Source organism: Nuphar pumila, chromosome 13, assembly GCF_984573655.1.
Source record: "Nuphar pumila chromosome 13, dmNupPumi1.hap1.1, whole genome shotgun sequence".
In the NCBI taxonomy this organism is placed as follows: domain Eukaryota; kingdom Viridiplantae; phylum Streptophyta; class Magnoliopsida; order Nymphaeales; family Nymphaeaceae; genus Nuphar; species Nuphar pumila.
Genome location: NC_143261.1, coordinates 16,587,653 through 16,731,831, shown reverse-complemented (window position 1 = coordinate 16,731,831; position 144,179 = coordinate 16,587,653). Strand labels below are relative to the sequence as shown.

General features: G+C 37.3%; 4 protein-coding genes across 5 annotated transcripts in view; 2 read left to right on the top strand and 2 right to left on the bottom strand.

Annotated features, from left to right (window-relative positions):
* Window positions 1–9,854, top strand: part of LOC149817924 (NADH-ubiquinone oxidoreductase B18 subunit) — a 10,322-nt gene extending 468 nt beyond the window's left edge. Inside the window, exon 2 of the mRNA XM_089986422.1 lies at window positions 9,522–9,854. The gene's annotated coding sequence lies outside the window, so the exon portion shown is untranslated. The remainder of the gene's footprint in view (window positions 1–9,521) is intronic.
* Window positions 9,855–50,699: 40,845 nt separating this feature from the next.
* Window positions 50,700–55,005, top strand: LOC149817923 (uncharacterized). 2 transcript variants are annotated; one of them, XM_089985594.1, is made up of 6 exons: window positions 50,700–51,049; window positions 51,225–51,301; window positions 51,446–51,482; window positions 51,664–51,847; window positions 51,980–52,247; window positions 54,570–55,005. In XM_089985594.1, the coding sequence occupies exons 1-6, from the start codon at window positions 50,923–50,925 to the stop codon at window positions 54,900–54,902; spliced, it is 1,026 nt and encodes a 341-aa protein (XP_089841720.1). In that variant the 5' UTR covers window positions 50,700–50,922; the 3' UTR covers window positions 54,903–55,005. The 2 variants fall into 2 exon arrangements, with proteins under 2 accessions (XP_089841720.1, XP_089841719.1); XM_089985593.1 differs by having other exon boundaries at window positions 51,652–51,847.
* A 10,006-nt stretch (window positions 55,006–65,011) lies between these two features.
* Window positions 65,012–126,546, bottom strand: LOC149817922 (uncharacterized). Its single transcript, XM_089985248.1, has 4 exons — window positions 126,348–126,546; window positions 126,124–126,250; window positions 66,803–66,976; window positions 65,012–65,371 (listed from the first exon to the last, which is right to left on the bottom strand). The coding sequence occupies exons 2-4, from the start codon at window positions 126,187–126,189 to the stop codon at window positions 65,213–65,215; spliced, it is 399 nt and encodes a 132-aa protein (XP_089841374.1). The 5' UTR covers window positions 126,190–126,250; window positions 126,348–126,546; the 3' UTR covers window positions 65,012–65,212.
* Window positions 126,547–127,377: 831 nt separating this feature from the next.
* LOC149817921 (uncharacterized) lies at window positions 127,378–129,595 on the bottom strand. The gene is made up of 3 exons (XM_089986117.1): window positions 129,349–129,595; window positions 127,697–127,743; window positions 127,378–127,581 (listed from the first exon to the last, which is right to left on the bottom strand). Exons 1-3 carry the CDS (start codon window positions 129,593–129,595, stop codon window positions 127,378–127,380), a joined length of 498 nt encoding a protein of 165 aa, XP_089842243.1.
* Between the last annotated feature and the right edge of the window lie 14,584 nt (window positions 129,596–144,179).

Here is a 144,179-nt window from a genome sequence, read left to right as displayed (position 1 = left end):
CCTAGATTGGATTTTGCCTGTGATATTGGTTACTGAGGGATGAATGTTCCCCAAATTTGATTCCTATGGATGCTTCCCTAGGGGTTATTGTTTGTCTTTTTTATTTTGTTGTTTAGATTACTGTAGATAGAGACTCTTAAGAATCAGAATTGGTCGATTTTCAAATTTGAATACGGTTTTGGGGTTGGTGGGACACGAATTGTTCATTTTTCAGGTGATTGTTACCATGTAATCCCTCCTCCCCCTCCCCCACTCTAAATGCATTATTAGATTTTTTATTGATAGGATGCTAAGATAATAAATCGAGTTTGATTTTTCAGAGTTGCAATGGAATTATTGGTTGTCTTAGTTGTGCCCGTTGACATGGATTGGAGCAGTGTAAAATCCTTGGTTTTAAAACGCATGATTGTCAATTGCTAGTTTAGGATGATAGTGCGATGTGTGACTTGAAACTAGTAAATGAATAGATATAAAGTGATGCAGTTCTTTATCCCGTCAGTCATCCTGTTGGTAGAGTGTAGCATTGTGTGATTTGTGAGTAGTAAATGGATGAAAATGAAGCAATGCGGCTCTTTATAATTCTTTCATTCCCTTGGGAGAGTGCATAGACAAATGATGAGAAGCATCCTATCAGAAATAGCACGTACATGGTAAATTTGGTCTTCGTTTTCTCCAAGCACTCTATGGTGTAACTACACAAGGAGTTAGACAGAGACACTTCTTTCATTAAATTTACGAATGTATGATCTGGAATAAAAAAATTTAAACACTTTGCATTGACTTATTCTTTAAATTGAATTGCTTAAAAAGCCTTTGGGTTTAGTAAAAATGGAGATGAAGACATCTTTTGCATTCTAAATAAATCAGAAAAAATAGGATGACATTTACGATTTACCTCATTATCAGATTAAAATAGGTCAACTACATTCCTCTAGGAATCACTATTCCTTAATTGTATGAATGTTTTGCTTCTGATAGAGGTGTATTTCCTATTTGGCATTTGCAGAAGGTTCTATGACATGAGAAGCAAGTTTAGAAAGTGTCTAGCTTTCATCTTCCGAGAAGTTATCTTTTGAGAACATGTAGGAGCTTTTGTAAACCATGGTTTCAACTTAGACATTAGCCCTTGTCTGATCTGTTTCTGTATTGTGTGTCTATCATGATTACTTTGCTTTTGTTTATTTCAATATAGTCAGATTTTTTTTTACCCCCACAACTCACATACCTTCCTCTAGACACATGGGGAAAAATTTGACATGGTGTTCAGTTTTCAAACCATGCATCACTCGAGAACATCTAGGAGGAAGATACGTGCTTGAAAGGAACCTAGTGGCTACTTCTGCTATTTTTGCTTGGAGAATCCACCCTTCTCTACATTATTATCCTTGTGTGAAGGATGTCATGTTGCTATTTGTAGCAACAACACTTGTTTTAACTCAAATAGTTTGCCATGTTGATTAAGTGCTGGAAAACAGTGCAATCACCTATTATGAAGTAGAATAAGGGTAAATAGTATACTAATTCTATTCATGGTTATGAACGTATTCTATTTAACAAAACAAATAAGACCTCCAAACCATCAATTGCGTGCTTTTTCACTCAATGTTTCGAGTTAGGGAGCATATTTTGGTTAAAAGGCTACTTGAAAATGCATGACTTTCTGGTGAATGGAGGAAAACAAATGGACAAAAAAAGTGGACCAACTGCTATTTCTTAGGCATTTAAAGTGATACAATTATGATTTTTTTTAAAAGCGGCATAAAATAGTTTTATCACTTTAAAGTATATCTTTATGAAACTATTGGTTAAGATATTTAGTGCACAGTGATAACAACTTGCATATACCATGTTCAGGCAGCTATTGATTTTGCAAGTGAGAAGATAAATATATACTTTGTCAACAATGAGAGAAAATACACACCAATTTGTAGGATTGTTGTTGAGAGAGGAAAGGTAAGCATAATAGATATTGTGCATGACTATCACATATTAAACCTTGCAAAGATGACTATCACATATTAAACCTTGCAAAGTTGCAATGTATTGTTATTATAGAGATATTATGGTTAATAAGGAAAGCTTTTATTCCCTTAATTATGTCACTACATGTAAGATAAAATTGTGAATTAGTTAAGAATCATTGTTGCAAAATGGTATCTTGACGCAGCCGGCTGTACAACAATTAATCCCTGGCAGCTGTCTGCCACCACCTCTGAAGTTATCAAAGTTTTCATTCCAAAGCTCCTCCATATTTTCTGTTCACTTAGAAAGTACCATGATTTGCATAACTGGTAGCATGACATGATGCATACTTGAGTTTTAGGTTTTATTATGGGTCAATTTGCTGGTACTCTTCATATATCTGCTATATGTATTTTGGTATGACTATAGCCGTCAGCAAGGGAAAGGTGATGAGCTATGTCACATGGGTGCGGGTGCGACACGGGTGCGGCGCAATTCCAAAAAATTTGGACACGGGGACTCAGCTATATATATATATTAAAAAATATATATTATAAATATATATATTTTAAATATATATAATTATATATAACAATAAATTAACACATAAAGATTGTAAATTTTAAAGCAAAAATAAAAAAGCAATTCTTAACAACACAAACTTACCAAAATATAACACATAAAGAAGCTTGTGAGTGTGATAAACAACAAAACTTATCATAAATCTACCTCATCGTCTGAATTAGAGGGAAGAACAGGATCGAGGTAGTCCATGTTGAGAGTATGTAAATTATGTTCTCCCTCCAAGTCAAAATCTTCTGGATTTACATTCCAATTCTTTGGATGGTCCACAACTGCATCAAAAAATGACTATATTAGTATCTAACTTAAAACTTTGAATGCAAATATTTAAATACAAACTTTGAATACAAAAATAAAAGTACCTATACTCTTCTTTGGTGCGGCGAGAAATTAATCGTAGATTTGAGTGAACATAAACCAAATCCTCTGCTCTTTTACTAGTGAGTTTGTTTCTTTTAATGTTGTGAATTTGAGCATATGTACTCCAATTTCTTTCACAACAAGATGATGTAGCATGTTGAGATAACAACTTCATTGCAAGACGTTGCAGATTTGGTGTCTCTGATCCATATGTTGCCCACCAATTAAGGGGATCTTCCTCGTCCCTTGCCACAAGTGCTGCTAAATAATCAAATCTCCCAGTAGATAACTTGCCAAACTCACTATTTATAACCTTAAACATGTGAGGATCATTAAAAAGTCTTCCCAAATATATCATTTTATTTCTTGATATCTCAGAATCTTCATTTGGAGAAACACGACCAACACCTGCTGTCAACCATTTTTTTGCGTAGTATTTTGGATTGAGAGAGTGTGTCATGCAATGCAAATGTGTATTGTTTTTATCCCATCTTCTCACTAAAACTGAATGTACATGATTGTAAAATTCTGAATCATCAAGTGCAATATCTTTCTTCTCATGTTTAAAAATGATACTTTGAACTTTTCAATCATATTGTCCCACATTTCATAAATTCTATGAAGCATGGGTACATCTCTGTCAACTTCTCTCAACATTTCCCAAATAGGCTCTGTAAATTCAACAAAATATTTAATTTTATCCCACCAAGAATCATCACAGATGCATTTTTTGATAGCTTGAGCCTTGACATCATCTTCAGTACGATAAAAATCTCAATCTTGATCAGCCACCATCATCATCAATGCATTCTTGAGTTGCTTAATTCTTTTTATCATAACAATGAGAGAAGCAAAACGAGTTTCAGCAACTTTCAGTAACTTGAGATCAGAATGCCTATTAAATATAGAAAGGGCATGATGATGGTTTACAACAAAATTTCTAATATTTCGAACATCATGTTCTATTTCCTCAATCCATAAGCACATTTCATGTGCATGTGCATCATCTTTTGATGGATTGCATATACTCTTAAGTGCCAAATTTAAACTGTGTGCTGCACAAGGAGTCCAAAAAATATGTGAATATGTATCTTCACTTGCCAAATTCATTCCTGCACGACTGCAAACTGGAGCATTGTCAGTAATGATTTGCACCACACTTTCTTCACCCACTTCTTTTATCACTTCGACAAATAATCTCTTTAAATATTCAACATCTTTATACTCTCCAGATGCATCAACAGTCTTCAAAAAGATTGGCCCATTAAGTGAGTAAGCAATGAAGTTTATCAGTGGTCGCCTTTGTATATCAGTCCACCCATCAGAAACAATCGACACTCCATGTCGTTTCCATGCAAATTTTTGAGTCTCTAACAAGTCTTCAATTCTATTTTTTTCCTCTGCAAGAATGACTGTTCTTAGTTTTTCTGAACTAGGAGACACATAACCACTCAAATTGCAATTAGCCAAAGATGTAATCATATCTTTCCAGTATGGACTTCTAGCTACATTAAAAGAAATTGAGCTTGAGTAAAAGAATCGACCAATCTTTTTATCAATTTCTGCTCTTGCCATGTTTTTGAATGACACTTGTATTGTTTTATTGCTTTCCATCTTTCTTTTCTTTAAAAGCTCTTGTATATCACTAGCAGTAGGAAAAGACAAATTAATCGAATCGCTTCTCATCTCTGCAATTTTCTTCTTTTCAGCTTCCTCTTGTTCTTTTTTTAATTGCTTTAACATGTCTTTGTCAACCCCAGAACATGCTCTAATTCCTTGACCACGAATATGCAAAAGATGTGCTTTCACACGCGTATAAGAACCTGTGAAAACAGTCTTACATAGATTACAATGAAACTGCACATTCCCACCACCACCACTACTAGCTTTTACCCCTTTTGTCACAAGCCTCCAAAGTGGTTGAGAAACTTCTAATTCAGGGTTAGAACTTGAACCAAATGTATTGACACTACCGCTAGAACTCGCCATTATATCTGAAAAGTGAAAACTGAAAAGAAAACAAGTAAATAAAATAAAGTTAATAAACACTTCAAAATAATAGTAATAGGAGCTACCCCCTATCTAACGCAAAAAAGGAGGGGCAGGGCAAGCCCCTGCTGAACCTTATCCGTGCCGGGGGATTCGCCCTTGCCAAAAAGCCAAAGGCAGCAGGGGAAACGAGGAGGGGCCGAGCCTCTCCTCGTTTTCCTTTTGTTCGGCAGGGGTAAGAAGGAGTGGGGGAAGGAGGGGGTTCGGCTGACAGGCCGAGCCTTGCCACGCCGGACAGAAGGGAAATGAGGGGTCGAGCCCCTCTTCTGTGAATCGAAGGCAAAGGGAGGGGCCGAGCCCCTCTTCTGCGAGCAAAGGGTGCAGGGAGGGGGGATGGGTGGGGGGCTGCCGGACCCTCATTTCCCTTCTGTCCGGCGTGGCAAGGCTCGACCTGTCAGCCGAACCCCCTCCTTCCCCCACTCCTTCTTACCCCTGCCGAACAAAAGGAAAACGAGGAGGGGCTCGGTCCCTCCTCGTTTCCCCTGTTGTTCGGCATGGCAAGGCTCGACCTATCAGCCGAGCCCCCTCCTTCCCCCACTCCTACTTTGAACTTTTTCAATAAAAGGGAAACGAGGAGGGGTTGAGCCCCTCCTCTATGAATCAGACTCACAGGGAGGGGCCGAGCCCCTCTTCTGCGAGCAGAGGGTGCAGGGAGGGGGGGCGAGCCCCTCTTCTGCGAGCAAAGGGTGAAGGGAGGGGGGGGGGGGGGCGAGCCCCTCTTCTGCGAGCAGAGGGTACGGGGGGAGGGGCCTGCCTGTCATAAGCGAAACAAGGAGGGGCCAAGCCCCTCCTCTGTGAATAGGAGGCACAGAGAGGGGCCGAGCCCCTCTTCTGGGAGCAGACGGTGCAAGGGAGGCTGCGAGTAGAGGGAGGGTTAATCGACGTACCTATTGAGTGTTGACGGAGGGGGAGACGGTGGTTGCTTGTGCGTATCGTCGCCGGAGTCTGGATCGCCGGCGTGGGTGGAGGAGAAAGCTGCAGGGGCTGAAGGGGAGAAGCAAAATCGAGAGGGTAAGCCCCTTCCCCTGTCGATAAACCCCTTTTAGGGTTCGGCTGCAAAAAAAATTTGGATCTGGGTCGGGTCCAGACCCGACCCGACCCAGATCCAAAATGTAATTTAAAAGTCGAAATGGACATTTTTGGACTCGGTCAAAGTTGATCGAGTCCAAAATGTGGACGGACTCGGCCTCGACTCGTTGACCGAGTCCGACTCGGCGTTGACCGAGTCCGGGCCGAGTCCGAAGCCGCACCCGAGTCCGCACCCGTGTCGGGGCGTGTCGACTCGGGTGCGGCACCTCCTTAGCCGAGTCCGTGTGACATAGGTGATGAGTCAAGTTCTCTCTCTCTCTCTCTCTCTATATATATATATATATATATATATATATATATATATATATATATATATAAGAGGAAGTCTCCTATAAATCATTGGTCAAATTAGGATTTGATTGCACAAAGTAATCTGAATTGAAACATCCAAGATAAGTCTAGTTTTTTCTAATAGATGTTAATGAAATCCAGAGGGAAAGACTGGTTCTTATGTAAAATCAGGGTTTTTTCATTATTAAGAAAAAAATCAATGTTCTGTTCATGCATCTGCAGTAGAAAAAAACCAATGTTTTGTTCATGCATCTGCAATTTATCGAACTAAATGCATATGTTGACCACATAGTCACAAAGGAGTTGTTTATGGATGTCTATTTTGTCAGATGATACATAGCTATATGAACAAGATAGGAGCAACAGAATTGTTCATGCCTAATGATAGTGTCATAAATGTAATGAAACAAGCAGAAAGCAAATACAAAGAGCACAAGCATAAACACAAGTCCACTTAAGGGACAATACAAATGCCAAAAAGCAATACACAATCACAAAGGTACATACAAAGGCTTACAAAGAGCCAAAATAGAACACAAGAGGATAAAACATATAAATCTTATTGATTGGAAATGCTTAGGAGAAGCATCAAATTTACAAGAGGGGGAACACTCCTATTTATAAACAACACAAGCAACATAGAGCCATTGGGACCTCCACAATGGCTAGAAAATTAGAAATAGAGTCGTTGGGGAGGTCCCAATGACTCTATGGGCCTTTTACTTAAGTGTCCTCAACCCTAAACTTAATTACTAAGTTACAAAAATAAAAGAGAAAAATACAAAAGACTATTGTGCCCCTAATGGGCACAACCTATTACAATACTGTGAAAAGACTGAAATTCCCCTAATGGGTATTTCTTATTACAACATCATAAATTATATATATATATATATATATATATATATATATATATATATAGAGAGAGAGAGAGAGAGAGAGAGAGAGAGATGGAAACTACCAGATAGAAAATGTACCAACCCTACCCACTAAGATTTTTTTCGGTATTTTTTCGAAATTCTGACCTTACAGATGTTTTCAGCATGATTAATTTACTATAAATTGACACTTGGGTCATGCCTATTAAGAGAGAGAGAGAGAGAGAGAGAGAGAGAGAGAGAGAGAGAGAGAGAGAGAGAGAGAGAGAGAGAGAGAGAGAGAGAGAGAGAGAGAGAGAGAGAGAGAGAGCAGTTATAAGTGCTAGTTCATTATTTTTTTTGAAAAATTACAATGTGTCATGTAAGTAACACTTGCTTTTTTATAAAAACTCTATGTACATGCCCATACAATTTTTTAATTACATTATCATTCCACATAACAAGATTCTCAATTAAGAAAAAGTTATAATGCATTCAATTTTTCACACTTGATACTCTTGCTTCTGCTTTTATAATATTTAGGAAAAAGGTGGCCCACCCTAGTGGTGAGTTCTTGTGCCAGCTTTTTTGGAGGTGGTGGAATCGAACCCTACCCCTTTTAAAAGTGCAAACCAGTTTGTTTTTGTGGATTATGGTCAAGCTCAGCTTGGCTGGAGCTCGAAGACAGCTTGTGTGCACTAATTCGACCACTTAAACCTCTTTTTCCACCACCTGGTAGGGGTGCACACAAGCTGAGCTCGAGTAAATATATTTCTGGCCAAGCGGAGCTCGAGTAAATATATTTCTGGCCAAGCCGAGCTTGAACATCCTAGGCTTGGCTCGACCTCAGCTTGTGTGCACCCCTACCAGGCAGTGGAAAATGAGGTTTAAGTGGTCGAATCAGTTGAGATGCAACAACTACAAAATCTCTATAATCTCAAGGTTTGATAATTCTAATGTCTGGTTATGTTAAACCATAGTGACTGATATTGCTGATATTTTGAAAGTATCGTGATATTATCGGCATTTTAAGCTAAGCCGACAATATCGGCAAAATATTGCAATAATATTATTTTTTAATTTTTAAAGTTTCTGAGATTTTCCTGAGAAAAAACACTTTTTGAAAATATCTCTGAGAAAAACCCTCACCAAGAAATTACCTTGAATGATACAGGTGACTAGGGGTGTCAACGGGTCGGGTTTACTCGTACCCAACCCGAACCAAACCCTATAGGGTCCGATTATGATGATAAATAATAAGATCCGTTTAAGACCTGGGCCCAGACCCGAAGGTCCGATTAATACATGGATCCGGGTATAGTTTGTGAAATTTTATACCACACCTGGATCCAACCCGAGTTTCGATTAAGACCCACAAAATTTCAATGTAAAAATGCTAAAAAATATGGTTTTATCGGGAATGGTCCGGGTCTGGTTCATGTAGTTCTTATCAGGTTCAGGTATGGTTTTCTTATAATGGACCCAATTAGACCCGGGTCCGGACCCGATACCATACCCAAAAATCGTGTCCAAATCTGGTTTCACCTGGGTCCGAACCAAACCCGACCCGTTGATACCCTTACAGGTGACTGTTAAAGTACTAGGAGTATAGCACTGCTGCAAAATTCAGGTTATTTAATTGAGATGACCAAACACAGTTTGGGAGACTTATGGAAATGGTTGTGAATTTGGTGTATGTCTCCACTATATATATATACACACTTGTTGATTAGAAGATTATTACAAGTTTGACCATAATAGGCAATGCTGGGTTTATGGAGAATGTGCTCTCTGGGTAGTTTTGGCACAGAAGATTAGGGGTTGCATGATTGGAGTTTTGACTTTATGGAGTCTCCTATTTACACAATGTGACACTACTGTATGAGTTGTGGCTTGGATTCTGTTTAGGTTGTCTACATTGCTAAATCTAAGATTGCAAATTCACTAATTTGCAGCTTTTTTTAGTCAATTCATCAAATCTTCATGAGCTGTTTACAAGATCTTTGCTGTTTTTTCTGATATTTCTCTTCAGTACATATCTAGATCCAGGAAGCAGTGGTTCAATGATATTGTCTGTGTCTGCTTGTGGGTTTGTGGTCTTCTGTTTAGTAACCATGCAGTGTGATATTCTTGGAATGTCGTTACAAGCTAGTTTTCATGCATAAGACCTGTAGCTATTAGTATTTTTATTACCACTATTCTCTATATAAGTCTTGAAGCAAAGACTTGTTGCTTTATGATTGTGATTGTCTATGTTATTTCAATTGCTTGTTTGAAATGTCTGTTGCAATATATTCAATAACTGTAATCTCTCTCTCTCTCTCTCAACAGGCAAGATGAGGCAAATTGGCTTTGGGCAGTCTGTCTTCATGTCTTCTTTCTTCTTGCTTTTCTGAGACTTGAAAGGTCCATTTTAGGAATGTACGCCAATCTTGTTTCCATTGGGTACTGTCTGCTACCTGATATGTTCTTACAAAATAATCAGCAAATATGAAACTTCTGTGGAACAACAACCACTTGAATTCTGAAAATAGGTCCTTGCAATGTGTAAGTCATTTCCTTTTCTTTTACCTTGATATTAATATTTTGAATTGCCTTTATAATCATCAATAGATGATGGGACTGCTACTTTCAATTGCGACAGTCGTTTCTGAGATTTGTTTTGAATCTACATGGATGTGCTATTTGCCTTTTGTCCTTGATATGTTTGATTATAAGCTGTTAAAATATGTATGTATTTATATATCTATATATATTCTTAAATATAAAAGAATATATATAATGCCCAACAGGGGCATTTTGGTCATTTCACATTATGTAACTATTTTAGTTCTATAGTAATAGGTTAGTTAGCATAGTTAGAATAGTTTTTCGTCTTTTATTTTTGTAATTTAATTGGCCATTAGGGGCTCTATGGGAATTACCCATAGAGCCGTTGGGAGCTCCCAAGGCTCCCTCTTGTATATATTGATGTGTATAAATAAGGGCATATTGTCCCCATTTATTTTTATGCTTCTTGCTAAGCATTTCATTAATACAGTCCTTATTTTTATATTTTGTTGCAAGCCCTAGTTGGCCTATTGAGTTATCCCTAGTGGATTTGTTGTTGTGCACATTGCATTGTGTAGCTATAGTGCTTTTGATCTTGTGCAAAGTATTTATGTTCGTGAAAAAACATTCAAAAGTGTTTGTGTGTTCGTGGTGCTTTCAAGTGGTCATACTCTTCTGCATTTTTCTCCATCTCTCTATCATTCAAACGAAACATGAATACAAAATTGACTTTTCCTTCAAACTCAATGGTATCAACTAAATGATGTGGGCTTCTGCTATAGAGAACAACCTCAAAAGAAAGAAGCTTTGGGGATATGTGATGGGCACGATTCCTGAACCTCAACTCAAGTTCACCAAACTTGAAGGAGGTCAAGAAAAGACTCTTGAAGAAGATGCTCGATCCAAGGCCATTGAAAGTCGAGTAACCATGCTAAGATTCTTGTATGGTTCATGAATAATATTGAAATGAAAAGACATGTACACTTAGAAAGATCTTGCAAGACAATATTACTTGCAAGAGAAAATTAGAACCAAATAAGGGGACATTAATGTCTATGATTTTTTTAATGCATTATCCTCTCTTTTGGATGAATTGGCACTATTAGAGCCTAAGTGGGTGGCCACGGAAGATGTGGAACTTAGGCAGGAACAAATGGAAAAAGCACAATTTTTTCAATTTTACTATGGATTACGTTCGGAGTTTGAATAAGGTCTTCTCTCCTTCATAGGACATCTTCAGTTCCTTTAGAAGATGTCATTGTCGAAGTATGCCAAAAAGAAACTCATCTTGGCATGGCTAAAAGTTTGATAAAAGAAATGAAAAAGAGGAAGTAGATGTTAAGACGTTATAGTCTTTTATTTTATGGTTTCGGGTTTGGATCGGATATGGATCCAAGATCCAAACATGATGTGTGATTAACTTATATTATTGAGGGTTGTTTAGTCATTGGTATTACAACCCTAATCAGACTCTAACATAAAAGTTTAATACACGTGAAGGGTTGCTGCGCTGCTAGTCAATTTTTTGGATCTCTCTCTCTCTCTCTCTCTCTCTCTCTCTCTCTCTCTCTTTCAAACACAACGACGAGCCGCTGCTGATCAATGAGCCACTGCAAGCCTGATCGACGTACCATTGTAGGTCTGGTAATACTTAACATTCTTTCATGGTATCAGAGCAAGGAACGTGATTGGGCTCGATCAGACGTGCTCGATTGGGCTGTTCATTCTTCTTCAATCTATAACGTGATTCTACCTGGTTGGGTCATTTTTTCTATGTCGTGAATCTGATCTTTCCCTCTTTTATATTTTTCTTTTGTCATTGTTGTGAATCTTTTTTTTTATGTCGTAATCAATCTCTCTGTGTTGTGAATCTGATTCCCTCGTGTCGTCTGGTATTGTGAAACTGTTTACATTGTGAATCTGGTCTGGCTCAGAGTTACCAGAAGCACCTAGGTAAAAGGGGAAGCGCGAAATGTCGCGCTTCCGAAGCGTGAGGAGAAGCATCTCCCTTTTTTGGGAAGCACGCTTCCCCACGCTTCTCCATTTTTTTGATTTTTTTTCGCTTCCGGTTCGCTTCCTAGGTCGCTTTCGGTTCGCTTCCTAGGTCGCTTCCGAGACGGTTCAAAATTTTCTTCTAAGTGGTCCCATGCTTCCCCGCTTCCTAAATTTTTGAAAGTGCCTCTCTTCCCGCTCCTGCTTTCCGTATCGCTTCCCGCTCCCGCTTTCTCAACTGGTAACTCTGGTCTGGCTAGACTGAAACTATTTTGTGATCAGTTCTGTGTTGTGAATATGAATCCTCGATATCTTCTGGTATCGTAAAACTGTTTTGCATTGTGATCTGGTTTGTCTGGACTGGAATTGAAATCCTGCTGAAAATTTTTACAAGTCAATCCCTGTTGTTAATGCTTCTTGTGGTATGTTTTTTTTTCTTGGGTGGGTCTTTACTTTTGGATTTTTTTTTGCTGAACGCAGTTCCTGCTCATTATATATCTTTGTTAACTTCATCTTCTTCTAATGGATATCAATACTTCATAGTCCATGCTATCTTCTAGTTTCTTGACCCAACTTGTTTCAGAAAAATTGAACAATAATTTTCTAGCCTGAAAAAGGCAAATTATTCCTTTTATCAGGAGCCATGATTTGTTTGGTCATCTTGATGGTTCGGTTAAAATGCCATCCGAGTTTATTATGCAGGAATAGAGAGATGACAAAGGGGCAGTGAATGTAGTTTACATCAAGAATCTCGAGTATGTGTCATGGGTAAAAAGGGATCAAGCAGTTGTAGCCTATCTAACGTCTACCCTCTCACTAGCGGTTCTCATTGGAATTCCCGATGACTGCATAGCTAAAGAACTATGGGACAGTTTAGGCAAGACATATTATCAAATCTCAGAAGCTAGAGTTATGTATCTAAGAGTTCTAGAGTCTCAAGAAGGGTTCTTCAACTATTTTAGAATATTTGAACAAAGTGAAAGAGATCACTGATCAGTTAGTGTTGGTTGGGGAGACTCTTTCCGATCGTGACAAGGTCCAACAAACTCTAGCTGGCTTGGGGCAGAAATATCATGTGATTTCTACTACATTGCAGTGCCTTTCTATTTTCCTGTCGTTCGAAGATCTAAGACCTCAATTACTTCAGTATGAAATGAACCTCAAGAATGCTACTGGAGACTCTGGATTGTCACAAGATTCTCATGAGATGTTGTTTATGGGGGCAAATAGAGGAAGCGGAGGCTACCGAGGAGGCCGTGGCCGATGAAGAGCGGGTAATCAGGGAGGTAGAGGTATTTTGCCTTGTCTTAATGCTCTAAATTCAAATAGTGTTAACATTGGGGGCAGACGTGTTCCAATTTGCTTTATATGCAGAAAACCTGGCCATGTAAAAGCTAATTGTTATTACAAAGATGATCTAGCCTATAATACTGAGGATAACTTTACTTATCATAAAAGTCATGCAATTGGACAAAATATGAATCAACTACATGTAGGAGGAGAAAAAAACTGGGTGATTTAAATGCATTAGTTGCTGCAATAAATTCCTTAAATCTAAAACATAATGTTCAAGGAGTTTGATACGTTGAATCTGGAGATGCATGTAAACTTTCTAGTAAACTTTCTAGACCAGTCACATATTTTGAGAAGGGCAATGTCATCACAGGTGACGGTACCAAACACCCCATCACATATGTTGGAAATGTTTTTATCTCCTTCTCTGAGTCTAAATCTATTAAACTTTTTTATGTATTTTGTGCACACAACATTAAGAAAAATCTTGTTTCTGTTTTCAAATTTGTTAATGATACTAATTCTTGCGTTGTTTTCATTCCTTCTGAGTATGTGAAGGATCTTCGCATGAAGACTGTGAAAGTATCTCCAACAAGATACTACGAACAATATTACAATATTCTTGAAAATAAAAACGTATACAAACGCCCAACAAGAACACTTGAAACACTTGTGCTCACAATGCACAACACAAACTCACAAATGCACAAATACGAACCCAAAAGTCATAAGTTCCACTAACACAAGCTTGGGCTATAATCCCAAAGCCTTAGAAAATACAATGGAGGAGAGCCCTTTATATAGGGCTTGGAGAGACCCTTGGAGGGGCTCCCACATAGTCGTTGGAGCCCCTCCAACGGTCACAAATGTGATCGTTGGAGGCCCAACGACTAGTGGTGGGCCCCCAAGGTACAAAGTACATTGATTATAAAAAAGAAAAAAGAGAAAAAGAGAAAAAATAAAAAGGAAAAAATACAATACATATTCAAGAAATGAATATGCGCAAAAATAAAAAAGAGACTAAACTACCCCTACGGCTAAATAATAGAAATATATATTTTATATATATAATAAGTAGATACATATACATATATATATATATTAATATATGTATATGTATTACCTTATATATATAAAATATATAACATTACATGATTTGATTACATAATTTAACACCCCCCTCAAACTTAGGGCAGGATGCCCGGAAGTTTGCTAAGAAGGAAGTTGAAGCGCGGAGCACACAAAGCTTTAGTGAAGAAATCCACCAACTGATATTCTGATGTGACATATGGAAGGTCAATGACTCCTTTGAGATACGCCTCACGTACATAATGACAATCCATTTCTATGTGTTTGGTCCGCTCATGGAAAATGTGATTCTTAGCAATATAAATCGCACTTTTGTTGTCATAGCATAGCTTGGTGGGCCCTTCTATTGTGATCCCCATATCTTTCAGCAACTGATGGATCCATGCAATTTCCATAGTAGTAGTCGTCATGACACGATATTCGACTTCAGTTGATGATAGGGACACCTTTTGCTGCTTCTTACATCTTCATGAAATCAACGAATCTCCTAAGAACACACAAAAACCAGTGGTGGAGTGACGGTTATTTGGGTCACCTCCCCAATCAGAATCAGTATATGCAATTAATTTTAAATCAAAGGAAGAGGACAAGAAAACTCCCTTATTTAAAGTGCCCTTTATGTATCTTACGACTCGTAAGATAGCACTCATGTGAACGGAGGTTGGTGCATGCTGAAACTGGCTTGCCGTATGAACTGCATGTGAGATATCTGGTCTTGTAATACACAAATACATCAACGATCCTACAAGTTGTCTGTAGGGAGTAGGATCAGAGAGAAGAACACCATCATCAATCTTCATTTTAGCTCCTACTATAGCAGGAGTTTCACAAACCTTATCATCAGTAATACCTGACATGTCAATAATCTCAGACGCAAGCTTAGTTTGAGACAAAAAATACCCTCTATGAGAGTAAGCTACTTCAATACCCAAAAAATAAGTTAGAAAACCCAAGTCAAACATTTCAAACTTATCCTTTAAAATTGATTTTATGCTTTTAACCATTTTAGAATCACTTCCGGTTATAAGCATATCATCCATATATAGAAGTAAAATAACAATCCCTGCATTAGATTTCTTAACAAATAAAGCAGTATCATTAAAGCAAAACAAAAAACCATTTTCTATCATTACAGAGTTAAACCTATCGTACCAAGCCTTAGGGGCTTGTTTTAAGCCATAAAGAGCTTTCCTAAGGCGAATCACCTTCCCTTTGAGAGTCTCCATTCCAGGTGGAGCATCCATGTAAACCTCTTCATTCAAATCACCATTCAGAAAAGCATTCTTAACATCCATTTGATAGATGTTTCATTTGTTGATAGAAGCAGCAGAGATGAGGCATCAGACAATTACCATTCGAGCAATAGGCGCAAAAGTTTCTTCATAGTCAATCCCATACTCTTGACTATACCCTTTAGCAACTAATCGAGCTTTGTATCTCTCCAGAGATCCATCGTTCTTAGTCTTAATCTTAAATACCCAACGACAGCCTATGGTTTTCTTTCCAATAGGTAGAGTTTGGAATTCCCATGTCTCTGATTTTCTAAGAGCAGTGAGTTCATTTTGCATAGCTTCTTGTCATTCTATACAATTTTAGCACCCTCAAAATTCCTTGGTTCAAAGTAAGAGTGAATAACGCTAAGACAAGCCCTATATTTGGGTGAAAAAGAATCAAATGAGACAAACCTAGAGGGTACTTTTCTACTTCTCTCAGTTCTTCGTAGATCATCATTTGTTGAACTAGAACTACTAGGTTCACTGTATTTTTCAATAGCACTCCTGAAATTACTTCTATCTCTATGGATATATGTTATAGGTTCTCTTAAATCTTCTTCATTACTATGTTGAGGTACCAAGGGAAGAGGAGGGGAACTATCTTAATTTTCGTTGATGTCATTAGGAGTAAAATCATCATCACTATCCTCATTATCATCATCATGAGCTAACATTTCAAATAGGAAAGAATAATCTGTGTTATCTTTACAGGATTCACCTTTTTCAAAACCATTAACATTTTCCAGAAAACTCACATTTCTGGAGACATACAACTTGTCATTCTTGATATCATAACAGCGAAACCCCTTATGGGTTTCGGGATATCCAAGAAAAGCACGGGGAATCGCTTTAGGTGAGAGCTTATCGTTCTTATCAGCAAGAACAAAGCATTTACAACCAAATATTCTTAATCGACTATAGTCAGGTTCTTTAGTATAGAGTTTTTCAAAAGGCGAGATATTGTTCAAGTTTTTAGAGGGTAGCTGATTTATCAGATAAACAGATGCAAGAGCAGCTTCAGCCCAAAAACCTTTTGGGATGTTTTGAGAAACCAACAAAGTTCGGGTTGTCTCTATTATATGTCTATGCTTTCTTTCGGCTAACTCGTTTTGTTGAGGGGGGTTTGGACAAGATCTTTGGTGGAGAATACCATAATTTTCAAGGTAGTTTTTGAAATCATTTGAAAGGTATTCTCCACCTGAGTCAGTTCTAAAAATTTTGAGATTCCCATTAAACTGATTCTTAATCGTCATATGATAGGTTTTAAAAGTTGAAAAAACTTCATATTTGTGTTTAAGAAAATAAATCCAACAATATCTCGTATAATCGTTAACAAAAATAACATAATAAGAAAATCCACCTTTTGATAAAACTGGTGTCAGACCCCATACATCAGAATGGACAATTTCAAACGGTCTAGTTGTAAACATAGATCTTTGAAAGAAAGGTAATTTTTTCATTTTCCCAAGTATACAATTATTACAAGTGAAATCACTTTTGCATAAACTTTTGACAAAAGGCAAATGGGAAATTTTTACAATATTTGGATGTCCTAGTCTTTTGTGTCATACATTAATATCTTTTTGGACAACATTACAAAAATGATTCTTTGGAACTTGAAGGGAATCGACATAGTAAAGATCACCCTTCTTAGAGCCTTCCCCAATCAATCTCTCGGACTGGCGATCCTATATCCAACATTTGTTAGATGAGAATTTTATATCACACCCATGATCCGAGAGTTGAGAAACATAAAGTAAATTTAAGTTTAATTTGGGTATAAATCTAATTTTTGGAATAAAGAATCCTTGTTTTTCAAAGTTACCCATTCCTTTTACTTCAAGAGACGTTCCATTCGTGGTTGAAACAAAGGATGAAAGGGGATTTTTTGTATACTCGGAAAAAGAATCAAAACTTGGAGTCATATGAAAGGAAGCACCCGAATCCAAAAGCCAAGAAGTCTTACTGGGGGGAGAGGAGGTTGACATGGCCGCACCTGAAGTGGCCCTTTTTAGAAGGGGTTGAAAAGCATCTACGATTTGTTGAAGAGAGAGGGCTTCATTTGAAGATGATGGGCCCTCTTGAGATGTAGTGGCCATGGCAAGAAGCTTTTTTAACTTTGGACACATGGGTTTAATGTGCCTCGGTTCCTTAGAAAAGTAGCAAGTAAGCTTGCTATATTCCCTCCTTCCTCCTTGTCCACTTGGATTTTGGTTTTTGAAATGAGGAGGCTTGTATGTCTTTAAGTTGTTTCCTGGTCTTGAAACAACATTTACACCTTCATTATCTTCATTATTTGAAGGTGTGGCTAATACACTTGGGGTATTCTTGCTTATACACATCCGACTTTCTTCCCCACTTAACTTAGTTAATACATCTTCGTGAGGGGGAGAAGAAAAAGCGGATAAAAGAGAAGATCGAATTTGTTCGAATTCGGGCCTAAGCTCATTCAAAAAATTAAAAAATCTATCTTCTTCCAATTGTTTGTGACGAAGCTCTATGGCTTCACCACTCCATTTGGGTTCGAGCATAGTAAGCTCATCCCAAATACAAGAGAGCTCGACAAAGTACTCTCTAATAGACATTTCTCCTTATTGAAGTGTTAGCGCCCTCTTTTGGAGATAGTATTTATGGGATAAATCCCTAGAGGTATACATCTTCTCAAGATAACCCCATGCTTGAGAAGTCTTCTTGAACTTTATGATATTTGCATTGATTCTCATTTCTACGGATGAAAATATCCGAGGATTTTAAAATTCCTCATTTCCCATTCTTCATGCTTTTTTCGTATATTCTTCAAGGGCCTTGGTTCTTTCATCTCCTTCAAGAATTTTTATCTCTCCTCCTTCTATGAAAGTTATCTTGGGTTCTGGTTCGGGAATCGAGCCTTGGACATAGCCCCAAAGCCCTTTTCCTTTGATGTGAGCTTCCATGTTACCGGCCCAAACATGATAGTTGGACCCATTAAGTTTGAACCCAAGAGAAAAATGGGAGTCTTTTTCACCCATTAGAGATGAGAGATTATGAAAAACAATACATACCTTAAAGGCTTTTCAACTCTTTCTTGACAAAAGAGGCTTTTAAAATATTGCTCGAAGGAGATGATCCACTCCAAACTCCAATAGCTTGAAGGCACATTTTTTGAGGCACTTCAAAAGAGAAGAAACACACGATCCTCCTTCTTCAAACGAGGCTCTGATACCATGTGAAAGTATCTCCAACAAGATACTACGAACAATATTACAATATTCTTGGAAATAAAAGCGTATACAAACGCCCAACAAGAACACTTGAAACACTTGTGCTCACAATGCACAACACAAACTCACAAATGCACAAATACGAACCTAAAAGTCATAAGTTCCACCAACACAAGCTTGGGCTATAATGAGACCCTTGGAGGGGCTCCCACATAGTCGTTGGAGGGGCCCAACGACTAGTGGTGGCCCCCCAAGGTACAAAGTACATTGATTACAAAAAAAGAGAAAAAGAGAAAAAGAGAGAAAAAAGAAAAAGAAAAAATACAATACATATTCAAGAAATGAATATGCGCAAAAATGAAAAAAGACTAAACTACCCCTATGGCTAAATAATAGAAATATATATTATATATATAATAAGTAGATATATATACATATATATTAATATATATATGTATTACCTTATATATATAAAATATATAACATTACATGATTTGATTACATAATTTAATAGAAGACAACGTATGCTGAAGGAAAGCGATGTGGGAACATGTACGTCTTCAAAGAAAACCCATTGCAGAAGTATCATTTCATTTCTTCAACATCAGTTTCAGAGTGGTCTTTTGCTTATGCAGCCAGTCTTGTCAATAATGTCAATCTTTGGTACAGTAAGTTGGGTCATTGTAATCTCAAATTTATTGAACACCTTGTCTCTAGTAAGTTGAAAGTTGATCCCAGAGACAAGTTTGAGTCATTACTTAAATAAGACATTGTGTTTCAGTTGTCAAGTTTGTAAGAGTTATGTAATTTCTTTTCATTCTATTAATAAAAGAGTTTCAAAACCTTTTGAAATTGTGTATTCTAATATTTGGGGTTCTGCTCTAGAAAATTTATTTTTTGAAAGTAGATATTATGTCATATTCGTCGATGATTATTCTCTTTATTCGTGGATATTTTTCATGAAACAAAAGTGTGAAGTTTTTTATATCTTTCACAAATTTCATGCCTATGTCAAAATTTAGTTTTCCTTAACTATTTCTTAATTTCCAAAGTGATGGGGGTGGTGAGTATGTTTCTAATGATTTCATTGAATTTCTACAACTAAATAGAATTGTTCGAAAGGTAGCTTGTCCTCACACCCCTCAACAAAATGGCCTTACAAAGCAAAAACATCGCCATGTTGTAGAAAGTGCCCTCACTATGATACATGCAAGTGGTGTACCAATGGGACTATGGACAAAAGCTTTTCATTATGCGGTTTATGTAATAAATCGTCTTCCCATGGAAATATTGGAAAAAAAATCTTCTTATTTCATGCTTTATGGCAAACATCCTGATTATACACATTTGAAGTCTTTTGGTTGCATTTGTTATGTTCATATAGATAAGATCCAAAGAAATAAATTTTGGAATAAAGCTAGTATTTGTAGATTTGTTGGATAAGCAGATGATTGTAAAGGGTATCAATGTTATAAGATTGCCACTAGAACCATTCGTATCTCACAGAATATTGTATTTGATAAGAATTGTTTTCAACATGATGATAATACAAATATACTTCAAGACAAACAATAAAAAATTGAATATTATCAACTTTGGTTCAGTGCAGAGTTATTTTCACGTGCATAAAGTGTAGATACAGTTTGTGTTGAACTAGATGAGACATAAATAGGTAATCAAAACAAGACAGAAGAGTAGGCTCACAACAAATTCAAAAAGGGACAGGTTTATACCAAAGGTACAAGATCCTATTTTATGCCCAAAATATCAGGGCATGAAAGACCTGTGGGCACATATGAGAACTCCGTGACTCTGAGAAAGTTGGCACAAATATGTCATCCGGTAGAGAAGTGGGTTATGAAAATTTTAGTGCACATCGTCAAGCATTTCTTGCAGTCATAGAGTGTCAAGAAGAACCCAAGCATTTTTATTAGGTGTATCGACATAAAAGATGGGTTAATGCAATGAATGAAGAAATGGAAGCTCTGCACAGATGTCAGACATAAGAAATAGTGAAAAGACCTTTGAACAAGAATGTGGTTGGGTACAAATGGGTTTATAAAATAAAATATAGACCCGAGGTAGTGTGTAGAGATATAAAGCACGACTTGTGGCAAAAAGATTCACTCAAGAGCATGGATTGGATTATGATGAAACATTTAGTCTCGTGATAAAAATGGGTATCATTCGGATTATTATGTCACTGGCTATTAATTATGGTTGGACACTCAATCAGATGGATGTTAAAAACACCTTTCTTCATGGCAGCCTAAAAGAAGTGTACATGGAACAACCGGAAGGGTATGCTCAAGATGACCCGAATGCTTATGTGTGTAGATTACAAAAATCCATTTATGGATTAAAGCAGACATCATGTGCATGGTTTGAAAGTTTTTCTCAAGAAATTCAGAGTCATGGATTTGTTCGTTTATATCTTAATTATTTCTTGTTTATCTACAGAAAAGAAGGTTGCATAACACTTCTTATATATGTAGATGACATGATAATCACAGAAAATTCAGAAGAACATATTCAAAAGACCAAAGCACTGCTTAGTAGCAGATTTCAAATGAAAGATCTTAGAAAGTTAAAATATTTCTTTGAAATTGAAGTTGATAGGTAAAAGAAGTTAACAATGACTCAACATAACTATACTATTGATTTACTTGTTAAGAGTGGAATGAGAGACTGCAAACCAGTGGCTACGCCATCTTCTATTCACCAGAAATTAAGTAATGGAGATGGAGATATATGAGAATGCAACCAACTATCGAAGTATAGTTAGTATGATCCAATACTTGACCTTTACCAGGCCAGCTATAGTTTATGCTGTCAATCAAAGTGTCACAATTTATGCATGAACCAAGGACTATTCATATGGAGGCAATCAAGAGGGTCTTGCGGTATTTGAAGGGCACAATAGGAGATGGTTTGGTGTATGAGAAAAGAAGACAAAATCAGGACATGCTAATGTTAGATGGCATACTCAGATGCAGATTGGGCTGGAGATCTTGATGAAAGAAGATCAACGACTGGTTATTGTGTGTTTCTTGGGAGAAACTTAGTTTCGTAGAGTAGTAAGAAGCAAAGAGTTGTTGCAAGGTCAAGCACAAAAGCATAATATCGTGCAATGACTTCCGTCACATCCGAATTGACGTGGGTTAGACATCTTTTGGTTGAGCTAGGAGAATTTTTACCAAAATCAATTTTATTATGTGACATTCAAAGTGCGATAAAGATCTCAGTGAATCCTATACATAATGGAAGAACAAAACATATTAAGATAGATTAGCACTTCATGAGGCAAAAGATTGAAGACCAAGAACTAGAAGTGAGGTACATTGAAACAGAAAATCAAATTGCAGATTTGCTCACCAAAGGGCTGACAATAAGGAAATTTTGGTTTCTTAAAAGCAAGATGAACATGATTCAAATGCATGCTCATCTTAAGGGAGGTTGTTAAGACGTCATAGTCTTTTATTTTATGGTTTTGGGTTTGGATCGGATATGGATCCAAGATCCAAACACGATGTGTGATTAAGTTATATTATTGAGGGTTGTCTAGTCATTGGTATTATAGCCCTAATTGGACTGTAACATAAAAGAGCAATGCAGGTGAAGGGCTGTTGCGCTGCTAGTCAATTTTTTGGATTCCTCTCTCTCTCTCTCTCTCTCTCTCTCTTGTTCAAACACAATAACGAGCTGTTGCTGATCAACGAGCCACTGCAAACCTGATTGACGTACCACTGCAGGTCTGGTAATACTTGACATTCTTTCAGTAGACTATACCTTTTTATTTGATCTCGCACCAAGAAATGATAATTATAATGTCCTTGAGTAATGATAATGTTGATGATAATCATCCTAGTAATATGAGTATAAAACCTTGCAATAGTGATACTAAGGATAGTGATATAGTAGATGAGAGATCTACTAAATATATATACGTATTTATACCCGACGTGAGGAAAGTAACCCTCAAAATCCTTTAGAAAAATATTCTTCTCCCGAAGAAGAATCTTTAGATAAAAATTTAGAGATTGACCATAATTCTTCTATAGAAGAATCCGACCTTAGAAGATCTAGTCGTCCTTCCATTTTATCTAATAGGTTTGTATCTTATGACTCACTGACCCCAAACTATAGAGTATGCTTAATAACATTACACTCTTATCATGAACCTTCTAATTATAATGAAGCTAAAAACTTTTCACATTGGAATTAAGCTATGAAGGTGGAATTAGATGCCCTTATGAAAGCCAAAACATAAGAAATAACTACTTTACCTTTAAAAAAGAAAACCATAGGTTGTAGATGGGTGTTCAAGGTTAAAACCAAGAGTGATGAAAGTCTAGAAAGATATAAAGCAAGGTTAGTTGCCAAAAGCTATTTTCAAGAATATGAGATTGAGTATGAAGAAACACTTGTCTTTGTAGCTAAGATGACTAGTGTTAGAACCTTCATGGTTGTTGCTTCCATACAAAAATTGTTTATCTATCAACTAGATGTCAAAATTGTTTTTCTTAATAGAGAATTAAATGAAGAAGTTTGTATGGATCCCCTGTCGGGCTTTGGTATTGACGAAGGAAAAATTCTTAGATTAAAAAAGGTGTTATATGGTCTTAAACAAATTTCTAAAGCCTGGTATGATAGATTTAGTAGTATTAGGATTCATTTGGGTTTTCTTTTGTTAAAAGTACAAATACCAATATTGTTATTCTTTTGCTATACGTGGATGACATGATAATAACAGGGAATGATGAACAAGGAGTTAATGAAATTAAAAATGTTTAAAAAAAATGTGATATGTCTTGAAATTTTTTAGGTTTTTAAGTTGCCTACTCTCCCAGGGGCTATATTTTTTATCAGATAAAGCATTATGTTGATATTTGTGCTAAGTTTAGGATTACAAATAACAAGAAAGTGAAGACATCTGAAGTTGTCAATGCAAAGTTGAGACTTTGAAGGTGTGACACTTTTGGACGATCTTACTCCATATAGATAGTTGATTGGGTCACTTATTTAACAATCATCAGACCAAATATAGTTCATGTTGTTCACTCTGCTAGACAGTTTTAGCATGTTCCAACCACCGTACACATAAGTGTTGCGTTACAAATTTTGAGATATATAAAGAATTCTATAAATGGTTTTTCTTATCTTCATCTTCATCTTTAGATTTGAACCATTGGTTTTTGTGTTTTTATAGGAGATTCTTTGATTTCATGGAGGTGCAAGAAGCAACAAAAGGTTTCAAGTTGAATATAGGGCTATGGATACGACAACTATGAAACTTGTATGGCTAAGAAATCTTCTCAAAGATATTAGAATAGACATCTCCAAACCTTCGAAAATGTGTTGCGACAACAAGAGTGCCATCTACATTTTCAGCAACTACACCTTCCATAAGTGTACTAAGCATATCGAAATGGATTGCTATTATGTACGAGATGAATATTTGAAAGGAGTTATCGAGCTTTCATATGTTACTTTTGAGTATTCAACTTATTGACTTCTACACCAAAGCTCTTGTTGCACCTTGATTTATATTCTTACTTAACAAACTTTCAATGTATACACCGTAAGTTTGAAGATGGGTGTTAAAATATGTATGTATTTATATATTCTTAAACTATATATATATATATATATATATATATATATATATATATATATTGCTCAATAGGGACATTTTGATCATTTCACATTATGTAACTAGGTTAGTTCTATAGTAATAAGTTAGAATAGTTTTTTTCTTTTTTGTAATTTAATTGGCCATTAGGGCCTCTATGGCAATTACCCATAGAGTCATTGGGAGTTCCCAACGTCTCTATGGGAGCTCCCATGGCTCTCCCTCATGTGTGTATTGATGTGTATAAATAGGGACATATTGTCCCCATTTATTTCTATGCTTCTTGCTAAGCATTTCATTAATAAAACCCTTATTTTTATATTTTGTTGCAAGCCCTAGTTGGCTTATTGTGTTATCTCTAGTGGATTTGTGGTTGTGCACATTGCATTGTGATTTTGTATGCTCTTAGTTGGCTTGTATTTATCTTCCACTTATTTCATTACATAAGCTTGATCTACATGTAGGTTGAATGATAGTGGCTTTCCTTTCTCTAGATCACTCTGCTAGGGCAGGATCTGTGAGCGGGTGGGAGATGGAGTTGGTTCACCAAATCCCCTGTAATTGTTTGGTAGTATGGATATGACAAATCCAATGAGATGGGATGGTATTTTGCAGTCCCAAATCCCTCCCTCCCAAATCTAGCTGAAACCTCAGAGAGGTTGTAGTTGTCAACTCCAATGTAGGTCCCCCTTTTGTCTTCCTTCTCACCTCCCTTCCCAACTCCTTTTGAGTTGTAAATGTGGCTTTTTTGGGGTCTAGTAGTTGGCAAGGAGATGCCTACTCCAGCTCGTTGCCAAATACCAGCTCCCAAATAATGAGTGTTAGCAAATGCCTGAGCTCTCAAATCCAGGATGTGGTTTCTCATTGTCAAATGCGGGCTCCCAAACAGAGCCTTGGGTGTGTTTGAATCCTCAAAATGCCTAGTTACCATTGAGAGGTATAATGGCAGGAGTTTTGCCTAGCTATTCGTGTTTCTCTGCTTGATGAGTTCATTTCTTGTCTGCAAGATTGGAGTTATTGTTAGGGACATTAGTCATGGCTTGTCCTATCGGTCGTGGGAATGAGGATAGAGCAAGGTTGCTTGTGAGAATTCTCTGCCATCCAAACAGCTACATTCTTTTCCAGGGCTATATTAGTACCTGATGGAATCAGGAGCACACTGTCGGAGCTGATCTAAAACTGAATGATCTTTAGGAAGATTTTTGTGCACACATAACCAACAATGATTGCAGTGGTAAATGTGAAACATGGTGGGCATGACTGAGGGCAGTCATGCAAGAAATCATGGAAAGTTAAATCACTTATAAACGGTTGAACCTCACCCATGTTTGCCACAGGGTTTTTGTGCAGACGACAGAATGGGGTTAATTCTTTTAAATTACGCAAAATAGGAAAAGATGTCTATTGTTTGAAATCGTTGCCACTCAAACAGGCTCATTTTGGTCGCACTTCAATAATGAACCAAACAATGTTGTTAATGTAGTGTCTGTGCCGGTGACACCGCTTTGTGTTTGGTCATATAGTATATCATAACAGTGTAGTGTTTGGTGTGTGTCATTAGTTGGAGCAGGCAACAATCAGTGAAATCTTGCCTTTCCTATTTGAGGCTCGACTGGGCCATGTCAGTTATATATGTTACTGAACTTCAACTGTCTTTTAGTAAATTTAGTTGATTCCATGTAAGGCTCAGATGAACCACACTACAGGACTGCTCACATAATTATACTGCTATCAACAAGATCTTTTGCCACCAGAATATCAAATCAATCATGTTTATGGTAGGAACAGAAAAAAGATGTGTTGGACTGTTGCAGTTTCGGCCTTAAACATGAAGCTATACTACTTAACCTTGTTTTATGCCCTGTCTACTACTGGTTAACAAGCCAAACAAACAAACCAGAGGGTGTTCAAGCTTGGCTTGTTCTTGTGGCGAGCCACAAACCCAAGTTAAACGAGTTGAGCTCCAGCTGGCTTGTTTAAAAAAAAAAAACATTTTTCAAAATTGAAAACAATAACTTTGGACTCTAAAGCTACTGAACCAAGCTCAAATTGGCTCATTTACAAAATTAATGCATTGCTCTAAAGCTGTAAGCAATAAGATTTTCACTCTAAACTTATTGCTAACGAACCAGACACTTCAGCCATCTATAGCCTATGATATAAAAATATACACATTATTATTTCACAAGCTTACATGACTCAACTCACAAGCCAACCACCCATTGTTCGTGTTTGGTTTGCCGAACCTATTTCACGAGTTAAAACTAGCTCTTTACGTCTTTATGAACCTGACACAAGTTAGAGTCACGAACGAGTGGTCTCGCTTCTTAATGAAAAATTGCACAAGAATGGTTTGTTATCTCCATTTATTAATATTATTATTTTAAAATCTACATGCAGAAGCAAGCTGCTTGCTTTTATACCCGTGCAAATAAATTCATGATAATATCTTAAATCAGTTGTGAGTTTGAAGATGATCAGTTTCAGCAGTTTGTTTCTGCCATGCGAGAAATTTCTCCTCGGATTCTCTTTTGGTTTCATTTGGTTATACACAAGTTGCAGCATGGCATAATTAAGCTTTCTTATTATGTATCACCAGACCACCGTTCTGCCACTCGTGCAATTATGGGTAGTCTGAAAAGCTTTCAGTGCCTTGTTGAAAAGCTCAACAAGGGTTCACGGGTTGTCTTCCTCTCATCAGCCACCACCAAGAAAGGTCTTTCATGCATCCATGCTCATTTTAATACAACATGCTTTGCCCATCGTATCTCGTAGTAAAACGATATGGAGCAAAGAAGAGGCCTTGTGAACCAAAATTGTCATGATAAACCTGTTTTAACCATATTGATATTCCCAATGTTCACCAATCACGTATTGACAAGACCACCATCATCATTTAGATGGGTGGTGGGGATGAGTGATGATCTCCCCTGTCCCTTTCAAGAGCAGATGCATGGTGACAAAATCCAACGATGGTCGTACTTTTAGTGTATTTTGGAGAGAGAGAGAGAGAGAGAGAGAGAGTTTTCTTTCGTGGCAGTTATTAGTGTGATTATTCAACAAAGGCGACCACCAGCAGAAACCAAAAGGAGGGCCTTACCCTTACCATGATGATGGTCAATGATTCACTTTCCAGAAGTTTCTTGAACACCACCCAAGTCAAATGAACCTAATCCTGTCCTCTCCAAACTTTTCCTCAAGTAGAGCATCCAAAAGTTATCCAATGCTTAATTGGTCGTCCATTAAATACCATCCTACTAACTTCTTAGTTTTGGCTTCTTTTGTGTATTTCATTTAATGGATGTATGAACCCCGTTAAGGACCTCTTCTAAGAAATTAATTTGCCTGAAATTAGGACTCCGTGTTCAGTTTTGGCTAGGGCTGGGAAACGAGCCGAGTAGCTCACCATTCGTTTCAGCTCAGAAATTGAGCTCGGTGAGCCGAGCTACAACCCAGTTCATTTAAGTAAATGAGCCGGGTAGCTCACCGCCTGGCTTAGCTCAGAAATTGGACTCGGTGAGTCGAGCTACAAGCCAATTCATTTAGGTAAATGAGCAGAGTATGAACATGGCAAACTGGGTTCAGCTTGGTTCCTATAGGTTCGTTTTACATATATATTATATATTTTATATTATATATATATTATGGATTATATCTATAACATACATATTATTATGTGTTTCATGTATGCTTTATAGATATATTATCAAGCTTTAAAAATTACTTAAAATATTTTTTTTAAGAAAATGAGCCAACTCGCGGTTGGCTCATAAAGCTCAGCTCATAACGAGATTGGGCTCAGCTTGACTCATGACAAGCCCATGAGCCGAGCCCAAGCTGAGATGTACCCTTAATGAGCCGAGTCTGAACAGCCCAAGCTCGACATGTTGGGCTCATTTATCAGATCAAGTTTTTGAAGTATAGCATGTAACTCTTTTGCCACAAACAGTTTGGAGATTTATGAATACATGTCCATTGCCACGTGGCCGAAGCTTGGTGTACTCTCTGATGGTCAAGGGGACATGGGGTTTTTACACCAATGAGCTTGAGACTTAGTAAGTTGGTCTCTCTCATTATTAGTAAGAAAAAGTAAAAAAAGGGTTTGAGCCAAATTGACATATGCAAGAGATAATGTCCAATGATGTAGAGAGTATCCCCTGTTTGAACCATCAAGGATAAGGGTATTTAATAATGAGGGTATGGATCAGTCAACAGTTTTTCCCTGGGTAACTGGGGGAAGCCACCTCACTCTCTCAAGGGTTCATTGCTGTAAAATTTTCAGGTCCCCCTTGTCCACCTGAGGGTATACCCTGCTTCGGTGCCCTCGCATCAAGGGGGTGTGCACCCTAAGTTTCGAACCTGTGATGCCCCTTCATACTTTGAAAATGTAATGATTTCACTGCAATATGTCAATAAATAAAATCCCAAAATCAACACTTAATAACCCAAATAAAAATGATAATACAACATAACCTCTTGGTAAGAACAGTGAAAGTGGGACCACCTTCCAATTGTCCTATTGGTCCCATGAGGCATATGGCCATGTTGCCCAGCAAATAATCATAGCTTTGGTATCCCGGCCCAATTGCTGGGGTTAGAGCAGTGGGCAATAACCAAGCCCAATTGCAGATATGGCTTTAAATTAAATCAATTATTGCTGTACTGGCATAAGGTTGAATCTGGTGCTCAGCAATAAAGCTTTGCGTTAGGCCTTCGCTTCTTATCAGGAGATGCAGGAGACTAGATAGCCTTCAAATCAACTACTTAAGAAACTTGTCTTTCCCGGCATGAAATGCTATGAATCTTTCCTTGTGATATCAACTTCAAAACAAGATAGGATTAACCCCCTTGATACTAATGGCTATAGGCTCCGGGGTGAACACTAAGGAAGATGATGGTATAACATGCTACGACGCTGCAAAGCGGGCATGAAGCTTCAATCCTATATTGGGAAGGCTGAGTTACACACTTGAGTACAAGGTACTGAGCTTACAGACTCGCAGTGCACTTGAGAGAGAGAGAGAGAGAGAGAGAGAGAGAGAGAGAGGCCCAGGACCACTAATTCTAACAAGTTGGAGAAAAAATAGGAGAAAATTGTTTCACAAGTTTGCGCGTTCATAAATCGTTTTCATGCTTCCTACATTCCTTCTTACCCTCAACTTTGTGGTGGCTCCCCAACTCTGTCCAAGTTATCCATAAAGTCATCCCTACCGTCATACCCCCTCCATCGGATCTCATTAATGCAAGTTGTTTTGATCAAATTAGACCCTAAAAACATTCATTTAGAAAAGATCAACTTTTGAATCCTACTTGTGTGCAAGACCTTTTTGGCGATTCAAAACTAAACCAATGGCAGATAAAACACTGAAATTTTGTGATTTAAAAAGATCACGCTTTTCACCACACTGATAAACGTCCTAATATGATTCAAATTCAAAGAGGTAGTAGTCCCCAACCACTCCCATCAACAGATCATACAATTTTCACAAATTTCCACAATAATCCCATGCTTGTTCATGCAAGTTTGTCCTCTTTCTATAAAACTTAGAGAGAGAGATGACAATGACGATGATGGTGATGACTATATGGTTCCTGCAATTCTGTGCTCGTTTTATATTCCAGACTGAGTTACTTAGAGAAGGGAAAGGAAAGAACCAAAGAAAATGAAGAGATGTCCCGTAGTCTGCGTGATTGCATCGGCGATTGATCCTCAAAACAAAGTATACAAGATTAGACGGTGGCTTGGGAAGAGAGGGAGGGGACCCCTCCTTCGTTGAAGCCCCTCACGATTCCCCATGCAAAAAGAACAAAAAGGAAAATACACAATCAATAATTACACACACTCCAGCGACCTCCTTCACCCTCCTACTCTGAAAATTCCTTTCCCCAGCATTAACTTTGGCCTGCAAATTGCAGGCAAGGCATCTAAACCGTAAAGATCGGCGTCCTCGAGGGATGCGGTTTTTGTAAGGATCTCGCCGTCACATCATTCCTTTTGCCAGACAATTCCCATCACTCATTTATTGACCATATTGCACCACACGAATTTTTGCTCTTTATTGCGTTTCTTGTCATCCTCATCACATCCTATTTCCTGTTTTCACGGTGGTGGGTGGTATCCATTTTCTCTTCCTTTTCCCATGTGAAATTCTCAAATTTTTCCATGACCACCACCAAGAAAATGCGTCGGCGTCTCGGTGGTTGGTGGTATCTATTTTCTTTTCCTTTTCCCATGTGAAATTCTCAAATTTTTCCATGACCACCACCAAGAAAATGCGTCGGCGTCTCGGTGGTTGGTCGTTCGGTGCATCCCATGACGCGTTTATTCCTTGTTTGATCCCCCTCTCCCATATCCATTCTTTGCTAGCTTTGACACGAAGGCGCCAGCTTTATTTGGATCGAATCTTGAGAAAAGGTCCGGGATCGAAGCCCACTGTGAGATGGGTAACTAGGGCTGGACCTGATTAGGGACCGATAAGAACCCGAGGGGGCTGAGCCTGGCCCAACCCAGTTATAATCGATCTCGTTTTGGGCTTGGCCTGGGCTTTTTATTCACGACCCAATTGGCAAGCCTTGCCAGTCGAACCCTCTACATTTTACACATCAGCCCAGCACGTCAGGCTGGGTAACCGGCCGGATGTCCACCCCTATGGTAAGGCAGTGCCTGATGGGATATTAGATACTTGCTTAAAACGGGCCAGGTTTGGGCTGCCATTTGCCCATAAGAATTAGGGATGGCAGTGGACCGGGGCAAAATGGGGCTCCACTCCGCCTCACCCCGTTTGGATTGAGGATGGAGGACATAAAACGGGGATGGACTTACCATTTCCTCCGCCCCCGTCCCCGATCCCCGTTAGTAAAATAACTAAAACGCCTTAAGGATGGCAGTGGACCGGGGAGAAATGGGGCCCAGTCACGCCTTGCCCCATTTAGACCGGAGATGGAAGACATGAAATGGGGATGGAGGCGGCGATGAAGGGCAGAATTTCCCCCCGCCCCCACCCCGGTCCACTTCCATCCCTAATAAGAATTAGGCTTAACCCCAACCCAGCCTAACTATTAAATGGGACTGACTTGGATAGGGCCAAAATATGCCTACAATGGAGCTTGACCCAGCACAGTCTACTAACTGGTCTGGCTTAAAAGGGCTCGACCAGACCAGCTAGACCCAGGCCGATAAATCTTTGGCGTGGCTCGACGCCACAAAGAATCAGGCCAGCTTAGAATGTGTTAGTATGGTGTTAATTTGCTATTTTTCAAAGACATCATCAATATTTGGTGATTCATTAGAACTACATTGGCTTCGATCTTTGCCATTTTTTTTTCTATTTACATGAACAAACTGCCCCTACGATCAGAGACCTAGCCGCTCTGACTCTGCCTGCCGTACTTTGATCACTGTCTTTGCAACCTAGTAAGGGTATTTGTGTAGGTATGCCCCATGTCTAAAATGGATTTCCTTTGCAGAATTTAATCATTCTCAGTGTTAGGGATGGCAGTGGACCCGGCTGGGGTTGGGGACAAGGTCTCCACCCCCAACCCATCTAAAAATCAGAACCTCCATCCCCGCACGGAGATGAATTTTAACCTTCACTCCCGCCTCTATCCCCGGTACAAACGGGGGCGAGGCAGGGCGGGGATCAGGACGAGGATGGGGGGCAGGGAAAAGCGTAAGTCCATCCCCGCACGGGGATGGATTTTAACCTCCATTCCCGTTTCATGCCCTTCATCCCCGATCCAAACAGGGCGGGGCGGGGCCCCATTTTCCCCAAGTCCACTGCCATCTCTACGCAGTGTGGTTGGGCGCCTTCAAAAGATGGTGTTGCATAAAAAACATGCGTCTTTTAAGCCTTTTTACCAAATTACCCATTACACGTAGGTTTTATAATACAAACTAATTTAAAAATTATAATTTTTTCTAGCATGCAAAGCGCAAATATCATGTTCAATCGCACAATACAAAAAGCTAGCTTCTCATAAAACTTGAACATGAAAGAATGAAACAAATATTTTCAAAGATATAAAACAAAGATTTATAGGTTTTTAAAAGCTTCTGGTAACTAGTGACCAAGTAGATACACGATAATGAAAATGTAGACGTTGTAGTATAAACAATTTAGAAATTACAAGTGTTGGCCACCATCAATTTGTTATGAGACTGGGTGCTGATGAAAATTGACATGACATGAGGATTGATAGTCAAATACTTTATTCCAACGTACTTCGATTCTCTACTTGACTTTTCCCCCTCCACAGTTTCACACTTTCTTTCTTTTCTTTTCTTTTCTTTTCTTTTGAGAGAGAAACACAGTTTCACACTTGCTGTTTTGAGCATCCATTGCTTGACCACAGCTAAAAGAATACGATTATATGCTCGGGCACGATCCTGATCTGCCCCAGAATCGTGGGACTTCCATGTAGAGTTTAGAATTGGTCAACTTAAGAATTAGTCGACTCAACCAATTCTTCGGCTATGTCATATAAGCATGGATGTGTAGGGTATAAGGCATACTTTGAGAATTGGTAGGGGCAGAAAAATTGAACTTGGGAAGAAGCTGGTTTCAAATGCTGAAGATGGAATGTGAGGGAACAGAAGAAACGAGGGACCTGACCGCAGCCGAAGAATGGCCTCCTCCGCTCGATAGGCAGAATCACGACATAGTAAATGAGAACTGTATCAAAGAATCTAACCCAGCTTGGATCGAGAGGTCGAAGCTCAATCATGGGCACATGTGGTATCGAGAGGCCCGGTGTATCCAGCACACGCGACAGTGGAGGTGATGCAGGCAAACCTGGAAAACCCTCGCCCCTGTATGCAGAACCCCCACAAGCAGGTATTCCCAGCTTCTAGAGCTTATGGGATTAACAATGGTTGTTGGTTTTCTCGAAAGTCTGACGAAAAGAATGGACTATGGGTTTATGATTGAAGTGTCGACAAAAAAACATAGAGAACACAACTTACCGAAAGCAGCCATGATCGATCATGTTGAAGCTTGGATGGACGTAGGTGGTTGGCATTCTTCTCAGCCAATCGATGCCCTAGATGAGCTTAGGTTGTCAGGTCAAATGGTGAGCAGGACCCTTGAACCCAAAGAGAGAGAGATTACCTTGCTTGTTCTCATCAAGCTACCATGGATCTCCTTATATAGTGGGAGAAGAATGAGGGTTACATGCATGGCATTCGTGCATGTGAACCTTTCACATTTCCATATTGAATGAGTTATGAGCCCATATTGAATGTGAACTTTTCACATTCAGGTAACAACCCTCTCACTCTTATGCATCTCTTGGTGTGCCCTATGTCAAACCAGGTACATTTGGTTGGACCCAATCCAAAAAGTTCAACATTCTTCCACTTGATCCATTAACACAAAAAAACACATAATCGAAGTTCTTTACCGTTATCTCAATTCAATTTTCATGTTAGTTCACATGCTATCCTTTATCATAAAAATGAATCATGTCATGGAGATGAACACCTCTATATGAGATGCTATATTTTCATGAATTATAATATTTTTATTTTAAGTATTTAACATGTTAAGAATACCTTTATAGACATGTTGATCTCTAACCTATTTTATTGATCTTTTTAATATTGTTATTCTGTTATTCTTTCTTTTCAAAACGAGAGATACTTTATACAGAACCAACAATGCACAAAACCATAAAGAACCAATTCAGTTTCATAAATATGATCAAATAACATCATAATGTATTGGCATACATTTAGAAGGAATCAAATAGACTCATCCTCATTACATGTTGAAAATATAATCTCGGTGTTAGCCTTTTAGTAAGATGATTCATAATCATTTTATTTGTACCAATTGTATCAATACACACTAAATGATTCTCAGTCATTTATTTAACAACAAAGCTTTTATTGTTATTTAAGAAAAACACGATAACTTCATTATCACATAAGATCTTTAGTGGCATCTCAATAGAGTTCACTATACCAAGACTCATAATAAAGTTTCTGATCTATATGGTCTGAGACGAAGTCTTGTATAAAGTAATAAATTTTGCTTCTATGGTATGAGTTGCAGTTGTAGATTATTTTTTGCTTCTCCATGAAACAACATCATCTGCTAATAGGAGAATGTATCTATCAGTGTGAATTTGGAACACAATAACCTACTTTATGATAGAATCATTATTTTATAAAGTCACACACAACCATAAAATCAAATATCAAGACATTTTATAGAACTCTCAAACACAACTCAAATCACTTTGGTGATTACGAAAGTAAATTTATCAAGATTTATTACTACAAACATATTTATATTACAAAACATGCCTATGCAATCATAATAATGCATATATATTCATGACAAATTATGTATAATAACATCAAAAACACAAATTCATGTTGCATATCATATGAATAAATAAAATTTTGATGAAACACATCATATATGTCATGAATTTAGTCATAATTCATGTTTAAATATCATGGATAACATAAGAAAATATCAAATGCATGCAAAAGACATGCATCCATGATAAAATTATACATAAAAGAATGATTAAAAAGACAAAGACATGTTGTTATAGGTAATACCTGAGCTCTTAGTGTTGGAATCGATCATAAAATATCTGAACTGGGCTAAAATGGCTTCGAACTGGTCAAGAAAGACCCTGAACCGGTCCAAAACATATACAAAAGCTTGTAAAGCCCTAAAACCAAATGAAAAAAAAAACCATGTTCTTTCTCAGATACAAGAAAACAAGGTTTCCTTTTGCACGAATCAGTGAAAAACCTTTTGAAACCTGTCAGAAAATGCTTTGAACCGGTCTCGAAATGCACCCTATCAGTAAGTTGCATTGTGTTCTCCACAGTTTTTTGCCAACATTGGGTTACAGGGTCATATTGAATGTGAACTTTTCACATTCACGTAACAATTGTCCCACTCCTATGCATCTCTTGGTGTGCCCTGTGTCAAACCGGGTCACATCCGATTGAACCCATGTCAAACCGGGTCACATCTGATTGAACCCAATCCAAAAAGTCCAACACGAAGGCATCAAAGGGTAGTGGGCAAGCATGCGATAAATTTTATTTTCGACCTTTAAGGATGGATTGTTCTTCATCACGGTACGATGGATCAATTAAAGCACATCATGCACAAAGGGGTTTGGAGTCTAGGAGAGGGTGGTGTATGTTCCCTCCGGATGATTCACTGAATCCCACGTCTGTGTTCGGGGCTTTGAATGAGCACCACGTATACAAGCACATGGGGCTCGTATTCTCGTGTATGTTGACATAACTTTGCATCGGACTCTGGTGTTGTTGCAAAGACTTAAGTACCCTTTCTTGCTATTCTTCTCATAAAGTGATGGTTTGAGAAAATGACAAAAATGTCCTTCATTCAAAAAAGAAAAAACAAACAGTTCAAAAAAAGGACAAACATGTCCTCCATCCAGAAAGTCGAGGATGATGTTGACTCTTCAAAGTCTTCTTCTTCTTTCTCCGTTCAAAAAAAGGACAAACATGTCCTCCATCCAGAAAGTCGAGGATGATGTTGACTCTTCAAAGTCTTCTTCTTCTTTTTCCGTAAAACACTGTAAAAACCCTCTCTCTCTCTCTAGAGAAGAAATCAAGGGAGGCAAAGAGTTCTCCCTGGAGAAGGCCATGAACATCAACCCTCTCACACTCTCTCCATTCTTTCTCTACTTCTGTGCACATTCAACAGACGATCCTGCATTGCTCCATCAAACACCGACTGACATGCACATTGACTGTAGCATCGTTTAACTTGAAGAATTGTGGAGTCTGATTCAGAGTTTTTGCCCTTACAGGAGAAGGGTTTGGGGGCTCCTCTCAGCGTGGGTAGCATCGTTCAACTTGATTCATTGTGGAGCCTGATTTAGAGTTTTTGCCCTTACAGGAGGGGGGTCCGGGGGCTCCCCCCTGGCGCGAATTCCGCTGCGCGGTCAGCGGGCGGGGGTCCAGGGGCGGCCGCCCCTGGCGGGGGGCAGCGCCCTTCGGACCAAATTTTTTTGGGGCCTTCCAACAGCGATTTGTAGTGTTATCTGGCTTTCCTACAACGATTTGTAGTATTTTCAGGTCTCCAACGAGCCCCACAACGATTTATAGTGTTATCCGGCTTTTCAACAATGATTTGTAATGTCTTCCGCAAATCGCTATAGCGATTTATAGTGTTTTTGGATCTCACTATAGCGATTTGTAGTGTCTTCCGCAAATCGCTATAGCGATTTATAGTGTTTTTGAATCTAACTATAGCGATTTGTAGTGTCTTTCGCAAATCGCTATAGCGATTTATAATGTTTTTGAATCTCACTATAGCGATTTGTAGTGTCTTCCGCAAATCGCTATAGCGATTTATAGTGTTATTCAGTATGCAAATCACTACCTGAATTAGGACCAACTTGTCAGGGCCATATCTCCTTAACCGGAGGTCATATTCCAAATCCGTAAAAAATGGTGTCTTTGTTATTGAGTCTAGTTTATTCCTGTAAATTTTAAGCAATTTATATTGTCATTTCATTCCCCATTTTAACTAAAAACCAGACCCTTATTATTTTGTGTTATTTGAGTTGCACAACACCATTCTCGCTTGACATCCACATCTTGATTCTGGCGTGCTCCCTGTTGGATTTTCCATTGATTTCTTCCAGCCTTGCTTAAAACAAACATATATCTTTTTCACCACGACACCCTGTGCATTTTTTGACCACGACACCCAGGACCTGTGCCGGGGGGGAGCCCCCGGACCCCCCTCTTGTAAGGGCAAAAACTTTAAATCAGGCTCCACAACGAATCAAGTTGAACGATGCTATCCATGCTGGGAGGAGCCCCCAAACCCTTCTCCTGTAAGGGCAAAAACTCTGAATCAGGCTCCACAACGAATCAAGTTGAACGATGCTATCCACGTTGGGAGGAGCCCCCAAACCCTCATCCTATAAGGGTAAAAACTCTGAATCAGACTCCACAACTCATTAAGTTGAATGATGCTACCCACGTTGGGAGGAGCCCTCAGACCCCCCTTCTGTAAGGGTAAAAACTCTGAATCAGACTCCACAACTCTTCAAGTTGAATGATGCTACTCACGCTGGGAGGAGCCCTCAGACCCCCCTTTTCTGTAAGGGTAAAAACTTTGAATCAAACTCCACAACTCTTCAAGTTGAATGATGCTACCCACGTTGGGAGGAGCCCCCAGACCCCCTCTCCTGTAAGGGTAAAAACTCTGAATCAAGATCTACAACTCATTTAGTTGAATGATGCTACCCACGCTGGGATGAGCCCCCAAACCCTCCTCCTGTAAGGGTAAAAACTCTGAATCAGGCTCCACAACAGTCAATGTGCAGGTCAGCCGGTGCTTGATGGAGCAATGTAAGATCTTCTGTTGGATGTGCATAGAAGCAGAAATAGAAGGGAGAGAGAGAGAGTGAGAAGGTTGATGTTCATGGCCTCCTCCAGGGGAGATTTCTTTCTCGGATAATCCTGCAGTGCAGATACTGGGTCTTAAATAATCATCTTCGGGGCACTTAAGTCTTTACAACCACTCATTTTCAAGAATCGTCATTTTTTTTGGCACCAATGGAGGAGAGGGTACTTAAGTCTTTGCAATCGCATCAAACTCCAACGCTAATTAATGCTGACAAACATGGGGATACGAGACGCACATGCTTACATACGTGGTGCTCTTTGGGAACCCCGAACATGAGATGTAGCTAACTGCCCTGTTCGGGGGAGGGACATATAACTTGCTTCGGGAGTCTAGTCCACAGTTTCGACGCACCCTCATCTCTAACCCGTGGAAGCCGATTATGCCGATGAAGCTTGAAGTCCAGTCGATATGGATACGCTCGCTAGAACTCTCCATTGAGCTATGGTTGATGGACGTGTTTGCCGAAATCTCGAAGGCATTGAGCAGAGAACTAGTGGACACTGACTATTTTACTCGCACTAGAGAGTAACCACATTTAGCATGCCTGAAAATTGACGTCCCGTTGTATTTTCGGCCTGTCCCATTCGTTGATATTGTGATAGAGCTCATACCAACATTTCAACAAGAAGTGATGTAAGAGAACAATATCTCTTACTCCAGTCATTGTGGTGCGATAACGCACACTTTGGGTCGGTGCAAGAATATGCCAGCGATGGAAGAAGAGACGCCCACGACTACGAATGAAGGGTGACAACGTGTTACGGTCACTCATACGATCTCCAAACAGAAACCGGGGGGAACAAAGGCTAATTGGGAAAATCATTTCTCCGTCCTTGTAGAGGACGAGTCGGCCACAACGAACAGTGAAAAGGGCCCTTGCCCAGCTGGAACTCAAGTGCGAGGGGGTGGCAGTGGCACCGCACCACCAGAAATGATCGTCGGTAAGAGAGTGAGCCCTGGCCAAAAAAAAATGGGGATGAGAGTTGAACTCAATGGAGAGATGTCGCCAGTAAAGAGCAGGAACCCGCAGGCCATGAAGCCATGAAGGAGGACATTAATGAGTCAGCCACAATGATGGAGGAGAGTGTCAAGGGGGGCTTGGCCACCAAGAACGTCCATCTGTAAAAGAGTGAGCCCTGATTAAAAAGAAGAAAAGTCAAGTTGGTTAAGACTGCCTTTATCTAAAGAGGCCCAAAAAAGGGTATGTGTGGGAGGACGGTGGAAAAGTTCTGTGCAAAGCTGGAGTCATGGCATGGTAAGCTATTGGCCATGGCAGTTAGAATAATTCTCATTATATCAGTGTTGAGCTCATTTCCGATCTATCGGATGGGTTGCTTTTGTCTTCCCGATGCCACCATCCAAAGAAGTTGAGGAAAACCACAAGCACCATCACCTCATCAAATGGAAACAAGTATGTAAACCTAGAGATGAGGAGGGATTTGTGATTAAAAATCTAGAAGAGACCAACAAAGCAGTGCTTACAAAGTTAGCATAAGAGATTTGTCATAATGAACGTTCTCTTCTGTGAAAACCAAATACCTAAAAAAGGAAACTATGTGGGTCCCTAAGAAACACAAGTGGGTGGAGGTGTGTGCGATGCGGGACGATGGCACTTATGGAGGGTTTACAATGGGCTGTGGGGGAAGGTGAGGAAACTGAATTTTGGTTCGATCCCTGGATGGAACGGGGACCTTTCATCTTGTAGTTGCCTACAATCTCTCAGTGCATAATGTATGATATCATGTGTAACATTCAAATTGAGGATGCCATAGACCACAACATCCATCTATACATGAGTATAGTTGATCTCAGGGTGAGGCTACTGCCCGAGGTCATGAGGGAGGTGGAAGAACAGACATGGCAACCCGTGTTTCAGGATGACATTCAATGAAAGAAGGGCGCCGGAGGCTTTTTGATGCGGAATGTTTGGGATATAATAAGAGAAAAGGGGCAAAATAATGACATCTTCAAGAAGGTTCGGAGTAGCAAAGCTCCCCCCACTCTCGAGTGGCTATTACCCTTAGATTGGCGATTGAAGGCAAGTTACCCACTCAAAACTAGTTAAAGAGGCTAGGGTTCCAAATGTCTAGCAAATGTGAGTTTTATAAGAGGAAGAAATCGAAGGGCATTTGTTCCTATGGTGCCAGTGGGTGATTTAGGTATGGAAGACGGTGGGAAACTTTTTTGGCAAACAATGAAGGTCGGGCTCCAATGTAAGGGAGGACCTGGAGAAATGGTCAAAAGGGAGGAAAATTAAGGATAAACATGTTCAAGTCAGTTGGAATTGTTAGATATTTTGTGTGAGTTTACATATGTACTCATTTAAAGTAATTTTATACACTTGGGTCTGATGACATCTTATAAAGTGTGGTTATAATAATTAATGTGTAAATACCTTATGTACATTTTTTATTTTATGATGGGCTAAATTGGAATGAAAACTATAGGGTGGTTACAATTAGGTTATGGTTCCCAAAATCATATATAGTGGTTCTCTTTTTCCTCCTCGTCAAAAAAGAAAATTATCTTTCTCTCATTAAGTTTAGAGAAGAAGGAAAGACCACCAATAGAAGTTTTGGAAGATCTAACCTCATTAAGATATACCGATGTAACGATTTATTCGGGTACGCTTTCACATTATGCATTATTTATTTTTTGATTTTTTCAATGATTTAGCATAAATAAATTTAGGGATGAATAAAGATATTTTTTCTAAATCAATCCAACAATTGGTATGAGAGCCTCTTATTCTTGTTAAATCGTTGAAATATTTGATTTTGTCATAATATATTTCTTTTAGGTCGCCAGAATCTCATCTAATTCGGTTTTCCTCCTTTGACTGCCAGGATTGGGGGTTGCTCATAAAAATAATATCTTCTGCCACAGTCGATATATGTCGTTTGGGGTTTGCTAGGACCTACAACCAACCATAAGGGGTGGCACGCCCCTTCGAACGTTGTTGGGCAGAGTGTCGAACGGCGTCCGGCTCTGCGCAGGCACCGTCGGGTGCCTGCGTAGGGAGAGGGGAGACCGGGAGGACCGAACGATCTTCCCCTATCTCCCTCTCCGATTTTGGTTTTGGTTTTGGGGTCAGATGGTCCCCTCCTCCATTCACCGTCTGAGCGATGGTGGAGGAGGGTCGATCAGCCCTCCCCTCGTTGTACGGTTGCGCCATGCAGGAGGGTCGTTTAGGACTCCCCACACCGTTAGGTGACATCCGGACGGAGGAGGGGCCAATCTAGCCTTCCATTTGGATTTCGACGATTAGGAGGTGCGGCTAGCCCTCGCCTGGTCACCCTTGCCAGACGTAGTGTCGACGTTCGACGATGGTGGTCTGAGGCTGTCTGTTTGCCCCAACCACAATCGAGTGACCAGGGTCTGACGAAGGGCTTGGTTCGGTCCCCATCAGATTGGTGAGGACTGACCTAGGTCGGGTGAGGTCTGACCCGCGGATTAGATCTGACTTGGGTCGGGTCTAGTCTGACCTGACCCGATGGGCCAAACCCTAATCGCATATGCATTGAAACTCATAAAGAAAAAAGAGAGAAAAAAATTTAAGGAATTTTTTTATTTTAATTATTGGGTCTAAGCCATCAGGTATGTCATTTGGGTCTCTTTAGTGGGTTGACTTCGGGTATTTTTGACCCAATTTAGATTATAGCTTTATTTTTCTTATTTATATGCATATAATTACATATTATATTCGAACTCTGGTATTCTTCTTTAGAATCAAAGTCTAATTTTCTAAAATGACTTGATTGAAATAACTTGTTACCAAAGTAACCTCTCGTAAAAATTGACTTGTTTGGAATATTAAGATATTTGTATAATTAAGATTCATGTGAATAGTGATCGCCCTAAAGGAAGAATACTATTTGGCCAAGCTCAAATATACTTTTAGTAATAAATACGGGATGATTATCAAGTTTTTCACATGAACAATGAGTCGGTCCAAAGAAAGGCTTGTTGTTTGACAAGATTAATTATTCATGTTTGATTATTGTAATAAGAGTACCACTTAAAAGTTGACATTTTTATTCAAAGACTAAATGTCAATATTGTGTTGGGTATCTTGTAATAGGGTTCATCATAGTTTAAATATATCAATTAATGTTAATGCATGTGAATTTGTATATTAATTATGAGCTTGTTGTAGTTGTTTTTTTCTTAATTCAGTAAATTTTTCTGCTTCTATGATATCTGCAAATATCAATTCAATATCTGTTTTGAATGACACAAACTTCAAAAACTAGAAAGAGAATGCTATAATCGTTCTCGGGTACATGGATTTGGATCTTGCACTTTGAGAGGATCACCCACTGCTCTCACAAATAGGAGTTTCATTGAGGATAAAAGGAATCATAAGAGATGGGATCAATCCAATCACATGAGTCATATGATCATAAAACATGTAATTCTGGAAACCTTCAAGGGCGCTATGTCTGAAAAGGTTAATGCCAAAAAGTTCTTTAAGGAAATTAAAAATTATTTTGCTAAAAACAAAAAGGCTGAGACAAGCACTCTTCTTTCGAGTCTTGTTTCAATAAAGTATAAAGGTAAGAGAAACATAAGGGTGTACATTATGAAAATAGCCCATCTTGCTTCAAAACTAAAGGCACTAAAGTTAGAGTTGTTTTAGGACTTACTCGTGCATTTAGTTCTAATATATGTTCTTGCACAATACGGTCAATTTAAGGCAGATATAACTGCCAAAATGATAAATGAACTCATTTCTCATTGCGTGCAAGAAGAGGAAAGACAGAAAGTGCTCACTTGACAGTTACCTCTAAAGACAAATATAAGAAAAAGAAAAAGAATAAGGAAGCTACAGTGGACCCTCTATCGTAGAAGAAACATCAGGATGCAAAGTTCAATTATTTCTTTTGCAAGAGTGAGGGTCACATAAAGAAGGATTATACCAAATATCATGTTTGGCATGAAAAAAATGGTACCCTCCTCACTTTGGTTTGTTCTGAGGTTAATTTAACTTATATACCCAAAGTACACTTGGTAGGTGGATTTTGGTGTTACCACTCACATAAGTGTGTTTATGCAGGGTTGCTTAAGTTATCAAATGTTAATTGATGTTGAAAGATTCATCTATGTGAGCGATGGCAAATCAGTTCAAGTTGAGGCAATAAAGACTTTTAGGTTATTATTAAAGACTGGTTGTTATTTGGATTTGAAAAAAACATGCATTGTACAGTCATTTAGATAGAATTTAATTTTCATTTCTGCATTAGAAAAATTTTGTTATTCATGTTTATTTGAAAATAGTTAGTTTAAGCTGTTTCTTAATTCAAATCTTATTGAAACGGGTTCTTTATCTGTGGTCGATAACCTATATTTACTTAATACTAGTGTCTCATATCATGAAACCTTGCATGCGAGTTCACGTGGTATGAAACAAAAATTAGCCAATGAGAATTCTACTATATTATGGCACAAGTGCTTATGTTATATTTGTAAACAAAGAATTAAAAGACTTGTTACAAGTGAAATTCTTGATTCTCTTGTTTTCACTGACTTTCAGGCTTGTATTGAGTGCATAAAAGAGAAACGAACAAACATAAGAAAGATAGGTGTCGACAAAAGAACAGACGTCTTAGAACTTATTCATATGGATATTTATAGGTCATTCCTACAACTTCTTAGAATGGTCAATAATATTTTATTACGTTCATAAACGACTATTCACGTTATGAGTACCTATATTTGATTTATGAAAAATCTCAATCACTGGATGTATTTAAATCATTTAAGACCAAAGTTGAAACTCAACTTGGCAAAATAATTAAAGTTGTCAGATCTTACCGTGGTGGTGAATATTATGGTAAATATGATGGATCAGGTGAACAATGTCTAGGGCCATTTGCTTAATTTCTAGAGGAATGTGGTATTGTCTCACAGTATAGCATGACAGACACTTCTAGCATAAATGGTGTTGCTGAGAGACGAAACGAAACCTTAAAGGATATGGTAAAGAGTATGATTTATCATTTTACTTTATCAGAATACCTCTAAAGAGAGGGTCTAAAGACGACAACCTATGTACTGAACAAAATACAAAGTAAAGCAGTAACCAAAACCCCATATGAAAAGTGGACAAGCAAGAAGTCTAGTATGAAGCATTTTCATATTTCGGGATGTTCATTTGAGGCAAGGCCATATAGGCCACATAAAAAGAAACGAGACTCAATAACGGTTAGCTGCTACTTTTTGGATATTTTGAAAGATCTAAGGGTTATAAATTTTATGACCCTATAAATAAGTCTTTTTTTGAGATGAAAAATGTTTATTTTTTTAAGGATGCTGAGTTTGAGAGAAGTGATAAGGTAAAAGACATTGCTTTTGAAGAAGAATTTGTTTCTCTTCCTACAGTTGTTATTGACAATAATTAGATTTTAATTTCTAACATTGTTTAAATAAATCTAGAACAAGGCAATATTCAAGATCTCCCTATCCAAAATCAAGTTTTTATTCCTGGAGTACAAACTTAACAACCTCAAAAAACACCTCAAGATATACCTTAACTAACTCAAGAACAAGTGTCATTAAAGAAATCCACTAGAAAGAGGAGAAGGAAAATTCTAGATGATTATATTGTTTTTCTTGAAGAATATGAGAATGGCACTGGCTTAAAGGAAGATGATTCAATCAACTTTTATCAAGCTATGAAGAGTTCTAACTCTCAAAAGTAGATAGATGTCATGCATGAAGAGTTTAAATCCATGAAAGACAATGACATATGAGATCTTGTCCCATTATCTAAAGGTATGAAACCTATTGGTTGCAAATAAATATTTAAAACCAAGAGAGATTCAAAGGGTGATGTGAAAAGATATAAGACACGTCTTGTTGTAAAAGAGTTTACTCAAAGAGAAGGTATTGACTATACAAAGACTTCCTTTTCAGTTTCTATAAAATACTCTTTCAGAATAATGACAGCACTTGTGACTCATTTTAATTTGAAACTACATCAGATGGATGTAAAGACTGTATTTCTTAATGGTGACATTGATGGGACAATATATATGGTGCAACCAAAATATTTTGTTTCAGGCGATGCAAAGAAAATGGTTTGCAAATTAAAAAAAATCATCTATGAACTTAAGCAGGCTTCTTATCAATGGTATCATAAATTTCATCAAGTTGTCATCTCATTTGGTTTTGAGCTGAATATGGTTGATAAATGCATATACCATAAATTTAATGGGGGTAAATATATTTTTTGGGTTTTATATGTCAATGACATACTACTTGTCAGTAATGATATAGGCTTATTGCATGAAACCAAGAGATTTCTGACAAAGAAATTTGAAATGAAAGATCTTGGTGACACCTTTTTTGTATTAGGAATTCAGATACATCGAGATCGTTCTGCAGGTATTCTTATATTATCGTAAAAGAGCTATATCAAAAGGATTCTTGACAGATTTGGCATGAAGGATTGCAAATTAGGTGACACCCTGTTGCTAAGATAGATAAGTTTAGTCTCGCTCAGTGCCCCAAACATAAGTTTGAAGTTAAGGATATAAAAAAGATTCTTTATGCATCAGTTGTAGGGAGTCTTATGTATGCACAAGTGTGTATATGTTCGAATATAGCATATATTGTTGGGATGTTAGGCATATATCTGAGTAACCTAGAAATTGATCATTGCAAAGCAGTCAAACGGGTTATGTGGTACTTACAAAGAATAGAAGATTACATGCTCACATACAAAAAGTTGAACCAGTTAGAGATTATTGAGTATTCTGATTCTGACTTTGTTGAATGCCAAGACAATCGCAGATCCACATCAAGTTATATTTATCTGTTTGCCAAAGGAGCCATCTCTTGGAGAAGTGCTAAGTAGACACTCATTGCATCTTCTACTATGGCGATAGAGTTCGTAGCCTGTTATGAGGCATCCAATTATGGAATATGGTTACATAATTTTGTCACTGGGATGCGGATCTTAGATGACATTGAAAGACCATTAAAGTTGTTTTGTGACAATAATTCGATAGTATTATATTTCAATAACAACATGAGCTTATCGAAGTCGAAACATATAGACATTAAGTTCTTTGTTGTTAAAGAAAGAGTGCAGAATGATCAAATATCTATTGAATATATTGGCACAAACTTTATAATTGTAGATCCGCTTACCAAAGGTTTACCACCCAAGGTCTTTCATGAGCATACTGCTCGAATGGGTGTTATATCATTCAATGATATATTGGTTTAGTGAGAGTTTGTATTCAGATGTTCTGAAATAAAATAAAATTTTATTTTATTACTGCAGTATAAGGTTCAGGCTCAAGTTTCATTATGTACTGATTTATCGTGATCTCACTAAAGAATAAGGAAGGACTAGTTGGAAATAGGCATGTTCAGATCATATTACTTGTAATTTTCATGCTTCACATTTATACTTGATCTATGTCGTTGGTTATGTCAATATACATGATCATTGATAGATCTATTTATGATGAATGTAATGAAGATCACTTTGGTTCTATGTTGACATGATCAATGAATCAGATTGTCAGAGATGTCATTTGGTAAGATAGTGTCTTTGAGCTTATAAGATTATTATATAATGCGTGATTGTATGGTGACATATGTGGCCCAAGTGAGATATTGTTAGATATTTTATGTGGGCCTATATATGTAATTAATCACTCATTATATGTCTAAGGTGAAGGCTCATTTAAAGTGATCTTATACGGTTGGGCCATATGACATCTTATAAAGTATGGTTATAATAATGTATAGATACCTTATGTGCCCTCATATGTTGATTTTTGATTTTATGATGGGCTAAAGTGAAAAGAAAACTATAAGGTATTTACAATTAGGTTATGGTCCCTAAAATCATATATAATGGTTGTTCTCTTTTTTCTCCACATCAAAAAAGAAAATTATCCTTCTTTATTAGGTTTAGAGAAGATGAAAAGGCCACCAATAAAGGTTTTGGAAGATCTAATCCCATCAAGCTTTACCAGTGCAACGATGGGTTGGGGTACGCTTTCACATTTTGCTTTATTTGTTTTTTTTGTCTTTTTCAATAATTTAGTATGAAGAAATTTAAGGACGATTAAAGATGTTTATCCTAAATCAATCCAACAAGAATATCACCTTTCATGTAGTTGGAGGAAAAAGAAACAAAATCATATTTGGATCCACACCCAAATCTCAGCTCCAGAGGATGCAATATATTACCTGTGCAGTGAGAGAGGAGGTAATGCTCTATTTGAAAAGCTCAAAAAGTTTGGTTGCCACAAGATGGAGATACATGCACACATGGGATACCCCTCCCACAGAGTGGGTGAAACTCAACACAATTAGCCTTTACAGAGATAGGTGGCATGTTGGCTATGCGGTGAGAGACCATGAGAGGGGGACATTGTGTGAGCAGACCATAAGCCCAGCTTGACTGTCAAAAAAAAAGGCATGAGAATTTTTAAATGTACCAGAAATATGATCACACGCACGCGCGCACACACACACAGTTGTGTTGATCCAAAATTATTTTGATCCTTACCATATCCATGTTACATAGTTTACAGGAGTTCAAAGCACAAGCTTGAGACATATGGAGAGTAGGGAGTTGGCCATATTTGTAGGCTTGGCCAAGATCATCAAGACCAAGCAGTGTCAAGAGTTGGCTAAGTTAGTTCGAGTGTTCAAGATCTAGAGAAGTCAATTTGAACTCGAGTGTTGATGAAGTCAAGATATGCATGTTGGCGAGCCAGTTTCTCTCAATCGCAGGCCGGAGCTGGACCACTGTCATGATACACCTCCATGACCGTGTGAAATGACAAAAACTAGCCTTTCAAAACAACCACGTAATTTAAAGCATGCCACTGTTTTTCAAAAATCATAATCATGTTAAATTATTGAACTGTTCAGTATTTACCATATTATCAATAATGCACATTACAATGTTTGGTGGTCAACCAGAATGAGGATTACATGGGTTTGGATTCAGATATTTTCTTGATCCAAAAAATAGATTCATTGTGCCTGGGTTTTAGCTGGGTCTAGATTTGACCCATTGACTGCGTAGCACATTAGGTTCCATAGGTTAGACCATGCAAGTTGCAATCCTTACGGCCCACAATGGCTCCGCTCATCTGGTAGGGTGACTTGTGAATGTTAGACGAGACATCAAAAGTTCGAAACTCACGAGTGGCATCCCGTGCTGCAAGGTCGAAGCTGGTGTATTCTCCAGTGGGCAGGGGCTCAAGGATTTTACCAACCGCAGGCCAGCTAATGTATGCTTGGTGATTGAAGGGTTTTTCCTAGGGGTGTCAAGAGTCGGGGTTCAGACCCAGACCTGATTTGAGATACTGGTTTCAGGTTCGAACATAAGTCAAATTGGATCCACCAAAAGAGATACCGTACCCAAATTTTATAAAGAGTACATGAACCAGACCCAAACCATACCTGATAAAATAATATAATTTTATATCTTTTTAACGTTGGAAATTTATGGGTCTTAGCCAGAACTCAGGTCGGACCTGGGTCTGGTGTGAAATTTCACAACCCATACTTGACTCCATATATTAATCGAAACCTTCAGGGTCCGACCCGAATTGTAATAGGACCTTCTTATTTATCACCTAACCCTGACCTTATAGGGTTTGGTACAGATCGGGCGGGTCCTGGTCGAACCCCACCCATTTGACACCCCTAGTGTTTCCCTGTAAAAAAAAAAAAGTTGCAACCCGTAAGCCCTAGCCACAGCCCAAAAAGGATCCTATCCTACAACATAGGATGCCATCCATCAAATGTCAGATCATTGTCGTTCAACTAATGCATTTGAATGGCTAGGATTAATCCACATTTCAAGATGCCAAGCTAACGATTGGATGGCTGAGTAGACAGGGAGGTTGCATGTTGGGATCCGTGTTTAAGCCTCCCCAACTTCCTATGGCTGACCACAAATCAATAACTTGTGGGAAGTTCTTATTAGTGATGCTAAAAACTAGAAAAGATAAAAACACTGGCCTGAGATTTGGTGGCACCAAAATGGCACAGGATTCATGTTCATTAATGAACTCGAGGACATCTCTACTGTTTCGTCATTTATTGTTGGCACAAGAAGAAAGGGAAAATGGTTCTCTCCCACGGCGAGTCTTTTGCCGATTTTGCCATAATCAGAGGAAAAGATGGGATGCCCGATATAAACTGAAGCATGCAGTGAGGAAGAGACGTTGGACCTCTCTCTCTCTCTCTCTCTCTACTGAGTGGGCTATGTGGGCACAGCTAAGGCTCTAGCAGACAAAATGGATTGTAGGCTGCTCCCTTTTTTACTGACCTTCTGATAAAGTGAATTAAAAAAAAAACCGCAAAAATTTTCACTACCATCATCACAGACAGAGAGGGGAGAAGTGTTCTCACCAGATGAGGCAAAGAGCGGCGTTCAGTAAAAAGTAAATGAGGGTATAATTATCGGAAAGAGCGCTGAAACTCATCATTTTATGTTACCAATTAACCCGACCCCAATAACTGTGGCAGGTAAATTTTATTATTTCGAACCCCCCCCCCCCCTCTCTCTCTGTCTAGTCCTCTTATACTATTCGCTCTCTTGCATACCAAGTTACCGAGTTGGACATACAAGATATTAGATATAACTGGGCATTAATAGCACTGAAGATGGAAAGGAGTTTAAAGTTTAAACAATGGAAGTTATCATTTTCAAATTAAAAAGACGGTCCAAGGAGATTACAGGACGTTGAGTTGTTAACCGCTGTTAGTGAGTTATGGACTAGTAAGCGAAAAACACATTAGCAGCCATTAAAAACATGTGAGGGGGATTTTTCTAGTGATAAAAATAATTCAAAATCATGTCTTGTTTCCTATAAACTGTTAATCATGATTATAATACAATCCCTTATTCAGCAAAGCACACTGTAACATTTTTTTATTTATAACCTGAATAAACCGGCACGAAGACCTGGCCGCACTGGTTCAGCCTGTGATACCTAAGATCATTGTACTGGTGGCTTAAAACTCCTATGGTAGGATTATCCTATGCTAAACCTACCACGTCTCCTAAAGAAGCCGTTTTTTTAGTTTCATTAGGTTTTAAGAGTGCTCTTATCATAAACCAGGTGGCATTGCTCTGTCAGGCTTTAGCCCATCTTTAAGATTTAGTAGGGTTTAGGAACTAAGATTTGGACCTGCTCATAGGGTTTACAGTAGGGTTTACGGTTTTGTTGGACTCTTTTCCTCTTGCACTTAGGTTGCAATGAGTCTGGTTTGAAAGGTCGGACACTATTATACCGGCGTGCACCTACCGACTCGGGTTTACCCAAATTTCTATGTAGGACTTGGCTGGCCAAGCTTTATCTCAGGAGAGGGAGAGAGAGAGAGAGATTTCACACAGTAACACGATTTTGTAGAATATGAGAACAAAAATTATAAAGCATTTGAAAAGCAGACGTCATTGACTTTATTGAGAGAGAGAGACATAGGGGGACAGCTTAGTCAAAGATGAAAACTCTTATCTTTATACTATCTATATATTAATAAAAAAAGTTCTCATTCTAAATCTACAATTTTGTGTTTTATATATATGCATGCATGGAATTTTTAGATACCAGTGAATACTAATTTGTTTGGTGCAAGTCGGTCTTCCTTGGCAATTTGAGGAGATTCCAAGACAAAATCTTAGAAGCTAAAAACAGGAAACAAACAGAGAGAAAAAGAAGCCCAATATAGCATTTTCAACGGATTTTTTTTTTGTAGTGTAAAAAAAAAAAATCAAACAGTGCCGTGAACGTAATTGTGTTATTTTTGGAGGGTATTGCATCTCCTTCCACATCTTCAGAGGCAGCGTGAATTTTGCGTCCTTGACCAGGTAATTTTGTTTCATATAATTATTATTTCTCCCTAAACGAATTAATGGTCTCCCTGTATGATTATGATGATCACTGTAGCAGAATGCAGATGAGAGAGAGAGAGGTTTCAAAAAGTTGGCACCGTCTTCCACCATGTGATGTGAAACGTGACTGATGGACAGACAGGTGTGACAAAAAGTTGTAGGGTTTAAGAAGGAAGCTTCAGGGGGTTTAGGCACTTGCCAAGTTGACTTTCTTGAGGAAGGAAAAGAAGCAAGGTGTCCTTGGGGGTGGATGTTTTTCCTCCTCCCATGTCCTGAAATTCTTTCTTTTGACTGGTTCAGAGGAAGTGAATTTCTTTTGCGGGTGCTGCTTAATGGGGGCTTAAAGTGTGATGGCTTGGGTTTTCTGAGGATCTGAGAGGCAACCAACAAAGGGAGAGAAGATGGGTTCATGCGGAAGGAATGGAGCAGTGAGGCAGTATATTAGATCAAAGGTTCCCAGATTGAGATGGACCCCAGATCTTCACCATTGTTTTGTTCATGCTATTGAAAGATTGGGAGGACAACATAGTAAGGATTTTTTTATTTGGGTTTTTTATCCTTACAATTGAAGCTATTTTTATGCTTTTTCTTTTTGCACAGACTGTGCTTTGGAAGGATTCCGTTGGTGAAAAAATTAGTAGGGGAAGATGATATGCTGTTTTTCTAATTGATTTGTGTGTGTTTATTTTGGGGGTTGATGTAGAAGCCACACCAAAGCTTGTACTTCAGCTAATGGATGTAAGAGGGCTCACCATTTCCCATGTTAAGAGCCATTTGCAGGTATTTGTTCTACTGTCTGTAGCTCATCTTTATCCTTTAGTTGTTGCTTCTATCTAGACTTTTTTTGTTAGTCCTGTTATTAGTAATAAGTAAAATGATTATATTAATGATATTTTTTCTTTTCTGTTCGTTGCTTGGAATCAGATGTATAGAAGCATGAAGACTGACTTGAGTAAGCAAGGTATGTATGGAAGCAGTAATAATTTCCATTCACAATATTCCTTCATTGAATTCAAAATTTCAGACGTCTTGTGTTCATCTTTTCACGGTTGTAATGCTCTCTCTCTCTCTCTCATACACACGGTAAGCTTACTTTTCTTACTTTTTTTTATTATTTTTTTCATGCACAGTTTTTTCTGCAGTGACCCATTCCTCTCATCCAAGGACGGCACATCATGATGTTGGACATAATCGTGGTGATGATGGTCGTTGTGTTGATAATGATGATGACATTATCTCTTCATCCACAGTAAAAGACTCAAAATCCATCACCACGGGGTTCGATTCTCAATCCCTCTTGTATCATGACGCCCTCCATTCAGACAGGTTTTCACACATTCATTTTTTCTTCTTCTCAAATATTCTCCTCCACCTTTCCCACCTTGACCCCTTCCTCCATTTTCAACTTCCTTTTTTAGTCGCTCTTCAATTTGTTTATAGTTTTTCTCTCTGTAAAAGTATTAGGCACGCAGACGCAGCAGAGAACTGTCCGGATTTCTACGTTGAATGCCCGGTTTATTCACCACAGTGCAGCAGTAAGAAAAGAATAAATGCCACAGTCTCTTGCTCGTACTATTCTGATGATGCCCTGGAGGGTTTGAGGACTCAACAGGGAATAAACAGTTTTCCATGGCAGACGGATGCTGGAGGAATCAGACTATTCTCTTCAACAAATCTTTACAACTTCATTGCAGTTGGATTTGCGGAGAACCCATCTGATATTCAGGTTCGTCTCTCTCTCTCTCTCTCTCTCTCTCTCTCTCTCTCTCTCTCTCTCTCTCTCTCTCTCTCTCTCGAAGTCCTTTTCTTTATTAGGTGGGTATTTCTAAACCACGTTGAAGTTTAATACTGTAAGCTTCCACTATGTATATCGTCATCACCACCATCATTTTTTAGCCTATCCTTATACCATTGAGTTGATAATGAGCTTCGCCTTTCTATATGCTGTTGTGGTCATTCTTTTTGTTTGTTTGTTTCTGATGTAACCTATAGGCCATTTTTAAGCTATGCATTTTAAGTAGGTTTCATACTGGGAAATTATATTATAAATTCGAATATCTGTGATAATGGTACTATTGTAATTTACAATTTGAAGATGAAGCCTGATATCACAATGTTGGTCCTACTGCACATGTTTATAAGCTACTTCTTTTATTGAATGTAGTTCAGTAGGATCGAAACATATTTATGTATCTAAACTAGTCGAAACTCATAAGGGGAGGTTGTTTTGACCAAATCTGACCTCATGGTTATACTCAGCATGGTCAAAACAGTAATGATGGACTCTTTGATCATAGTTTTTCTACATAAAAATGTTTTATTGTGGTTTGAATTTTTTTTACTGGAGAAACCGCTCCAGGTGCAGAGACCTAACCGCGCTGACTCAGCCTGCTATACTTACAGTCTCTGTCCATGTCAGCATATATAAAACTTCGAGGGCTTACCCCCTCAATCTCAGAGAGTCGCTATGCTTCGGCTCTTACTCAAGGGGTTGATGCCCATGGGATTTAAACCTAAACTGCCAGTCATAGGGTCCAAGCCCCATCCCACTAGGCCAAATCTCTTGGGTCTGAGGTTTGAAATTTTGGTACACTGTAGGTCTTTGATTTTTTAGCCGTTCGTGAAATCTGATATATACATTAGAAAAACATGATCTGGAAGTTAATTTCTACAAAACTTAATATGTGGAACACATATGAAGGGTTAGATCTGCCAAAACAGCTTTAAAAAAATATTACATTTTTTCACTAGGAAGTTCTTTACCTACGAGGGTAGCAAACATTACCCCTTTAACCTTACCAATACTTTAATAGTAAGGGAGCGTTTTCTTGCCTTAGATCTCATATCCGAGTGCCTGATTAGGTATGGGGTCCACGTGAGATCTTTGGTTCATATCCTCAGGTTTGAGATTCACAAATCCTTAATAAATACAAGGATCTCTGGCCCGATTTGGGGGTGGGGTAGGGGTGGTCGGGCCAAAGATCCATATATTAGAGATCCTAAGATCCGAAGCAATCAAACGTAACAGGTTACACTAAGATTTACATTTTAGAACCAAAAGGCAGTTGTATTGTCGTGTATAACTAGGGATGAGAATGGGTCAGATTCAGAATGAGGGTTTTGAAATTTTTGGATGTTCTTGATCCTATTCCAAACCAAATCCTTATGTATTCAGCTGTTCTGGAACCGAACCGCTTGCGTCCCTATGCATATACCCCATGTTCATGCTGTCATAGAAATTTGATGTTTGGGACCAGTGCCCCGAAAAGCATGAATGCTATTTTTGTTGATACTTGATAACTAACTGCACTAACATTATTGCATCATTTTGACACTGCAAAAGCTTTGCTTCTCAAAAAAGATTATTCGCAGTAACATGGCACACGCACATACACTCACACAGTCACAAAAGAATGGGCGCATGCACTTAAAGAGAAAAAAAGAATTTAAAATATTTAAGTAGAGAGCAGAAACAATTTAAAATAAAAAAGTTAATAATCTTAATATTTATTGACTTGGTCATGAACAATTTGTCCATGTCGGAAAGAAGTGCTCGTACCAGTGAATAATTACCACTTTGAAATTTTGTTAAAATGGTCTTTTAATACTACATATGTTGATATATATTTATAGAATCACTAGAATATGATAACTAATGTGTGAACCGCGATTTTCATAGATTTTTTGTTCTTTTTTCTTGAATCTAGCATGCTTGGTTTTATAACAACCCATTCTTGAATGGTCTGATTTTAATGCATAAACTAAATTTTTTTAAGGCTTTAAAATCAATGGCTCATAATCTTCATAAATATTCAAGCATTCAAAAATAACATTTTTTCATAGAAAATATACAATCTAATGCTTGATTCCAAGCAAATTCACCATGCCAAGCACATCCGCACGGTTGGATTTGTAAAAAAAGTATTGAAAATGCCCATATTTTTAGTTCTCATATTTCAGTGACTCTACTTATATGTACTACATTTTAGTTATTTTTTCCGAAGGAGTTGTTCGCTAATGCGCTTCATAATTGATAATTAAACTGCAGAGTATGGGAGCAATTCAACAGCATATGGTGTCAAGAAAACGCCAGCATGAAGAAAACATGGAATCTGTTTATCTCCAATCTCCATCTCAGTCTTTCAAAGAAGGAGAAGGGGAAGAAGCTAATGATTGCACACTGTCTTTATCATTAAACACTGCAGAAAAGGGAAGGTGCTCATCAAGGTGCAACACCTCCTCGAACAGTGAAACAAGTGAAGGGGTTTTTCATTTTCCAAGGGAAAGCTTTAAGGAAAACCATGTGTCTTCCATAGGGAATGATCGCATAAACTTGGATCTAAGCATTTCTCTATCTGGTTCTTATGTTGAACAAACATAACTAAGTTGAGATACTGCTTTTTGTGAACCTTTTGTATGAAATTCACGCTAGTCATGTACCTTGTTCTAAAGCTTACATAGTTTAATTTTAGTGTTGTTTATAATTTGGTGTTGAAAAACATGGTATCTCAAGATACTAAAATAACATATAAACTTTATAAAATTTAATATTACAAAGAATATTATCAATCAAGCATGATATATTTATCTTTTTTATTTATTTAAAACAATTATATTAGTAAGAAATGCTATACACTTTTATACATAATCCATGTGACATGCCAATTTAAATATACAAATGAAATCTTCGTGACCAAATCAATGTTCTAAATTAGTATATAGGATCATAAATAATCAATTAAAATATCTAAGTATTTCTAGATGGATCAAATTTCAAATAATTTATACTTTCATTTAGAAATGAACATGCAATTATAATTAACAATCATCAACATGATTTTAGTTATGGTAAAAAATAAAATCAAGCTTATTTAAATAAGCAATTGAAACTATAAAAACATAAACCGTTTGTTTTTTATGAAATTTTGAACATGAGAAGGAATTTGCTTTTGACTTAAAGAGAAAATTTAGAGAATTGAATAATCTTTTCAACACATCAAAAATTATTGAATTTTGATATACAATTGTAAAGTTATGTCTTCTGAAAGCTGACTATGTTAAGTGTTATCTATGATTCAACCTAAATATATGTATAAAATTTAAGCATAAATTTGAATAAATAATATACATAAATTAATAATAATCTTAAAAAATAGAGAAAGTGAAAACGTATCTTTCACCCATCAAAGCTTTCAAATCCATGTTAATTGAAAAAGAAAGAAAAAATAAAGTACAAAACTAGATCAACTTACTTTAACTTGAGCTATCATTAAAAGAGAAACAAACTCAAGCTTTTGTGTGCATCCTAAGTTTAAGAGCATAATGAATGGGATGGATCGGAGCTTGTCTCTTTAACTCTATGATACAAGGGTACCCAAAAGGATTTTTTATTACTCTTTCCTAGAGTGAGACCCTCTATTTATAAATTATGAAGTCTTCAATCTCTTATTAATAAAAGGAGTATTAGTTGATACCAACCTCCAATCACACTTTCTTAATTGACAAGATCATCTCTTGTTAAGTAATATTTTAAATTAAAATAAGACTCTCAAAGTTGTAGAGATTTTAGATATACTAAAAACAAAATTTAACAAATATAATAATTACAAACATTTTTCAAAAAACATGATTTATAAAAAAAACTTTTTGGCAAATCACGACTTTCACTCAATGTATGCATATTTACTAGTATACTAACTTAGACTACATTGAAAGATCTACTAGTGGTCTGACCTTAATATAATGTATTCATGCTAGTTATTGTTACATGCATTAAAAAAACTTTGTTCACCCAGTATAGAACTTGTTGATTGTCTAATACTAAAGTTCACATAGTTAATTCTATCTCGAAGGTTACTAACGAGTATGGTTATTAACTATTGTCTCTCTATAGGGCTACCTGCCACCGTGCATATCAAATTTCTTAATTGGCAAAGAGACAATATCGGGTCTATTGCAAGCATGTGTGTTGCATGCTCCATGGTCTTTGTTAAGTCCTCAGTTTATTTTCTCATATTAACACTATGATAGAGTCTATCTCTTGAAAGCCTCATCTTCAAGAGACCCTATTGTAGAAAAGAAATAAGATATATTGCATCACCCCAATTCACTCAGGTTTATACCCTTAACTTATTTGTAAGACATCAAAGGCAATATATTCAAAGTTTTGAAGCTAAGGTTTTTTCTCGTGTCCAAATAGACACAACTTATATAAGTTTTCAAATGAGCTCATCCTACAAGTAAAATCATAATAAGATCTTAGATAAGTCGTAGTTGCATGCAATACCAAAACAATACAAACCAAGAAACCTGTGGATTAGCGACGACCTAAATCCATCGCTAATCCAATGCTAATCTGTCGCTAAACTGTTTAGCGACGGATAACTTTCATCGCGATTTTTTCAACGCTAAGTAGTGCAAGAACTTATCCGTCGCTAATTTCATCGTTAATTTGTGACGGATTAGCGACAGACATGATCCATCACGAGTCTTTTGCTATTTTAAATTAGCGATGGATAATATCCGTCGCTAATCTGTCGTTAAATTTTAAACAAAAAAATTTAAAAAAATTTACTCGCTGCCCATTCTCCGGCAGAGAGCAATTTTTTTTCACAGAACCGGCGCGTTCCGGCGTCGGGACGTTCTTCCGCAGCAAGCCAGTCACTGCGGGAGAAGGGGTCGTAGTGGAGATGGGATCCAGCGAGGGAGAGGCGGAACGGGCGGTCAAGGCAGGCAGCGTAGCCAGGGTTGACAGGGGAGAACTTGCAGGAGGCGTCAGGCTGGACGACGACGCGGAGGATGGAGGTGTCGTTGGTGCCCGAGCAGAAGGAGACAGGGACGGAGGGATCGCTGCAGAGCGGCACACAATCTGAGATGGAGCAGGGCCCACCGGAGTCGGTAAGGATGTTAGCATTAACGGCGATGATGTAGGCCATGGTGAGGAACGTGGTCGTCCCCGCCCTGATCTCGATGGTGAAGCTGGACCTGCGCTCCTCGAGCTTGAAGTAGCAGCCCACCCTGCTCCTGCCCACATCGTGGTTCAGCCGGCTCAACGCCCTCTTTCAACTGCCCTCCGTGGTGCGAGAGACCGATGCGCGTCGTCAGAGGAAAGGCAGGGCTTCTGGCATCCTGAGAAGCGCCTCAGGTGGGGACAGTTTAAATCGAACGGGGGAGGAAAAAACAGAGGGAGGGAAAAATTTGAACGGGGTGGAGGAACAATTTTGTGCCTCAGGTGGGACGGTTTAAATCGAAAATTAGCGACGGAATTAGCGAGGAAATTTTTTCGTCCCTAATCTATTGCTAATTAGCGACGAATTAGGGACGAAAAAATCCTCTCGCTAATTCTGTTACTAATTAGCATTTTTTATAGTGTTTTGAGGACGAAAAAATATTGTCGCTAATCCATCATTAATTAGCGACGGATTTAGCGACGAAGATATTTTCGTCGCTAATTTTACAAATATTTCAAATGTTAGCGACAAATAGTTTTCTCTCGTTAATCCGTCGCAAATTTCCGTCGCTAATTAGGATTTTTCTTGTAGTGATAATTCATGAATATAATCATGATAATATTTGAATATCCATGGATTTCATCAAAAGTTATGCAAGGTCGTATAAAATATCTATCAGGTGCTTCATATATTTCAATAAAATGATACTTTTCTTGGGAGGGATAATTTCTTTTGTTTCTTTGGATTTGCCTTAATTATTGTATCAAGAGGAGGGGTTGTAAGGTTCATGGGGGTCTTTCTTCTACAAGGGTGCATTTGTTTCACCAATTTTGTTGAGAAATGGGTTATTTTGGTGAGAAAACATCTCAAGTAGATCTCATTTCTTGAGGGGAGATGGTGAAAATTTGTGGTAAATTAACAAATTCTGTTTTTCAAGAAATTTTCAGAAAAAAAAATTAAAATACAAAGAAGTGCTTTTATTGAATTTATGTCACCAAAAATTTGTGATAATTTCTATCTATTTTTGAAAATATCATACATTTTACAGTTCAATCGGGTTTGAAAATATTGTGATTAAATCGTGGTACAACTTCAAATTAGTTGTAACATGGCTTTTACAAGCTATATGCTTTTGTCTTTTATATTTTCATGACCATGCTTTTCATGGATTTTAGGGAGCGTTTGATTACATGAACAGAACCGTATAGAACAGTTCGAACAGTCTTGTCTGGACATTGTTGGCCGAGCACAGAGTTGTCCTGAATAAGCCTAATCAGGGTACACCTACCCACAAACGCGGTTGCCTGTGCAACCAAACGGCTCCTGAGATGAGCCAGGATCGAGTGTCATCACATGGCACACTTTTGAGTGTGCTTCTGCACCTGGCTGCCCTCCATCTGCTTTTGGGCCCCACAACTGACAGACTGTCAGCCAAAGATGGAAGGCCTCAGGTGCTGCAGCACACTTCAAAGTGTGCCATGTGATGGCACCTGATCCTGGCTCCCCTGAGAGTTAGAAAACTCACCAAAAATGTTTTTTTTTTTTAGAACTAAAGGGAAATGTACCTTGCAAATAAAATTTCATTTGGAAGCAAAATTTCTACACCAAACAACAAAAACAAAACCATATTACAACTAAGTGACCACACTGCACTTGCTCAGAGTGCAACCTGGGGATAAACAGGTTCTATTTTTGGATTTCCTTTGTCGTTTATGGCAAGAAAGAATCTGAAAAGTACACAATTTATTGTTTTTCTTTGTTCATTTCTCTCAATGTCAATGTTCCCTTTAGTTGCTGTCATTCAATAATTGACATCCATTTTGCCTATTTGCTAAATGTGATGGCTCTTAACCTAGGGCCTTAGGCTGACACTACCCTGCTCTAGTTTAGATCTTAAACTGCATTTGAGACTATGGGACCCAACCTTTTCATGTTTGTTCAGATGATTTTAAGTATCTAATTTTTCTTGATATATGCATAATACGCTGCTAAGACAACATCCGTAAGTACAGCAGGCTAAGTCTCTGATCCTGAGGGTGGTTTCTCCTTGAAAATGTCAAAAAATGAAAAAAAAAAACTTGGGTATTCCTGCATCATAGTTAGGTTCTTTATCAAACGGTCAAGGTGGTGTAACGAGGGTCACGTGCACACATTTATTTGGTACGAAAACCCTTTGCACTAGGGTGTTTTTACCCTAGAAAATTTTTGTTCTAACTGACTACTAACTTTAGACTGTTGATCGAAACTGTCGATGCAATTTCATCTTGCTTATTTATTTGGTCTCAAACTCTTGATCAACACAATGATGTGAATAGGATTTTCAAATGAATGGCAATTAATCTCAAAGGGCAACATGAATGTGGGAATCAAATATATATATATAGAATATTGGCAATAAATCCAGTCTCTTGGTTTTGTGGATTGTCATGGTTTTCCTGTTCATGTATTGCAGTGAGTTAATGCATCTAGTAAATGGAAGTCTCATACCTAGGAATGGTTTTCAATGCATATTCTTTTTATTTTTTTATAGTTCAAGGAAAAAATTCCATCACCGACTCACACATCAGCTGCCCCCGGTTGGTAAAACCCTTGAGATCTCCCCTGCCCACCGGAGAGTACGCCGGGCTTCTACCTTGTGACAAGGGATGCCACTCGTGGGTTTCGAACTTGTGATGTCCCCATCAACTTTGTGACATTCACAAGTGGCCCCTACCAGATGAGCCAAGACCGTGGGCTCCAATGCATATTTCTACGTCTGATTAAAGCACCAAAATCAAAGAAAACCATCTTCTTCTCACCTCAAGAAGAAACTCCAAAAACTTAAAGGGGCCTACCATAAAAAAAAAGTCTTTAACAGTATATTGTCTCTTAGCAGCAACTAGGGATGGCAGTGGACCGAGGTGTGGGACAAGGTCTCCACCCCGCCCCGTCTCAAAATCCGAACCTCCATCCCCATACAGGGATGGATTTTAACCTCCATCCCGGGTCCAAACGGGGGCGAGGCGGGATCCCGTTTCCCCTCGGTCTATAGTCATTCTTTGAAGGATTGGAGACGGGGTGGGGCAAGGCGGGAAAAAGCGTAAGTTCATCCCCACCTTCATCCCTGCACGGGAATAGATTTTAACCTTCATCCCCGCCTCCATCCCCGTTTCATGCCCTTCATCCCCGGTCCAAACGGGGTGAGGCAGGACGGACCCAGTTGTCCCCGTTCACTGCCATCCCTAGCAGCAACCCATTCTGATCGCTGGAACCGGTGCTCAGATTGTGCCACGTGGCCCTCACAATGAAAATTTTTAGCAAGGTAAAACCCACTAACTGGGGTGTACATGTGGCATGATCTCAGCACCAATACTAATGGCCAGGATTGACATAAGTTACATCATCTGGCATATGACCTGATCCGTGAGCGTGGCCCCCTAACAAAATCTAATCACAGCCCTTGGCTTCTTATTGAGCTCCAAAAGTCCAATACTGGATAACTCCGTTTGTGTATGTGTGTGTGCACGCATGCTTGTGGGATAGGTGTGTCATGTGTGCACGTAGGCACGCACAATGTTGTCAGAATCGGTTTCAGGTCTGAATCGATTATAAAAAAAATCAGACTATCGGCCGATTCATATCGAACCCGAATTGTTTCGGAATTGGTCAAATTTCAACCATCAAATGACACATCATTAGAAAATTAAAAAAAAATAACAAAAAAATAAATTTTTTATTTAAACCCCTTAAAATATTAAAATTTTGAAAATTAAACAGAATAGGCCCTTTAGAACATGGAATTTGAGCTGATTTGCACGCATGCTAAAAGTCCATGTCACTTGTTGCATCAAAAGAGAAAGAAAGGAGACCAGATCAGGTGATCTGCCAAATCACCCTAAAAGTGATTGTATAAAGACCATGAGGTCCTTGTGAGATGAATCAATGAACGGTGAAGATGTCAAATCACTTAAAGTGATTTGACAGATCACCTGATCTGCTCTTGAAAGAAAGTAACTCCACCTATAAAACTGTTTTGATTGAGAATAGGGTTTTTCTTTTAAAGAAAGTAGAAGTAGAACTACACCACCTTCCGAAGCATCCTATCTAAAAAGAAACAATTCTCAATTCGTGAGTCCATGTCTGAAAATGTAAATACAAACAAGGGAAGGAACTCATAAGGAACTAACATTTCACCCACTTCAAAATTCTCAAAATACAGTGGTTGGGCCATGCAGCATGCGAATTTTCATGAAAATAACAGATAAATCTTGACATTTTATCTTTTATTCCTTATCACTGCCCATGATTATAAAATTAAAAAAAAAACAGCACATGTTTGCTAGTAGGGGCAACTCATCGATGTCACCAAGTTGAAGAGATGTCATGAGTTTGAAACACTTGGTTGCATGTCCTTTGTTGCCCCTGGTGGACAATGGAGACTTGGGGTTTTTTAAAAAAAAATGAACTCACAAGTGAGCCACATGGTTTCTCTAATTATCCAAAAAAATAAAATAGATCTTTCATTTAATTAACAAATTAAAAGCATAAAAAAAATTTGAACCTAGCCATCTTTCTTGTTCATTACCGTAGGCCCATATTTCCATTCAATTAGCACATTTTCTTTTAAATAATGAAAAAAATGAGTAAAGCGTAATTAGGAAAGCTTTATCTTTATTTTGTTTCATTGGTAAGCCCCTCATTTCAACATTCATACCTAAAACATGCAAAGACCTTTTGTTTGCATCGGCTGACTTTCAACCAACAAGGCTCTTGGCATCCAAAGTAGCTTATATGGAAACATGTTAGAATAATTGAACAATGACAATCACATCCATCTATCTTCATAGCAATCACATCGTAATCAGATCAATAATACTAAGAATCTAGTTTGATTCACCAACGGGGGGGGCTATGCTTGTCTGGCAGGAGCAGTTAGTGCACATCACCTTGTGTTAGGACGTTGCAAGTTCTCGAACCCCATATGGTATGGTTGTATAACTGGAAGGGGTCGGCCTAACCCCATCTTTCTCTGTCGAAAAAAAAAGAATATAGATTGATTCCTAAAAAAATTAAGATATTAAGATTCTAGATTAGGATTGAAAACAAAATAAATGATGCTCTTAATCTTAATTGCATGGTTATGACTTTCGGCGAAGGATCAACATCAACCTTTTATTTTTATGGTAAGGAACCTTCCTAGGGACACAGGTCACTTGATGTGACTTTCATCGAAGAAGGATCTTCAACAACCGTTTTTCTTTTTTAGATGATGAGGGACTTTCCTAAGGATGTCGGTCACTTAATGGGACTGCCTTCCTATGAAGTAAATTCGGGGTAGTCAGCCAACCTCATGCCTTGTAAACACTGATCAGTGAAAGTGATGATGATATGGTGTATGTCCTTGCAGTATTAATGTTCAATTCAACATCCTTCATCTAGATCCTCTTAATGCACTTCCTACTTGCCAGGTGATGCAAACGGATCGGATCAGCTAAATACATAGAAAAGTTAGATCCAGATCGGGTTAGAACAGCCAAAAATCATAAAACTTCTATACTGGATCCGGTCCCTTGCATCCCCGGTGTTGGGTATCAAATGAAGTAGTTGATATGAAATGTGGTAGATACCAAAATGAAGAATAACAACTACCAAGATTTTTATTTAGCAATCAGTTTAATATCATGTATACCAGCTTGTTATCCAAAAAAGGAAAAAATGAAATTCAAAGTCTATCACGGGCCAAAAGCAGAATAGGAATTGCTGCCAGTCCAACTAGTAATGATTCTACTCAAATAATTTTATCTGAGAAAAGAAAAAAAGATTTTTAGTCGAATCATTGACGTGGGCAAAGACAGGGAGGCAGTATGAATCTGTCATGAGATCCACCCTGAAAAGAAACTCATGCATATAATCTTTTTCTTCAATTTTTTTTTTTTTGGGAAAATCATGCATCTAATAGTAGAAGATACCTCCACACCCCTTTTGTACAAGCAAAAATCAAAACTCAAGATCATCAGATGAGATTTGTCGAGAGACAGGTCCACCATGATTATTTGACTTACAGAAAAGGGAAAAGAGAATTTGGGGACAACATTTTCATACTTCACAGCAATGTTCTCAAAATGGGTCTGGATCCACTGATTCAGATCGAATCTATCAGAAGACGATTCAAAAGGAGCTGATTCAAGGTCGGTTCAATTCATTGTTTTTAATATTTTTTAAGGAGGTGATTTTTTTTTAACATTTTAAGGGGGCTCTCGCCTCCACTTGGTTGGTAGGAACTGTCAGTGCACGTCACCTTGTGGTGGGACGTTGCAGGTTCAAAACCCAATGGTACTTTGAATAACTGGTGGGGGTCTGCCTAACCCCAGCTTGCCTATCTAAAAAAAAAAACATTTTTTTTTATTTTATGATAACACATCATCTGATAGTTAAAAAAGCCAATTCAAGATTGATTCGGTTCGATTTTTTTCATTCTTTTAAGAAACCAATTCACCTAGTGAACCCATTTTAACAACATTGTTTCACAGTAACAATGTTACCAAAATCGAATCAAATTGGCTGATAACTTAATCTTGAATAATTGACATGAAACTTCTTTCTTCTTGGTAGTAAAGCTGGAGAATGGCAGCCATGGTATTCGAACACGAGACCCCTCAGGCAGATCAGGCTATATGGCATATGATGGGCCGCTGATACAGACGTCCAGATTGCATCACGTGGTCATCACCGTTTCTCAACAGGCCAAGTTTGAACCCTTTCCAATGATGAATCCAGAACCAAAATTGATACAACTCTGATCAGGTCCCAACTATAAGCATCCAAAGTCCAAGTCATAACTAATATGTTGACTTGTCTAGTTCTTGCAAGATTTAAGTGATATTTCAAGATGATGACAGATCACAGTTATTTCAAGCTTATATGTTCGATTTTGTATGAGAAAGTTACAAGTTTCTGAACTCAAGTGGGAAAGGAAGAAAAGCATTCATGTAGCAGATTACACTCACAGCCATAAGTAATGCTCAAAGAAATGCTCGAGCATTTGCAGAGTTGGTGTAAAGTTTAGCTTGATTTACAAGGAAACTCTCCGAGTTGTTGAACTACACAAAGTATCATAAAGAGAATTAGGTAGGCATTATTGTCCAAATTTGACCTAAAAGCACTGCCACAATAAAAGTCATTAGCAGAGACAAGACACAATCTTTCCTCTATTCAATTATCATAAAAAAGAAAAAAAAACATTACACTTGCTATGCAAAAGAAAGTCAAAAAAGAACATCCTGGATTGGGAAAAGATTACCAAGAAATAAGAGAAAAGAAGAATGAAATTCTAGCAAATTTGACAAAAATATTGAGCAAAATAAAAAAACTGAAACCAATTTAAAATGAAGTATACTTCAAAACATAATTGGCGGAGCATAACAGACATTGTCCCAGCTAGACCCAGGATAACCCCAGCGCTTGCCATCCTTCTTGCACCATATTCTAATTAATGTAATGAATAACATTAGTGAAGAAAATTTTCCATAAAATTGAAATAAGGTTGAGCTGCCTCCATGGAATGACAGATTTCTTAAAGAAATCAAAATTTTCATTTAACTGAATAACTTAGCAATGCATCTGCCATCATTCTTTGACTTTCTTGCATAAAGTCATAAAGTCCAGCCAAGTGGGAAAAGTATAAATCATGCCCCCACATTTGCTGAAGGCAGTTAATAAACAACTACTACCTCATTTAAACCAATGCCACCATGAAGAACTGCTACTTTTTTCTTTTCATGCCTTTTGAATCTCCAGCAAGTGGCTTCACGCATAGCCTTGGCTTTGTATTCACAAGGCTGTGAGGAAGAACGGCCACTGCAACAATTAATGACCTATTTGGTACCCCAGAAATGGGTAGTACTTCAATGAGCACAGCCATCTGCAAAAGTTTATATGATTCATATTGTAAATATAAATGTATAATATAGATAAATATGATGGTGAAACTGTTGCTGCATGCCTTCCAATATGCTATACCGTGGGTAAGGAACCCCCTAGTAGAAAACCATAATATTTTCAATTTTGTGATATCTGACCCTCCAATGTGATCTACATTTTCGGGCTAGTAGAAATCAGTGCTTGGATCATGTTATTCCAATGAGTATTATACGATTTTGTAGAGTTGGGAAAATCAACAGCATACAATGTAACAAATTTTCAACCCTCATAAAATTGTATTTTTACATTTCTTTTTTCCATAACAGAATTGAGGGAATTAGGGGGCCCCTCCCTTTTACAAACAGCTTTTTAGCCAACCCAAAGAGGCCAGAGGCCTGTTCAAACTATCAGGCAATTATTCAACCCCCATATACCAGTGGAGTTTGAACTTGCAACGTCACATACACGGTGACTTGCACAAACTGCTCCTACCAGATGGTCGGAGCCCCCTGTTGGTAATCATGCTTTTACGATGAAAAAAGTATGATCCAAGAGTCAATTCCTACCATTTTAACCATGCTAAAGACATCCATGGGGTTAGATTTGGTCAAAACAGCATCCTGCTATGAGTTTCAACTAGAGGGTTCCTTACCCACGGGGGTACAAAATACTTTCCCCTATATATATGAATGCCTTCTGAGAAAAATATAGAAAAGAATAAACTAAGGGGCTTGAGGGAGACTTGCATTGGCCATTGAAGACAAGTACAAGCATGCCCATAAGAGCATGAGTTGAGCTCCATCCATATCAAGAATGCAAGTAGTTATGTACATTGATCTAGGACATAGCTGCCTAATACTCAGCTCAGCTTGGCCCATCTTCCTACCTGTAGGATTTAACTTTTCCTTAAAAGTGACATATGAAGAGAACATAACTGAGAACAATCAAAACAAGTGACTGCTAATGCTAGTAGAGGAAATGGTTTATGGTACATAGGCTGTGCTAAGAACATAAATAAATGGCCTACAGGTTTCACCATACAGCAAGGCAATTTGAAGTAGTTGATCCGTATCAAGAATGCAAGTAGTTATGTACATTGATCTAGGACATAGCTTCCTAATACTCAGCTCAGCTTGGCCTATGCCCCCTACATGTAGGATTTAACTTTTCCTTAACAGTGGCATATGAAGAGAACATAACTGAGAACAATCAAAACAAGCAACTGCTAATGCTAGTAGAGGAAATGATTTATGGTACCGAGGTTGTGCTAAGAACATATGCAAATGGCCTACAGGTTTCACCATACAGCAAAGCAACTTGAAGTAGTAAATTCGTTCACATGCTATTTATGTTCTGCAGTAAATTGGTAGGGGCTAGCTAGCAGTTCCATTAAGAAAGAAGGCACCCAAAGAAGAAATATCATAGTCAATACCTGAGGAGATTTTAGATCCACAACTGAATCTGCTACAATATCTTTCACAGCACTAGCAACAACACATAGACACTCGTTTCGATCTAACAGAGTTGGTTTTTGGCAGTCACTAATGGAAGTTTCCTGCTTCACTTCTGCTTCTTCAACATCTCTCTGTTTAAAACTCACTACAAACTGAAAACCCAGTTAAGAAAGATCAAATATATTAGTAATCAACAAATACTTCAGAGAATTAGAAAAGATAAATATAAAAGAAAATATCAGAAGCAGGAGTGTGATCTGATAAAGTTCCCTCAAAGTGCAGTTTTACAATCAGTTCATACAAGTGTGTAACTGAGAAATAAAAGCAATTCAACTTGTTTAAAGTTGCCTTAAATTATGTGTTCTTGCAGATTCTGAGGATATTAGTACTGTTGACACTTAGTAACATACACTCCTAGAGCAAGAAGGTACTTAAAAAGTAACAAGATGAATGGATTGTGTGAAGCAACTGCTTGACAGAGGGACAACCAATTAAGGCCATCATGCATAGATTGGCATGCAAAAAATGCATAAACTCATTAAAAAGTGACTCATATTTGGGTGCTCATGGAAACAAATTCTGGTTAATCAGCTGTATAGCAAAATCCTTAATCTTACGATGTCAGGAACAACTAAATCCTGTACCAACCTCATGGATCAAAATCAAGTTGTCAAAAGTTAGACCTCAGAGGTTCAAGACATGATGACTATACAACAGTTGTAAGAGGTTTGGAATTAAGCAAAAGCTTCCCAAATCTGGTATGTGTGTGTGTGTGCATATGTGCACACGCACACATGCTTTGCCTCCACCAAATTCCAGACATGGCCAAATCAAACAATTTTAAAGTTTTGAAGTTTGCAAAAGCTCCCTAACATTAGAGTATGTGTGTGTGTGTACACATGGAAACTAATACCGACCACTTCTAGTGCATGTTAGAATGTGTGTACTCCCTTGAGTTGCATTTTGCAACATCCACCAATAACTCCATGTCCCCTCACCTTTTAAAGCTTGGCAAAACCTTTTCTATTGAAAAATGTGGATGAAGCTGCTGAACTAAGCTTAATCGGAATTTACATACTGAGGATCCCACAAACCATATTTTGAACAGATGATATTCTCATCTCTAGACTTGTAAATTTTTAACAAGCATTATACGCTTTGCTTTATCCAAGTCATTGAATCATATTAGTTCTATAGGTCAATCTCAACCAATGCAGCGGGTTCCTGTTGACACCTAAAATTTTCTGGGTTCCCCAAACCAACTTCGATCATTGGTCCCCAACATCATGCCATGCCATGACTCGTCAGAAACCGGGATGCACTCGTTCACATTCCTAGAGATTCAAGGTGTGAAATTTTTATACTTTGTTATTCATCGAGAATACGAAGTATCATTGGAAAAGGAGTTTTCTATTGTCCCAATCCATCACCAAGCACACTCTTAATCGTCAAAGGCGGCGCCTAGGCGGCCTAGGTGACCTAGGCATAGCCCCACCGCCTGGGCGACCAGGTCTGGGCGGTGGGGACCTATATTGCCGTTTTTTTTTAAGACATCATTTGTTTTATTCTTTGAGGAGGAGAAGAAGAAGAAAGAGAAGACAATATACATGTTTCTTATTATGTTTTTTATATATTTTTTTATTTTTTTATTTTGGGTACTGCCTAGGCCCCAGCCTAGGCCTTTTTAGGGGCTCATCGCCTAGGCTCCACCTAGCGCCTATGACAACTAAGAACACACTAAAGTATTTTTGAAAGGATATTTTCAAAATCCTATTTAATAAATGCATTTCAAAGGATATTTCTAAAGGTTTTCAGTGTTTTAAGGTAATTTTGAAAGAAAATACAGTTTTACCAAACTTTTGACCCATAAAATAACATCCTCAACCTCTTTCAACCAAAAGTAGAGGTTTCTAGCTTTCCAACAAACTAAAATCACTTTGATGCGACATCGGAGTGGAAAATTATAGCCAAAATATGTTTTGGGTTTCAAAATTAACTTGTTTGAAAAGTAGGGTCAACTTTGAGGACATTTTTTACCATTCAAATGGTTGAATTTGGTTTTGAGCCTAAAAGAGATTTTGTATAGGAGGATGTTAACTTTTCAACTCACCAAACCATTCATCAAACGGACTTGTAGAACCCAAGGCATTCTACCACAGCCTGTCAAAATGACCCTGGGTCAGCGCCAGTTGCACTCACTGATGCCAACCTAGGTCAGCGCCACTTAGGCCAAATGGCGCCAACCTCAGCGGGAATTCCACCCAGGGAGTCTATAAATGTTAAATTATAGTATTCTTTTGTAAATATATATATTAATATGTATATAAATTTAATGTGTATATATATTAATATATATATATATATATCAGGGGTATTTATGTAATTTTCTTATTCTTTTTCTTAGTTTTCTGTTTTTTTATTTTCTTATTTATGTAATAGGTAGTGCCCCATAGGAGCACTTTTGAAATTATGTTCTAACCGTTGGAGCTAGCCCCAACTAGCCATTGGGCTAGTCCAAAAGCTAGATCAACTAGCTGTTGGACTACACCAACGGCTAGTTGAGCTCTCTTACTTCCTCTCTTGTATATATATATATATATATATATATATATATATATATATATATAGAGAGAGAGAGAGAGAGAGAGAGAGAGAGTAATGCGTTCATTAGGCCCTCTTTTTCATTAGGTCTCATTAGGCCCCTTCAAAAATTGTAGTTCTCAGTATTTTTTTCTCACGTCTAACACAGTACTAGATGTGATCTGTAGGTTTTGTTTAGTGGGAACCGGTTTTTGGATAGCCGAAATCTGACCTGTATACAGGTTTTTCAGGTGATCCAAAATCAATGGCTATGAAGGTACCAGTTTTTCCCGACTCATAAAAACATGTTTTTCATCGAAAAAACATGATCCAAGAGTCAATTCCCACTAAATTGAGCATGCTAAACACATCTAACGGTTCAGATCTATCATAAAACACTTAAAACCTATGGGGTAGAACGAGAAATGGGGCCTAATATGTTGAGTTCTCACATTATATATATATATATATATATATATATATATATATATATATATATATATATATATATATATATATATATATATATGAGTAATGCACTCCTTCCGCCCACCTTCTTGTTCTGCCCCCTCAAAAATCATTGTTTTTGGCATTTTTTCTCACATCTAACACCATAGATGTGATCTATAGGTTTTGTTTAGTGGGAACCGACTTTTGGATCACTGGAATCTGACCTGTATACAGGTTTTTTCGGTGATCCAAAATCAATGGCTATGAAGGTACCAGTTTTTTCTGGCTCATAAAAACATGTTTTTTGTCGAAAAAACATGATTCAAGAGTTGATTCCCACTAAATTGAGCATGTTGAACACATCTAACGGTTCAAATCTTTCATAAAACGCTTCAAAACTATGGGGCAGAACGAGAAATGAGACCTAATATGTTTAGTTCTCTCTCTCTCTCTCTCTCTCTATATATATATATATATATATATATACATATATATATATATACATATATATATATACATATATATATATATGTGTGTGGGGGGGGGGGGCACACTCACTTATGCTTTTCTTAAGCATTTTATCAATAAATTTATTTATTTTTTATGTGTGTTCTTGCCCCTAAGTGGCTTGCATTCTTGTTCTGTATTGACCCATAAGAGGCTTGTTGTACTTGTGCACATATTTGTAATTGTGTAAACCCATAGTGGCATCTATTTGTGCACTCTTGTATTTCATTACATGGTATCAGAGCCTTGAAGCTCTTGAGTTTGTAGAATCATGTGGACGAGGATCACGTGGTGGCGGTTCGAGAGATCGAGGGTTCGTTGCTTTGAAAAGCTCACCATCAACACCGCTATCTTCCTTTATCGTCTTCTTCTCTCCATGAGAAGTATGAACGAAGAACCACGTGCCAAGATCCTTGAATTTGAAAGAGTCAATAAAGCATTCAAAAGGAGAGCTAACATCGTTAGAGAATATTATGGTACTCTTAAAAGACTTTGAGATCAAATTGACAAAATTGAACCAATATGGGAGACACCTAACAAAGATCTTCAAAAGAAAAACTAAATCCTTGAAGAACAATTTTTTTCAATTCATGAAGGGTCTTAAGCCTGGGTATGCACAAGTGCGGGTCACCATCATCCATCGCAAGAAAATTTCACCTCTACACAAAGTTTTAGCCGAAGTATGTATGGAAGAGACAAGATTGAAGACTATATTCGGATCCAAGGAAACCAAAGATAATGTGTTGGTCGTCTCTAGACCTGGTGCCAATACAAACACATACAAGCCTCCTCACTTCACCAAGCCCAATTTCGGGAGGCCATGTAACGATAATAGGAGGAACAAGATTGCTTGTTATAATTGTGGAAAACTGGGGCGCATCAAGCCGACATCTTCCATCATGGGTGCCACCTCCTGATAAGATCTCTTGGCTCTTAGATTTCGATGCCTCCTTTCATATAACTTCTAATGATTCATTAATTTCCGATTGTGACACTAATTCAAGTAGAACTAATGTTTTTATCGTCGATGATTCCTCTATTGACATAAATGGAATTGAAAATTTTAAAAAGAAAGAAGCAAACTTTTATATTTCTAAAGTTAAATTTGTTTCAAAACTTAATTTAAAACTATTTTTCGTTTCACAAATAGCCAACCATGGTTGTAATATCTCCTCATCAAATCGATATTTGGTGCAGGATCTCCAATCTGGGAAGCAGACTGGATAAGGCCATAGGGAAGGAGATCTCTACTACATAGATCAGTTGATTATTCAAAAATATACTTTTTGTTGCAATGTACAAAATATGAATATACGTTTGTGGTATCAAAGGCTAGGACACCCTAGCACATCTAAATTATCCAATGTACCTCATTTAGAAAAAATTTGTAATGAAAGTTTTATTGCACTTATTGCATTCATGGAAAGATTAAAGTTATTCCTCTTAAAGAGAGAATTTTTTTCTCTATATTAAACCACTTGAATTAGTGCACTCTGGTGTTTGGAGTCCAGCTCTCATTGTCTTAAAAGGTGGTTATGCCTATTATGTGATTTTTGTAGATCGTTATTTTCGATATACTTGAATCTATTTTCTTGTGCACAAATAAGAAGTTCTTGAAAATTTCAAAACTTTTAACAACCTTGTTAAGAACTTATTTAAAACAAATATATTTATTTTTCAGTCGGATTTAGGGGGAGAACTTATGTCAAATGATTTCAGAAAATATTTCAAGACTAATGGTATTTTGCACCAAAGATCTTGTGCCGATACTCCTCACCAAAATGGATTGGCTGAAAGAAAAGATAGACACATAATAAAAACTACTAGAACTCTTTTTATTTCAAAACATTTTCCAAAAGAATTTTAGAACGAGGCTTCTCTTATCGTCGTCGTATATTTCATAAATAGGGTCCCTTCTACCAAACTTCAAAATATTTCTCCTTTCAAAAAACTTTATAAAATTCTCCCTGATTATTCGAAATTAAAGACTTTTGGATGTAAATGTTTTGTTCTTACAAACAAAAATGATAAATTATCGCTTAGGGCAATACTCTGTGTTTTTCTTGGATATGGTGAAACCCAAAAAGGATTTAGCTGTTATGATTTTAAAAATGATAAACTTTACATTTCAAATAATGACTCATTTATAGAAAAAAAATTGATCAAAATGTGCCTAAGAAAGCTAATGATTATTCATTTTTGTTGGAATTGCTTCCTAAGAGGGATAATGAATCTTTGAGCAATGATATTATTGATAAAGAACCTCAACTCAATGTCCAAAGTGGTGAAGGTAATGAACCTATGGCTATCCAATATAGTAGGCGAGGAAATGATAGACAACTTAGTGCACTAGAAAGGTATTCTAATCTAGAAACTCAAGAACTACGTACTCTTAGAAGATCTAATAGTGTCTAGATCACCTGATAGATTCATATCATATGAATCATTCTCTCCCTAATATAGAGCATGTTTTGCTAAGATACTTTCCTATTTTGAACATGCTTCATACAACCAAGCCAAAAATTATCTTGAGCGGATAATTGCCATGAATGATGAATTAGAGGCTCTCAAGAAATCCAAAACCTGGGAAACAGAAGGCCTACCTAAAAGGAAAAGGACAATAGGTTGTAGATGAGTTTACCAAGTGAAAACCAAGAGTGATAAAACCTTAGAAAGATACAAGGTTAGATTAGTGGTTGAAGGTTATTCCCAATAGTATGGTATAGATTACAATGAAACCCCTTGTAGCCAAGTTGACGTCTATTAAAACCCTCGTAGTCGTGATGGTTGTTAAGGGTTGGCCCATTTATCAAATGGATGTCAAAAATGCATTTTTAAATAGTGAATTAAAAGGGGAAGTCTATATGGACCCACCACTTGGATATGAGGTTTCGTCTAGAAAGGTTTTACATTTAAGAAAGCACTATATGGTTTGAAAAAGACTCCTAAAGTCTGGTATGATAGGTTTAGTTCTGTTATGATTAAACTTGATTACAAATCTTAGTTCCATTGATACTGCCATGTTTGTTAAGAAATCTGATGCAGGTATTATTTTACTTCTTTATGTTGACGACATGATCATTATTGGAGAAGACAAACAGGGAGTTAGTTACATTAAAAGTATTCTTAAACAAAATTTTGAAATAACTAACCTAGAGTTTCTTAGATTCTTTTTGGGAATTAAGGTAACTTATTCCCCTCGTGGTTATTTACTAACTCAATCCAAGTTTGCTATTGAGATTATTGATAGGTCTAAAATTACTGATGAAAAAAAGTGGATACACTAGAAGTAACTAATGTTACAATAAAGATAAATAATGGATCACCCCTGGAGGATCTCACTCCATTCCATGAGATGATTCAAGTACTCACCTATTTGATAATTACTTGACTTGACATATGCCATGCAGTGCATACCGCAAGTCAATTACAACACTCTCCCACTACTGTGCATATGAGTGTTGTGATGAGAATTATTAGATATTTACAAAAAAAAAAAATCTAAGGGAGTTTTATTATCTTTATCCTCCCCCACTTGAGTTAATTGCATATTTTGATTCTGAATGGAGAGGAGATCCTAATGGTAGACGTTCAGTTACTGGTTTATGTGTATTTTTAAATGATTCGTTGGTGTCTTGAAAGTGTAAAAAGCAACAGAAAGTAGATCTATCATCAATTGGAGCTGAGTATCGTGTTATGGCTACTACCAATGTTGTGAAAAGCGTTGAGGCGTAGCGAGACGCTCCACCAAAAACTAAGGCGAGGCGTAAAGCGTAAGCCTCAAATTTTTTTTTGAAAACTTAAAAAAAACTATAAAAAATTGTCTAAAATTACAAATAAATAAAAAATGCTTTATTGATGAAGCAACAAGCAACAAAAAATAGAAAATCTAAAATAAATACTAAAAAATATGAGATTAACATGTAAAAGTAACTAAAAAACTGATCGTAAAGTGTAAGCCTCAATTTTTTTTAAAAACTTAAAAAAACTATAAAAAATATCTAAAAATACAAATAAATAAATAAAATGCTTTATTGATGAAGCAACAAGCAATAAGAAATAGAAAATCTAAAATTAATACTAAAAATATGAGAGATTAACATGAAAATGATTATATAACTTAGAAAAAAACTAAGGATTAAACTATAAAAAATATCTAAAAATACAAATAAAAAAAATACATTATTGATGACACAACAAGCAATAAGAAATAGAAAATCCAAAATAAATACTAAAAAATCTAAAATAAATATTAAAAAATGATTTACTGATGAAGCACGTCTTAGGCCGGTGCCTTGAGGCAAGGGCCGTTGCACCTCAAGGCGTGCTTTTAACAACACTGGCTACTACGATATCAAAAATTATGTGGATGAGAAGATTGCTATAAGATATGGGGGTGCATTTGCAATTACCTTCAAAATTATGTTGTGACAACAAGAGTGTTATTTATATAGCTGGTAATCATACGTTTCATGAAAGAACTAAGCATATTTAGATGGATTGTCACTATGTTCGTGAGGGATATTTAAAGAAGACTATTACATTGCCCTACGTAGGATCAAAATATCAGCTTCCAGTAACTCTGGTTTGATTCCATCAGTTTAGAGAACTTCGATGTTTTAGATGAATGGGTTCAAGAAGAAGCAGACCTCTTTACATTCAATGGACATACGTAGAGGGAGCTCAAGACGTAGATGACGAAGGCCCCACGTATATTGGAGATGATTTGAAGGTCGGAGGAGAAGAAGAAGATAATGATGATGATGATTGATGGTATACCAATGTTGTGAAAAGCGTTGAGGCGTAGCGAGGCACTCCACCAAAAACTGAGGCGAGGCATAAGCCTCGAGGGGTAAAGCGTAAGCCTCAAATTTTTTTTTTGAAAACTTAAAAAAACTATAAAAAAAATATCTAAAAATACAAATAAATAAAAAATGCTTTATTGATAAAGCAAACAAGCAACAATAAATAGAAAATCTAAAATAAATACTAAAAAATATGAGATTAACATATAAAAGTAACTGAGAAACTGATCGTAAAGTGTAAGCCTCAATTTTTTTTTGAAAACTTAAAAAAAACTATTAAAATATCTAAAAATACAAATAAATAAAAAAATGCTTTATTGATGAAGCAACAAGCAATAAGGAATAGAAAATCTAAAATAAAATACTAAAAAATTTAAAATAAATACTAAAAAATATGAGAGATTAACATGAGACTGATTATATAACTTAGAAAAAAAAACTAAGGATTAAACTATAAAAAAATATCTAAAAATACAAATAAATAAATAAAAATGCTTTATTGATGACGCAATAAGCAATAAGAAATAGAAAATCTAAAATAAATACTAAAAAATCTAAAATAAACATTAAAAAAATACTTTATTGATGAAGAACGCCTTAGGTCGGCACCTTGAGGCGCAGAGGGCCTCGCCTCAAGGCGAGGCACGCCTTTTGCCCCTCAAGGTGCGCTTTTAACAACACTATGGTATACTTCTTAAAAACTTGGTTATGTATTGCAATTTGTAACTGTTAAGTATTCATAAACTTGGTTTTTTTGCTTTTTGATGAATCTTGTGGCATGTTTTTTATTGAAGATATTACTATTTTGCATTGTTCTTGTGATATTTGAATATTGATGATGTGTTATGTAGCTCATAGAGACATAAATGCTTCACATGTGATTTTAGGCATTTCATCATTGTTTTGTGTGTAATGATTTTTTAGAATTTTTGCTAATTTTTTTTAATTTTTTTAGAATTTTTTATTTTTTTTTTCAAAATTTATAATTTTTTATGATACATATCTTATGTTGAGCCCGATCGATACGAGTTACGATACGATACATACAACCTTGGTTAAGAATGATTTTAGTATACTCTGATGCAAACTGGGTTGGATGCCCAAATGATAGGCAATCTACTTCTGATTATGCAATATACGTTGGACCAAATCTAGTTTCCTGGAGCTCCAGGAACAACATGTTGTATCCCATTCCAGTACTGAAGACAAATATAGAGCAATAGCTAACACGACTTCCCCCTCACAAGGGCTGAACAACTCCTGAGGATACCCACGAAAATGAACCTGTAACATCCAAAACTCATTAGTGTATCTTTTGAAAAAAAAAAAACTACAAAAGGCGAAGAAAATTAATGGTTATAGGTATCTAGGTTATGACCATAAAAAAATTAATAGTAACAATCAAAAGAGAATGAAAGGTAATCACCATCCCATAGTTTAAAATACTTTATCCTCCACATGGTATCCACATGGTTGTAATATCTTCTACAAGAGCTCAGTATGGAATCCTCTCCACCACCAATAATTTGGTGTGACAATGTTAGTGCCACAAACTTAGCAGCTCATCCGACTTTTCATGGTAGAAGCAAGTTGATCATGCATAATTTCTGCATTTTAGATACATATTTTTTTGCATGATCCGTCGAAAAAATGAATTAAGAACCCAATCTTGTCAATGTTTTTCAAGAAACTGCTTTAAAATCGAAAATAAGAAAAAAAATGCAAATTCCACACCCTGCGTGTTTTACAGTAGTTCAAGTAGTTTAGGAGTTTTTAATTGTGTTTTAATTTGTTTAGGATTGCACACTTCTGAAAACACGTTTTTAGAAGTGGGTTTTTTTTTTAAATTTTCAAAACATTAGTGGAGTTAGAAATTTCTGTTTTAACTTTTACCCTAAATTTTTAGTATAAAAACAATTTTTAAGAAAAAGGTTGGCGTCTTCCTCTAGGGATTCATGCCAACCTTCTTCCTTCCCCTCTCTCTTCTCTCTTTTCTCCCCATTCAATCCAGCCGATTCTCCCTCTTCTCTTCTTCTTTTTCCCCTTGTTCTCTTCTTGCTTTCTTGTCCCAGTTGTCGCTGGCTTCTTCTTGTCCCCATCATCGGAGGCGCGTGCAAGCTCGGAGAAAGACCGCTTCTTCTTCTCAACCCCTCCGTTGGAAGCAAACCGCGAGGTACATTTCTTCTCCCCCATCTCGTTATTTGATTCGTAGCTAGGTAGATTTATCATTAAAATAAAAAATATATATATATAATATAATATAATATAGTTTCTATTTATTTTAGAGCAAATCGGTTCTTGTTTGATCATTTTAGTTAGCGTAGTTTAAAAATCCAATTTTCAGCAATAGTTAATTCATAGGTTTGTGTTTTTTTTGCTGTTCCTTTAGTATTTTGCATTTTTTTAGTTTAGATCACGTATAGCATGAAATCGTTAAAATGGGCCTCAAACGATCTGCATGATTGACGTTCTCACGCTGATCATTGTGGACGTATTTGCCTAACCGTGTGAAGGTGATTTCATATGATCACCTAATCGTGATCAAGCTGCAGCATTGACGATGATCTGCGTGATTTTCTAATCACGCAGCATTCTGTTTGATCAACGACAATTATATCACGCAGTCCAGCGTGATTGCTTGGCGTAGATCCGCAACTTTTTTATCCGAACCAGCACCTTATAGTCTACTGAAGTTAGTATACATACAGAATTAAAAATATCTCGCTGAAGTCCTAGCAGACCACGTGCTGCAGATCGCTCGTGCACTAGCACAAACAGTGTGAAAACGCTGTTGACGTTTCTGAGGAAATCCACATCAATCACGCTGTTCAGCGTGACTGACGCTGATCGGTGTTCACGGTCTGCATAGATATTGTTGTGTACGTGATTTAGTTAGTTTACATTAATTTTTTTTGTAGTTGTTAATTAGTTCTGCTTTAGTATATGTTTTTATTTATTGTTTAGTCATACAATAATTCAGCATTAGCTATTTGTTTAGCTTAATTTTAGTTTAAATTAATTAGATTAGTAATTCTTGCTTAGTTAGTTTTGAATCCACATTCTTTTAATTTAGTTAGAATTAGATTAAGTTGATTTGTATTTAGTTAGATTCAATTAGTTTGTTAATTTGTCTAGCTTGATCTAATGTTTTCTCTTCTTGAATTCAAGTGGTTAGTTTATTAAATAGTTTGTTACAAGTTTTCAGTTTGTTTCAAGTTTGTTCCAAGTTGTTATTAGTCTCTTCTATTAGGTGGTTACAAGTTTGTTATAGTTAGTCTTACTTTTTTATTCTTGTTTTTTTTTTAATAGAACTAGCATTAATGTTAGGAATAGTGTCTTTGTTTGTTTTGTGTTTGTTTGTTTGTTTTGTGTTTTGTGTTTTGTGTTTCCTGTTTTTGCAGGGAAGCCTTTGTGCGTGCAAAGAGCCCTCAAAAAGAGCCCCAGAAGAACTCTCATAAGAGCAATAGGAATAAAATACTAGTAGCCTGTTGGTTCAACTGAAGCAGTGCATTGCAAAGGGACCATACCACAAGCAAAGAAAACTCTTTTTCTTTTCTTTTAGTTTTAAGGTCATTTATTTTTAAGTTAAAATTGTAATAAGGCCCGTTATTCTTTGAGCCCTCCGCAGAGAGTAGCACATTTAATTTATTTGTTTGTTTATTTATTCAAGGCAATAAAGTTCACCTTTGTGTAGGGTACAAAAGAATTTAAACCCGTTCCCTGAGTTCGACCCGAACTTGACCATTTGTGTGAGCCAGTTTTTTTAATTTGATGCACGGTTTACAGAGGCAATTTTATTGAAAAAAAAATATCTTTTAAAAATACTTTATCAAAAAGTTGCATCAAATTTTTGGCGCCGTTGCCGGGAAAAGGCGATTTAAAAACTGAGTACCCACTTTATTGTTTTTTTTGCGTTTATTTAGGATTGCTAGTTTGCTTTCGCATTTTATTTAGGGTTGTTTAGTTTACTTTCCTGTTGATATTTAGGATTGCCTAGTTTGCTTTTGTTATTTATTTAGGATTGTTAGAACCACGATGAGTGCAAACCATAGAACCAGTTTATTTTTATTGCATGACTCACCTATTAGGATACCCCCTTAGGTGACTTTGCATGTAGTTTGCTTTTGAGCTCTATATCTGCATTGAGTGGTGGTTGTTTATTTCCTGCTTTTAGTATTTTATTTTTGCCTGTTTTTGTGGTGTGGTTTGATCGCGATTGCATGCTAGGTTAGGTAGAAAACCAACCCTTAAGACGGTTGCTACACCAGTCTCTACCCAAGGTGTATGCAAGGGCGACGCTCGCTTGACCTTGAGCTTGTTTTACCTATAGAAGACCCCAAGTCCATCATTAGGAGAGCCCGCAAATACGGCCTCATGGCTGAGGATCAACAAATTACCCGTTCCCTGAGGGAGTATTTCATTCCCAATGAATATGCTTCTGCCTCCTGCATCGCAAGATCTGATGTAGGAAGAAATCAATTTGAGATTAAGGCCAGTGTCATTCAGATGTTACCTTCCTTCTATGGCCTTAGCAATAAGGACCCCTACCGTCATCTCGACGAGTTCTTCGAGATCTGCTCTACGGTGCGGATCAATAATTTTGGAAATGATGTGCTGAGGTTGACATTGTTTCCGTTCTCCCTCAAGGACAAAGTCAAGCATTGGCTAAAGGCTTTAGATACGATTCAGATTGTCAATTGGGAACAGATGCAGAAAGAAATTCTAAAGAAGTGTTTTTCAATTGATAAGACGAATCAATTTCGTAAGGCCATAACTAGTTTTTCACAAATCGAGGAAGAACAATTCCATGAGACTTGGGAGAGGATGAGAGATTTTCTCCGAAAGTGTCCCCACCACCAGGTGCCCCGTTGGCAACTGGTGCAATATTTTTATGACGATCTTATTGAGAAGAAATGTCAAATGGTGGATGTTGCTTGTGGGGGCACGTTTATACTAAAAAATGAAGACGAAGCATGGTCGCTATTTGAAACCTTGAGCGATAATTTCATGCACCATGCCTCATCTTCAAGGTTTGAGAAGACCACCTCTGTGAAAAGAAGTTGTTATTGGGTCTTGGACCCAAGTTGGGTCTGTGCACGACCAGACCCGACTCCTGTACTGGATCGGGTCAAGATCCAAATGATAAAAGTGTTGTAATTAAGCTTGTTGTTAGAGGGTATTTTTGTACCCTAAAACTATGTATTAGTTATATATTCAAAACCTAATACAAATGAATACATGCTGAATTCCTTTTAACGAGTTTTCCCTGCAGCCCCTTCTCTCAATATCTCGTTCCTTCTTTCCTGCACAGGTGAACGTGGAGATCTTCATTTTAACATATCCTAGTGGTCCTAAAAATAAAGGGATTATTTAAGTTGGGTCCAATCAAGAATTGCAAATCAAAGTGGATCAGTTGACTAGAAAAGTGGCCCAACTGCTAGCCAACGCAACTTCAATAAATCAAGTGAGTAAAGTGTGCGAGCTATGTGCTAGCCCTACCCACTATGTTTCTGATTGTCCGGCAGCACCACTCTATCCTGAATTCGTTCAAGAGCAAGTGAATGCTACCCAAGGTTTCGCTAGACCGGTGCACGATCCATATGCCCCAACCTATAATTTGGGTTGGCGAAACCACCTTAACTTTGCATGGAGAAATCCACATGACTCATCCTCCATTCCTTTCCAAACACAGGCCAGACCGGGTAACTTCTCACAAAGTTACTCAAGACCTACATTCCCACAGGCCCCTTCCCAACTTAGCTTGCCTCCTCCTCAAGAACCCACATCGAGTCAATCCTTTCAGGAGAAGCTCCTCGAGGCCTTTTCTGACATAAAGGCCAACCTCAACTTTCGTACTCAATCCATAGCAAAATTAGAGACTCAGATGGGACAGTTGGTTGAGGCCTTAAGCAGGCGTCACGAAGGGAGCCTTCCTTGTGAGCCTGTCGTCAACCCGAGGGGTAAGGAACCCATGCATTCTGGCCTGCACATGACTGACTCACATCACGAGAAGATTCAGGCTATTACTACTCTCAGGAGTGGGAAGGAAATTCATGGAACCAGGGAAACTGCAAAAGAAAAAGAGAAGCAGATTGTTGAGCAGTCAGTTCCTATTGAGACATCCCAAGAAAGTGGGAGGGCTCTCCCACCTGAGCCATCCAGATCATATATACCAAAGGCTCTCTTTCCTGAAGCTCTTGAACAACCGAAGGTTTTTGGAAAGCAAGGAGCAAAAATGCAAGAAATGCTTGAGATATTCAAGCATGTTCACATATACCTACCCTTGCTCAATGTCATCCAACAAGTGCCTGCATATGCAAAGTTCCTTACAGAACTTTGCACGCAGAAGAGAAATTCAAGATCGTTACCCAAGAAAATCTTCCTAACTGAGCAAGTGAGCTCGGTATTTCGGCACCAAGCCCCACCTAAACTTAAGGATCAAGGGGCACCGATCATCTCTTGTGTCATCGAGAACATGACCATCGAGCGTGCTTTGCTCGATATTGGGGCCAGTATAAATATAATGTCAGGTTCCATTTATGACATTTTTTAGATTGGGGATTTAAAACCCACCACGACCATCTTACAATTGGCAGACAGGTCTACCAAGTTTTCTCGGGGAATCTTGGAAGATGTGTTACTCAAGGTTGAGGACTTTTATTTCCATGTTGATTTTTTCATTCTGGATATGGAAGGTATTGATGTCACTCACCAAACCCCCATCATTCTCGGCAAACCATTCTTGGCCACTACCAACGCGTGTATTAACTATCGTACTGAGGAGATGGATGTTTCTTTTAGCAATAAGTGATTATGGATAAACATATTTGATACTGTCACGAGAGCGACAGGAAATGACGAATGCTTCCATGTGAAGGATGTTAAATGGAAGCAATCTGATCCACAGTTGGAATCATGTATGAATGAATATTAGGTTTATGGCTCACCATCATCTGAGAATTGTCCGCACGAGTGTCACAAAGATTTTCAAATATGTGTGGGGGCTAATCTCATTCCTAGCAGAGAAAAGAGTCATTTCAGGGTCCAGAGGGGTAGACTTTTAGGAAATGTAGTTGACAGAGCAAAAGATGAGACCATATATCTTAGACCTCTCGATTGAGCATGACTTCAAGTTCATTGATCTCATGGACGATAAAGGATAAGTAGAGATACGTCTGGTTGAAGACGTAAACTTAGCGTTTTTTGGGAGGCAACCCATACTATTGTTATAATTTTAGTAATCCAGTAGTTTTTGCTTCTTTTTATTTTATGAGCATGTATGATAGATCATGTATACATTTTATTTTTTGGATATGATTTATGAGTTACAGGTGACTGAATAGCTTCCAGTGTATACATCGAATAACATGATAGCTTTCAGTATATACATCAGGTGACATCTATTCTTTCCCTTGTATGTTTTTGTTTCTTAGTGTGCATTCATTTAGTTGCATATAAGCATAGGGGAGTGCCACTGAGAACAGTGTCATTTAAGTATGGGAGAGGGTGTAGTTTGCCCACCTAATTTTTTTTTGTTCATGTATTTGCAATGATGAAAACTCATAAAAATTAGGCTTTTAAGGAATAAGTCTTAATCTTATATAAATGTCTTATATAATCAAACATTTTAGAGAATTTTTAAGCCCCACAAAATTTTTTTTTCTGATACTAATCTGGAAAACGAAGTCATTCATGTGGATTTCAAAGAAATGATGATAGATGCATGTTAGAGTTTATTTTGAATCACAAGTATGAATATGCACAATATTATTTTTGAAAAACTAAGAAAATAAACAATATCAGAAATAAGAGCTCAAAAGTGAAAAAGAGCATACGTTTAGTTGTTTGATCTCTTTATATTCCCTAGTAGCTGGACTCAGACATAAGTTGAAGTGTTTGATTCTCATGTCGGAAAGGATAACGAAGGAAATCACTTCTTTGTCTAAGTCAATATCTATGACCTATTTGTAAAAGTATCTCCACCAAGATACTAGGATCAAGACCTTAATATTCTTGATAATAAACCCACCACGAATGCACAATAAGAACACTTAAGAACACTTGTGCACAAAGGCACAACTCACAAATAACTCACAAATGCACAACGGCATAAAAACAATGGAATCGATTTATTGAGAACTTGGGCTTTGACTCAAAGCCATAAAGAATACAAAGGGGTGAACCCCCTATTTATAAGAACACATGAGGGGCCTTGGAGGGGCTCCACTCATAGACGTTGGAGCCCCTCCAACGGTCACAAATGTGACCGTTGGAGAGGGCCCAACGTCTATGTTAGTGGGCCCCCCAAGGTACTTTTCATAAAGTAAACAAAAAACAAAAAATAAAAGAAAAAGAAAAAGAAAAACGAAAATAAATTACAATCACATTCATAAATTGAATGTGCGTAAAATGAAGGAAAAGACTATTCTACCCCTACGGCTAAACAAAAACAGAAATATATATTTTATATATATAATAAGTTGATACATATACATATATATTAATATATGTATATGTATTACTTTATATATATATAATATATATATTACATTGAATGATTAGGTATATAATTTAACACCCCCCCTCAAACCTAGGGCAGGATGACTGAGAGTTTGCTAAGAAGAAAGTTGAAACGCGGAGCACACAAGGCTTTAGTGAAGAAGTCCGTCAATTGATATTCGGACGTGACATATGGAAGGTCAATGATTCCTTTAAGATACGCTTCCCGAACGTAGTGACAATCCATCTCTATGTGCTTGGTCCGCTCATGAAAAGTGTGATTCTTAGCAATATAAATTGCACTTTTGTTGTCACAGCAAAACTTAGTAGGCCCTTCAATAGTGATCCCCATGTCTTCCAACAACTGATGAATCCAAACAATTTCCATGGTAGTAGTTGCCATGGCACGATATTCCGCTTCAGTTGATGATAGAGACACCTTTTGCTGCTTCTTACATCTCCATGAGATTAATGAGTCACCTAAGAATACACAAAAACAGTGGTGGAGTGACGGTTATTTGGGTCACCTCCCCAATCAAAGTCAGTATAAGCAATTAATCTTAACTCAGAAGAAGAAGACAGAAAAACTCCCTTATTAATAGTGTGCTTTAAATATCTTACGACACGTAAGATAGCACCCATGTGAACAGAAGTTGGTGCATGCTGAAACTGACTTGCTGTATGCACCGCATGAGAGATATCTGGTCTGGTGATACTTAAATACATCAACGATCCTACAAGTTGCCTATAGGGAGTAGGATCAGAGAGAGGAACACCATCATCAATCTTCATTTTAGCTCCTACTATAGCAGGAGTTTCACAAATTTTATCATCTGTAATACCTGACCTGTCAATAATCTCAGATGCAAGCTTAGTTTGAGACAAAAAATATCCTCTATGAGAATAAGCTACCTCAATACCCAAAAAGTAAGTTAAGAAGCCTAAGTCAGACATTTCAAACTTATCCTTTAAAATGGATTTTATGCTTTTAATCCCTTTAGAATCGCTCCCAGTTATAAGCATGTCGTCCACATAAAGAAGTAGAATAACAATCCCTGCATTAGATTTTCTAACAAATAAAGCAGTATCAGTAAAGCAGGATGAGAAATTATTTTCTAACATAACGGAGTTAAACCTATCATACCAAGCCTTGGGAGTTTGTTTCAAACCATAGAGTGCTTTCCGAAGACGAAGCACTTTTCCTTTAGGATACTCCATTCCAGGAGGAGCATCCATATATACTTCTTCGTTTAGATCTCCGTTTAAAAAAACATTTTTAACATCCATCTGATAGATGTTTCATTTATTGATTGAAGCAACGGTTATAAGGCATCGGACGGTGACCATCCGAGCAACGGGGGCAAAAGTCTCCTCATAATCAATCCCATATTTTTGACCATATCCTTTTGCAACTAAGCGGGCCTTATATCTCTCAAGAGACCCATCACTCTTAGTTTTGACTTTAAAGACCCATCTACACCCAATTGCTTTCTTGTCTTTAGGAAGGTCTTGAAACTCCCAGGTTTTTGCTTTCTTTACAGCTTCAAGTTCATTATTCATAGCGACTATCCATTCCGGGCATTTTCGTGCTTCCTCGAAATCCCTAGGTTCTATGTATGAGTGAATGGCACTTAGACAGGCTCTATATTTTGGTGAAAAGGACTCATATGAGATGAACCTAGAAGGAGGTCTTCTTGGTCTTTCGGTCCTACGAAGGTTTCCTTCACTTGAAGGACTATCATATCTTTCGAGAGCACTTCTAAAAGTATTCTTATCTCTATGAGAGTAGGTTATAGGATCTCTATGTTCTTCATTGATATGTTGATCAGAATGAGTTTCATTATTATTCAAGTCATTTTGATTCGTTTCATCATCACTAGTATCATCATCTTCAGTTAATAAATCAAACAGAAAGGAATAGTCTATATTCTCGTCATTGGTTTCAAGTTTTTCGAAACCACTAACATTTTCCAACAAACTTACATTTCTGGAAACATAAAGTTTATCACTTTTAACATCATAACAGCGAAAACCTTTGAGTTTCAGAATAACCAAGAAAGGCACAAGGAATGGCCTTAGGAGAGAGTTTGCCATTTTTATCAGTAAGGACAAAACATTTACATCCAAAAACCCTTAACCTGCTATAATCAGGTTCTTTTTCGTATAATTTTTCAAATGGGGAAATTTTGTTCAAGTTTTTAGATGGGAGTCTGTTTATGAGATAGACAGAAGTAAGGGCGGCTTCTGCCCAAAGTTTCTTTGGAATATTTTGCGAAATGAGCAAAGTTCGTGTTGTTTCAATAATATGTCTATGTTTTCGTTCCGCCAACCCATTTTGTTGGGGAGTTTTAGGACAAGACTTTTGATGGAGAATTCCATAGTTTTCAAGATAATTTTTGAATTCATTGGAAAGATATTCGCCACCCGAATCGGTTCTAAGAATTTTTAACTTTCCATTGAATTGATTTAAAACCATCATATGAAATGTTTTAAAAGTTGAGAAAACTTCATGTTTATGTTTAAGAAAATATATCCAACTAAACCTAGTGAAATCGTCCACATAAATAACATAGTATGAGAAACCTCCCTTAGAGATCACCGGAGCCGGACCCCATACATCGGAGTGAACAATTTCAAAAGGTCTTGTTGTAAACATAGATCTTTAAGGAAAAGGGAGACTTTTTATTTTTCCAAGAATACATTCATTACAAACAAAATTTTCATTACAAAGATGCTTAATAAAGGGCAAATAAGAGATTTTAACAATGTTGGGATGACCCAATCTCTTATGCCATACATGAATATCTTTGTTTTGAACAACATTACAAAATTGATCCTTGGGAATTTTAAGAAAATCGATATAGTAGAGGTCGCCTCTCCTAGAGCCTTCCCCAATCAACCTCCCGGACCTGTATCCAACATTTGTTAGAAGAAAACCTTATATCGCAACCATGGTCCGAGAGTTGAGAGACGGAAAGTAAATTTAAGTTTAATTTGGGTATGAGACGAATTTTTGGGATAAAGAAGTCTTGTTTTTCAAAGTTGCCCATTCCTTTAATTTCAAGAGGTGTTCCATCCGCCGTTGAGACAAAAGATGGAAGAAAATTTTTAGAATAATCAGTGAGAAAACAAGGACTTGGAGTCATATGAAATGAGGCACCGGAATCAAGGAGCCAAGATGACTTACCGAGAGAGGATGAGGATGACATAGCGGCTCCAGAAATGCCTCCTTTGAGAATAGGTTGAAGAGCATCCACAATTTGTTGAAGCGAAAGAGACTCATTTGATGACGAAGGTCGTTCTTCTGATTGGGATGCTAAAGCCGCGGCAAGAAATTTCTTCCATTTAGGACAAAGGGGTTTGATATGCCCCGGTTCTTTACAAAAGTGACAAGTTAATTTGCTATAGTCTCTCTTCCCATATCGATCATTTCCTCCTTGCCCTTGATTCTTGAAATGTGGAGGTTTATAGGTTTTCAAGTTATTTCCGGGTCTTGACACGGCATTAACCCCTTCATAATCACTTTGAGAAGGGGTAGCAAGAATACTCAGATTATTTTTACTAATCCCCATACGTGTTTCCTCACCACTTAACTTGGTGATGACATCTTCAATAGATGGGGATGTGAAAGCGGATAAGAGAGAGGACCGAATTTGCTCAAATTCGGGTCTAAGACCATTTAAGAAATTAAAAAATCGATCTTCCTCTAGTTGCTTGTGTCTTAATTCAATAGCTTCTCCGCTCCATTTTGGTTCGAGATAGCAAGCTCGTCCCAAATAGATGATAATTCGGCAAAATATTCCCGAATAGACAAATCATTTTGTTGAAGAGTCAAAGCTTTCTTTTGGAGATAATATTTGTGTGATAGGTCCCTTGAAGTATACATTTTTTCAAGGTACAACCACGCATCGGAAGCCCTTTTAAACTTAATGATGTTGGCATTGATCTTGGTTTCCACGGATGAAAAAATCCAAGATAAAATTTTGAAGTTCTTCATTTCCCACTCCATGCTTTTTTGAATATTCTTCAAGGGCCTTTTGTCTATCTTCACCCTCAAGGATCTTAATATCCCCTTTCTCTATGATAGAAAGTTTGGGTTCGGGTTCCGATATGGAACCTTGAACGTATCCCCAAAGGCCTTTCCCTTTGATATGTTCTTCCATATTGCCGGCCCAAACATGATAGTTCGAACCACTAAGTTTAAACCCAAGAGAGAAGTGGGAATCTTTTTCACCCATTAGAGAGGTAAGATGATAAAAAATAATGTGTACCTTAAGAGTTTTTCCAACTTTTCTTGACAAAAGTTGCTTCTAAAATATCGCCCGAAGAGATATACTTCAAAACTTCACAAGCTTGAGGGCACGATTACCGAGGTACTTCACAAGTGGCGGGATGCTCTATCCTCCTTCTTCAACGAGGCTCTGATACCATGTAAAAGTATCTCCACCAAGATACTAGGATCAAGACCTTAATATTCTTGATAATAAACCCACCACGAATGCACAATAAGAACACTTAAGAACACTTGTGCACAAAGGCACAACTCACAAATAACTCACAAATGCACAAAGGCATAAAAACAATGGAATCGATTTATTGAGAACTTGGGCTTTGACTCAAAGCCATAAAGAATACAAAGGGGTGAACCCCCTATTTATAAGAACACATGAGGGGCCTTGGAGGGGCTCCACTCATAGACGTTGGAGCCCCTCCAACGGTCACAAATGTGACCGTTGGAGAGGGCCCAACGTCTATGTTAGTGGGCCCCCCAAGGTACTTTTCATAAAGTAAACAAAAAACAAAAAATAAAAGAAAAAGAAAAACGAAAATAAATTACAATCACATTCATAAATTGAATGTGCGTAAAATGAAGGAAAAGACTATTCTACCCCTACGGCTAAACAAAAACAAAAATATATATTTTATATATATAATAAGTAGATACATATACATATATATTAATATATGTATATGTATTACTTTATATATATATAATATATATATTACATTGAATGATTAGGTATATAATTTAACACTATTTGGTTCGAGCAAGTAGAGCCTGAGGGGTGTTTACACCTGGTGCTCTAAAGCCATCTGGTTTGGGAACCACCGGCCCGAAAGCCCGTTACATGAACTTTATAGAGAGCCTAAGAGATGTTGACATTGCACATGACAAGAAGAAAGTTATACGTAAAACTATAAAAATAGAAGGTCTAGTGACTTGAGCAATTAAGTACGAAAGATACTTTGTATCTGGTGCCCTAAGGTCGTCTGGCCTAGGAGTCATTGACCCAAAGCTCGTTACACAGGTCACGAAAAACCTGAAAATTTGATATAGTGCTCAATGAAGAAAAAATGTTGAAAGAAAGAAAAAAATGTGAAAAAATAAAAAAAAATGAAAAAGAAAATCGAGAACATAAAGATAAAGTTCACTGCTTAGAAATAATCCTTGAGAAACCTGTGCAGAAAACATATAAGTGAGGAAAAATAAACAATGACATGTGTATGTCTAGATTTTCGAGAATAAAGCATAAATGATTATGATTTTTAGAAAAGTAAAAGAAAAAGTTTTATTTTGTTGAGGCATGTAAAGACTCTAAATATATTGTGAAAGTGTAATGGCTTGACATAATAGTTTAGACAAAATCCTTAACTGCCTAATGCTTGTTGAATTGAAATCTTTTGTATACATGACAGAAATGTTTGTGGGTAGCATTAATGCAAACCCTCACGAGACCTTACTCGTCCACTAGGGTAACCCACGGGTTTAAAGGGCTTGTTGCATATGTTAAATGCAACCGTGATTCCTATGAAAGTGAGTTAGGCTTTTGCTTTGCTTGTGTTGCTTTTGTTTTTTCTTGTTCAGGGTCAATTTGCTCGAGGACTAGCAAACGATAAGCATGGAGGAGTTTGATCATGCATAATTTATGCATTTTAAATACATATTTTTATGCATGATCTGTCGAAAAAATGAATTAAGAACTCATTCTTGTCAACGTTTTTCAAGAAATTGCTTTAAAATCGAAAATAAGAAAAAAAAACGCAAATTCCAAACAGACCCTTGTGTTTTACAGTAGTTCAAGTAGTTTAGGAGTTTTTTATTGTGTTTTAATTTGTTTAGGATTGCACACTTCTGAAAACACGTTTTTAGAAGTGGGTTTTTTTTAGAATTTTCAAAACATTAGTGGAGTTGTTAGAAATTTTCGTTTTACCCTAAATTTTTAGTATAAAAAAAAAATTAAGAAAGAGGTTGGCATCTTCCTCTGGGGATTCATGTCAGCCTTCTTCCTTCCCCCTCTATCTTCTCTCTTTTCTCCCCCATTCAATCCTCTCGGTTCGCCCTCTTCTCTTCTTCTTTCTCCCCTTGTTCTCTTTGTTGAAGTCGGCAAAGTATGAATCGTTAATTCACATTAGGTCTAATCACTCTTAAATAGAGATTAGACAAGAATAGATTATTTACAATAATACCCTTTTCTCTAAATAAAATAAACAAGAGAGACCGAGCCTATTAAATAGTTACAAAACTACCCTTAATGCATATGTATATATACGATGACTGCTTCTCAACACTCCCCCTCAAGCTGGAGCATAGATATCAATAATGCTCAGCTTGTCACATCTTAAAAAATTAGAACTAGCTAGGGCCTTGGTGAAGACGTCAGCAATTTGATTTTCTGTGGATATGTGCTTGGTACAAATGTACCCAGTCTGTACCAGGTCGCGTACATAGTGACAATCCACCTCGATAAGATTTGTCCTTTCATGAAACACTGGGTTATTAGCAATATAAGTAACAGCTCTATTATCACATATCATCATCATAGGTAACGAAACTTTCACTTGAAGATCAATCAACACAGATTTAATCCACATCATCTCTACAACAGTTTGAGTCATAGCCCGATACTCTGACTCAGCGCTGGACCTGACAACAACAGTTTGTTTCTTACTTCTCGAAGTAACCAGGTTCCCTCCAACAAACACACAGAATCCAGTTGTCGACTTTCTATCATCAACCGACCCTGCATAATCTGCATCTGAATAGGCAATAATATCTAAAGAAGGATTTTGTTTAAACCATAGTCCTTTACCAGAGGACTTTAGATATTTGAGAATCATCATTGCAGCCTCCCAGTAAACCTTTGTAGGCTTGTCTATAAATTGACTTACCTTGCTCACGGCTAAAGATATGTCAGGTCTAGTCACAGTCTAATATAATAGCTTACCAACCAAGGAGTGATAACTGCTACTGTCCATTGATTTTTCATCAAACTAATGAGTCTTAGGATCCATAGGAATCCTTGCAGGTTTGACCCCTAACATCCTTGTCTCCTTCAGCAGATCCAAGACATATTTTCACTGTGACAAAACAAGTCTTTCTCTACTCCTTGCAACCTCTATGCCTAAGAAATATCTGAGTGGTCCCAGATCCTAGGTACCAAGTGTTTCTTAAAATGGGACTTTGTCTCAGAGATGTCTTTTTCACTGCTTCCTGTGACTAATGTCATCAACCTATACTATCATAACCACAATCCTTGCATAAGTCTTTTTAATAAAAAGAGAGTGATCAGAGGCCGACCAGGCAAACCCAAAGGTCGATATTACCTCAGCTAGCTTGAAGAACCACGCACACGGACTCTATTTAAGACTATAGACTGCCTTGTTCAACTTGCATACCTTCTGACACTCCCCCTGAACATCAAACCCAAAAGGTTGTTGCATGTAAACTGTCTCCAAAAAATCTTCATACAGAAAAGCATTTTCCACATCAAGCTGACATAGAGACCAACCATGGTGCACTGCAACTGACAAAACAAGACGAATAGTCCCAAGGTGAGCAACAGGAGAGAATGTCTCAAAGAAGTCCACTCCATAGGTTTGAGTATAGCTTTTAGCAACCAGGCAGGCTTTAAATCTTTCAATCGATCCGTCTGAGTTATATTTAATAGTATAGACCCATTTACAACTAACAATATCAGCCACATGCAGTGGGTCAACTAAGTCCCAAGTTCCCCTAGAGAGTAGTGCATCCATTTCATCCTACATGGCTTGATAATAATTGAGAGGAACTGATGTAGCAGATAATGCTAATACAAAATTCCTCATATTAACACCAAGTCTTGCCTCGGAAACAAACTGAGAAATAGGGTGAAGTGTACACTGCCTTTTGCCCTTCCGAAGAGCAATAGGTAAATCACCATCAACAATAGGCTCTTCAGTAGGATCGGGAACACTCACCTCTGAGAAGCTGATGGCAAAGGCATAGAGTTGGGTGGAGCTCGATGTGTGTATTGTAAAAATGTCTTCAAAGAGATAATATGCATACAAGCACTAATTCCTCACAAGAGAAGAGATGTGCACAAAAGCACCCAAAGAACACTTAAATAATTATGCACAAAGGCATAAAAGTAGCACACACATGCACAAAGGCATAAAAATATATCCCTTTATTGAAAATGCAAAGGAGCTTGAGGTGTCAAGCAGGTTTTGAGTACAAGGGGAAGTCCCCTATTTATAACCCACATAAGGAGGCCTTGGAGGGGCTCCAATGTAGTCGTTGGAGCACCTCCAACGGTCACAATTGTGACCGTTGGAGGGGGCCAACGACTATATTGGGCCCCCCAAGGATGGTACAAAGTACAAAAATAAAAAACAAAAATGAAAAAATAAGAAAATAAAAATATACAGACATATTTCTATTGAAATGTGTGTAAAATGAGAAAAGACTGAATTACCCTTTATCAGGTATTACAAAAAGGTAAATGATATATGTCTATGTATATATACATAGAGATATGTATACATATATGTAATGATATATATGTATATGTATCTATATATTTATATATATATATATATACAATAAGGATACATTTTAACACCCCCTCAAAATTACAGTGTGATGACCGCAAGTTTGCTAAGAAAAAAATTAAATCTAGGAGAGCAGAGCACCTTAGTGAAGAAGTCAGCCAGTTGATACTCGGATGTCACATATGGGAGATCAATGACCTTCTTCAGGTATTCTTCTCTGACATAGTGGCAGTCCATCTCGATATGCTTCGTGCGCTCATGAAAGGTGTAGTTCTTGGCAATGTATATCGCACTCTTGTTGTCGCAACACAACTTTGTTGGTTCTTGAATGCGAACTCCCATATCTTCTAGTAAGTGTTGAATCCATACTATTTCCATGGTTGTAGATGTCATGGCTCGATACTCGGTTTCAGTAGAGGATAGAGACACCTTTTGTTGTTTCTTGCATCTCTAAGAGACCAATGACTCTCCTAAAAAAATACAAAAACCAGTAGTGGAGTGACGGTTATTAAGGTCACTTCCTCAATCAGAGTCAGTATATGCAATTAAATTTAATTCAGAAGATGAAGAAAGAAAGACTCTCATATTTATAGTCTCTTTTATATATCTGATGATGCGAAGAATGGCACTCATATGCACCGATGTAAGGGCATGTTGGAATTGGCTGGCGATATGAACTGCATGAGATATATCGGGCCTAGTGATGCTAAGATACATCAAGGATCCAACCAGCTGTCTGTAGGGAGTGGGATTATCCAGGAGAATCCCATCATCAATTTTCATCTTTGATCCAACTACCTTTGGGGTTTCACAAACTTTGTCATCAGTAATACTTGACCTGTCAATAACCTCACAAGCAAGTTTAGTTTGGGATAGAAAATATCCTCTATGAGAAAAGACAGTTTCAATGCCTAAAAAATATGTCAGAAACCCTAAGTCTGACATCTCAAATTTTTTTGTCAATGCATGTTTAATTCTCTTTATTCCCTTGTCATCATCACCTGTAATTAACATATCATCAACATATAATAGTAAGATTACAATTCCTACATCAGATTTCTTCACAAACAGGGCAGTGTCAGTATAGCATGAGATCAATTCATTTTCTGTTATTAAGTTGTTAAAACGGTCATACCAAGCCTTGGGAGTTTGTTTTAAACCATAAAGCGTTTTTCGTAAGCGAAGAACTTTTCCGTTAGGACAATTCATTCCAGAAAGAGCATCCATGTAAACTTCTTTATTTAAATCCCCATTTAAAAAGGCATTTTTATCATCCATTTGGTATATGTTACACTTTTTAATTGACGCAATGGTAATAAGACACCTGACTGTAATCATTCATGCAACAGGAGCAAATGCTTCATCGTAGTCTATCCCATATTCTTGACCATAACCCTTAGCAACTAGATGGGCTTTTTATCGCTCAAGAGTCTCATCACTGTCGGTTTTGACCATGGTTGCCAGTTGAGGAAGCGGGAGTGGGAAGCGATACGGGAAGCGGGAGCGGGAAGCGAGGCACTTTCAAAATTTTAGAAAGCGGGAAGCGTGGGACCATTTAGGAGCGAATCGGGAATCGTCTCGGAAGCGACCTAGGAAGCGAACGGGAAGCGACATAGGAAGCGAGGGAGAAGCGAAAAAAAATAAAAATATTAAATATAAAAAATTTGAAAAAAATGGGAGAAGCGTGGGGGAAGTGTGATAGGAAGTGTGCTTCCCATTAAAGGGAAATGTGTTTCCCATTAAAGAGAAGCATGCTTCCCAGTGCGTTTCAGAAATGCGACGTTTTGCGCTTTCGAAGCGCGCTTCCCCACCTACCTAGACGCTTCCGGTAACTCTGGTTTTGACCCTAAAAACCCATCTACACCCTACAATTTTCTTACCTTTGGGAAGATCTTGAAATTTCCATATCTTAGCCTTTCTAAGGGCTCTAAGTTCATTTTTCATAGCCTCTATCCATTCATCACTCTTTTTGGCTTCTTCAAAAAAAAATTGGTTCTATGTATGAATGAATGGCACTAAGATAGGCTCTATGTTTGGGAGAGAATGAGGCATAGGATATGAACCTAGAAGGGCGTTTCATTTTTCTCTTTATTCTTTGCGAACTTTCATTACTTAAGGTAGTTATTTCATTAGGCTCACTATATTTTTCTATAGCACCTCCAAAACTATTTTTGTCTTTATGTGTATAGGTGATTGGCTCCTTGTATGTTCTATCATCAATCTCTTGATAGATAGATGTGTAAGGAAACGGCTTTGAATATATTAGGTTCAATAATGAACCAATACACATGCACATGAAGTGCGAATATACCCACTAAAGGGGAAAAACACAAGCACATAATGTGCTAACACATAAACCCACAAAAGGGGCAAAAATGCCTATAAGGCATAAGTTAATATTATTGAAGAGAAGAAGGGTGTAACACCCATTACAATGGAGCAAAAGCTCCTACGAGGAGTAAGTAAATACAAAGGGGAAAGCCCCTATTTATGCACAAAGAAAAGAGAAAAAGGAGAGGCCAAAAGGGGCTCTCCATAGAGACGTTGGGAGCCCCCAACGGTCACATTTGTGACCGTTGGAGGCCCCAACGACTCTATGTGGGGCCCCCACTTGCGTGAAAATAAAAAAACAAAAAATATAAAAAATATAAAATGTAAACTAATTCTAAAAAATAAATAGTTGTTTTCTAAAAACAACTATATAGCAAATGCAAAAGGATAGAAATACCCCTATCGGGTATTGCACACATATATGTATATATTTATATTTATATATATATATACATACATATATGTGTACGAGTACACATATCATGGTTTTAAAACTCGCCGAGTCAACTCGGTGACTCGGTTGACTCGGCTCGGCTCGGCCCTCCAGCGAGTCAACCCAGCAGGGTAAACTTGACTCGGCCTTGACTCGGCCATGACTCGGCCTGACTCGGTCTGACTCGGCCGAGTTCTGGGATATTTGAAATTTGATTTTTTGGGTATTTCAAAATAATAGTTTAATAATAAATAATAAATTACAAGACAAACCAGTTCTAAGATACAATAATCTATCAATATTTATGTGTTGATTAAACATATTGGCAAAAAAAATGATTCAAAGATCTAACAAAAAAGTGAAGCATACACGTATGGGTGCTTGTACTTCATGTTCTGGTGTTGGGTGCCTTTGAGTGTTGTTTTATGAACACATATCATATCCTTCATTGTATATAAAAATACATTTTTGTACAAAGTCTGTATCACACCTGTGCATAACAATCTGTACCCTGTCATCCTTATTTTTTGACAGAAACACCCATATCATACTAGTTGTTCTGATCTTGTACAGTATGCTTGTACATGTATCCATGTGACAGCATTTCCCTTGGTCATAATTGGAATTTCTTCTGGTGATTCATTCTCTTATTGTTGTTTTACCTTGTTGCAACTAATTCAATCTGGCTTTTTATGCAAGATGATGTGTTGCTGTTCTCAATGAGGTGAGATCACTAGAAAGGATCAAAGGAAAGCTAACAAAAGCTAGGGTGTCTTCTGGAGAAGTTTAGCTGAAATTCCTAAACCATTCTATTTAGAAACTTGAGTTTAAGTATGTTTCTAGACTCAGTTACATGGGGCCTTCATTGAATACCAAAGACATGCTTGTTATGAAGAAGTTTCTTCATGTAACTTGATCTTTCCATGTGACCTTGTTATGAAGAAGTTTGTACTTTTTCTACTCTGAACTTGCAATTTTTTATTGTCAACTCTTTAGACTATATGTTTACTGAAAAACATGGTTTGAGACAAATTATATATTGTTTTTCTTTTAAAATCAAAAGTTAACACAACCCGGTCCGAGTCACCGAGTTGACCCGCCGAGTCACGAGTTTTAAAACCTTGACACATATTTTAACACCCCCCCTTAAACTTTGCGGGAAAAAAAAACCGAAAGTTTGGAAAAACAAAAGTCTTGAAAAGAAGTCCAATGCTTCAAAAGTCTTCAAGGGAAATCTCCATCTTTATGACATCTCAGCAAATGTTTTCAAATGTAAGTCTTCAAAAAATGTCTTTATTGGGGATCATCCTCATAGTACCTCCACTGATCGAATCCATGATGTATCTAAGGCACCACATCTTAATGATCCTGTAGAGAAAGAACAAACCAAGAGAAGACTCAAAGTATACAAGACAAATAAAATATTCTAACCCAAGAATTGCAACAATAATATACTGAAAAACAAGAGTGGTTTTAAACAAGATAGTTACAATTTTTCAAAACATTAGATAAGAGGCAGCATTCCTTGAGGATGACAATAAATCATGATTTACCAAGATGAAATATGTCTATTAAGAGACATTTCAACTCCATAATTAATCATTTCAATACTATGTGAAAAAGTCTTCAAGAAAAGCAATGTATAATGTCTTCAAAGAGACAATGCGTATGAAGTGCACCAACTTCCACAAATCGTTTTGCACAAGGGCCTAATAAGTACTCAAAGGAATTTATCAATACTTGGAAGTAAGAAGTGTGTGAACGGGGAACGCTCACAAGTGTACAAAGACACAAAATTATGAAATTTGTATTTAAAATTAAAAAAGTTTCATGTATTGCAAATATCTTTAAGAACACAATGTTCACATAAGAACTAGTGGCTCCCTAAAAGGAACATACGAACGAAAGCAAATTTGACACACAAATCAATAATAAGGAGGCATTTTAACACAAGATGATCTAATGATTTCTTTCATATCTCAGAGAGAAGAAATTCTAAACAAATGTCACATGTGATCTTGCTAAAAATGTCCTCCCAAGAGACAAGAGTGAAATATATTTGAGTAGAAATCCTTACATATTGAGGAAATTCATACTCAAATATTTGCAAATACAAAAAACTCATTAGGTGGCCGAAAAATCAAAAAGCACTTAATATATAGGTTAAATGCCAAAATATTAAATTGGTTTCCAAATATGCATATCAATGATATGATTCACTTGAATATCTTAAAACACAAGTTATAAATGAAATTTTGCTAATTTCAACAATAGTTCATCCACTACAAGCAACTACTTCATTAGTCCTCCAAAACCCATAAATCAAGTGTATAAGCTACTAGATCAAGAACATAAATATAATGTCATTAAAGGCCAAAGACACACACAAAAGTGTGTAAAAGAACCTCTTGTCTACATGTAATAATACTTGAAATGAGTGCATCAACGACAAGAACAAGAGAATACACGCCAACATGAACCAAAAGCATCTCTTGTCTACGTAAAAAATACACTCAAGATAAAGTATGATCAGTTACTAGAACAAGAGTATCAAGCCAACCATGGGCTAAAACACAATACATCTCTTGTCTACATAAAATGGCACTTGAAATGAGTGAAAGAAGTCAACCATGGGCATACATCTCAGCGACTAGAACAAGGACACAAATGCCAACATGGACTAAAATCACACGCCATGGTGTGAAACAACGTGCCTTGTCTACATATAATAACACTCTAGACAAGTGTGTTCAGCTACTAGACCAAGAGAACAAAGCCAACAAAGGGCAACCAACACACAAAGGTGTAATAATATGTTTTGTCTACATATGATGACACTTAGATAAGAGGTATAAGAGGAGAAGACTTTTGAGGCAATAAAACTTGTAATGACAAACATATAAATAAAACCTTGGACATTATTTTGAAAATAAATACGTGCACATACGCACAATAAGAACACTTGAAACACTTGTGCACAAAAAGCACAAAACACGAACTCACAAATGTGCAAATGCACTCATAAGATTCATAAACAACAAAAGGGTGAGCAATAGTCCCAAAACCCTTGAATTAAATATACCTTAAAACATTTAAGGTTCCAAACACCATATATCCATCACATTTATATATAAATAAGAGCATCCATAAGATCAATGGCCAAAAGAAAACGAGTGACACACTCATAATTAGAGATCATATAACAAATCATTCTAGAGTCCCAAGGTGCCCATAACTCACCTCAACAACCATCTATAATATGGCAAGTGGACAATCTAAAATGACATAACACAAGGTGCCCATAACTCACCTCAACAATTATCTCTAATAAAACAATAAGGCCACAAAAAAAGGATTGATGCTTCATATAACTTGTGATGGATAGAAAATAAATGACATAAAAAGGCAATGAACTCTTAGGGAAATCATTTTCCAAATATGTGATTTTACAAAGAGGGTTGATTCAAAGGTCCAACATAATTAATCACAACAATATGCCTTATAACAATAATTTTGCATAAACACGAAATTATGTTCAATCATGATCATTATCAAAAAGACTTAATAAACACAACATGAAATATATAAGCGATGTTATGTGTGAGAACGGATTTGGAATAATCCAAGAATCAAATCAAGCCTTTATAAATTGCAATTATATGCATACCAAGATGTAGAATAGCAATAATCTTAAATGAGCAAATTTAGGACATGTAACAAGATATTGCGGAAGCACTTATAATGATAAAAGAAACAATCTCACAAGTCCATTAAGGGACAAAAAACAAGCCCTAAAGAAGGCAATATAAACATCTCTTTATTGAAAAGAGAGTACCATGTGAAAATGTTTACGAAGAGACAATACGCATACAAGCACAAATACTTTATAAAAGATGTGCACAAAGGCACTCTCACAATACTTGAACAAAATACGCAAAAGACGTAAAAGTAGCAAACATGCACTAAGGCATGTAATTTATAGAAAAGGGCAAATGCTTGAGTCCCTCAAGTTTTTATAAAGACGGTAATATTTAAGAAGTCTCATAAAAAACAATATTGTTATTTAAAAAGAGGCTTATAGCAATCATGAAATCTTCTCAAAGAGTCTATACTCATAAGAAGATTCACAAGTATTAAAAGGCCTCTCAAAGAGAGATCCAACACAAGAAAAATTCCCAAATGAGGGTACATACGAAAGGAAGAGGGAAAATTTTATTAAAGTGGAGAAAATCCCAAAAAGAATAATAGGATTGCGTTATGGCATAAATCTATAAACAAAAATTCATAATATTATATGACTTAATAGATTATAACCAACTCCTAATGTAATAAGTATGCAACATTAATGAAGACCATACATTTTATATTAAAACATATTCTAGAAATTGAATTGAAGAATGTAAAGCGAATAACCATATTTTATGAGATCATTTTTAAAACTTAATTCAACCGGTATTATAAAATGCCTTCTTAATCAAATATTGCTCATATGAAAAAGAACTCATTAGGTAGGAAAATAAAAAAATCATTTTTCAAAGACACATGATATTATGAAAAGCCTCATATAGGAGAGAGTAAACACATATCTTTAATACGAAATAATTATGATGAGAGTATGTGAGCAATGCTACATATCTCACAAACATTTTACTTCTAACATAACTTTCTTAAAAAACTTATTTTTTCAAGAAAAAACATACGAAAGAGAATAATATACGAAAGAAAAATAAAAAGTTCAATGGAATGTTAAGAATTCAAACTCATAATGACAAAGAGAACACATATGCAAAAACATATCTAATTCTTCATAATGCACAATACATAAAGAAATATATTGCATACCAAATAATTTTAAGAAACAAAAGAGAGAAATGAGAACTTCACCATTTTTCTTTAAAATTTCTTGAATAGCACGCTTTCCAATGCAACAAAGAGCAACTCGATCCCAACCTGGCTCTGATACCATGTAAGGAAACGGCTTTTAATATATTAGGTTCAATAATGAATCAATACACATGCACATGAAGTGCGAATATACCCACTAAAGGGAAAAAACACAAACACATAATGTGCTAACACATAAACCCACAAAAGGGGCAAAAATGCCTATAAAGCATAAGTTAATATTATTGAAGAGAAGAAGGGTATAACACCCATTACAATGGAGCAAAAGCTCCTACGAGGAGTAAGTAAATACAAAGGGGAAAGCCCCTATTTATGCACAAAGAAGAGAGAAAAAGGAGAGGCCAAAAGGGGCTGCTCATAGAGACGTTGGGAGCCCCCAACGGTCACATTTGTGACCGTTGGAGGCCCCAACGACTCTATGTGGGGCCCTCACTTGCGTGAAAATAAAAAAACAAAAAATATAAAAAATATAAAATGTAAACTAATTCAAAAAATAAAGTTTTTTTCTAAAAACAACTATATAGCAAATGCAAAAGGATAGAAATACCCCTATCGGGTATTGCACACATATATGTATATATATATATACACATATTTTAACAAGATGGATGAAGAAAGTTGTTATTTTCTTCTATTTCATTATTATTAAGATTATTTTGTGTGGACTCATCAGCACTAATGTCATCATCTCTAGATAATAGATCGAATAGGAAAGAGTAATCTACATTTTTCTCATGAGATTCATATCTTTCAAACCCACTAATATTTTCTACAAAACTTACATTTCTAGACATACAATTTATCGTTTTCAATATCATAACATCGAAACCCTTTTTGAGTCTCGGAGTATCCAAGAAAAGCACATGGAATGGCCTTTGGTGAAAGTTTATCATTTTTATCTGTAAGAACAAAACACTTGCACCCAAAAAATCTTAACCTACTATAATCAGGGTCTCTTTTATGCAAAATTCCAAAGGGTGAAACCTTATTTAAATTTTTGAATGGAAGACGATTGATGAGATAGACGGACGCAAGAGCTGCCTCCACCCAAAATCTTTTTAGAATGTTTTGAAAAATAAGTAAGGTCCTAGATGTCTCAATGATGTGTCTATGTTTTCTTTCGGCCAAACTATTTTGTTGAAGGGTTTTAAGGCATGATTTTTTATGGATTATCCCATATTTTTCAAGATAACTCTTAAAATTATTTGAGAGATATTCTCATCCAGAATCGGTTCTAAAAAATTTTAATTTTTCATCAAATTGATTTTTAATCATCAAATGATAGGTTTTAAAAGTTGAGAAAACCTCATGTTTATGTTTGAGAAAGTATATCCAAGAATATCTAGAATAATCATCTACAAAAATCACATAATATGCAAACCCTCCTTTTAAAATAACGGGTGTCGGTCCCCAAACATCAGAATGAACAAGTTAAAATGGTTTTGTAGTAAACATAGATCTTTGATAAAAAGGCAAACTTCTCATTTTTTCAAAAGTGCAATCATTACAAGTGAAATTATTCTTGCATAGATGTTTGGTAAAAGGTAAATACGAAATTTTGGTGACATTGGGATGCCCAAGTCTTTTGTGTCATACATTAATGTCTTTATGTTGCACAACATTACAAAAAGGATTCTTTGGAATACGAAGAAAGTTCACATAGTATAGATCTCCCTTCCTAGAGCCTTCCCCAATCAACTTCCCGGACCGGCGATCCTATATCCAACATTTATTAGATGAGAATTTTATATCACTTCCATGGTCCGAGAGTTGAGAGACCGAAATCAAATTTAAATTCAATTTTGGTATAAATCTAATTTTAGGGATATAAAAACCTTGTTCTTCAAAATTTCTGATTCCTTTGATTTCAAGAGAAGTGTCATCCGCGGTTAAAACAAAAGTTGGAGAGAAATTTTTTAAATATTCGGAAAGAGAATAAATATTTGGAGACATATGAAAAGAGGCACCCGAATCCAAAAGCCAAGAAATCTTATCAGGATGAGAGAAGGTGGACGTGGTCCGAAAATTGCCCCCTTGAGAAGTGGTTGAAGTGCTTCCACAATTTGATGCAAAGAAAGAGCTCCATTTGAAGATGATGAACTTTCTTCCTTTGGGGGGTGAGATGTGATAGCGATAACTAGCAACTTCTTCCATTTTGGGCAAACCGGTTTGATGTGTCCCGGTTCCTTACAAAAGTGACACACAATCTTGCTATAGTCTCTTTTACCTCCTTGACCACTTGATCCTTGATTTTGATTTTTGAAGTGGAGAGGTTTGTAGGTTCTCAAATTGTTCCCCGGTCTTGAAACGGCATTTACACCATTTCCTTCTTGGTTGGAGGATGTTGCAAGGACACTTGGGTTGTTTTTGCTTATACTCATATGGGTTTCTTCCCCACTTAGTTTGGTAATAACATCCTCAAGAGAAGAGAAAGTGAAGGAGGAAAGAAGGGAGGATCGTATTTGTTCGAATTCGGGTCTAAGCTCATTTAGAAAATTAAAAAATCGATCATCCTCCAATTACTTATGCCTAAGCTCAATGGCTTCACCACTCCATTTGGGTTCAAGCATGGCAAGTTCATCCCAAATGGATGATAATTCCGCAAAATATTCTCTAATAGTCATTTCATTTTGTTGCAGGGTCAAGACCCTTTTTTGAAGATAATACTTGTGAGATAAATCTCTTGAAGTATACATATTTTCAATATATTGTCATGCTTGAGAATTTTTTTTGAATTTTATGATGTTGGCATTGATCTTTGTCTCAACGGATAAGAAAATCCATGATAGAATTTTAAAATTTCTCATCTCCCATTCCTCATGCTTCTTGGAATAGTCTTCAAGAGCTTTATCTCTTTCATCACCTTCAAGAATTTTTATTTCTCCTTTTTCTACTAAAGTAATCTTTGGTTCCGGATCCGGTATTTAACCTTGGACATATCCCCAAATCCCTTCCCCTTGATATGGGCTTCCATATTTCCGGCCCAAACATGATAATTTGAGTCATTCAATTTGAACCCAAGAGAGAAGTGTGAATTCTTCTCCCGTTGAGAAGAGAAGAATTTCTTACCACTAGATGGGTTTCTTGGAGCTTGATGACATATATTTCTTGATACAAATGACAAGAGGTCTTCACGTCAAAATCCAAGAGAGAGAGAGAGAGAGAAGTGCACGACTTTCGAGGTGCACGATGAAATGAAGTGACACTATTCACTTCTATAATAACCAAGCTCTGATACCATGTAAAAATGTCTTCAAAGAGACAATATGCATACAAGCACTAATTCCTCACAAGAGATGTGCACAAAAGCACCCAAAGAACACTTAAATAATTATGCACAAAGGCATAAAAGTAGCACACACATGCACAAAGGCATAAAAATATATCTCTTTATTGAAAATGCAAAAGAGCTTGAGGTATCAAGCATGTTTTGAGTACAAGGGGAAGTCCCTTATTTATAACCCACATAAAGAGGCCTTGGAGGGGCTCCAATGTAGTCGTTGGAGCCCCTCCAACGGTCACAATTGTGACCGTTGGAGGGGCCCAACGACTATATTGGGCCCCCCAAGGATGGTACAAAGTACAAAAATAAAAAACAAAAATGAAAAAATAAGAAAATTAAAAAGAGAATAAAAATGTACAAACATATTTCTATTGAAATATGTGTAAAATGAGAAAAGATTGAATTACCCTTTATCGGATATTACAAAAAGGTAAATGATATATATATATATACATATATATACATAGAGATACGTATGCATATATGTATGATATATATGTATATGTTGTTAAAATGTAATAAACATTTGTAACATATTTAGTTAGTTATTCTAGCTGCATAGTTGATGCAAAGCAGGACCGGGCCCAGTTTACACAGAGTGACCCGAGCGGGTCCATGGGTCTGGACTCCCATGGGACGAACGATCGGACCCAAACAATGGATCCGATCGCGAGTCCGGTGCCCCAGCGCAAGGACGTGGTGCCCTGCGTACCTATTCAAGGCGAGCTCAGGTTGGAAGCAACATTGCACAGTGCCAACGCCCCGATCCACTAGCAGCAACGGGTACAGCGGCAACGAGTTGTCTCGGGTCCAAGGACTGGACCCGAGACCCAGATCCGGCCAGGCATTATTAATACCCTGCCTAGGGTTTCGTGAAGGACAGAGAACATTGAAATCGCAGCAGCAGTTCTTTTTTTTTCTTTCGGCAGTTTCTTTTCTTTTGACATTCGTTTATTCCATTGGCTTTCGTTGTTTGTTTTTACGCCCTGTTATATCTTCTTTCCAATTGTTTTCATCAACTGTTTAATTGAGGCTCCATTGAAATAAAGAAAACCAGACAGCACCACATTTTGGGTGGTGGTCTTTCCACTTGTTATTGCATGTTGCACAGTCGGGAGGATAGTGCCAACCATTTCAGCGAATCGGATCGTCGCAGTCGACCTCCCTCGACTGCATCAAAGTGGTATCAGAGCCCAGGCGTCCTCCTTCGGCAGCGGGATGGCTCAAGAGGCGAGGCACGATCCTACCGGAGGAAAAGAGCGGGAGGAAATCACCGTTGAAGATCCGGTGCTGCGGGTGCTTGACGCAGTAACTCAGATTCAGGAAAATCTCCAGCGCATCAGCAAAGAGGTCGCGGGTTTGTCGAGACGCGTGGACGGAATCGACGAACGGCTCAGGGCCATCAAGTCGTCCGGGGAAGCGCGCACAGCCTCCATGCAGAAAATGGGAGTGAAAGTGGGTGATAGGGCGGAAAATCAAATAGTTGCCGCTGCAGTCGAATCCGGCCAACCAAATCCTCGTGGTCGCACCACTGCCCCGAACCTGGTACTTCCCCTCTAGACAGACTCGAGTACGGCTGCAAACCAGCCCCTCAGTGCCTACCAAGCCAAGTACGGGGCTCTAGTTGTGCCTCCCAGCGTTAGCTGGGGTGCGCAGGCCTGGCCTCGTGCCCCAGCACCTGTGTCGTGCAGCCTAGGTTTGGCTCGCCAGGTCCCAGCGTGATGCTGGGCCCGACTGCTTGCCCAGCCACGTCCGTCTGAGTAGGGACCGACCCGGTCCACTCCCCGAGCCTGCGCGTGGGGGCGCTGTCGCAGGCCCTCCGCGTGCAGGGGGTGGCGGAACCCTGTGGATGGGTCCGAACCCAAGAGGGTCCGAACCCAAGCTTGTGATATCGGGCCCCCGACTCGGGTCCCAGGGACCATCCTTTGGGTCCCAGGGAGCGGGTCCAGGCCTAGACCTCATGTACCCGACCTACCCAGTTGGGTCTGATTCGCGGGTCGCCCCGAACCAGATCCAACCTATTCATTTTGATCCCCAATTCAGATCCCCAGTCGACCCAAGCCCATATCGGACCCGGACGGAGCTCCAGTTTTAATTTGAGTTGGGTCAAAACCAGACCCATAATCATATGGATCGTGGATCGAGTTCAAACCAAGCCTTTTATCCCCACAACTCGATCCCCGATCCAGCCTACCCAAATCTGGGTCTGACAAGTAGTTTAAGAATAGACCTGATCCATATCAAATCAGGTGAATCAACCCAATATTATACCAACCAGACCCAATTCCCGAACCAGAACAAACCCATTAACCCGTCCCCGATCCAGAACCCCGTACCAAACCTGATCAACTGCCCCTACCCCAATCCAACCCATAACCCAAACCCATATTATCCCGTTCCTACCCACCTAGAGCCCGAGACCCGGCAAACCCATCTACCTTACTTTTGACCTCCTGTCATCCCGGTGCCACAACGTCGGCCATAGATGACTCCTGCCCACGGGCAAGCCAGACTGAGGCAGATTCAGCAGGGATCGGCGCGACCTGAGCGCCGACCACATGTCGTCGGAGTACATCAGCACCAGCAGCCAGGCGAGCAAAACGGCGATGATGAAGCAGTGTGGGATGATGATACTTTTTGTAACGAGTACCCCGCAGGCATGGTGGAGGCCCGTCAGCAGAGAGCACCAGAGCGCCCCTCCACGTACGGGGTGAAGCTGGAGCTTCCAGAGTTCGTAGGTCGGTTCGATGCGGAGCAGTTCTTCGACTGGTCTTATGTCGTCCAGTTCTTCTTCGATTACCACGGTATCGCTAAGCACCGTCGTGTCTCCCTAGCCTCTACTCGGTTGAGAGGCCTAGCGCAAACATGGTGGGTTGAGCTGTAGAGGTCGAGGGAGCGGCAGGGACTAGAGCGCGTACTGACTTGGAAGGAGATACAGTGGTTGATGCAGTCTAAGTTCGTGTCGTCAGATCACGTTGAGAGGGCTTATAAGGAGTACCTGACCCTGCGTCAAGGCACCAGTACTGTGGCGGAGTACACTGTTGAGTTCCATCATCTTTCCCTACGAGTGCAGATCGAGGAGACCGCCCGCCAACAGGTCACGAGGTATATTTCTAGTCTCCGTCCTGCTATTTCTGACGACTTGAGTTGTATCACAATCGAGTCATTAGATCAGGCAAGCAGTTATGCCATGAATGTGGAGGAAAATTTGAAAATGAGACAGGAACATAGGACATCCCGTAGTGATCAGTCCAATCAACCCAAGTCGCGTTTCCCAACCAGGGGAGCGAGCTCCCCTGGGAAAGAAGACTCAAAATCCACCCCTAGAGTCGACCCTAGCAAGCCCGATCAGTCCGGACCCACGTACCACACCAGATCCAAAGGTAAGCCCAGTGAGTCTACCATTCGTTGTTTTAGGTGTCAAGAGTTAGGTCATGTTGCGTCCAAGTGCCCCACTGTGTGCAAGAACACCCATCTCGTAAAGGGCATTGTAGAGTCAGCGTCTGATAGTGAGAGCGAGGGTGAGTCGCTTGTTGAGGGGGATGACGAGATGAAAATCGTAGAGTTCGATGGCAGCATCAAAAATTTGTTAACCATCCATCATGTTTTGACCACATCCCGAGAGTCGGCCCCGACAAAATGGTTGCGGAATAATATTTTTAGAACCCGGTGCAACTGTGAGGGGCGCGTGTGTGATGTTATCATTAATACCGGGGCATGCGAGAATATGGTGTCCGAGAGTGTCGTGTCCACCTTAAACCTAAAAACGGAAAACTTGTTCCAACCTTATAAGATGACATGGTTCAAGAAAGGGAACGAGGTACCTATCACCCTGCGTTGTCTAGTTCGATTCTCCATGGGGGAGCATTACCACGATGAACTGTGGTGTGATGTGGCCCCTATGAGTTCGTGTCACATCCTTTTGGGACGTCCCTGGCAGTTTGATCGTAAGACCATCCATGATGGTTGTAGGAACACGTACACATTTATCTTTAAGAGTCATAAGATAGTTCTTCTTCCCACAAAGGAGACCGGTTTTTTCCGGCTTGCGGGCCTATTTTACCGGTCTTACCTCCTTGAACTGCCTGAAGATTGGCACGTTCCGCCTATCTTCCATGTGTCTGATCTATATGCTTATTGTAGAGACAACAAGTCGTCAGAGCCGACTTCTTCCCAACCAGGGGAGAATGATGCAGAGCAGGACCGGGCCCAGTTTACACAGAGTGACCCGAGCGGGTCCATGGGTCTGGACTCCCATGGGACGAACGATCGGACCCAAACAATGGATCCGATCGTGAGTCTGGTGCCCCAGCGCAAGGACGTGGTGCCCTACGTACCTATTCAAGGCGAGCTCAGGTTGGAAGCAACACTGCACAGTGCCAATGCCTCGATCCACCAGCAGCAACGGGTACAACGGCAACGAGTTGTCTCGGGTCCAAGGATTGGACCCGAGACCCAGATCCGGCCAGGCATTATTAATACCCTGCCTAGGGTTTCGTGAAGGACAGAGAACATTAAAATCGTAGCAGTAGTTCTTTTTTTTCTTTCGACAGTTTCTTTTCTTTTGACATTCTTTTATTCCATTGGCTTGCGTTGTTTGTTTTTACGCCCTGTTAGTTCTTCTTTCCAATTGTTCTCATCGACTGTTTAATTGAGGCTCCATTGAAATAAAGAAAACCAGACAGCACCACGTTTTGGGTGGTTGTCTTTCCACTTGTTATTGCACGTTGCACAATTGGAAGGATAGTGACAACCATTTCAGCGAACTGGATCGTCACAGCCGACCTCCCTCGACTGCATCAATAGTCTAGTTAGTTTGTAATTAGGATTAGGTTGTCTTTTTACTTTTTACTTCTTTTTGGACTTATAGTGCTTTTTGACCAAGTCAAAAAACACTTGTATCATTTGATTCGTTGGACCCCCAATGGCTCTATTAAGAGCCCTTGGGAGTCCAACGACTCCCTCTTGGCTCCCTATTGTGAGCATTATAAATATAGGGTAAACCCCCTTTGTATAAGATACTTTTTGTGTGGACTTTATCCCACTTTAGTGAGAAATATTTTTCACTCTTTTGTGTGTGCACTCTTTTGAGTATTTTGGTTGTTGTAAGTGTGTTGTATGAACCATTGTGTTCATTGTGAAAGATCGTTTGTGAGCTTCTTTTTGAAGTTCCGTTCGTGAGCTTCCTCTTCTTACATGGTATCAGAGCGGCGGTTGTGATCAAGTCATTTATCTCGATGCATTGGGAAGTGTGCCACTCAAGTTTTGAAGAAAAGACGTTCTTCATCAAGTATATATAAAGTGTGATCAAGCAACGCTTGGAGGTGTGTTTGTATCTATCATTCGTGGTAGAGTATATCTCATTTCTCTACTCTTATTATTTTTCTTTCTTCTCCTTATTAAAACCTTGTAAAATGGATAACAATGATAATGTCACCATTAAACCCATCAAGCTTAATGATTCAAACTACGTCACATGGGCTTCAATTATGAAGCACCTCATATGGGAAAAGGGGTTGTGGGGATTACTAGATGGAACCGACTCGAAACCTAAACTAATCCTCACAAAGATCGAAAGTAAGAAAGAAATACCTTTTACGGAGGCAGAAAAGACTATAGTCATTACCATTTACGAGAAAAAGTGGAAAGAATAGAGAATGGGACACACCAAGATTATATCTTGGCTCATAAGTAATGTGGATATAAAAAAATGTTCAAGTCTTGCAAAGTTTGAACATGCAAATGACACTTGGGACTACCTTAAGAGAATGTATTCTCTTAAAGACATTGCACATGTGTGCAATCTACAACATCAAGTTCGGAATATGGTTCAAGGGGACAAAAGCATTAAAGAATACTAAAATGGCTTGTCCGAGTTATGGAAGAGTTAGCCCTTCTTGAACCAAAGTGGCATTGTCCACGAAACATTGAACTCCGCCAAAATCAAATGAATGCGGAGCACTTTTTTTAAGCTACCAGGTTCATTCTTCTTCATCGAGGAAAGGTTTCTTTAATTGAAGATATGATAGAAGAATTGAGCATGGAGGAAAATCGGCTCAAAAGTAGAATTGTCAAAAGTGATAATGACTCGATTCTAGCCGTACCTAGACCGAGGAATCATGTTTGCACTTACAAACCTCCAAACTATGGAAGAACGAATGACGGAAATGATTTTGAGAAGAAAAAAGTAATTTGTTACTACTGTCGTGAGTCAGGACATGTAAAAACTTACTGTCCAAAACTGAAGAAACTATATGAAAAGAAGGTTGCCTCTATCGGACCTCCACAAGAATCCAATGAATCTTTTATTGAAAGCATGTCTCTAGCACAACTAGTGGAGGCACTTCAACCACTGCTCAAGGGAGCGTCTTCCTCTACTGGAGCCGCGGTTTCTTCCATTAGCACCTCAGATCCAAGTAAATCTCTTTGGCTTCTCGAATTAGGTGTTTCTTTTCATATGACCCCAAATATTAATGTTTTATCTAAATGTCATAATTCAAATAGGTCAAATGTGTTTACTGTTGATGGAACATCTCTTGAAATTAAAGGAATAAAAAATTTTGAAAACTCTAAAAGGTTTTGTATTCCACAAATTAGATATATTCCTAAACTCAATTTAAACATTTTATCTGTTTCACAATTAACTGACCATGGATGTAATGTTTTTTTTCTCCTCGTAAATGTCGAGTGCAGGATCACCAGTCAGGGAAGCTGGAAGGCCATAGAAAATGAGGCATGTACTACATGAATTTTTTGGATATACCTAAGAATACATTATTTTGTAGTGTTCAAAATGTTGACTTAGACTTATGGCACAAGAGACTTGAGCACCCTAGTGTATCCAAGCTCCAATTATTTCCAAAGTCGGAAAAATTTTGTAATTTTGAGACTTTTAAATGTGAAAAGTGTATTCTGGGCAAAATAAAAAAACTATCATTTCAAGAGAGAACATTTGTCTCTTCTCGACCACTAGAATTAATACACTCAAATGTGTGGGGCCCCGCACCTATTAGCTCAGTAGGTAGCTTCATTTATTATGTAATTTTCGTAGATGACTTCACAAGACACACTTGGATCTATTTTCTTAAACACAAATCTGAAGTGTTTTCACACTTTCAAATATTTCATGAGTTAGTTAAAAATCAATTCAAAGATGATATTTCAATTTTTCGCATTGATTCAGAGGAAGAATTTTTGTCCAAAAAATTTAAGTATTAAACTTGCATGGCATTATACATCAAAAAGCATGCCCGTATACTCCTCAACAAAACGGGTTAGCAGAAAGAAAGCATAGGCACATCATAGAAACAACAAGAACCTTACTTATCATACATCAAGTACCAAAGGTTTTTTGGGTCGAAGCCACGTTAACCGTAGTTTATCTTATCAACAGGATGCCATCATCTTCCTTAAACAATATATCTCTAGTTGAAAAACTTTTTAAACAAATCTCATATTACTCCAGGTTAAAAGTTTTTGGGTGCAAATGTTTTGTTTTTTCAAACAAAAATGATAAATTCTCTCCTCGTGCTATTTCATGTGCTTTTTTAAGATATGCAAGTCATCAAAAAGGCTATAGATGCTTTTGATCTCAAAACTAGAAAATTGCACGTCTTAAGAAATGTATCCTTATTGGAAAAAGAAAGTTTTTTTGAAAACGTGAACTCTAAGGAAATAGATGAATATTCTTTTATATTGGATCTAGTTCCAAAATTTCTTGAAGATGATAACGCAATGAATCCAAAAGAACAACTCAATATGACAAATTCAGAAGCTCTTAATTCTTCTGATTGCATTCAGTACTCTAGGCGAGGTAATTTAGAGACACCTTGTGCTTTCGAAAAATACACTTAAGAACAGGAACAATTACACACTAGAAAGTCATCGAGAGTCTCTAAAGTTCCCAGAAAATTTGTGTCGTACGAGTCTTTTTCACCAAAGTATCAAGCCTATATTGCATTAATACATTCCTATATAGAACCCTCTAACTATGATACAGCAAAAGAACAATCTGAATGAGTCGAAGCAATGTCCGTAGAATTAAGAGTCTATCGTATGTAGGTGGGTGTACAAAGTAAAAACCAAAAGTGATGGCACTCTTGAAAGGTTTAAGGCTTCTTTAGTTGCCAAAGGCTCTTCCCAAGAATATGGAATAGATTATGAAGAAACATTTGCTCCAATTGTTAGAATGACCACAGTTAGGATCCTGATAGCCCTAGTATCTTCAAAAAAATGGCATATATATCAAATGGATGTTAAAAACGCATTCCTCAATGGAAACCTAGTTGAAGAAGTATATATGGAACCAGCACCTGGTACTAATATTCCCAAAGGAAAGGCCCTTCGATTAAACAAAGCTTTATATGGACTTAAGCAAACCCCGAAAGCTTGGTATGATAAATTTAGCCAAGTTATGATTGCTTTTGGTTTTCAATTTTGTCTTACTGACACTGCGTTGTTTATTAAGAATTCTAATGCAGGTATCATCATTCTTCTTTTCTGTGTAGACGACATGATCATCACTAGAAGTGACAAGCAGGGAGTTGCTAATATTAAAAAATTTCTCAAAACACATTTTGAAATGAGTGATTTGGGTTTTAAAAAAAATCTTGGCATAGAAGTTGCTTATTCTTCCAGAGGCTATTTGTTGACTCAGTCTAAACTTGCCTTGGATATTATTGGCAGGTCTGGTATCTCGGACGAAAAGAAAGTTGACACACCTGAAGTTGTAAACATCAAAATGAAGATTGATGATGAAGAACCACTTGAAAATCCAACACCTTACAGACAACTTGTTGAGGCATTGTCTTACCTCTCTATTACCAGACCTGACATTGCACATGTTGTCCACACAGCGAGTCAATTTTAGCATGCTCCTATCACTGTTCATATGGGAGTTATGTTACGCATTATTCAATATATCAAAACATCAGTTTTTCGAAGATTTTTTTTATTTGTTTCTTTCTCCTTTGATTTAACTGTTTATACTGATGCAGATTGGGGAGGTAATCCCAATGATCGACACTCAACTACTGGATTTTGTGTGTTTTTAGGTGAATCATTGATTTCATGGAGATGTAAAAAGCAACAGAAAGTCTCTCTCTCATCAACTGAAGCCGAATATAGAGCGATGGCTATAACCACTATGGAAGTGGTCTGGCTAAGGCGTCTGCTTCATGACATGGGTGTTGAAAGTACAGGAGCATCAAGACTATGTTGTGATAACAAAAGTTCTATTTATATTGCTAGCAACCGGACATTCCACGAACGCACCAAGCATATCGAAATGGATTGTCACAAAGTACGAGAGGAGCTCCTACATGGCACCATTGATCTACCATATGTTACCTCAGAATATCAAATGGCAGATTTCTTTACCAAACCTCGCGTTGCTCCTCGATTTCACTTTCTCTTGAACAAACTTTCGGCTATTCAACAGTAAGTTTGAGGGGGAGTGTTAAAATGTAATAAACATTTGTAACATATTTAGTTAGTTATTCTAGTTGCATAGTCTAGTTAGTTTCTAATTAGGATTAGGTTGCTTTTTGCTTTTTAGACTTTTTGGACTTTAGTGCTTTTTGACCAAGTCAAAAAGCACTTGTATCATTAGAGTTGTTGGACTCCCAACGGCTCTATTAAGAGTCGTTGGGAGTCCAACGACTCCCTCTTGGCTCCCTATTGTGAGCATTATAAATATGGAGTAAAACCCCCTTGTATAAGATACTTTTTGTGTGGACTTTATCCCACTTTAATGAGAAATATTTTTCACTCTTTTGTGTGTGCACTCTTTTGAGTATTTCGGTTGTTGTAAGTGTGTTGTATGAACCATTGTGTTCATTGTGAAAGATCGTTTGTGAGCTTCTTTTTGAAGTTCCGTTCGTGAGCTTCCTCTTCTTATATATGTATCTCTATATCTATATAGATATAGATATATATATATATACAATAAGGATACAATTTAACATGTACACCACTGAAGGATTTTTGTAACGGGACACAGTCGGACATGGAACAGGAGGCTCAAGAGAGACAGACTCCAATGGAAAGGAAGGAACAGGAAGAGCGAAAGAATCACCTTGACTAGCATTTAATGGAGGAGACGTACTAGAAAAATAAGGGATGGACTCAAAAAATGAAACATCCACACTGACATAATCTCTCTGGGATATAGGATCATAACAACGATATCCTTTTTTGTGCTTGAGATACCCAACAAAAATGCATTTTATAAACTAAGGGGACAATTTATCTCGGTTGGGACCAAGTTTATGAACAAAGCACACGCAGCCAAATACCCTTGGAGAGATGGAAAAAAAAAGAGCTTCAGGACTAAGAATTTGAACGGGAATGTGATCCATTATAGAGGTTGAAGGCATACGGTTTATTAGATATCCCGCAGTTAGGACTGCATCTCCCCAGTAGGACAGAGGCATGTTAGACTGAATCATGAGACAACGGGCAACATTTAGAATTTGTCTATGCCTGCGCTCAACTACTCCATTCTGTTGCGAGGTATGAGGACAGGAAGTCTTAGGTTGGATTCCAAAGTTTTTGTAAAATTGAAATAATTCAGAAGATTTGAATTCAAGAGCATTGTCAGTGCGAACAACTTTGACACAAGAATTAAATTGAGTTTTTATTTCAATAATCAAGGATTTGAGAATAATGGGGGCTTCAGCCCTTTCTTTTAACAAGAACACCCAAGATAATCTGAAAAAATCATCTACAATGACTAAATAATAACGACTAAAAATTCTACTTGGACCCCAAACATTAACATGAAGAAGATCAAACAAATTTTGACTCGAAGGACTCTAACTAGACGGAAATGAACTCCTGTGATGCTTCACACAACAAGGTAGTGGAAGGAGAGATATGAGAAATGACTCTACACAGTTTAAACAATGGGAGATGACCAAGACGATGATGCCAAAGTAGCGGACAGGAAGAGGACTCAATTGCTGAATGAACAGATCCAACCGGTTGGTGTAGATAATAAACTCCACCTTCCTCATAGCCTCCACCAATCCTCTTTCCCGTTAGCAAGTCCTGAAAAGTACAACAGGCAGGATCAAATATTACTCTACAATTCAATTCTTTGGCAACACGACTAACAGATAACAAATTTTGAGAAAATGAAGGGGCATGAAGAACATTTGATAGCTGAAGAGTAGGGGAGATAGAAATATTTCCCTGGCCAACAATGGGAGAGGAACTTCCATCAACAAGAACTACCTTTTTATGGTTAGCAACAGTTTAAATTTGAAAAATCACATGAATTTCCACACAAATGTCTAGATGCCCCTGAATCAATAATCTACCTACTACCTTGACAAGATAATTCATCACCTGCAGAACATGCAACATCAGCCACGGGGGAACTAGATGGACGATGAGCCAGCAACTCATCATACTCAGCACAAGTAAGTGTAACCGAATCACTAGGAGGAGCAGAGAGAGACTCAAGTTTGGCAACTTGTGTCGTAGGAACAACTTTAGCTGAAGATGTGGGAGGTCGTCCATGCTTGTCAAAGCATCTATCTTCTAAATGCCCAAATCTCCCGTAGTAGGTACACTGGAGCTTGCATCTTCCTCCTGTGCCTCGACCACATCCACGACCTCATGTATTAGGAGTAAAACCTCGGCCTCGACCATAGGAAACAGACAGAGCTGAGGTTTGTGATTCCGATTGGGATGAAGGAAGGGACATGGCAAGCTTGCTCAACCGATTATATGTCTCAGCAAGAGTGGGAACATCTGAGCCCGTCAACATCTGAACTTTGGCAACTGAGAATTCAGCTGACAAGCCAGAAAGGAATTGTGCGACCATGGTGTGCTCCTGGTGAAGTTTCTGCTTATCACAGCACAATAGTCTATGTGCATTTAGTCTCTCAAAAGTTGCTTTCACAGAGGCATAGTACTAGGCTAGAGTTTGCTCTCCTTGCTGCAATTGATAGATCTCCTGCTCCACTTGAAGAATACAATTGACATTAGTTTCTTGTGAGTAAGTATCTCGCAAATTGTCTCACATTTGTTTTGCAGTCGTGTAATAAATAAGCTCATCAACTATGTGAGGTTGAACACTATTCATAATCCAGGACATGACGATATCATTGTCCTCTTCCCATGTAGCATACTTTCCAGTTTTATCTTTAGGCTCACTTTCCAACAAAATATGCTTTATGTGATGCCCAGAGACAAACATCATGAATGTACAAGATCATCTAGCATAGTTGGTCTCGTCGAACTTTACGGATGATCCATATGAAAAGGGATTTGCAAAGGCTTTATAATCAGTCATTGTTTCAGTCTTCAGGTTTGAATTCTGTGTTTCAACCATGAAATTAGATAATGGATCTATTTCAAAACGTAGGCACTACCACACGCAGACATAGCCTGCTGAAAACTCAGATATGATGTGTGCACCAACCACCGACTATGAATCTGACCAGATTTTAATCACTGATCAAATCTGATATACACAACCAACGACTGTAAATCTGACTAGATTTTAGGCATGCTGCTCAGATCCGAATCTTGCAAATCTAACTTGAATAGGACCACACCAGAAAACATCCATGGTTGCGACAAACTGTATTCCACAACCGCAACACCCAATATCAAATCTGAATCATCCAGATAAGATCTGATCTAATCCACGACTACAACCTTGCAGGCTACCAAGATCGTGACTCGACTGCACCATGAGGAAAACTTCAGGCCTCTGCGACGTTCACACTACCACCATCGACAGGATCTGACGTTGGATCCAAGACAGTCTGGTCATCATGAAGAAGACGTGATCCAGACTGCAACTTGGGTCTGATGTCAGATAGGAAATCGAGAATCTCCCTGCTCCCACACACAAACATAGTCGTTGTAGACGCTATGAGCGACCGGATCTGTGTTTGTGCTGAAGGAGGAAGAGAGGATCGTTCAGATCAGACGCCTAGAGCTGCATCCTGCTCTGATACCATGTTGAAGTCAGCAAAGTAGGAATCGTTAATTCACATTAGGTCTAATCTCTCTTAAATAGAGATTAGACAAGAATAGATTATTTACAATAATACCCTTTGCTCCAAATAAAATAAACAAGAGAGACCCAGCCTATTAAATAGTTACAAAACTACCCTTAATGCATATGTATATATATGGTGATTGCTTCTCAACACTCTTTTTGCTTTCTTGTCCTAGTTGTCGTTGGCTTCTTCTTGTCCCCATCATCGGAGGCGCGTGCAAGCTTGGAGAAAGATCGCTTCTTCTCAACCCCTCTATCGGAAGCGAACCGCAAGGTATGTTTCTTCTCCCCCATCTTGTTATTTGATTCGTAGCTAGGTAGATTTATCATTAAAACCATAAAAAAATATAATATAATATAGTTTCTATTTGTTTTAGAGCAAATCAGTTCTTGTTTGATCATTTTAGTTAGCGCAGTTTAAAAATCTAATTTTCAGCAATAGTTAATTCATAGGTTTGTGTTTTTTTTTGTTGTTCCTTTTGTATTTTGCATTTTTTTTTAGTTTAGATCACGTACAGCGTGAAATCGTTAAAACGGGCCTCGAACGATCTGCATGATTAACGTTCTCACGCTGATCGTTGTGGACGTATTTGCCTAACCGTGTAAAGGTGAGTTCGTATGATCAGCTAATCGTGATCAAGCTGCAGCATTGACGATGATCTGCGTGATTTTCTAATCATGCAGCATTCCGTTTGATCAACGACAATCATATCACACAGTCCAACGTGATTGCTTGGCGTAGATCCGCAGCTTTTTGATCTGAACCAGCACCTTATAGTCTGCTGAAGTTAGTATACATACAAAATTAAAAATATCTCGCTGAAGTCCTAGCAGACCACGTGCTGCAGATCGCTGATGCAGTAGCACAAACAGTGTGAAAACGCTGTTGACGTTTCTTAGGAAATTCACGTCAATCACGTTGTTCAGCGTGACTGACGCTGATTGGTGTTCATGGTCTGCATAGATATTGTTGCGTACGTGATTTAGTTAGTTTACATTATTTCTTTTTTGTAGTTGTAGTTAATTAGTTCTGCTTTAGTATATGTTTTTATTTATTGTTTAGTCATAAAATAATTCAGCATTAGCTATTTGTTTAGCTTAATTTTAGTTTAAATTAAGTAGATTAGTAATTTTTGCTTAGTTAGTTTTGAATCCACGTTCTTTTAATTTAGTTAGAATTAGATTAAGTTGATTTGTATTTAGTTAGATTCAATTAGTTTGTTAATTTGTCTAGCTTGATCTAACGTTTTCTCTTCTTGAATTCAAGTAGTTAGTTTATTAAATAGTTTGTTACAAGTTTTCAGTTTGTTCCAAGTTGTTATTAGTCTGTTCTATTAGGTGGTTAAAAGTTTGTTATAGTTAGTCTTACTTTTTTATTCTTGTTTCTTTTTTTTTAATAGAACTAACATTAGTTTTAGGAATAGTGTCTTTGTTTGTTTTGTGTTTGTTTTTGTTTTTGTTTTTTTGTGTGTTTTGCAGGGAAGCCTTTGTGTGTGCGAAGAGCCCTCAAAAAGAGTCCTCAAAAGAGCAATAGGAATAAAATACTAGTAGTCTGTTGGTTCAACTGAAGCAATGCATTGCAAAGGGACCAGACCACAAGCAAAGAAGACCTTTTTTCTTTTCTTTTAGTTTTAGGGTCATTTATTTTTAAGTTAAAATTGTAATAAGGCTTGCTATTCTTTGAGCCCTCCGCAAAGGGTCGCACATTTAATTTATTTATTTATTTTTATTCAAGGCAATAAAGTTCATCTTTGTATGGAGTACAAAAGAATTTAAACTCATTCACTGAGTTCGACCCGGACTTCACCACTTGTGTGAGCCGGTTTTTATAATTTGATGCACGGTTTACACAGGCAATTTTATTGAAAAAAAATATCTTTTAAAAATACTTTATCAAAAAGTTGCATCACAAGTATATCGAAATTGATGTCTATTTTGTCCATGAAAAAGTAGAGAGAAGTTTGTGTATTCAGAAGCTATCTTCAAAGGATCAAATTGCAAATGTTCTAACTAGTGTTGTTAAAAGCGTGCTTCGCCTTGAGGCGAGGCCCTCTGCACCTCAAGGCGTCGGCCTAAGGCATGCTTCATCAATAAAGCATTTTTTTAATATTTATTTTAGATTTTTTAGTATTTATTTTAGATTTTCTATTTCTTATTGCTTTTTGCTTCATCAATAAAGCATTTATTTATTTATTTGCATTTTTAGATATTTTTTATATTTTAATCCATAGTTTTTTTTCTAAGTTATATAATCAGTTTCATGTTAATCTCTCATATTTTTTAGTATTTATTTTAGATTTTTTAGTATTTTATTTTAGATTTTCTATTTCTTATTACTTGTTGCTTCATCAATAAAGCATTTTTTTATTTATTTGTATTTTTAGATATTTTTTTATAGTTTTTTTAAGTTTTCAAAAAAAAAATTTAGGCTTACGCTTTATGATCAGTTTCTCAGTTACTTTTACATGTTAATCTCATATTTTTCAGTATTTATTTTAAATTTTCTATTTCTTATTGCTTGTTTCTTCATCAATAAAGCATTTTTTTATTTATAATTTTAGATATTTTTTTATAGTTTTTTTAAGTTTTCAAAAAAAACTTGAGGCTTACGCTTTATGCCTCGCCTCAGTTTTTGGTGGAGCGCCTGGCTATGCCTTAACGCTTTTCACAACATTGGTTCTAACTAAACCTCTATCGGTTGCTCATTTCCAATTGATGAGGTCCAAGCTCAATGTCACTTTCAGGACATTCCACTTGAGGGAGGCTGTTAAAGATCAAAAAGGGGGTCATCACTGAAAAGATGTATTCGGGTCTCGAGTCAGGGCCCAGACCCGAATATCGTAATCATGTGTTATAAACATGTGTTATATTATCTCATTAATGGCACATTTGTAATTGTTTTGTATTGTAAAAGGGTATTTTGGTACCCTAAACTCTTTGTATCACTAACAGCATATAATGAGAGGTTCAATAGCTGATTCCTGTATTGGGAATTAGGTTTTTCTCAGCAGCTCCTTCTCTCTCTCTGTTCTTCACTCTCCACGCATGATGAAGCTCTTGGTTTTATGAAATCTAACATGGTATCAGAGCCACGCTAGAGTTAGATCTGGGATTGCTTCCAAAAGGTATGTCTAAAAAAAAAGATTGATTAGCCTCACAAGTCAGAAAATCGATTTTGTTATCTCTTCTTCCTCGTGCCTGCACTTTTCTCTTTCTCTCTACTGTGCCTCTCTACTGTAACGACCCTGATCTAATCTGATCAGATTCACATTTGATCACGTCTTCCACCCATCGATAGTTTCTGCGTGATCCTCTTTTTCTTTTCTTAATCTCAGTTTGTTTTAAATCAACCTGTTAATCAGAATCAAATCGGATCAGGTGATAGGATGTCTATCAACCTCGTTTTCTCCCTGTTGATCAGATCTGATCAGATTCAGATCTGACTCCATCTGTCGTTTGATATTTTTATTATCTTTACCCTTGAATGTGTTAAATCAAATTGGGTCTGAGATTCATTTACGTGTTTCTCCTAAATTTTCGTACTCTGTGATTGCCTTCCTTCAAATCTGGATAGTTACATATCTGAATTCAATAGTACATCTAAGTTGGATATCAGATTTGGTTTTATTTTCAGGTTTTTCTCTTGATTATTGTTATTGTTCTCGACATAGCCCGATACAGTTATTCTGAAAAAGGGGGAAAGAAGTTCCAGTTATTTTTTTTTTTGCCATCTGCGTGACTACTCTGTCAGTAACAGCAAAAAAAAAAGTAAGAGACTGCGGGAATTCCCTTGGAGTTGAAATTTGTCTTTCTATATACCGGTTTCTTTGCCATCATCGGGCTCTGTGCTAGACACATTCTCCTTATTCCTATCATAAAACATGGATTCTTTTCCTTCTCAGTCTCGTCTTTCTTCAAGCTTCCTTAGCCAACTCGTGTCTGAAAAATTAAACAATTCTAATTTTCTGACTTGGAAGAGGCAAATTATTCCTTTCATTAGGAGTCAAGATCTTTCTAGACATCTGGATGGATTTGTTCCAGTTCCTCCAAAGTTTATATCACTTGAAGAAAAGGACAATAAAGGAGCATCTACCACAGTATATGTTAGAAATCCAGATTTTGTGGCTTGGATGAAAAGAGACCAGGCGCCAGTTGCTTACATTACCTCTACATTGTCACAAGAAGTGCTTGTGGCAATTCCAGATGACTGCACTGCCATGCAACTTTGGGACATACTAGTTCAGACATATTCACAGGTTTCTCAGGCCAGGATTGTATTTCTTAAAAGGGAATTTCAGATGTTAAGAAAGGACTCCATGACTATCATGGAATACTTAAACAAAATGAAGATCATCACATATCAATTAATAGTGGTTGGGTGTATAATGACTGATAAAGATATGGTACAACAAACTCTGAGTGGATTGGGGCCTCACTATCATATGATTGTTACTTCCTTATTGTGTCTACCTGATCTGCCTAGATTTGAAGATCTGCGTGCTAAACTACTTCAATATGGGATGAACTTGAAAGGGTTTTCTGAAGAATCACATATGCATACAGGGATGCAAGAGGTCCTTGCCACAGGGGTAGTCTATGGATGAAGACGAGGAAATTATGTTGTTAATGGAAGAGGAGGACAAGGAAGAAGTGGACAAGGAGGCTGTGGACTATACCTACACCCAACATACATCCTAACTCACAGCGACAGAGGCCAATTTCTACTTGTTTTCTATGTAATAAAAGGGGGCACATCAAAGCTAATTGTTGGTTTAATCCCTTAAATAAAGGAAAAGCAGCACATACTGGAGCAAAGAGAGGAACAGATAACACAAAGGCCAGCGGAGAAGTAAAAGAATTGTTATTGTCAGCCCTAGCAGGATTAAACCTGAAACAGAATGAGAAAGGTACTTGGTATGTGGACTCTGGGGCAGCGACTCATGTTACTGGCGATGCAGGTAAGCTCATAAACCTTGTTTCTTACATTGGTAGAAATAGTATAGTCACTGGGGATGGATCTCATCATTCTATCTCTCATATTGGAAATTCTGTTATACCCATGACAAAGTCCTCTCTCAGTCTTTCAAAAGTTCTCTATGCTCCCAACATCAAGAAAAATATTGTTTTTGTTTCCAAGCTTATTGATGATGCCAATGCTTCAGTTGAATTTACTCTTTCTTCTGTTCTTGTCAAGGATCTCTGCACGAGGGAGACGTTCGCTAAAGGAAAATGACAAGGCAATACGTATGTTTTTCAAGAAGATCCTCCCTCTCGTGCCCGCTCTGTTGGCCCAAACCTGAAGCTCTCCTCATCGTTGTCCTCAGTGGTTCCTACAGTGTCTCTAAATCCAATAAGCCAAATCTTTGGCATGGTCGTTTAGGTCATTGCAGTAGTAATTTCATTGAGAAGCTTGTTTTAAATAACCTCATCCCCAAGTCTAGTTTAGGAATAAATGTCAATGACAACAAATGTTCTAGTTGTCTCTTATGTAAGAGTCATGTTTTACCTTTTCATTCTATCAATAAAAGAGCTTCAAGACCTTTTGAGATTATATGTTCTGATGTTTGGGGGCCTGCCCCAGTTGCTTCTTTATCTGGAACTAGATATTACCTTATATTTGTTGACAGTTATTTTCATTATACTTGGATTTTCTTTATGAAACACAAGTCTGAGACCTTCAAGTTGTTTCAAAATTTTCACACCTTTGTCAAGAATCAATTTTCTGAAAACATTCTTTGTTTCCAATGTGATGGAGGAGGTGAATTCTCTTCAAGTGATTTTACTAATTTTCTTCAAAGTAATGGAATAAAGAGAAGGGTGTTTTGCCCTCGTACACCTCAGCAAAATGGAATTGCTGAAAGGAAGCATCACCATATTGTCGAGAGTGCAATGAGTATGATACATGATAGTAATCTTCCGATTACTCTATGGACAGAAGCCTTTCATTCAGCAGTTCATATGATAAATCGATTACCCATGACTATTCTGGAGAACAAATCTCCTTATTTTTCCCTATTTGAAGTTCAGCCCAACTATCAGGATTTGTGCGTGTTTGGTTGTGTATGTTATGTTCATATTGACAGTTCAATGAGACATAAGTTTCAGGACAAGGCCTTGAAGTACAGGTTTGTGGGATATGCAGATAATTATAAAGGATACAGGTGTTATGATCCCATGAGCAATCGCATCAAAATATCAAGAAATGTTGCCTTCGATGAATTGAATTTTGATCATCGACACATTCCTCCTTCTGAATCAAATTCCAAAGTTGAGGTCTATCATCCTTGGTTGAATTCTGAGCTTTTCTCTGGTACTAGTGATATTTGTTCTTCAGGTTGTGATCAAAAGGATAAAGGATCTATGTCTGCTGATAGGTTGATTGCACAGGAGAGTACAGAGCCATCTTTGGGTCCAGAAAGGTATAAAGGTCTTGTTTATACCTGACGAGAAAGGGATGCACCCCCTATCTTTAATCAGGAAATGGATACACCTTTTATATCTACTAGTAGACCCACCCGCTCTCGTCATCCGATAGAAAGATGGGTCAGTTATGAAAACTTTTCACTGGACTTTCAACTTTTTCTAACTGCCTTGAGCAAGGAAGATGAGCCCACAACATTTTCTCAAGCAGCAAATTCTAAAAGATTGATTGAAGCAATGAATGAAGAAATGGGGTTCTACATGAATGTGGTATCTGCGATGTTGTTCCCAGACCACCTGACAGAAATGTAGTTGGGTCAAAATGGGTGTACAAAATAAAGTAAAAACCGGATGGAACTATAGAACGGTACAAGGCGAGACTTGCAGCAAAAGGTTTTACATAGAAGCAAGAACAGGATTATGATAAGACCTTTAGTCCAGTTGTGAAAATGGGGACAATCAGAGTCATAATATCTTTAGTTGTTGAACATCAGTGGACAATTAGTCAACTTGATGTAAAAAATGCTTTTCTCCATGGAAATTTGAAGGAAGAAGTATACATGGAACAACCCACTGGCTACGCAGAAGGAAATCCTACTAAATACGTATGCAAATTAAAAAGAGCGATATACGGATTAAAGCTGGCATCTTGTTCCTAGTTTGATAGTTTCTCTTTTGAAATACAAAAATATGGTTTTAGGCGATCTCTCCTTGACCATTCTCTGTTTATATTCAAGAACCAAGATGTGGTTACTCTGTTGTTAATATATGTGGATGATATTATCATCACAGGTAATTCCAAAGTTCATATTAAGAAGGTCAAACATCTCTTGAATCAGAGATTTAAAATGAAGGATCTTGAGAAACTGTGATACTTCCTTGGAGTTGAAGTTGACAGTGCTTCTGAAGGGATGACTCTCACCCAACATAAGTACACTATTGATGTTCTCAATAAGGCAGGTATGAAAGATTGCAAACCCTTGGGAACTCCTAGCATCCTTCACCAGAAACTCAGTTCTCAAGATGGAGATCTATATGAGAATCCTACAAAATATCGTAGCATAATAGGCATGTTGCAATATCTTACTTTCACTAGACCGGATATTGTTTACTCAGTAAATCAGGTCTCTCAGCTCATGCATGAGTCGCGTGAAGGACATATGGAAGCAGTTAAACGGATACTTCGGTACTTGAAGGGAACGGTTGGCGATGGACTTTTGTACAGAAAAAAGGACCAATGAGCAAACTGAACATGAAATTATTGTCTATACTGATGCCGATTGGGCGGGTGATCCAGATGAACGCAGATCTGTATCTGGCTACTGTGTGTTTGTTGGGATGAATTTGGTATCCTGGAGTAGTAAGAAACAAAAGGTTGTTGCTAGATCAAGTATAGAAGTCGAGTATAGGTCAATGGCAGCCGCTACTGCTGAAGCTACTTGGATTAGGCACTTGCTGACAGAAGTGGGAGAATCGATCTCTCGATCCCTCCTTTTATGCAATAATCAAAGTGCCATCAATATGTCCTTTAATCCCATTTATCACAGTCGGGCCAAACACATCGAAATAGATAAACATTTTGTGAGACAAAAGGTAGAAGCCTGAATTTGTACGGACTACTGATCAAGTGGCTGATATATTCACAAAAGGATTGACTAAAGACAGGTTTTGGATGTTAAAAGGCAAAGTTGTTCATGGTTCAAAACAGAGTTACCAGTCGAGGAAGCGGGAAGCGATACGGGAAGCGAGGCACTTTCAAAAATTTAGGAAGCGGGGAAGCGGGGGACCACTTAGAAGAAAATTCTGAACCGTCTCGGAAGCGACCTAGGAAGCGAACCGGAAGCGACCTAGGAAGCGAACCGGAAGCGAGGGGGAAGCGAAAAAAATGAAAAAAATGGAGAAGCGTGGGGGAAGCATGGGGGAAACGTGGGGGAAGCGCGCTTCCCAAAAAAGGGGGACGCTTCCCCTCACACTTCGGAAGCGCGACCTTTTGCCTAGGCGCTTCCGGTAACTCTGGTTCAAAACCATGCACAACTTGAGGGAGGGTGAAAATATGTATTCGGGTCTCGGGTCAGGGCCCAGACCCGAATATCGTAATCATGTGTTATAAACATGTGTTATATTATCTCATTAATGGCACATATGTAATTTTTTTGTATTGTAAAAGGGTATTTTGGTACCCTAAACTCTTTGTATCACTAACAACATATAATGAGAGGTTCAATAGCCGATTTCTGTATTGGGAATTAGGTTTTTCTGAGCAGCTCCTTCTCTCTCTCTGTTCTTCACTCTCCACGCATGATGAAGCTCTTGGTTTTATGAAATCTAACAATCACCCCTAATGAGAAGACCCATGTTAGTTCTAACTAAACCTCTATTAGTTGCTCATTTCCAATTGATGAGGTCCAAGCTCAATGTCACTTTCAGGACATTCCGCTTGAGGGAGGCTGTTAAAGATCAAAGGGTGGTCGTCACCCCTAATGAAAAGACCCATCTAGAAGACCAAAGTCGTTATAACTCTAAGGAGATTAGAGACAGCTGAACAAGGAAACCAGCCAAAAGTTGATGGTGATAAGGATCCTATCCACATGAAGAAGGAAACTCCTTGCATACCAAGGAATCCTAATGTAAATAAACTTTCTAAATCAGCTGGACTTTACAATGTAATTAAGAGAGGAAGTCTTCCTCTCCAAGCTGTAAAAAATCTTCTATAAATATAAAGCCTCTCTCTTGTTGAGTGTGAAGAGAGAGAGAGAGGTAACCATGGACGTAGACCCCCTCAGAACCATGTTAAAAATGTGTGAGTTGAGTTCTTATTTTGCTTGATTGCTGCGCACAACTGATCTTTTAGAATCAAACACATGAATCAAATGTCAGATTAGGGAGCCAACTGAAATAATGGCCCACAATTTCTAGCAACATAAAATGTCTATTTTAGATGGCCATAACTGTCTCCATAGCCCCCTAAATTTATTTCTGCTATGTCTAGTGCAGTATCAGTCATAACCGTGCTGTCTAATGCATGTGAACCCATGTCCGCATTACATAGGTTTGCAGAAACTAGGCACTTGGAATCTTGAACTGAAGGGAAAACTCTTCAACAGAAACAAATGCAATGGTGAGGAAAATGCAATAGGAACTTCCTTTGAATACAAGAAATGGGGAAAAAATGTAATGGTGAGAAAATAACCAACATAGCAAATATTGTATCATTAGTTTGATTAATAAGAAAGAAAATATAGAAGCAAAATTTGCACCTTTAGAGGTTTTTCAGGGAGATGTTCACTGTCTGTGTACTGGCCAACAAGTCTTGACACAGCCATGGCCAAGTCTTTCTCTCTTAGAATGCAAGTTGCTTGAAAAGGGAGAATACAATGGCATCAGCTGTAGCAAAGGCAAATATAGACATATTAGCACATATTGTCAACATATATATATATATACAGAACCTCTTTTTGAACATATGAAAACATCTAATAACCTTTCATGTCTGAATCCAAGTAGGGAAGTGTCAGCAACAACGAGAACAAAAATAGACTAGACAGTAAAATATCTCATATACAAGCATTTCCACCCATTTCCATGAATCCATTCATCATCATCATCATCATCATCATCATCATCATCATCATCATCATCATCATCATCATCATTATGATGCCTTATTCCAAACTACATGGGGTCATCTTTATAAGTCCTATTTCTCCATTCCTTCCTATCTAGAGCTATAACTTCGATCACTTAACAATTCTTCAAATCAACTCTAATTGCCTCCTTCCATATCTTCAACTGTCTTCCTCTTTTCCTAAGCATCTATGCCCACATGCAAGAGATTGAAATGCCTGACAAGCATTTTGTTATAAAATGCTTATGAACACATTATATAGATCATATTATTTCCCAAATGCAACAACTTAACACAAGCGATAAATGCCAACATATGATGATAATTTACACATTAAAGTCATTGCCATCACATGTACTGGATCAGAATACCTATTGTATAATAAGGAAACCTAAAGAACTGACTTAGCAGAATGATACTCCAAGTGCCGCGACTGAAGCTCCTGGATTCCATATATAGGCATTTTTACTTTACAGGTTCAGGCTTGGCCTCATCTAAGTAAGAAGGAATTTATGCAAATTCAGAGAACAAAGGAATACTGAAGTTCAAAAGTTTTCTGAAAAGAATTACTTACAGTGATGGTTTTTGATCTCCAGAATCTAGAGAGTGGAAAATATCTGATAAAATGGCAATGTTTTGAACATGTACAGATCTAGGGATTGTAAAGAGAAGTAAACTGCTCCTAGTTAGCTTCACAAGTGAGAGAGAAAATATTTTCAGCACTTGAACATGCACTAGCATCCATTGAACTCTCACTCAAGGAATTGCCTGTTATCGGAATTAATAGTCATAAGAACATGGCCCATATATTTAGGCTCTTTCAAAGGAAAAGGTCTGAATTTTTGTTTTAGCTTTCTAAGTCCAATTCCAATACTAGAAGTTTCTATCAAAAGATTATCCAGAAGATAATATGAGCCCAACACTGAATACAGCAATCAAAACAATCTGCCTCCTTGATTCCAGCATCATTGGAATCTTCAGCTAGCCTTTCTTCACAAGGCTTGCACAATTTCCGTTTTTTTGGACCTAAATTTATGTCAGGTGACAACTGACCCTTTAAACTGTAGGTGCTGTTCTTTGAACTGATATGCTGCAACAATTAACAACTTTGTCACTAACACTTTGTTTAAATTCAACCCATACCTGATATCAAATAGAAGAGCATGAACTGCTAAAAAATAAAGGAAAGCAAAATTTCTGCAAACCTTTTCAAGGATGGCAATGGCTTCCTTTGTGGCACTTTTCTCTCGTTCTGGATGTAATAACACATTATCAAATGCCACTCATTTACCAAATAAAATGTGAAAAAAGAATATCATCAAGCAAAAACAAGTATTCTCCGGCTGTATATTAAAGTGAGCATATAATATAGAAGAGATAAATCATTAAATATATTAGTTCCTGGTGACAAACACTTTCAGTTGAGCAGACAGTGAAGAAAGTGGACAGACAAGAACCAACAACAAAAGAAGAGGACAATTGATGCATTGGTTCTTATACAAAGAACAGTTTACACTCTACATCCCAACTTATGAGTTGGAGGACTCCCAACTTGATTGAACGTCCCACCCAAGCCTAAAAAACTAGTGAGCTAGTCATCCAAGTTCTAATTTGGACAGACCCTCAAATATTGGGCAGGTAAAAATGGCATGATCTAGAAGTAGCATTCCAAATCAATGTTGTTAGAATCAGTTTTTGAACACACAATTTTTTTTTAAAGCCCAAATTGATCGGAATCAAGTCAAATTGAATTGGTCTTTTAAAAACAACTTAAAATATACATATATAGAGAGAGAGAGAGTGAGAGATGGGAGTCTGTTATGTCGGACGTGCAGCTGCTGATGGCATGCGCGTTAAGGAAAAAACACCCTTTAGCGGTGGTCGTGACCTCCGCTAAAGGGTGTTTTTCCACCCAGAGAATTAGTGGCAGTCACTAATTCACTCAGATGACCGTTGAGCGCTCCGATGTTTTGGGGTCCACTGTTACGCCCAATCGTGTGTGTATATATATAAGCCCATTCAGGCTGAATCAGCTCAATTCAGCTGCATCGAACCTGAATTGGCTGATTCTATAGGGGGTCTGAATTGGCCCCTGCAGTGAATAAAAAGGGGCCGATTCCCTTAGACTCTGATAACAGTGTTCCAAACAACTAGATTGCACAAAAAGGCACATCAAATATAACAAATTCCCACATGACTGACGTCAGTGGAACTCATCGAATCACTCCAAATCATATGCAGCATGTTTACAATTCCAATGAGAAGAGTTCAATCCACAAACCATATTGAAATAATCAATCAACAAAGTTCAAACAACATCCATTAACGAGACAAACTTATAGTTATTAACAACGCTAGTAAACCATGAGATCAAAATTGTCTAACGAAAACACGGATCTCCAAACTCCCACAAAGACTAACATTAATAGTTCGCGAAAGAAAAAACACATCTAAATATTTCAGTTTCATTATAGAGGAACAATCAAGCTAAGAAAACAAGCAAGCAAGAAAGCAACAAAACAACCAGCCATCACCTCCTTGTTATTTATTTAAGCAGCTAATGGATTTCCTCAAGACGTTCTCACTCAGGAATTCTTGGTTTCTAACAAATCGAACACGAAAAGTTTCTTGGTGCATATTCAACGACCGCAAACAGAAAAAACTCAGGCAATTCCATTAAGTTCTGCGGTTTCTAAAGTCTAAAACAACAATTTCACTAACACCACCAAATCCAAACTTTGACGATCCATACCCACATTCCAATAACAACAAAATCACGATAAATCACACGATCTCACATATATCCTAATGTTTCTTTTTCTATATTCACCAGCCAAGAGAGAGAGGTGGGTCGTACTGATGGTGCACGTGATGAGAAACCCAGAATAAGAGTGATGGAGAATCGCAGCGGGAGCGTCGTAGTCGAATCGAGGGATGCTAAGCACCGACGAGTGTTGATCCCACGGCGTCATTTCCTCCGTTCCCGAGGAATCCCTTTCCCTGGTCACCCCCTTTTCGCAGTAAACGTTTTCCCCCGCTTCCTTCGTTTCTTCAGAAGTGGTTTCCCCCGTCGCCTTCTTCTCATGGGAGTCGTTTTCCGCCATTTTCTTCCTTTCGCTTCAAACCGTTTCCCTCCCCTCTTCTATTCGGATTGCACTTCTATTCGGATTGCACAACCTTTCCAAGCGTAAATGAGTACGCCAATGAAACACTTGATGAACCTTCAATTCGATGAAAATGCTTAAACATTGTCACTATATTGCAGACAGAGACAATATTCCCAGCAACCAAATGCAAAAAATGAAATTGAAAAATGTTAATAATTAAAAGAGAAAAAAAGTGAGAATTGGCATGTATTTTGTCTATTTTATTGTCCTTGCATGGGACCTACTGTCAAAAGTAGAAGCAGGTCATATGGTTATATCCCCCCCCCCCCCCCCCAAGCACCTAGGTGAGTGTTCTCGGGTATGAATGAGTGTCACACATGTAAGCACATAGGGTGCATTTTCCCGTGTGTGTCGGCATCACTTAGCATCGGAGTCCGATTTGTTTGCAAAGACTTAATTACTCTTTCCCGCCATTAGCGCCATGAAATGATGTTTTGAGTAAAGGACAAAAATGTCATCCCGCCAAAATCATCATCGTTTTCGCCCTAATGAATAAACGATTTTGCTTTAACAGGAGCTCCTTGCAATACGCCGCCCTAAACATTTTGGCTCACCCTTTGACGATGCATCATTTGCTGTAACAGGAGCTCCCTTTGACGATGCAACCTTTGACGTCGTTTGCTGACGCCGGAGCACCCCTTTTCGTCGTCTACTATCGTCGGAGCATAGTCGGAGCACCGTTGCTAGCATCGGTTGCATCTACCTTCTAGGTGTTTTTCCTCCACTGTCGGATTAACAAAACTTATGTCTTTTAAGTGAGTTTTGTTTAAGGTTTCATTATGTAAACAAATCAATTTTCGTTATGTAAATCTGAATGCTAAATCTTACAATTGGTTATACTATTCTTGCTAAATAACACCTGTTTTCATACTGAAACAAATCGATTTGTACTTATCCACCTTCTGGGCGTCAAAAAATAGTTAGCACGATTTGTTCTTATGAAGGCTAAACATTACAACGATATGTACTTATTAGGTCTAAATTTTTACAATGATTTATAAGTTTTAATTTAACAATGATTTATATATTTAATGCAGTAGTGATTTGTTCGGTGCAACAATGATTTATATGTTTCAAGCATTGGCGATTTAGCAGATTTATGATTCATGATTTATACATTTAAAGCAGTCATGATTTATACATTTAATGCAGTAGCGATTTATGTTTTACAACGATATATACTTATGAATGGTTCGATTTCTACAACGATTTGCGGTTAAATTTATGTGTTGTGCAGGTTAGCAATGACTACAATTCGCAATACAAGAAAGTCTTCGCCATTAGAGGGGATGACTCTTGGAGAAATCATCCGCCAATCCGATATATATGAGGGTTATGTAAAGTACCAAAATATAATGAACATTGATCATGAAAAAGACAGGAACAAATTGTTGGATATTTATTATGTGGAGCTTGATCCATCAGATATTGAAGATGAAAAGCAAACGAAGAAAGATGAGGAAAAACTAAGAATGAAGAAGAAGAAGAAGGATGACGAAGAGAAGGAAAAGCAAAGGAAGGAGGAGAAGAATGAAAACTACATGCACTTATGAGACAAAAGGATTTCTTCCTGCCGACCATGCAAAATTAAATCTATATGCACATCATTCTTCATGTTATCTGTCATGATAATCAGTTGCATCGCACTATACTATGCATCGAGTTGTTATTTACTTTGCTAATAAAAGAAATGACTTATCGTTATTTACAATAGCAATTCACGTGACAGCTACGACGTTGTAAAGCAAATTTAATTTTAATCACTAAATGAACAGCGATTTGAATACGCAAATCGCTACCGTAATCACGTAACAATGTAAATGTCACACGCACATTTCAATATCATAATACAAATATCTTACAAATCGACACTAGCAAACACATAATATGTTACAAATCGATATATATATCACATAATATATTACAAATTGATACGACAATTCAGTATAATAGCTTAAAAATCGATATTAACAAACAAAACAATATCTCTCAAATTGATAGTATGTTACTATAACTGTGATTTGCATTATACAAAGGCAAATTATTGTGGCCAACATATACGTTATTAATTAAATCGCATAAATCGTCAACCGGAATCCAGGTCTCACAAGGCATATCGATTTTTGACAACGAGCAGGATGTGGAACAACGTTTACTGTTGAAGCCCAAATGTTACAACGATATGTACTTATGAAGGGTGTGATTTCTACATCGATTTAAAGCAGTGATTTGTACGTTTGAAGTAGCGATTTGTATGTTTAAAGCATGAACGATTTATATGTTTGATGAAATAGCGATTTATACTTGTTGACGATAGCGATTCATGTAACAGTTATTTAATTACAGGTACGAAGCTTTGAAGCGATTAGCATAGAAATTGTTAAATGAGCAACGATTGGAACACGCAAATGGCCACCTCATGTCGCTATAATGTTAATTCCTCATGCACAAATTTCAATTACATACTGCAATATGTAACAAATCGACACTATAAAGCACTAAACATTTTACAAATCGGTATATATATCTCATAATATATTACTATACCTAACCCTATACCCTGAACCCTTAATATCTTACTAAACCCTAATCCTAAACCCATAATATATTACTAAACCTTAAACCCTAAACCCTTAATATATTACTAAACCCTAAACCCTTAATATATTACTAAACCCTAAACCTAAACCTAAACCCTTAATATTTTACTAAACCGTAATGCTAAACCGTAAACCCTTAATATATTTTTGGATCGATTCATCTTCTTTCGCCGGAGCACCCTTTGTCGTCTTAATGAGTTTTTGTGTTGTGCAGGTTACCAATGACTTACATTCGTAAAAGAATAAACACTTCGTCGTTAGAGTAAAAATCTCTTAACGAAATCATTAAATAGTATGTTTTGTATGAGCAATTAAAAGCATACTACAAAATAATGATGATTGAGAATGATAAAGAAAGTGAGCAATTGTTGATAAAGTATAGAGCAGAGCCTAATCTGTTAGATATTGAAGATGATGATCCAACGAAGATTGATGAGGAAGAAGTACAAATGAAAAAGAAGAAGAATGATGACGAAGAGAAGCAAAAAAAAAGGAAGGAGGAGGATAATGAAAAAAATCAAAGAAAATCGAGGCAAAAGGAGGAGGAGGTGGACGATAGGCAAAAGCAAAGAAAGAATAAGGAGAATGAGGAAGAGAAGCGAAGGCAAAAGGAAGAGGAGGAGGAGAGGGAAAGACAAATGAAGAATAAAGAGAAGGAGGAAGAGAAGTGAAGGCAGAAGAAGGAGGAGAAGGAGAGGGAAAAGCAAAGGAAGAATAAGGAGGAGGAAGAGAAGCGAGGACAAAAGAAGGAGGAGGAGGAGGAGAAGGAAAAGCAAAGGCAGAATAAGGAGAAGGAAAAAGTGAAGTGAAGGCAATTGAAGAAGAGAAAGGAGGAGGAAGAGAAGCAAAGACAATTGAAAAAGAAGGAGGCGAAGGAAGAGAAGCAAAGACAATTAAAGAGAAAGAAGAAGGAAAGGCAAAGAAAGTAGATTCAGGATGAGGAAGAGAAAGAAAGGCAAAGGAAGGAGAACAAGGATAAGGAAGAGAAGAAAAGACAAAGGAAGGAGAAGGAGGACGAGGAAGAGAAGGAAAGGCAAAGGAAGGAGAAGGAGGATGAGGAAGAGAAAAAAAGATAAAAGAAGGAGAAGGAGGACGAGGAAGAGAAGGAAAGAGAAAGTAAGAAGCAGAAGGAGGAAGAGAATGAAAGAGAAAGAAAAAAGTAGAGAATGGACGCGAAAGAGCGAAGGAAGGAAGAAGTACAAAAGCAGAGGAAGGGAGGGAATGAAGAGGAGAAAAGTGTGACCAAGGTACATTAATCGCTATTGGATGTCGTGATGTATTATTGTAGGTATTATTTTGTATAGCGATTATTCTGTATAGGGATTACTATGAATAACGATTACTCTGTACACCGATTACTATGTATAGCGATTACTATGTATAGCGATTACTGCAATAGCGATTACTATGTATAGTGATTAATTGCGATTTGATATTTTGTGTTACAGGCATGTTAGAAGAGAAGTAGAGCAGCAGGTAAAAAACTGAAAGGGCGGTGTCAGTGGTCTATAGTTCTGTCGTGGTACAGAAAGCTGAGTGAATATCAAAATGACCGATTAAGAAAGATGCACTTTGGCGGCCTTCTGGACCAGCATTATTTTGAAAATTGTTGGAACACCATGACCCACCTGGTCAATAAGTGCAATCATAAGACGAACATGTTCCAGTTTGGGGTTTTTGAGATGACCATGACCCTAGAAGATGTGGCACGGATTACGGGTCTCAAGTGCCATGGAAGTGTTGTCCTAATAAGGGATTTAAACTATAACCCAAGGGACAATTGCATGACACTTCTAGGAATGACATGAGTGTATTTCTGGTGGAGGCAATTCTTCAACGATAAAAGTTTATTTTTTCTATAATAAATGGGAAGGTTGGTCCACTGCATGTGCATCTGATGTAGCTGACCAAGAGTTGCACAACTTCCTTCTTTATTTTTTTGGACTTACTTTATTTTCTAATTGTTATGGTTTGAAAATAAGTTATTGTGGCTGCAGTTCTTGGAAGACTTAGATGAAGTCCACAACTGAGCTTGGGGTGCTGCTATGCTCACACACTTGTATAGTCAACTTTACTGTACGAGTAATGGTACGAAAATCGTTGGAGGATTTTGGCCATTTGTTAAGGTATTTATTTATTAAATATTTAGTACTTGTAGATTAAGCTCGTTGAAAGTTGTAGTCTTACTAATATATTATTTTTGTAGGCCTGGACGTGGGAGCGTACTATAGCCTTGCATCCTCAGTATGGCCCTGCGGTTCGTAGTTTTCCCAAAATCGGCCAGTGGGCTTCAATAAATGTCAAGGAGAAAAATACTCAGTTCATTTTTTATGGACTGCAATTAAACAAGGTAAATAATTTAAAATTGTTGTAATGTTTATCATTCTTCAGTAATCATTGCTTTACGATTTTGTCTTTCTTAGTACAAATTGTTATCTCATTAGCATCTAACTTTCATTAGCGTAAATCGTTGCAATGTTTAGCATTCTAAAGTAATCATCGCTTTAAAATTTTGTCTTCCTTAGTACAAATCGTTATCTCCTTAGCATCTAACTTTCATTAGCATAAATCGTTGTAATGTTTAGCATTCTTAAGTAATCATCACTTTAGGATTTTGTCTTCGTTAATACAAATTGTTATATCCTTAACATCTAACTTTCATTAGCGTAAATCGTTATAATGTTTAGCATTCTTAAGTAACCATCGCTTTAGAATTTTGTTTTTCTTAGTACAAATCGTTATCTCCTTAGCATCTAACTTTCATTAGCGTAAATTGTTATAATGTTTAGCATTCTTAAGTAATCATCGCTTTAAGATTTTGTCTTTCTTAGTATAAATCGTTATCTCTTTAGCATCTAACTTTCATTAGCATAAATTGTTATAATGTTTAACATTCTTAAGTAATCATCGCTTTAGGATTTTGTCTTTCCTAATATAAATCGTTATCTCTTTAGCATCTAACTTTTATTAGCATAAATCGTTATAATGTTTATCATTCTTAAGTAATCATCACTTTAGGATTTTGTCTTTCTTAGTATAAATCGTTATCGCATTCAACATTTTGCATGAATAATTGTCTATATCTAAACTACAATCTCGATTATATAGGTTGTTTGGAGACCATATGGAGATAGGGAGGACAAGGACAAAGAGGTTATTGTTGTGGCTGCGAGACTGTTTGTTTGCGGTATTTGGCTATTTAACAAATGTGAAGCTGATTTGCAGCATGGTAGTCGAGTACTCCTACAAGCTGGCTTGGGACAGTTGGTACCAAAAGTGCCTATGCTATTGAGAAGGAAGATGAATAGTGGTGGGGCCAGGAATGTAAATTGGCATGAACACTTCAGGAAACAATTGGATAGCTGAAACAAAGGAGATGTTTGTGTCATACCATATGATTATAAAGAACGACAATATGACTCCAACTATTTCAAACAATATTGGCAACCCATGTGTCTAAATCGATAGATTGAGGAGAAGCAACCTGAAAGTAAGGACACTCTTGTCCCCGATCCTGTCGTCTTTCAACATAGACGTAACGTCCCTCGTGTCCCTTTGGCACTTCTTGTGATTCCCTCTGTTGCAGTACACAATAAGGAGCAAACACTGCTCCTAAAGGATAATATATTGTTTGACAAAAGGTTAGCGATGCTGGAGAGGGAGAATAAGGAGTTACGGAAGGACGTACATAATTTAGGGAGACAAATTGGGTCACTGGTTAAGATGATTACCAGTGGGTTTATCATCTGAGTCGTCAAGTGCCACTGAATAAATATATGTGATTTGTGTATCCCGATAATTCTATGTTGCAATTCTATCATTCTTTGTTGTAATTATATAATTATTTCCTTAATAAGTGTAACACAAAAGTGCCATTAAAAATTTGATAATACATAAACTTAGGTTTGTAATTATATAATTATTTCATGATTTGTACTTACGTTTGCTAAATCGTATAACAATCACTGGCTTAGGGTTTATTATATATCGTGATTCCTGTGATAGCAATTACTCTGTATAGCGATTACTATGTATAGCGATTATGAAGTTACTATGATTTGTACTTATATTTGCTAAATCGTATAACGATTACTAGTTTTGAGTTTATTATGTATAGTGATTCTTGTAATAGCGATTACTCAGTATAGCGATTATGAAGTTAGCATGATTTCTACTTACGTTTGCTAAATCGTATAGCAATTATTGGTTTAGGGTTTAATTATTTATAGTGATTCTTGTAATAGCGATTACTCAGTATAGTGATTATGAAGTAAGCATGATTTGTACTTATGTTTGCTAAATCGTATAGCGATTACTAGTTTTGAGTTTATTATGTATAATGATTCTTGTAATTACTAGGTATAGCGATTATGAAGTTATCACGATTTGTACGCAGATTTGCTCAGTCGTTAAGCGATTTCTGGTTTAGGGTTTATTATTTGTAGTGTTTCCTTTAAGTGCAAGGAACGTCGCATAAGATTAGTTTAGGGTTTAGGGTCTAGAGTTTAGGTGAACGTCATCTGACACACTACTGATGTTATGCGACGTATTATTCATTTACACGTACTAACATCGTTTCGATGATGCTAGCAAATGAAATTATGTATTTTAATTAATGCAAAATATAATTTATTTATTTATTTATTATAATCTTTGGGCATGATTTTTGAAAACTGGCAGGACGTGAAACGATGTGAAATGAAACGTCACTTAACTTCGGTAGTGTGTTTTGCAAGGAACACAAGACGTTTCCTTTAAGAGCAAGGAACAAGCGACATTTTATTTTTTTACTTCGTGAGCAACGAACAGAAAAACTGATGTTTCAATTAACCACTGTCGTCGCAAAAACTCCATCGATGTCGAAGAAGGATAATGTGATTCAGTCGACCGTCCATAAAAAAGGGTACCTTCGATTCCTTTAATCTGCTTCATCTTTTTTATGTCGTTTACAACTCGTTTACTGAATTTAATGCAACAGTTCTTTGACTGAATATTCAACTAATTTCAGTGCAACATCCATAAAATAAGGTGCCAAAAAACTCAGCAAAGTGCTTGAAAAGAATATCGACTGGATGCGAGATGAATTTATAGAAGGACACACTATTAGTAATTTTATACGTATAAAACCACTATCAGTTATACATTTACGTATGCCGTGGTCATGTACATTAACAAGTGCATATTTATTGTAAACAGACTATACACAATTTCGTCATGTATATTCAAAGCAAGGGATTATCCATGTCGGTCCGCGTTGTCACCCCTTATTTTATGGTATATCAGTTATTTTATATGTTTATTTTCTTTTTTGATTTACTAATGTACCTATGTATTTTAAACTTACTATTATTACTGTTTTGTTCAACAGAGTATCGTCCGCCGAATGCCATATGCGACTGGATTTTTAGATGAACTACAATACTGGGGTGACGATGACCAAATGGCAGACTTTTCGTCAAGTGAAAAGGTTTATGACCATATCGATTTGCAAGATGTTAAATCGATTTAAGATATTTTTTTGATTCTTAATAGCGATTTCTATGTTGATTCTTAATATCTATTTTAAGCTATCAATAGGAATTTACATATCAATTTAAGATATTGTTCTGATTCTTAATATCGATTTATATGTTGATTTCTAATATCGATTTAGGATATTGTTTTGATTCTTAATATCGATTTCTATGTTGATTCTTAATATCGATTTTAAGCTATCAATAAGAATTTACATATCGATTTAAGATATTGTTTTGATTCTTAATATCGATTTATATGTTGATTCCTAATATTGATTTAAGATATTGTTTTGATTCTTAATATCGATTTATATGTTGATTCTTAACATCGATTTAAGATACTGTTTTGATTCTTAATATCGATTTCTATGTTGAATCTTAATATCTATTTTAAGCTATTAATAGGAATTTACATATCGATTTAAGATATTGTTCTGATTCTTAATATCGATTTATATGTTGATTCCTAATATTAATTTAAGATATTGTTTTGATTCTTAATATCAATTTATATGTTGATTCTTAACATCGATTTAAGATACTGTTTTGATTCTTAATATCGATTTCAATGTTGAATCTTAATATCTATTTTAAGCTATCAATAGGAATTTACATATCGATTTAAGATATTTTTTTTATTCTTAATATTGATTTATATGTTGAATCTTAATATCGATTTAAGATATTATTTTGATTCTTAATATCGATTTATATGTTGATTCTTAACATCGATTTTTAGATATTGATTCTTATATTTTGGCAATCAGAAAAGCATTAGGTCTTATACGTGTCGGATGTACGAAAACAAAAAATATGGTTATACAACTCCTTGGATTATAACATTGGTGTAGACCGTGACATTGTGCATTTGGTAATTTTCTATATATAAGATTATTGTATCTTCTACTGTGGCCCGAAATTTACTTGCTTTTGCATAAACCATAGGTTGGATTTTTTAGAGACATGTTGGGTGTCAACATTGGCTTGTGGAGGCTTCACATCATCGAGAATGCTCCTTTACAAAATAATGGCATCGATTGTGGCATCTTTGTAATGAAGTATATTGAAGCAATATGCTATGCACGAGTACCAGAATTCATCGTTGTATGTTGTACACTTAAACATGTTTTATTATTCTGTATTATTGCTGACAACATTTCTATATTGGTGTGACTTTCGAGTTTTTTTTTTTAGGATGATATTCCTGGATTCCGCACAGAACTATGCGAAAAATTGATGGATTTTTCTAATTGCAAAAGATACAAAACCCCAGACTGCAAGATTACGTAGAAAACTACGAAGGATGCGAGGCCCCCAGAAGTAAGAGGAAGTCGCTTTAAACGTCTACTGATTCTCGAGGATAACACGAAGAGGGTTGCGTTCTACTGCTGAGAGAGAGAGATAACAATTTTTCGTTCAACATTCAATTTTCTAAACATGACAATTTTTTTGTGTACAGACATTTGTAACAGATTTTGTAGACTATGTATACAAATTTTGTAAATTTGTGTATAAAATTCACATTGATCCACAAACCAAAATTACGCATTGGCACACGTGTGTTGAATACGCAAATCGCCACCTCAAGCGTGCAAATTGCAACAATGTCAATTCCGCAGACACATTTCAAAATCATAATACAAATATCTTACAAATCAAAACATCTTACAAAATTATTCATGTGTCACTTGTTAATATCGATTTGTAATATATTATGCTGAATTGTTGTATATCGATTTGTAAGATATTATGTGTTTTATAGTGTCGATTTGTGAGATATTGTTTAGTTTGTTAATACTGATTTGTAATATATTATGCTGAATTGTCATATATCGACTTATAAGATATTATGTGTTTTCTAGTGTCAATTTGTGAGATATTGTTTTGATTATTAATATTAATTTGTAATATATTAGGATGAATTACCATATATCGATTTGAAAGATATTATGTTGAATTATTGTAAATCGATTTGTAAGTTATCAAGCCAAAAAGAAGTGACAATTCTTACTAGCTTTTTTAGAAATAGAAACTTTTGGGTCATTAATTGATGAAATAGGGAAAGGTTCATCAGCGAGTTCAATCTTTGGCTTCTTAATGTGAGTCTAATTACTGTTTTTGTCAGCACACCTTCTCTTTCCTTGAGCAAATGAATGAGGTGAAATCGCCTCTGCAACCCACCTTTTTTAGAATGAAGCTTTCTGATATATTATCAATTTGTGAGATATTATTTTGTTTGTTGATATCGATTTATAATATATTATGTTGAATTGTCGTATATCGATTTGTAAGATATTATGTGTTTTCTAGTGTCGATTTATGAGATATTATTTTGTTTGTTAATATCGATTTGTAAGATATTATGCTGAATTGTCATAAATTGATTTGTAAGATATTATGTGTTTTCTAGTATCAATTTGTGAGATATTGTTTTGTTTGTTAATATCGATTTATAATTTATTATGTTGAATTATTGTATATCGATTTGTAAGATATTATGTGTTTTCTAGTATCGATTTACGAGATATTGTTTTGTTTATTAATATCAATTTTGTAATATATTATGTTGAATTATCGTATATCAAGTTGTAAGATATTATATATTTTCTAGTATCGATTTATGTGATATTGTTTCGGTTGTTAGTCTCGACTTATAATATATTATACGGAATTGCCGTATACCGATTTATACTATATTATGTGTTTTCTAGTGTTGATTTGTGAGATAATGTTTTGTTTGTTAATATTGATTTGTAATTTATTATGCTAAATTGTCGCATATAGATTTGTAAGATATTAGGCATTTTCTAGTATCGATTTTTTGTGAATTATTGTTTTGTTTGTTAATATCGATTTGTAATCTATTATGTAGAATTGTCATATATCTATTTGTAATATATTATGCTTAATTGTTGTATATAGATTTGTAAGATATTATGTATTTTCTAGGGACGAGTTTTATGATATTTGTAGTATGATTTCTATTGTAGAATTACAACAAAGAATTATAGATTTATAGCAAAGAATTATAGAATTACAATAAAGAATTATCGATTTACAACAAAAAATTATAGAATTACAACAAAGAATTACAGAATGCTAAACATTACAATGATTTACACTAATGAAAGTTAAATGCTACAACTATTTTGTAGTTGAAAAATACACACGTGATTCCTGTGTTGCGTTGCTCACTTTTGAATTGAACTGAGTCTGTCATTAAACAAAACAATATCATGCACTATATTAAGTTCAACAAAAAATGCAAACATCCTCCCAAAATTGTTACATACCAAAAGACTTGTCAAACTCATGCCATCGTTCTACTCAAATAGGTCAGGGGGATTGCAGGTTCCAACGTTGTAATGCGCGTCTGTAGGGTATTGTTGTATGTTAGAAATTTCACAAGTTAAATATTGATAAGTTGCACGTAATACAATTTACATGTGAAGCAATATACTGTATTACATACATTTTCATGCGAAGGGCTTGGTTGCTTAGGGGTTGGTTGTTTCTTACATATTTTTTGGCAAACTAATTCCAGTGCACCCTTTGTCCTCCAACGATTGCGATCAGAGGCAGGTTTTCTTTTGATACCCTTCGTTAGGTGAATATTTCTATCATAATCTACAAGGTTTACTCCTGACTTGTTGAAGATGATGTTGACGCTTTGATGCAACTTATCATAAGGGTCAGAAAAAGCGTGATTTTCACCTATCCTGTTTGATCTCGTTTTCTTAGATTGGTCTTCATGAGCTGCAACAGACTCATGGTGAATTAACTACACTTTTTTAAGTAATTCCCTTGACACTTTTCTCATACATACATAAGCTTCTTCGCTTTTCGATGTCAAATCTGCAACATGCATAAGTGACCTACATAGTTGTTGGTAACGGGAGGCTATGTGGCACTTCTCATCAACACTAGATGGACTGACATTATTTGTATCCAGCAGTTCAATCTTTGCTTGTCTCGTCCATCTTCGCATTATATATGACTCAGATATTTCTTGTATCTTCTTTTGATTAAGTGTCTTTAATGCATGATGACATAAAATACCTTTGAATTCAAACATTTTGCACGTACATTCAACTGTTCCATTATCAACATCGTATGTAACATGTGCTTCTTTCCTTTTTAGTTGCACTTCGCCCTCTCATACAACATGATATTTGTGCATATTTCCATATTGCATATGTCCTTCTATGTTGCAATTCATGAATTGTATAACCTTCTTTTTAGTCCATTCAAATACAGTTAGTGTATAAAGATCTGCAGGTCGCGTCAATATTTTCATGCCCAAAGTTACAGGGTGGGTGTTGAAGCATTTCACATCTTGTTCAAGCTCATTCTGTTTAAGACCATCTACAAATAATTCATATTGTTCTATGAAGCAAAATATTGTTAAACATGAATACAAGGTTTTTTTCAGTGTGACATGTAAAGATTCAGCTCTTTGTGTGCTTATCATACCTGCATAAAAGTATTGTCTTTCATATGCCAATGCTCACTTGTCTTTGTCTGCATATAAATTTTGTAACCACACACAGTCTTCAAGGTCGTACATCTGAATCATTTGCTCTCAATTAGACAGAAAAATGATCTCATCCATGCTCTCAAGTACACACTTTCTAAACTTTTTATCAAACCCTGTCTTCTAATTAAAAATGTGTCATATGTTCTTTGCTGCATTTTGAAAGCTATGCCACAAACATAGGCGATGATGTGCATATGGTCATACATGAAACACTGCAGCCGCAATTGCATGATCACCATATGTAAGTACAACTCCATGGTGCTTCCCATTCATTGCCTGTGTAAATACTTTGAACAACCACTCAAAGGTTTCCTTGGTCTGGTCATACAAAAAAGCATCGCCTAATATACAACTGAAAGTGCACTAGGATCGAGGCAACGAGCACTAGAGAGGGGGTGAATAGTGCTTTTATAACTTTCTGCGGAATATTGAAGGATTTTGCAAATCTCAAAGCAAACACACAAAGAACACAAGATTTTATCCTGGTTCGGTCAAACTCGACCTACATCCAGTCCCCAAGCAAAACCCGTTTGAGATTTTCCACTATCAACCTTGTAAACTACAAGATCACACAGACCATAACCGGTCCCACTTTCAGTAACAATCCCACTGAAAGCAAACAACTCCTTTACACCAAGGAGTCCTTCTTTTTACACAAAAGAAATAACAACTTACAATACAACCTATGAGTATTCCTTTTGAATACAAATGAAATGCAATTGGCTTTTGAGGTTGTTGAAATACTCTACTCACGAATTCACTATCTCTCAAAGTAATTTGAGTGAAAAACTGAAGTGAAAGTATCACGTGAGTGAGAAAACAAATACTTGAATGGATAGGAGTGAAAAGCAAGAAGTAATTCAATATAATTCTATTGAATTTTTCATGTTTTTGAGTGTAGAATGCACTCATATTTATAGTTAAAAGATTCCATACGTTGAGAGTATGAAAGGGTGTCAAAACTGTCCATTTTGAACGATCAAAACGTTTGAAAAATGAAAAGACACGCCTTTTTGAAGTTTCAAGAAAACGACAAAATTAGTCGACTGAAACATCAGTTAGTCGACTAATAGTTAGTTATTAGTAGACTGACAGTTATCGTCGGTCGACTGATCTGTTAATTGAGCCATTTGAAAATCTGAACTTTTGAAACTTAGTCGACTGGAGAAAAGTTAGTCGACTGATAATATCATCAGTAGACTAAAAAACCTTTTAGTCGACTGCTGCTAAATTTTACAGAAAACACATGTTCTGTTCAGTCGACTGAAAAATCATTAGTCGACTGCTGCTAATTTTTCAGAAAACATACATTCTGTCCAGTCGACTGATAAAACCTTCGGTCGACTAATTTGACAAAAATGACTTTTTAGAAAATATGGCGCGAAAGGATTAGTCGACTGATAAGTCTATTGGTCGACTAATAAACATGAAAATTTAAGAAAAGAGTTTTCTAAAAAGATTTTCAAAAGAATTTCTTTTAGAAAAGTTTTTCTAAAGACTTTTAAGGTGAAATGCAACCTAAATATGCACTCTAAGTAAGGCTCTTACAAGAATCTAAGACTTTTAATGAATTAAATATTTGCACACTAGTCTTCAAGGATTCTTCACCGAATTCTTCAATTTCTTCATAGCCTTAGCTGAAATGCAGTTGATTCTACTTGCTCATCATCAAAACCTTGTACTTGAAGTATCATGTATGGCTTCATTGTCGTAACAATCTCCCCCTTTTTGATGATGACAAACTTAATCAAAGATGAAGCATTTAGATGCATAGATGGAGATTTTACTCCCCCTATCAATATGTTGCAAAACATTAAAAGTTAGCACATTTAAAGCACATATATCACATATTGATTGGTTTGCATTTC

Bases quoted from the DNA above. Each gene is read 5' to 3' on its own strand.
- LOC149817923 (XM_089985593.1), top strand. From the start codon at position 50,923: ATGGGTTCATGCGGAAGGAATGGAGCAGTGAGGCAGTATATTAGATCA. The intron at 51,302-51,445 runs GTATTTGTTCTA...GCTTGGAATCAG, and splicing joins ATGTTAAGAGCCATTTGCAG to ATGTATAGAAGCATGAAGAC. The intron at 51,848-51,979 runs GTTTTCACACAT...TCTCTGTAAAAG, and splicing joins GACGCCCTCCATTCAGACAG to TATTAGGCACGCAGACGCAG.
- LOC149817921 (XM_089986117.1), bottom strand. From the start codon at position 129,595: ATGGCGGAAAACGACTCCCATGAGAAGAAGGCGACGGGGGAAACCACT. The intron at 127,744-129,348 runs GTACGACCCACC...TATTACATCCAG, and splicing joins TCTCATCACGTGCACCATCA to AACGAGAGAAAAGTGCCACA. The intron at 127,582-127,696 runs GTTTGCAGAAAT...TAATTGTTGCAG, and splicing joins CCATTGCCATCCTTGAAAAG to CATATCAGTTCAAAGAACAG.
- LOC149817922 (XM_089985248.1), bottom strand. From the start codon at position 126,189: ATGGCTGTGTCAAGACTTGTTGGCCAGTACACAGACAGTGAACATCTC. The intron at 66,977-126,123 runs GTGCAAATTTTG...CTGGGTTTTCAG, and splicing joins TCCCTGAAAAACCTCTAAAG to TTTGTAGTGAGTTTTAAACA. The intron at 65,372-66,802 runs GTATTGACTATG...AAACTTTTGCAG, and splicing joins TGGATCTAAAATCTCCTCAG to ATGGCTGTGCTCATTGAAGT.